At 41.1% G+C, this 144,179-nt stretch overlaps 4 protein-coding genes across 7 annotated transcripts; 1 reads left to right on the top strand and 3 right to left on the bottom strand.

Annotated features, from left to right (window-relative positions):
* Positions 1 to 4,283: 4,283 nt before the first annotated feature.
* Positions 4,284 to 31,025, bottom strand: nup214 (nucleoporin 214). The gene is made up of 36 exons (XM_053874182.1): positions 30,845 to 31,025; positions 30,266 to 30,461; positions 30,040 to 30,194; positions 29,453 to 29,651; positions 29,286 to 29,356; positions 29,140 to 29,203; positions 26,724 to 26,827; positions 26,400 to 26,506; positions 26,255 to 26,321; positions 24,706 to 24,829; positions 22,011 to 22,169; positions 21,407 to 21,860; positions 20,883 to 21,019; positions 20,715 to 20,803; positions 20,368 to 20,451; positions 19,437 to 19,586; positions 19,153 to 19,311; positions 18,969 to 19,072; positions 18,720 to 18,893; positions 18,397 to 18,485; positions 18,234 to 18,320; positions 17,601 to 17,918; positions 17,353 to 17,520; positions 16,795 to 16,894; positions 16,414 to 16,471; positions 15,185 to 15,254; positions 14,990 to 15,071; positions 14,707 to 14,744; positions 13,022 to 14,443; positions 12,438 to 12,505; positions 12,180 to 12,357; positions 11,602 to 11,754; positions 9,876 to 10,047; positions 8,809 to 8,954; positions 6,579 to 6,612; positions 4,284 to 4,814 (listed from the first exon to the last, which is right to left on the bottom strand). The coding sequence occupies exons 1-36, from the start codon at positions 30,884 to 30,886 to the stop codon at positions 4,793 to 4,795; spliced, it is 5,844 nt and encodes a 1,947-aa protein (XP_053730157.1). The 5' UTR covers positions 30,887 to 31,025; the 3' UTR covers positions 4,284 to 4,792.
* Positions 31,026 to 32,425: 1,400 nt separating this feature from the next.
* LOC128757173 (nucleus accumbens-associated protein 2) lies at positions 32,426 to 84,696 on the bottom strand. Of its 3 annotated transcripts, XM_053862272.1 has the most exons (8): positions 84,264 to 84,696; positions 65,342 to 65,388; positions 45,835 to 46,017; positions 43,850 to 44,599; positions 41,085 to 41,261; positions 38,765 to 38,870; positions 38,477 to 38,574; positions 32,426 to 38,116 (listed from the first exon to the last, which is right to left on the bottom strand). In XM_053862272.1, the coding sequence occupies exons 3-8, from the start codon at positions 45,944 to 45,946 to the stop codon at positions 37,584 to 37,586; spliced, it is 1,776 nt and encodes a 591-aa protein (XP_053718247.1). In that variant the 5' UTR covers positions 45,947 to 46,017; positions 65,342 to 65,388; positions 84,264 to 84,696; the 3' UTR covers positions 32,426 to 37,583. The 3 variants fall into 3 exon arrangements, with proteins under 3 accessions (XP_053718247.1, XP_053718256.1, XP_053718265.1); XM_053862281.1 differs by lacking the exons at positions 65,342 to 65,388; positions 84,264 to 84,696 and adding an exon at positions 46,754 to 49,844; XM_053862290.1 differs by lacking the exons at positions 65,342 to 65,388; positions 84,264 to 84,696 and adding an exon at positions 46,675 to 49,844.
* A 7,328-nt stretch (positions 84,697 to 92,024) lies between these two features.
* LOC128749946 (transmembrane protein 250) lies at positions 92,025 to 93,805 on the bottom strand. The gene is made up of 3 exons (XM_053849974.1): positions 93,758 to 93,805; positions 93,581 to 93,696; positions 92,025 to 92,968 (listed from the first exon to the last, which is right to left on the bottom strand). The coding sequence occupies exon 3, from the start codon at positions 92,843 to 92,845 to the stop codon at positions 92,426 to 92,428; it is 420 nt and encodes a 139-aa protein (XP_053705949.1). The 5' UTR covers positions 92,846 to 92,968; positions 93,581 to 93,696; positions 93,758 to 93,805; the 3' UTR covers positions 92,025 to 92,425.
* Positions 93,806 to 108,911: 15,106 nt separating this feature from the next.
* On the top strand, positions 108,912 to 118,649 carry lhx3 (LIM homeobox 3). 2 transcript variants are annotated; one of them, XM_053874074.1, is made up of 6 exons: positions 108,912 to 109,223; positions 112,932 to 113,103; positions 114,731 to 114,933; positions 116,097 to 116,248; positions 117,379 to 117,550; positions 117,626 to 118,649. In XM_053874074.1, exons 1-6 carry the CDS (start codon positions 109,154 to 109,156, stop codon positions 118,051 to 118,053), a joined length of 1,197 nt encoding a protein of 398 aa, XP_053730049.1. In that variant the 5' UTR covers positions 108,912 to 109,153; the 3' UTR covers positions 118,054 to 118,649. The 2 variants fall into 2 exon arrangements, with proteins under 2 accessions (XP_053730049.1, XP_053730058.1); XM_053874083.1 differs by having other exon boundaries at positions 114,734 to 114,933.
* Positions 118,650 to 144,179: the final 25,530 nt, after the last annotated feature.

Genomic DNA, 144,179 nt, shown 5'->3' on the forward strand with positions numbered 1-144,179 from the left:
TCTGCTCACTCAAGCTAAACTGCAAACAATCATTAAACACAGACGACTGGTCCGCCTTCCCTTCCATTCATTCATGATCATCCATTCATGACATCTTGCAGCCCAGTATCTAAGATCAGAGTGAGGTTGTTGAACACCCAGCTGATCATCTGAGTCCATCTCTGCCTGACCCCCGGGTGAAATCTCTCTCCGTCGTGGGACAAACACATATAGAGCCTGACAAGCGCCAGCAGGCATCCTGCACTCAGCAGAGTCAGTCACCCAGAATTCCCAGTCTCTGTGTGGAGGCCAGCCGTCATCTTCAGTTGAGACTTTTCCAAGAAAGGAGGAGAATTTCTCAAGCTCCAGAATGGACTTTCAAGGACCCATCACCGTGAACAGTCGTGAAGAGTGGTCTTTTTCACTGATCTGAACCAGCGCACAAACATCAAAAGCAGAGGGAAAGTGACAATTTAAGTGCGGCGTGAATGCCATTTCTGACACCTTTTTTTTCACCGTCAGTGGGGAAAATCAGTACCGAAATAGACCACTCCACCCCAGTTCTTTTCAGGAAAAACCTGAATACAAGCACAGGCAAAAATAGCTGAAATGGTGTGGCCATTTCAATCTCGTGAGGAACTCATATTTCCTGCCTCATTCGACACCACAAAGTCTGTGCATTAACATTCAAAGTACTCCACGCAGCCTCTTCAAAGGCTTCAGTCAAATAATGTGGCGACATTACATAATCTTGGCCGTCGGATTAAAGGAGGAAGATGATGTTGGTGGGTAATTTGGGTGGATTTTGCAGAGGGTGGATCATGAGGTCTGCTATCAACTTCAAACACATTACAGAGCCGAAGATATGAGGACCGCTCAAAACACGCTGATGCCCTTGGTCCCTTCATGCGATACACCAAAAAGTAAATCTGATAAAACAAAAAACTAGCGATTGTCTGCGCTGGAATACACATCTGGGCTAAAAAGAGGCTGAGCTAAAAATGCAGCTTCCAGGTGACTGAGTTTTTGTCACTACAGTGTTGCCAAACTCACTGAAGGAGCCAAAATTTCAGTCCAAGTCAGCAGCACGACTCATTTCGATTCATTCTTTCAGTCAACAGTCTTTCACTGGCACATCTTTTACAGATATGTGTGATTCTTATGACGATTGGAGGCAACTTCAGCGCAGCTCTGTGGCTGGTTTCGACGTACACCATTGACTGTAACACAAACATGAACTTTGCCAACATCCTTCAACATCACCTTAAGTGTTTTAGAACCTTATTGGATCAAACTGCTCGCAACAACACAGAGCATGAACACTGTACGCTTTGTGTGGTATGTTATTAACTTTAACTATACAAATTACAGCTCCAGTGGACTAGTTACAATAGAGGTGTATTTTCCCACCAGGTCTTGGGTTTGAAGTACAACCATAGTTACAATGCTCCACCTCAGTCTTGACTGAAACAGAGAGGGAGAAAGACATTCAGCAGACTGGAGTAATAGACTGCTACTGCAGAACTAACCACAACGTCGTCACCTTTGTGAACCTTATTTTTTGGTCTGCCGGTGGATTTAGTTTGGCTTTAGATTGCGGTTATTGGATTTGGATTATCCGAGCAAACAAAAGTCCTTTACATTCGCCAATGGAGGAAACATTGCAAGGAAGGCAGCAAACATTCTTGTGTCCAAACAGCTCTTTTTCAGTTAACTCTTTGGAATAAAAGTGCTGACTCGACCAAAAGATGATTTGGTCATAAATCAGGCTTCACCGCAATCAATTTTCTGGAATGGTTGTGTCTAAAAAAGCCATTTTTGTTTTTCAATGGTTTTCCCATTTCTCTCATCAGCTCATGAATTCGAGTAGTCAGAATGGAAATCCATGAGACCAGAATTTGGGGGTGGATTTTGTAATTAGTTCTGGTGACCACAGAAGTGTTTACGATGGAGGAGGACATGTTGCTTCGAGAAATCTGTCGGCCAGCGGCAACAAAGGCGGAGGACTAAATGGGAGGGAATCCCCTCTGGTCATGTAGCCTGGTGCCCTCTCTGGAAAACGCTGCAAGCAGGACTGAGTCTGAGCGCAACCAAGGAGGCAATGTGGGGGAGCAAAGGCAAACTGCCCCCGTGCTGAGGCTGATACAGGTGGCGGCACAACCAAAGCTTGCCACACCATCAGCGGGCAGACGTCCAACTTGTTGTAGTTTCTCCTGGAGTATAAAGGGGGCGATACATTCATGAAGGATGGTTGCCGAGCAGCAGCCAAGTGTCCGCAGGCTGTGCCTCGAAACACTGGCACAGTGTTGCCTTGGGAATAAAAAAAGAAAATGTACTTCATAAATCATTCTTCATTATTTAAATTCAAAGTTTAACTCCTCAGTAACTTATTTGGTCTTCAATCCGTAGTCCGATTGTAAATTTGGAAAAGAGAGTCTGTGAGTTACGTCCCCCAAATGAAATATACCTTTATAAAAAGTACTTCTATATCATATTTACATGTGTTACCTATGTTTCCTGTGACCCATGCATTCACCACTGAGAAAGGCCTTCTAAGATTGATGATTTATGATGAGAATCATTGAATAAAACTGACATGTTTCAGTAACAAAAGACTTTTCCTGCAGTCCCTTCTTTAGCTTAAACACACAAAACAACCATCACAGTATAGAATGTGGCCCCTGTTCTAGTTTGTCGCTCTGGTATCTTCTTACAGTGAGAACCACCTGCAAGGCGATGTGCTAACAGCGCAGCAGGACCTCATCTAATGACAATAAGAAAGGAAAGTTACGGCTGAAGGGTCAACCTTTTCTGCTCGTCCACCACCAGAGGATACCCAGTTGTCGACATCCGCTCATGTCATCAGGTGATAAATCGCACCCAGACTTGTTAGACTTACGGTGAAATATCTCAAGGCTGATGCTCAGCTGACTCATACTGACCACTGCCGCTGTGGCGGCTTCACATTTCAGTGGGGTGGTTGAAGTGAAAACACAAGTTCATCTTCATAATTCTCACAAAAATGATCCACAATGAACAGATACTTTGGCAGGAGGAGTGAACTCTGGTCTTGAGCAGGGAACCAGGATGTGAGCAGCTAATCACTTCCGCCTGCAGGGGAGATGAGAGAACAAGAGGATGAGGGTGGGATTGGGGGAGGGCCTATGCTATTTTTAACAGGATTCCACAATGACAGCTGTCACCTTTCCCTAGTGTCTGTGGATGGAAAATGACCACCAGGAAAGAATGAAACTGTTCTGGCAAAGTAAACTGATGATGGCGCTGTCACATGCTATAAAACTTAAAAAACGAACTGCAGACTGTGACTGGCTCTTCCTCTATACTGTATATGTAGACGAATTTGAATCAATAAAATATCAACGTGAAGGAACAAGAAATTTTGCATTCATAGAAATTTTAAACAAGACTGAAACAAAAACCTTCATAATTTTTCCCCCTTTTGCACCTCTCAAACGCATCGCTCTGACCAGGTTACAGATGGATGCTTTAAACAGGCCTAATAAATACATGTTTGAAAGATGAGTAAAATAACCTTAAAAAGAAACGAGTATTTTTTAACAACCTCACTGAATATTCAGCAACGTCAAGCAGAACTACAGAAAACAGAGAGTGGATGCTGAGGTGTACAAAAATAATCCAGAAGTATGTGTTGTGTGGATGCAGAGAGGGTCGGGCAGAATCTGCAGTCTCCAGTCTGCGCTGCTTATATTTAAACTGCTTCAGAATGTGGATTCAGGCAGGTGCTGGTTGAGGTCACGGCACAACCCTGACATTCCCATGACACTGAGGAGCTGTGAAGAGCCCCTGACATGCCCTCAGAAAGGGACGTCCAGTGACACACTCAGCCGCCATGAGCCGGGAATGTAACTCTGCCCATGGTGGCCACATTCCACGGCATCATGACAAGACTTATATCCCAACCTGCCTTCGTTCCAGACCCAATGAAAGGAAGGAGGAACGTGATATAGCAACCATTAGCAGAACATCTGGAGACCGCAATAACCAGCTTCAATGTAGATGCTTTCAACTGTAAATTAGACTAGACAGCCTTTATTCTTCCCACAATTATGTAGAATTTAAAGCGTCTGACTTGTTTGGGCGGTGGATCATGGCACGAGTGCACACTGTATTAGCAAGAACACAGTAGAGGAGAGGTAGGAATATCAACATCTCAGGCCTCATACTTAATAGGAAACAGCTCCCAAGAAAAAAATAAAAAAATAAAAAAATAAATATGTATCTTGAGTTTGTGTTTTGATGAGCTCAGCATGATATAAGGAAACGTGAATCAATCGGACAGATGTTCAAGTTAAGCTCATTTATTCATGTAAAACTTACAACACAATATTGGAAAAATATACTTTCTTGTTGGTGGCGATGGTTTCAAGCAAACGTGAAGTTTCCATCACGTTGTATGCCCAACTTTTTTACATCTGAAATATTGGGTTGAAAATGAACAGATTATTACAGGTCAGAAGACCAAGACTGCTGAAACTCAGGCTTTGTTGCAGGATGGTATTTATGACGTTTTTAAATGTCACCATATGATCAAGAGAGAAGCAGATAAAATGACAAATGGGAAATCCTGGAAGTACAACAAAAATGACATCTTAGACATAAGAATATTTTTCCACTCCTTCAGTAAATTACAAAGCGCTTCAATGTACGAAAAAAGTAAAAACAAAAATTGCCCCGAATAACTGACTGGGTCCACAGCGTCCCAAACTTTTCCAGAGTTTCCAAAAGTGGACTGATGGTAGAAAGCGATCAAACGTCGCCTTTGAAGGTAAAACTAACATCTCCAACCAGCGAATCTGGAAAAAAAAACACAGAGGAGAGAAGATTAGGGGGTAAAAAAAAGAGTGTGAAAGATGAAGTGAGTCCTTGTCAGCTTTAGAGCTTCCATCAATGTTTGATTGAATCTGCTACTTTGTGGAGCATGGGATCAAATATATCATCAGTTATACGGTAGATGATTTCATGCTGCTGCAATGTGGCAGATGTTCATCAAATATTAACTCCAAACTGCTACTTCCATCTCAATACCGGTAAAGCCAGTGTTCTTGAGGAACAAATGAACAACTGACACAACTGTGTGAGCTTTTTCATGAGGATGTTCATTCGGAGGGCACATTTAAACAAAGAAAAGACAATAAAAAAAAAACATAGAAGCCAACGCAGTTCTGAGGATGGGAGCGTGAGGAGAGTTTTAAGTGAGGAGAGTTCAGCCTGTGAAGGAGGTGTACGGGTGAAGAGTGCATTGCAGTCGCGAAGGGAACCAGCAAGCAACTAAAAGCAAAAGAAAAATGAGTTTAACTCGGTGAACTGGCGAATGGGTGCTTTCATCTGAGATCTATTTGGTGACTGACAGAGGTCAACACAAAAGACAAAGGTTTCAAGCAGCTCATTTGCATTTTCTTCTTAATGTCTTCCTTTACAGTACTCCAAGTACAACAGTCCTTCATAATAATCCTTATTTTAGTTTTAAGGAGTGCACATGTACTTGTGCGAACGTCCCGGCAGCACACCAGTTAAGAATCTCAAGATTCTCTTAAACAGTTCCAGGACATGGCGATGACCTGAATCAATGGCCTCATCGCTCTACTTGATGCCAACCAACTGACTTTGCTTGAGGCGAAGTCAGGATGTGGAGAAAAATACAAAATTATAACATGACGAATTTAGAGAGAACCACACAGAGAATTGAGAAGATACAGCAAGTGGTGTGTGTGGAAAGACGAGTCCAACAGTTGAGAACAATCATCAATGCAAACATTGATGTAGGACGACTGTGTTTGAATGTGGGATGACAGAAATCGGGTGACATCTCTCTCACACAACAGTCATTTGAATATCAGTTTCAACAAATAACCCGAAAGCATAGCCTCAGAAACGGAGCTGTTTTTTATAGAGGATTAAACGGATCAGTCAACAAGAAAAAGTCCTTCCAGCCACATTTAAAATGCAGGTGACATGATCACCTTGTTAAAAGGCACAAATGTGTCACAAGGTAACATCAAAGCCCTTAGAGGAATCGGAAATGAATTAATTCAGAACTTGTTTCTGACAACAACCAGAGCAAACAGGTGGATTCCCAGATGACAAGCTTCAAGACCAAGCCAGAGTTAGATTTGCCATATTAAGTTTTGGAACTGGTAAATTGGCAAAATAAAATAATCCAGTATAGTGGGAAAATAGAGAATCACCAGCAAAGAAAAACAGGAGCACAATTCAAGGTGAAAACTCAGAATCTGTTTAAATTACAAGTGCACGTTAGCAAAGCCTGCCCTGTTTCCACCATTCTCCTGCTACTTCTGTTTACTCTGTAATCATGTGACTACTACATCATAATAATCACAAAACGAATCAGAAAAAAAAGTGACGATGGATTGACGATGCATTAATCTGTCTAAACAGAGACAACACCAAAAGTAATTGGGCGCTTCAAAGAGAGAGGAGCGCTGCAATGCGAGTGCGAACAGCAGTTTGGTCGTCCACGAGCACAAGACTGTGTCAACCAACAGCTCCGGCACATTCAACACACAGGAGAGTTAGTCAAACAGACAGAGCGGACTTACTGGTTTGAAGACCCAAAGGTGTTTCCAGAGAAGCCTGGAATGAAGACAAATGGAAAAACCATCACTCACCATCACGCACAAAGACAACACCACTATAAAACTGCATAACAAGGAACGAGGTGGAGGTAGATTTGAGGTTTGCAAATGACTGTCATGTTTGCTCAGCACACATTTTGCGCTCGGCATCTAGGAGGAGCAAGATGAACACTTATTTCCAGGTAAGATTTGGAACCTGAGGGGAAGTGAAACATTAAATGTCACGTTTGAAAAATATATTGGTTCGGAAGAAAAAGTAAACCAAAATGAAGTACCTATAAACAACTAGACTGAAGTGGTAGAAACTATTGATGATGTATGTCAATATTATTGACACATTTATGTCACCACATTTATCAGAGACCACAGAGCAACATTAGAATGAATTCTTTTCCTCTGACATTTTTGGGGAAAAAGATCTATAGATGCTGCAGACTGATTATTTTTTCTCATATCTAGATTTATTACAGTGAAGACATTACATTTTTTTGGGGTCACACTTGACTCTTGGTCACAGTTTCAGGGTTTCTGGTTAGAATATTTCTCCCTCCTGGGAGTTTTGACATTTATTGAGGAGATGGCAATAAAAACCCGTTTTATAATGACCTCATCTGGTCCTTTCCTCAGGACGTCCAGGCAGATGTGCTCCTATCATTTAGTTATTATGATGGTTCCTTCAGTTAAAAACATGGCTAAAACAACCATCATCACCATCATGTCCCACCCCGTGTTGTGTTTTCCGCTTGTTGCGTGTGCACCACAGACATAACTATCAACAAGTTTTTTTTCTCTCTGCCACCACCACCACTCTTGAGTGACATACAGTACGACCAGACAGGAAGTTGAGACTCCTGTGTGTTTTTTTTCAGAGCAGTGTCACATGTGCTGAATACAATTTCAGTTCTTACTGTTGTCAGCAATTGTCCATTGACTTTATATTCATATTTATATTTATAAACATGGCTTTATTCTGAGACTGGAACACTAAATGGAGAGGGGAGAAACCTTTTCTTCACCAGCTTTCCATCCTAAAACATTCAGTCCTGATGGTATCACGTAAAATGAACTTCTGCTTGCAGATTAGACTGGAAACAAAGGGAATATTCGCTTCACTTTCCCCACTGCCAAGACAGGAATGGAATGACTGATGCTTATAGCCAACTTGGTTTTTGTTGCCGACTTGAAATAATTGGGACAAATCTCATCATTTGTGAAGTGATTCGTGATACATATGTGCTTTGGTGTGTCTGGTTTGAAGCACCGAGGGCTATTTGAAGCCCTCTGGAACGATCCATTTATACACAGTGTGAAATGATCATATATCGTCTACAAAGTTGGTTCTGTCGATTTACATTGATAAATTAGTGTAAAACAATTTCTAAATGAATCAATTTCAGAGCAGTGTTGCACTCGGCGAGAACCAGAAACTTGCCTTTGGGAGAGGCACATCCTATCGCCGCAACCATTAGAATGCAGGCAAAACATTTCAACTGCAGTATCAGAGAAAAAATACCGAACCATTGCAGGACGACTGGATGTGCTGCAAGTGCCAGTGAGCATGTAAGCCTGTTTTTCTAACCATGAAATGAAGAGTGTCCTAAGAAATGGGTGAAGCAAGTTTAAAGAACGAGAAACAAGTGGCAACCGTTGGCGTCGTCCGTACTCATCGCCGATACTTGATCCTCTGACAAGCGCGACTCTTCTCTTCTACAACAATGTGGTTTGAATAAAGTAAGTCCTTCATTTACGCGAACCTGATATTCTGCCTCAAAAAACGTGGACAAGTGGCTCAAATCTCTGCTGACATTGTGGCAACTTCCTCCTGTTCCACCCAGCTGTATTTGTTTAGATTTGGTACCTCCAGTGACATCACAAGATGGTGGTGGCGATTGAGCTTATTATGTATAGGTTGACTCAATGTTGGTGACTTTTTAAGCCTGATTTTGGAATGAAGCTCAGCTGTTTAAGTATTTTTTTTTTTTGAATGGAATGTGAAAGAACCAAGGAGAGTTGAAAAGTTAGAACACTTTCAGATGAAGTTTGTGTCAAACCATGTTTAATGAAAACTGGAAATCAGAGGTAAAAACACAGCTCATATTCATCTGGCTGACACATAATGAAGAAAAAACTGCAAGACTGACTTTACTATTCACAAAACAAAGTGGCTGAAGTGAATAAAAAGAAGAAATCTCACCTCCAGTTTGCTGTTGTTGACCAAATCCTGAAAAGCTGTTAGGTTGACTTCCAAAACCAGAACCCTGCTGTGCTATTGCCCCAAATGTCGAAGCGTTCTGATTGGCCAGAGCGCCAAAGGATGTGGTGCTCGAAGGAGAGCCAAAACTAAAGATGGAAGAGGGATATGACATTAGACTAGAAAAAAATAGTGTTTCAATACTACAAAAAAATATTCATTCAGCAGCAAAGTTATGAAGCGGCCTCCTAAAGTGATATAACAGGAAGGCAGAAGGTGTCAGATGGTTCATGTTGTAGAGAATTGAGGGTTTAGGAGGTAATCCACTAAGCAGGACCCATGCCCACAAGCAAAAAGGGAGAACAAGCAGAATCCACAGAGGGAAGGGGGGGGAAATCTGGACAGTTTAATCTGCATGCTGCATGATCTCAGACTGAGATTATCTCAAGACTTAATCCTGTCAAAACCAATGCAGCATGATTACGAGCATCCAGCTGCTCAATGGAGCTAAAGACCATTAATGACTCCAAAATTGGAAGCTTAAATTAAAGCACAACATTAAGGTCTGTGAAAATCTTCAGAATGTGAATCAGTTTTAATCTCAATACAAGATCAACAAAATAACACAGAAGGGAAATTAGGTTCATGTAACTTCTGTTTTCAGTATCAGCACAGGACAACCATATTTATATTACCATATAACCATATTTTGAAAGTGCTGAAAGTAATGGGAATCTGAGTATCACCACGGTCACAAAAGATGTGTGAAGCAGCTGTGTAGTTTTCACATTAGTGAGTTGTGTCGCCATGTTCACACTGGATTGGAAATTAGCAACAGTTGCAATCCAGCAACACACACGCCTTTGTTTGCACTCACATTTTTCTCATTTTAACTGCTTCAACTTGATTAGATTAGATGGCCATTATTCATTATGAAACTATAGTTGACTACTTCCTGTCATGAGTTTGCCACAAAAGACTTGATGTGTCACCTCGTCCTCATAACACACACAAATGGTATAAAAGTTAAGTAAGTGAGTATGTAATGACACCGTGTTTTTTATTCTCACCCAAATCCTCCCATGTTGGATGCTGCAGTTCCCTCTCCAAACACTTTTCCAGTGGAGGAACCCATATTGGTGTTGAAAGATGGGCTCGCCCCAAAGGATGCTGACGCACCAAATGATGGACTTGAACCAAAAGCCGGAGGACTGCCAAACACTGGTGCACTGCCAAAACCTCCTGGAAGATGAGCAGAGAAGTCGGAAGGGGTACAGGTTTAAAACAATCTCCAAATACTGTTTCTGACAGCACTCGCATGACAAAGGACCACGCAGGACTTATTTCACACACTCACCTTTTTCTGCTTCACATATCATCTGATACTAGGCTTGAATTTGTTCATTTTTCAGTTGCGTGGCTCAATCTCCACATCAAAAACTCAACACCTTGCATCATCCTTGACATCAGTCCTCCAGGAATCAATCACGGACATCATTCATGCACAACAGACGTAACCTATACACCATAATTTCAGTCTAAACCAGAATTGGTCCCATTTATCAAGGACTTCCTCTGTACATTTTCTTTATTTTTGACACTTCTACAGTTCACTGTGGCAGCCTGATGTCAGGGTAATTACTTCACACCCACTCAGATCCATGCCTCAGGGGTGAAAGGGTGAAATGAAATTCCAACCAGGCCACCAGCATGCCCCAGTAAATAATTGATTGGGCTAATGTAACAAGATGACATTGCCCATACGTGGGGCAGCTACTGAGAGTGTCTGTGACTGGGAGTCTGAGTGGGAGACAACTGAGAGACAGCAGGGGGACAGAGAGCAAAGACCTAATAAGAACCAGCAAAGGACATTGAGCTCCACGACAGAAGATGATTCTCTCTTGACACTTAATATTCATCAGGCTTGAGTATTTTACATGCTTTAATCAATAGCCATAATCACAATGCAAAAGTCCAAACCCTGAAGAATAATTGCCAGACTATAAGCAACTACCTTTTCCTTGTGGTCTGAACCCGGCAGCTTGTAAAACAATGCAGCTAATAATTGGATTTTTATAGGCTAAAGAGCATCGTGCTTCCAAAATATTGAGCCTCACCACTGCAAACCGATGAAAACACAGGCGTTTTATTTACCTTAAAGTGTTCAAAATGCTTCGAAATTGCCTGTGTGGCCGCAGCTCTGCCAACAGAGCCAATCTCCTGGAGGACCAGAGACGAGCAGCAGGAACTGAAACTGGCTGTGGTGTCAAACTTTGGACACGTGGGTTGAAAGCAGCTCATTTTGAGAGCTTTAATGTAAATAAAATAAGTGACGAGTTCATGATTCAAGTTCAAAACATTGCCAAGTTTGTTTCATGAGTCAGCTACGATGCTGGACACCGTTTTTAAAACTAGTTTAGAACACTGTACTTGCGATTTATTAACCGGTGTGGTTCATTTGTGAACAACATCAATTTTCCTTCTTAAATTTAGTCGGTGCCGCTAATATTCGGTGCGTTCTAGTTTAAATTAAATTACAGTAAATTAAGTTACAGTAGTATTACAACACAGCCTGACAGACAACAACGTCCCCTTCTGCGATACTCAACAGTTTAGGTTAGCTGTTCTCCTGCACACATGTTACACAGTTACACACAACAATGGAAGAAAGACATGATGCTATTAATATCATTGCAGCAGGAAATGTGGACCATGCAGGCGCAGTAAGAACTTGAATATTTAGCACCCCCACTGTGATAGCTTGTACTTGTAAAAGTGTAGCCTGTAAAGTGATACCTGGTTTTGTCGGTGTAGAAAATGAACCAAATCCCTGGGATGCAACACTCGCCCCACCAGTACTGAAGGTCCCAGTAGGTTTTTGCTCCCCAAACGTTGACTGTCCAAAACCCATGGGTTTGGCTGGGGGATTCCCAAACAAACTGTTGGTGCCTGGAAATCAGAAATGAATTATGATGCATTTTATAGACCAGGGGGACATGTCAAACAAATGCAGACATAACATGACAGTGTTAGTTTATTAAAACTACTTTATTATATGATAGAGAAGGCCTTGTTTAGAAAATATCTTGATATTTCCCCAGAGGAGAGTTGATGGTGCATGAATGGCCTTTTTCTTAGTGTAGCTAACAATGACAAAAGTAGTAGTCAATGGAAGGATCAAGAGATTTCCACATTTCATTTCAAAATTCATTACGAATGAATGAATTTTATGACAATGTAAGCCCAAATTTTGAAGGCCAAACAAGTTAACAATAAAAACAGACTTGAAGGAAACAATCAAGATGATCTAAAATCAATTAGTATTCACAATGATGTAAGTAGTGACTTTGTGAATAAAACTAAAAATAACCCACCAGTTAGTGGAGACTGTCCAAACCCTCCGGTGGAGGAAGTGGCCCCAAATGGATTCTTGTTAGCAGCTTCATCACTCGGTTTCCCTCCCAGACCACTGAAGAAGCCTCCACCAGTGGAGGTGCTGCTTTGATTGGCTGAACTTGAACCAAAAAGACCAGCGCCAGTTGATGCCTGAGGCTAATCGAGAAAGGCAGGCAAAGAGAGTTGTTGTGATTTGTGTTGTGGCCATGTGATGAGAGAGGAGCTGGGGACAATACCTGTCCAAATACACTCCCAGTGTTGGGTTGTTGCCCGAACACAGGTGCTGTAGTAGAACAGCCAAAACCTGACAGAAGGACAAAAAACTGATTAAGACTGGGACACCACATTAGAGAGAAGGTACACTTCTTTTCAGTCTTGTTAAAGAAGAAAAGACAAAGGAAAAACATCAGAAAATTGTTGTGAAACATATCCAAATCATTGAGGCAACAAATTCATTTTGGGAATGAGTTCTAGATCTAGAAAGCTGGTTTGAAGGGGGCTAAAAAGATGGTGCTTACTTAACATAGATTGATGAGAAACTACAAATGCATAAATTAAGGTTTGATGAATGCCAGACAATGGCTGCTGTCAATTATTGTGTGGATGACTATATTCTTCCAAGTTTGTCATGTGGTGTTGGGCAAATTATAAAAAACAAAGTAGAGGAAAGTATTCTCCACTTGCACTCGATGGAATCGTTTCATAACATCTCAGATGTGAATATTAGTAAAGAAGTAGAGAAGAAGTAATATTTAGCCATCTTTTCTCAATGTCCTTGCACAAGACAGAGAACGACGTAAAATAAAAAAAAGGTATTGACCTGAAGGTTGTCCAAAGCCGAATCCCGAAGATGATGTGGCTGTGTTACTCCCAAACGTTGCTCCTTGCCCAAACCCAGAACTCTGCCCAAATCCAGGAGCAGTGCTTTGTCCAAATAGCCCAGTGCCGGTGCTGCTGGCCGTGTTGGCACTCGTGGAGCCGAATGAGAAGGAGCTGGCATTGGTTGCAGTTGGAGCACCAAACAGACCTCCTCCTGTTGTGGCAGCACTGCTGGAATTTACTCCAAATGCCGATTGCCCAAAAGAGAAGCCACTGGATGATCCATTGTTGGTGGCGGGCTGGCCAAAACCACTGACCTGGCCAAATACTGGCTTTCCAAAACCTGTTTCGGTGGAAGCACCAAACCCAGTAGCTGTAAATCCTGTGGATGCCTGAGCAGCAGGGGCTGTGGTTGTAGTTGTAGTTTCAGCAGGCTGTCCAAACAGACTGGTGGTGGCTGCGGAGCTGTTTGCCACTGATATCGTGGGTGTTGTGGCAGCAGCAGCAACAGTGTTGATCACGGGTGTGATTGCCAGAGAACTGCTGTCCGTAACTGCAGGTGATGGCTGAGTAAAAATGGAACCTGGCTTGTCCCCGCCAGCAGTCTGAAATGGTGATACTTCAACTTCAGGAGGAGTCGCAGCAGTGGAAGTGACAGGCCCAGTATTGGCAGTGGTGGTGGAGTCTGCTTGTACTGATGGAGCAGCAGTCGTCACAGCAAGAGCGTCAGCTGACGCAGCAATAGAGGATGGAGGGTTGCTAGTCTTTGGGGCAGTTGAGGTCAAAGGCAGTGCAGGTGCTTCCGCTGTGCCTGTAGGCTCTGCCTCTGCAGTTTCTTTCGCTGATTCTGGAGCCTCACTGACACTTTCAGCAGGCGGCTCTGCCAGGAGAGGTTTGTCAATGGCCGATTTGGTTTCTGGAGCGGAATCAGGTAAACTGAAAACAGGGGCAGCAGGAGTAGAAGTTGGAACTGAAAACAACAGTTTGGTACTCGAATTGGGAGGTTTAAATAGACTGCTGCTGTCTCCTTTGGTCAGGTCAGTCCCTGTGGGATTTGGGGAAGCTTTTAAGATTGATTTGAAGCTATACTGAGATGCTGCTTTTGCCACACTTAAGTCACCAAAGGCAAACGAGGAAACAGCAGGTTTTATTGGCACATTATTGGCCTCCCCTCCTTGGCCCACACGAACCCCAGAGAAAATGCCAAGAGTTTCTCCTCCAGTTGTTTTGGGGGGCTGAGGCTCAAATGCAGATGAGCTAGGGGTTGGTATGGCAGCTTCGGCGGGAACATTCGAGGAAATTGCAGTGGTCGCGGGGACAACAGTGGAAGAGCTGGACTTCGACACGAATGAGAAAGGCTCATCTTCACTCTGACCAAAGGCCAATTTGCCATTGCCGAAGGTGAATTCAGTCTTTTCCTTCCCTGAAGAAAGAAGAAACAAGACACAAGAGACCAATTTGTCATTACCTCCATTTACACAACGAAGGCTGAAGGCTTAGATTAACTTGGTGTTCCTTTATCATGCATTGTGAAATGTAAATGTTGCAGCTGCACAAAACACACTATAATACAATATAAAACAAAAATAATTTATATAAATAAAATCACCAAAAATGCAGGACTTCAGACAATATATTTGTGTAAACGAGTGACTATATGGAAAGCAGTATGAATAAATGGTTCACCTTGTGAGGCACCAGCACCGAGCGAAACTGATGAAAACCTGGGAATCCAAAGAGAAAGTCCAAGTCACACGACATAATCTTTGGCTCTGGGCCAATGACATATTTTCATTTTTTTTAGCTTGGCTTTCACCACACAAGACGGGTGTGCACATTTTAATATGAAACAGAATGAAACTCAGGGTACACAAGTGCCTATATAATTTGAGGTGCACTATACTGCGTTTTTGACATTGGTACATGATTTAGCAGTCATTAATATCGTAACATTTTCAAATAAACCTACGCAGATGGGAAGGAGAAGGGCTGGTTGCCATGCACTGTTGCACTGGAGGAAATGGCTGACATGTCAGTTTTGGGCGGCTGACCTGATGGACATAAAACAAGGTCATGACATGAACTGGTATAAACCAAGCGAGCAACTTTTCAAAGATAAGCTGCAAAGGAATCAGCTTCTGCTAATTATGTTTTTCAAACCCACCAAACACAAAGCTTGGCTGTGAGGCTGCTGACGGGTCTGTGGAAACGTTCTGAAAGCCTTGGTTTGAATTCTGAAAAAGAAATTCAAGAGATTCTAAATTAAAACATTGCTCTGCAGAGTTCAAAACTATCAAGAGATTGAGTTCTAAACTTGAACAAAAAAAGAGATCCATTTTTGATCAAGCTCATGAAAGGTTACTGGAAGTGTCCGAAAGAAGAAAAGCCACTCAATAACAAAGTACAAAGATTCAGAACAATGTAGTGAGGTAATAACATGAACAAATCTGTCGTGTCCACATATGTCATGGCATGACTACGATGTGGCCTTTGGCCTGGTGTTGATCCACGAGCTACAGGCTGACATTGAAGTGCTGTTTTTAGCGTTCATATGTGGTAGAGCTCTGACGTTTCTCACCATCGCAGTTTAAGGTTGGTATGTGTGCATGAAACTATCAGCCAAGGTTGAACACTCTACGTAGAGAAACGATCATTTACATTAGGATCATGAAACAAGGTACATGTTCAAATTGTTTGTCCAGGAATGGTAAAGAAATCTGTACAAAATTTCACATTAAAATTTTAATTCTGAAATGTTTTGACATCAACAGGCCGTATGGACAATAGCCAAGGTGAATTTTCATTTCAAACAGTTTCTGAAGGGACTTGAATCCCATTGCCTTTCATTTAACTTCCAATAAAAAACTAGATTTACTCTGAATTATTAATAATAAAATAATATAATAATAATAAAAAAAAGAATCATCTGTAAGGTCCTAGACACATTGAGAACATGCACAACTCAGGGGCTTTTCACACTGCGGATTCTGTTTAGGATGGCCTGAGTCCGATTCACCCCCTGCTGTGGATCACCTCAGGTGATGTCCTTTTTTTCTTCTCAGCAGGTGACGCTATGCGCAAAATAGCTTGAGTGCTTGATAATCGCTTGATAATGTTTGAGCTATTATTTGGCTGATTATATTATCTGATATGATTGATGGGTACGTTGGATCCATGGTGGAGGTGCGTCATAACTTCATGTCTACAGTAAAAGTGCGTATAAATTGACGGCTTATAGATCACCATTCGAAAGATGTCATTCCAGTCTGATTAGGATGTCTTGTCTTAAGTAGTGACAAAGAAATGAGACGAACACGTGAAAAACATCAAGACGGTGCAACGTACTAAACATACTAAAACAGATCAGATCGTGAATGATGGGAATCTACTTACTCGTTTCGCCGTAGCAAGTGCCTGCTGTAATATAGGCGTGGGATCAGATGAAGTGGAGCTGGAAGAACATCAGGTAGGGAAGAAGTGAAAATAAGTCACAAGTCCAGCAAGATTTCAATAGCAAAACAAATTCTGTTTGCCATTGTAGATTAATAATTCAGATGTCAAATAACTACAAAGTATTGCATAAAGGCAATACAGAAACCGGGTCCATCATCTGGGTTTACTATGATTCTGACTGAGCACTAAAGAAAGGGAAATTTATTTATTCAAACCAACAAAATGGCAACACATTGCGTACGTGCACATTCTACCACAAGATAGGTTCACAAGCACAACAAAACAACACCTGTTGAAAACAAACATGCGAGATAGCATTACCTGTTTGTATTGGGAAGCAGAGTTGCTGTTCCTTTTTCTTTGATGTCTATAACATTCACCACTTGAGGAACTGTCTTCAAAGCCGATTCTGTCAACAAGGCTGGAGGGAAAAGAACATGTTCTTTTTTATCTATTGCTACTATGGGTTTTTATACCTTTAAACAATGACTTCTAACTCAGTGAGTGAAGAAATTCATTTTTCACTGAGGATCATGCGCTCATTTGTCCAAACTCAAACTTGACTGAGGAGCTGCATTCATGTTGTGTGACATACTCTGTCTCCACCTAGTGGATTCAAGGGAGTATGGCTAGAATTACATCAAATTGAAACTTGTACGTCTGATGGAAATAGAAGTCTTCAGCTCATAAAACGTCCGTAGACTGCATAATGTTAAACTTCGTTAAAGTTAGACACAATTGTTGAGCTCAAGAAGAGGCTATCATTAGCATGTAGAAACCCCAGTGATGTATTGGTAGAACAGGATATCAATGCATCCATATCATCCCAAATTCATCCCCAAGTGTTAGTTCAGATAAGGGAAGTGACAGGTTCCTTACCTGATTTCTGATTGGCCATGTGTCTCTGCAGTGCTGCAGTAGCTGCTGCCTGCTGGGCAGTGATTGTGACAGGGGTGGACCTGTCATTTGGTGGGGCGCCATGTTTCACCGTCTTTGTGGCCAGAGCAGTGCTATCAGCACCGCTTAAGTTGCCTCTGATGGCGGGAACTGAAAGGTGATAAGAACCAAGAACATAAAAAATGTTCTGGAACAAATGCAGACAACTTCAGCAATAATATGTGACTCACCAGGGCTAGCAATGGGGCTCATGGCGAAGGTGATCCCTGATAGAGATTGGATCTTAGCCGTTAAAGGAGTGGACTGGATGGCACCAAAACCAGGTTGGATTGATGGCGTCCTCACAACAGCTGGATGGCGGGGAGTGGATAGTGATGGGAGAATGCTGTTCATGGGAGGAAGCTGGTTCTGCAGTTCCTCTTCCTCTTCCCCCAATTCTAATGGAGGAATATGAGGCTCCAAGTTCTGACACAGAGAGGAGGTAGAGCTCACATCATCCAGATCTTCATCATATTTGGGGGACAGGAAGGCTGAGCGGGACAGGTTGGCTGCAAGATAAAATCATTTGAACAATACTGCATTAATGGAATGACACACACACACACACACACACACACACACACACACACACACACACACACACACACACACACACACACACACACACACACACACACACACACACACACACACACACACACACACACACACACACACACACACACACACACACACACACACACACACACACACACACAAGAAAATAAAAACACAAATAAACACAAAGTACAAAATAATGGAGATGTATAAACAGAACAAGTTAGTCAAACTGCTAATTCTAAAATGAAAAATGCAATTTGTACCTGGTGCAGTGGAGCGGACAGGAGGCATCTGTCCCTTAGAGAGGAAGTTGCGCAACTGGGACTGTTTTCCTGGTGTGACTTTGACTTCTAAACAGGCAAAAGAAGGGCAAAATGATTAACAACTGTTTCATAGCAGTTGCGCAGTTGAAATTACAATTAATACCTGGAGATTTCAATCTGGGTTTTTGGGGTGACGTGTCCAGTTTTGCTTTCAGGAGAGCGTCCCTTAAACTCTCAAGCTCACTTTCCAAACTGAAACAAGACACACAATAGAGTTCATTTCAAATTAAGAGTAATGTTTCTGTAGGACAGTGATGCTTTTGAAGGTTCACAGCTGTGTATTTTTGTCACAGAAGTAACTCTGATGGCAAAGGCTGCAGAGCAAAACTTTGATCTTAAAACAGTTTAAGTGATGACAACAGCTATTTTTTTTCCAGTGGACCTCGATATGTCTCATCCAATGACATTGCAATCTCTAGAACTCACCCAGCTGCTGTTGCTGTCTCATTATCTATTGTTAGAGGTGTTGTCTTGTTGTAGAGGCGCAGGAAAGTGAGCTCTTTCACCAGTTTGTCAAGTCGATTCTTCTGCTGGTTAATGATGTACAGGTTGTTGGCCAGTGTTGTGAAAAGTCCCTCACGTCCAGGCACAACCATATGTCTATCAGGATTCAAATTTTTCAATCAGTGAGATTTTTCACTTATTAGAGGTGGAAACATCAGCACAAATATTTACTTCTGTTTCTTCTTCTTCTCCAAGTGCTTTTCCCACTCCACATCCAGAACATCATTTACGTCCTCCACCGCAAACATGACGTACTGATACAGCCTGCGGATCTCCTGAATATCAAGCAATCCATTATTATTCACACATAGATCTTATGAACAGACATTTCTTAAATCTATACTGTTAATTTCACCTTAAGCTGCTCCTCGCTCCGTGGATCCAAGGGTCTTTTGTATAACAGTTGTCTGTAGTTTTTATCTCGACCAAGCTCACTCTGGGCCTTGGCTTCTTCTGCTCCTGCAAATCCCTCTAGTAGGGTGGTCTTCAGTGACCCAATATCTCCATGAACAGACTGAGGAGACATAAAAATAATCCCGCCATTTGGAAAACTGTCATTAGATTGGCTCTTATTCATAACTTTTCAGAACAGTTCAAAATAAACGACACTGACATTTGTCCACGAAACAGACAACTTACCTCAGTCGTTTCTTTGATTTGCAGGGTGAAAATATGAAGTTCCTCAGACTCTTTCCTCAACGCTTTCATCTGCTCATTTGTGCCAATCTTGAAGTCAGCTTTGGAACTTCGCACTTTAAGATCATCCAATTCTTTCTGGAAATGTGAAATCTGAGAAGAGCACCATAGAAATTTAGATTGGGATTAGTGATTAAAGAGAATTTGTTAACCCCCCCCTACGACCCAGGAGCCAGCTGTCCCAAAGTCTAGACTTAAATCTGATAGAGCCTGTTTTGAAATGGCTCCTCAACTCAGGAACATTACTGTACATTACATGATCACAAATTGCATGAGGCATATAAATGATTGAACAGTTTTGATAACGCAGAAACTCTCTAAGTGAAGGTGAGCTGCAATGCAAACATTGTGACCAGAGACCAGGCCATGGCCATATTGCAGGTCACACATCAAGCAGATACAGATCCTTCATTCCACCACCCTGAGACAGCAGGTACCATCAAACGTGAACCACCTGGGCCAGTCAACCCCGAGACCACACGCTGTTGATTTTTCAAAATTGCTGAGGATTTCAAGTGAAATCTACAGCAATTTCCCTTTCAATCAAAAAAAGGGGAAAAGTATCATTAATTCAGAGTAAATCTAAGAATGTATACAGTGATGTAAAAAACAAACCACTAGCTTGAGCAGAGCAGTAAAATAAATTTGCCAGCCACATTTTAATACAGTGAGGCCTTGAAACTTGAATCGAATTTGTTCCAGAAGACGATCAAAGTTTGAGATTGGAAGTTATTTTCCATATTAGAAACATTGTTAACGGAATTAATCTATTCCTGCTCATGAAAAACAATAAGCAGAGAAGCAAAGTAAAGTCCTCGCTGCTGGGGCACTTGTGTTAAACACTTAATGCTACTCCCCAAAAATGTCTACATACCTCCTCCATGATTGCAGTCATAATAGGATCAGTTTCTTTCTTTGGATGAATCTGCTTCTCTAAGCTCTTAACGCCAGCAGCAGCCTGCAAAAAGATTTTTTTTAAAATCCCATCAAAAAGAATCTCAAATGTTTCCAATAAATTTGCCGTCTCACAGCAAATTTAACCCCAGAAGTCTTCTATGAACACCTATTGTTTTGCCCATACTGAACTCTCTTCTCATAAGACAGTCAGGCAATTTAACATCAAACAAAAATGACACAAATTTGAAACACTATTTAAAGATCGAATTAAACCTGTGATGAAAAAAGTAACACTCGACTATATAGACTTGTAGAATTCATTACTTGGGGTGCCTGGACACGGGCCTGGACAGCTGGCGCTGCCTTCTGGGTGACAGGAGCTGGTGAGCTAGTCTGAACAGGATGCACTGGTGCTGATAAACAAACACAAGAAAGTTATTTCACTATAATCAAATGATACGGAGGAGTATTTTTTTTATCTTTTTTTTTTACCTATAAGGGCCGGTGTCTTTGTGGTGCTGAGGGCAGACGTGTTCAGACTGCTTGAATTGGGGACTGCAGCTTTGGTCAGAGCAGGAGTGAAGGAGAACGAAGGTGTGGTTGACGCTGGCGCCTCCACGGCAGCCAATCTACAAGGACAAACACGAATCAAGAAACAACGCTCAAACACAGAGATGCATAAATAAAGAAAAGATAGATAGAACAAGTGCAGAATACAGCTATGGGGAGTAGTTTATTTATTCATGGAAGTGGTTTGAAAAGACAAACAAAGATCTATAATTTCAGTCATGTTTTAAATTCTTCAACAGAATGTGGAGAAAATGAAAGTGCTGATTTCTGACGCTGATATTCACACCGATCTGAGTCCCTTCATTTTGGAGGAGTGTATGATGAAGTGAGCTCTAGCACAGTGTGAATCACAGAGACTTGAGCTGCACATTACGTTTGTCTCAAATTAGAAACAAGAAACGAGTAAAGAAACAAGTGGACCGTAGGAGTAGAAAGACATGTTTTACCTGTCGTTCAGATTGGATTTGGCCGATGGGACAGAGGCAGTAGGGAGACTCTGAGGTGTTAAATTCAAAGCTGGTGTGGCTGCCACAGCAGGTTTGATGGAAGGTGAGCTGAAAGAAAAGGCTGACGGGGTTTCTGAGGAGGGTTTAGCAAATGAAAAGCTTGATGCTCCTGAACCGAAAGGTGCGGACGCTCCAAGTGAGAAAGCTGAGGGAGCTGAGGTGGAAGCTGTTGTGGGAATACTAAAGGTGAAGCCTGATGATAATGATGTGGCAGGGGCTGTGGAAGCAAAGCTAAAGGGGGCAATGGATGCTGTGGAAGCAGCAGCTGCTGCAGGAGTTGAAGCAGCTGCAGGAGTTGAAGCAGCTGCAGAGAAAAGACCGACGCCTTTCAGTTGAGCTGGTGGAGCAGACGATATCGAAGGAACAGTTTTGGGCGGCTGGGTAACTGAGGAACCTATAAAACAAGTTACAAAGACCATTATTAGTTTAATTCTGCTAATATCCATTGTTTAAATCAGAGTTTTTAAAGCAAATATTAACACTGAAAATGATTTATTTTATAATTTTAAATTCGTTTTTTCAAGTCATATTTGGGACCTCTCACCCGGCTTTGGCAGTCTCTCCCCCGGCAGGTTGAGGGCGGTGGGTGGCGTAATCAACTGTTTGGCACCGGGATTTAGATTGAGGAGGGAGAACGGACAGAGCAATCCCTCTGAGGACAACATCAGCAGGATGGGTGCAGGAGGCAGCGTCTTCTCGTCAGCTTGGATAAAACACAAAGCATGTGAAGTAAGACTTTTGAAAACACAAACAACAATAGACATTTAACGCGCCCTCTCCAGAAAGTTCTGGACAACATTCTTTATTGTACTAAACTTGGATAATTCAAATTATCAATTCAAATGCTGCTATGTTACGTCCACTGGGGAGACTGGAGAAGGTCTCTATGCCTTGGAAGTGACTGGAACTGTTGAATTAACGAAACAGAGGTGTCTTGCGGGCCCAACTCCATGCCCTGATTTCTAGTCAATATTGCAAGTATTAAAATATGTGCGGGAGGCAAAACAACAAAATATCCTCAGAGATGATATTTATAGCATATTCCCTATGTGGAAAAAAAATCATTTTTTAAAAAAGTAATATGCAGTTGTGACTTTGGGGACAAGTTGACTTTGCGGTCGGTACATGTTTTCCACTTCTAAATTAAGTAGACATTTGAATTGATGCATGCAGATGACTGTAAATTTTGTCGCAAATATCTGCTCCCTGTGGCAGGCCGTATTATGATTACTTTCTTATGAAGAAATTTTCATCAGACATTTAAAATAGCGATTATCTCTATGCACACATTTTCAAACAACAACAATATATTACTGTAGCACTTAACGTTTAAAAGAAGGTGAGAAGGAAAGAGAGACAAGAGATGGAGTGAACAGATGGAAGAGGCGAACACTAACCCTCATCAGCATTCTGCAGCAGGATTGTCTGGGCTTTGTTATTTGTTGTGGTCCTCTTGCTTGTCTGAGACATTTTAATGAGTGTATTTATTTTCCTATCCATAGAACCGCACTCCAACTTCATTCGTCAAGCTGATGCATCACCCCGGAGAGACTTTGACAGCAATCATGTCCAAATGTTGCTCAAATTGCACGTTTCCCGATGAAGATAGAGTTCTCAGAGTGAGGAGGGGTGTGTGACTAGACGACATCAGCAGTTCTGTGTGGTTGTCTGGCAGAACGAGCCAGTTAAGATAAAACGGTGTGCCGAGACAGAAGCTTATTACTATTCTTTACACAGGGTGCTGTAGAGCACTGCAGTGTGTGTCGCACACATGCCAGGAGTCTGATTGATGTCTGCTTTATCTCTTTTTAAAGGACAAACTCGAATAGATTACAGCTTCTAGTAAAGATTAACACAACACATTACAAGGAAACTGAGCAATAAAGGACTAATTTACAAATGTAAAGGTTATATAATTTGTGGTAACCAATTAATAAGAGATTTTAATGGACTGCATCAGTCTGTAGTGGAAGTTTAGTTTTTATCTGTCTCACAAAAAAATCCTGGCAGAAACCCTGGAATGTATTCATATTAAGAGTGATTAAGATTTATTCACACTGCTTATTTGAAGGTGTTTTTGGCAACTTTCACTGAGGATTGCCAAGTCTGTTTGTAGTATTAGCCGCTAGACTAACCTGATCCGACAATGCATGAGATCCTACTATGACTCAATCAGATAGTGGGGCTTGTTCTTACGTTATTATTGCATTTATTTTTTTTCTTGCTCGGTTATACTGTTGTACATGTTCTTTGTTATGATGTGTTTAACTAATAGCATTTTCTATGGGTTAAATTACAGACGAGTTTTAAGAAAAAAAAATATAATTCAGAATAATTCAGACTGAACAATATGAAAAAAATACATCCATATTTCCATATTGCCTAGCAGATACAACAATGACGTGTCATGGATATGAAATGGGGAAGAGCTACCATTGCGTCATTCACAACGAGAGACAAATTCATTCTCATTTCATTTCTCTGGAACCTACTAGCGTAGAAGAAATATAGCCATATGTGAGGAGGTAGCGGATCCACAGAGCTTGATCTCGTCAATGTAGTACTTGTGCCGTTCACAGACACTTCTTTCAAAGTAAGTTTAAAAATACAGTATCCAGATGACCCTATGATGCAGATAATTCAGCTTTCTATCTCTCGTCTTTCTCATGTTGCTATTGTTGATGCCAGCGGTCCATGCTACCTTTTGATTAGGTCAACAGATAAGTTAACAACACATCTTTCTTCCTCCTCTTTTCTCTGGAAATCTGATTTATAACTGCACTTTCATTAAAATTTGAACACTGACATTCTTTCTGCAGCAAATGTTTTCACCCAAGCGCATGAATTGCGTTCTCCATGACCATCTTTTATTATCAGTGAATGAGCAAACAGCATTGGCATCATCTTCCAAAGCATGAGAACTACTAGACAGTTTACTCTGGAAAATGAGGTAGCATGTGGGTGTGGTGGGCCATCACATCACAATCATGGTGAGTGGGTTAGCTCGACCCGTTACACTGTTGCATTACACGTAAAAACAGAATAATGTGTTTGTATTTGGGTGAGACCAATAAATTGTATTAATTAATTACAGACAAAAACAATTATACAACCAGAATAACACTGATCAATTGCACATCAACTATCTATCGTAAGGAATTTCAGGTACATAACATTATACCAAAAACATGGATGAGTGGGGACAGACATTGTTGGGAATAATTGTTGGGTGCACTCACTGATATAGATCTCTTGCTGGCTGGTGAAGTCAATGGCTAAGCCCAGTGGCAGGGTGTCTTCTTCTGACTCGGACACTGGAAGCTCTGCCCGACTGGAATCTTCAAGGTTCCATAGTTCCCAGATCTGGAGAAAAACGACCAACATTTATGATCAACTAGACTGAGAAATTGTTATGAGAAAGTAACAATTTATATGTCATTGTACCTTTTGTAATTTGAGATACTCAGTTTTTATTAAATATATATTTGGAAAAAGTTTTCCTCACACTAACTCTCTTAGTGCAGCTGATTTTGTCCTGTTAATGCTAACAATACTTGAAAAAACACTTGTACTTGTAAATTTGTACCCAACTAGTCAGCCTCCATGAAGACTGCAGCATCTCAGCATAGCTCATCATCTTCCACTTGTGGAACAGGAACAGTTTTGTTCCTGGTGCTGTCAGGTTGCTGAACATTGGACAATAGCTGCAATACTGTTTATTTGTTCAATTGTACATCCTCTGGACTGGCACTTATCTGTTATTATTTTATTATTATTTATCTATCTATTTATTTTTGGACATTTTGTTTTGTTTTTGGAAACTGGAGGCCTCGGACCGAAATTTCGTTGCCATCATATAGTAATATGTTTTGTGCAATGACAATAAAGAAAGTCTAAGTCTAAGTCTAAGTCTATCATTATCAGGCTGCTAAGGTGCTCCTGCCTTACTACTGTAAGCGACCTCATACAGTTTTGAGTTTTGCTCTCAGATGGCCATCTGTTCTTTGTATTCGTCCCATGATCACCCCCCAAATGTTTGGTGAAACCCTTGTATGGAAAAGGAGCTGAGAAGAGTCACCAAAACAATCTGAAATGACACCTCCTTTAATCATGGGCTCAGCCCTACACAGAATCTATGGTTGATGATTGATATCCATCCCCACATATCAAAGTCAGAAGACACCATGAAGCCCCCAAAATAAACCTACTGTATCTGTCACTGTCGACATGGGCACAAGTATGTACAGAGACGTTTGCACATACATAATGATGATTCAGGTTACACTGCAAACAAATACCATAAACTCTACAATAAACTTGATTTCACTAGAAATGGCCGATGTTTCCACAAACACAGATGGGCAACCTCTCAAAGATTAACTGACTTGAACTGCTATGTGACTTGATATAAATTGGCAACATCCGCCACCACGTTTGTTCTTGGTAAAAAGCGTGCAAAAAAAGCATTGAATATATTTAGTTCGATTATAATAGATGGACCTATTGACCACATTTTCTTGAATTGAAGTTATTACATTCCAATAACGAGAGGTTCTTGAAATTTGACAAGAAAGCACATCCAAAACAGTGACCCAAATTGCACAAAATCTGCATACAAGAACAATTACACGATCAACAGACTGTGTGATTGGATAGAATAGCCTAATATTTCCTTGCAAATGAGGTAAAATGAGTTGACTGTTGAATACATAAAAGTATATATCCTTAGTCAATACTAAAATCAAAAGGACTTCTGCACCAAAACATTTTTTTTGCTCACTCCATTACCTTTTCATCTTGTCTGGCAATGACGCTAACTTCGATAGAGGCTGCCGATGCCACGAAAACAAGATCCCTGAAAGAAAAAACACAATTCAAGTACATTTTCGGAATTCTTCAATCGATTACAAACAAAGTCAAGCATTAGTTATACCAGTCCTCGATGTAATTAAGGAAGTAGTGGTGATGTCGGTCTGTACAGGAACCGTACACAGTCTCTCTGAAGTTTAGGTACTTTGTCTCCGCTTTCTCGTCCTTTTTCTAGAGGAACAAAGTTTGACAAAGAAAATGTGAAGACTGTAGATAAAGACTAAAAAAATCTGACAAAAATAGATGCAGGGAGGAAAAATTGGATATTCACCTGGTTGACATGAATAACAAAGCAAATTTGGGTATTGGCATATCAGATCCTCAAACAAAAGAATAACAGGTACAATGGACACTGTATTTCTTTCAGAATGCAGTGAGATTTACTCACCGGTAGCGAGACAAAGACCAGCTCTGGTGGGGTCTCCAGTGATCGGTCTGCAGCAGCATAAACCACAGCAAACGCGAATGTCTTCAGCCACAACACATCAAGCACTGAGAGATGAAAACACAATTGATATAGTCGATGTTAATGTAAATCATCTTATGACAAACATTTCCATTGACATTTTCACTACAGATACATTACATAAGCATCACACATAACTGTCCTGAACAGTGAACAGGTTAAACTAATACGGTACAGTGTTTGTTTTCTACATTTCTACTACTTTGTACACCAAAAATATGAAGCAGGAAGCAAGGAAAAAAATAACAAAATAAGTTTTATATTTTAGATGGCTCAAAGTAGCCGCATTTTACTTTTTGGCAGCACCAACAAAGTCACCTGTTGGAAAACCTTATCAGGTGACAACTTCATGAAGCAGCGCAAGAATGCCAAGAGTGAGCAAAGTAGTAATCAAAGCAAAGGGTGGCTGTTTTGAAGAATCTTAAAATAAACAAGATGTTTTGAGTAATTACACACTTTGTTTGTCACATAATTCCAGATGTTTTCATTCATAGTTTCAATGCCTTCAAAGACAATCTACAATGTAAATAGTGGAAATTAAGAAAAATCATTGAATTAAACGTTTGACCTGTTCTGCACAGTACATCAACACGTTATCAGGCAACAGAAGTGAAAACAGACATTGACAATTTCTGATCGAAAGTTTAAAAGTAATTATGTAACAAATTTACTTTCAAAAGAAAACACTGCAGCTTTTATCTACAATAATAGATATCAGCAGTCTTCGTCTGAACAGATTTCAAAAGGCTGGCCTGGAATTATCGTGCGTGTTATTTTGCTTATTTTTGTGTTTTGATGGAGCATCCACGTGTTCTTACACACGAGATCAGATCCGTTAGACTTACTACCAGTACTTTTGGTGTCAGTTTCGGAGTTAGTTCACCTTTTGGCTGGGCGTAAGAGACTGAGGAGGAGAGGATCGCGCACTCCGATTCCCGGGATAATCCTCTCCAACGTCCACTCGCTCAGCAATAAGATGGATGAACTGGCACGGATGTTGAGAAGGAACAGAGACTATTCCTCCTCTTGTGTTATGTGTTTCACAGAGACGTGGTTGAGCGATCCCATCCCGGACACTGTGCTTCATCTGGAGGGTTTCCTGCTTCACCGTGCGGACTGGGTTCTATAGAGTTCACCGGCAAAACCAAAGGTGGAGGAGTGTGTTTCTACACCAACAATCGCTGGTGTACAGACGTGACGGTGATTTTTCAGCACTGCTCTTCCTCTCTGGAATGTCTCATCATGAACTGTGAGCCATTTTACTCCCCGCATGAGTTCACTTCATTCATTCTGGCTGCCGTATATATCCCGCCCAGCGTGGATGTACGTGAAGCTCAAAATGTGCTCGCAGCTCAGGTTCTGCACTGTGGAACTTTTCCGGACTGTTTGGTGACTTCAACAAGGAGAATCTGAGCGAGGAGCTTCCCAAGTACAAGCACGTTGTAAAATGCACCACCATCACTTCGCGCAGCCATTTTGCCTCAACACCTCTGTGGTCTCACCCCCCCCTGTTGCACTTTACAACAAAGGACTATGCTGTCTCTTAGTGACACAACTAAGACGAACGACGACGATCACAGTCACTGACGTGCCACCATCTCCCCTCCGCCCTCGTTCTCTTGACATCATGGAGCAAGACGTGCTCACTCAGTTCAGGAAGCTGAACCTTCGGAAGGCTGCGGGTCCAGACAGAGTTTCCCCTGCCATCCTGAAGCTTTGTGCTACTGAGCTGCCTCCAGTGTTCACGGACATCTTCAACGCTTCCTTGTTGACCTGTCATGTTCCTACCTGTTTTAAATCCTCCACTATATTATTTTACTTTAATTTTTTTGTCAGCACTTTATTCCAAAAGTTCCAGCACTTTCCTCGTTGGTGGGATCCCCACAGACCATGGCAATAAATTTGATTCTGATTCTGAACAACGAAAAGAACACCTTGTGTTTTGATCCACAGGTCACCTGCCCAATGACATCAGTGATGTGGGCATTTTGACATGCGTTTAATAAATACTAGTACAATTTTAAAAACCTGTTCACCCACTCCAGATATCAAGGAAATATTTCTATGGTGAGGCGCTGAACAGTGAAGCGAGAGTTCAAATGACCGCCTCTTCCTCTCTGCTCATTAAAGATCATTATAACATATGTAGGTAGCATGGTTGCATCTATGTGTTACCTGTATTATTTTGGATTTAAAAAACTACTTGTCAGTTCACATCATGGACATAAGGGTTTACAAAACCTTTACCTACATGTTTGGATAAGTGAAAGAAAGCGGCAGGTGCATTTAAACAACTCATATTCATACTTGTATTTTTATTATAAAATATCCACCTTACCTTTAACAAGATCTTCAGAGTTGTAAAAGTCAGGACATTGGATCACTTTCTTCTCCTCTAAAAGCTTTTTCAAAGACACAAAAGGGTAGCAGTGATGAAAATAATTGCCTTTTGCACCCTCATTGTTAAATGTTGTGTTCACTTACTGGTGTGTACTGGCTGACTGTAGCATTCATTTTACCAGCAGCTACCTGTTTCCCTTTAGGACTCCAACAAACTGCAAAGTTAAAAGCAATTAATTGAAAACACCAACTTTAGTCGGGAAAATGTATTGTTTTTTTTGTTTTTCTTGAATCAATGTTCAATTACTTACGACAAGTGATGCCACTTGAAGCAGGAAGTTTAGCACACTCTTTAACACCATCTGTAACTTCCAAAGTCATCATGCCGCCATCAGACAGACTGACAGCCAACATCGCAGGCAGGGCTGGGTTCCACTTCAGGTCTTGAACCAGAGTCCCTGATGGAACCGCTGGCTGAAGTGTTGCAAAAGGAAGCTTTTGTGGCCTGGCCTGAAAGAGCACACAAGAAAGATGGCATCCAATCAATCAGTACTGTCATAAACTTAAGGGGATATTGTAAAAAGACCACTGACCCATCCTAAAAGTTTACCTTTGAGTTATTATCCAAACCAATATAACGTTTGGTATGACGCACAAATCATATATTACACTTTAAGACTGGTTTTAAATAACAACATATGCATAATTTATGACAACTTGTATTTTTGTGTATTTCAAACAGATAATTGGTTTAGTCTTTAATAAGAAGCTAAAGAATAGACTTACATAGATAATAGATACATGACAAATTCATCATCATCTAATAAAATCATTACCTACTCATTAAAAATATTCAAAAACATAAAGTGAAATGAGCAAGTGAGATATATGCTCCCACCTTATTCATGAAGGTCCGAACATCATAGAACGTGAGTGACAACTTGGCTTCATCGCAAACGCCGCACACAGATAACGTCAGTTCATCACAGCTGAGAGCCAAGTGGTGCAGATTCAGTTCGACCGTCACCTCTGCCAGAGTTGAGGTCCCTTCAACTGCAAAAGAGATTGTGTGTCATTTGAATGAAACTAATGAAAAGACAGAAGGATTTTATAAGTGCACGCACTTATTTCGTTGGAGTTGCCATCAGCATTATTGGAATTCAGGATGTCCCGTGTCATGTACACTTTAAATGTTCGGCTCAGCCCCACAAAAGTTAAACCAAACTTGTTTGAGACGATCAACAAGCTCGATCTTTCTTTGGGCATGTCATCAGCTGGGTCAAACACTCTCAGCTTCTTCATCTGACGAAACTGAAAGTCCTGAAAAGGAGAGAACAGTACATGAATAGATCGACGAAAAATGATTCCCTTCAGTAAACGCTGAATTTAAATGAAGCTATGTTGCAATACATATGAAGACAATGTTTCCGATAAGAAATTTCTAACACTAACACTTACAGAATTCACTTTTAAATAAATGACGACATAACGGCTAATATGCTAGCACAGCTAGCCATAGGGCAAACACAATTAAGTAAACATTATAAGACGTGGAACTAAAATTCAACCAATATGACAGACATGTACGTTGAATTCATTCATAGTCCGAGTAGGTAGCTGTTACATTTAGGCCGGCTACAACAACGTAGACGCGTTAGCAAACATTAGCTTCCACATGTAGAACTTAGCAAAGCAGATCTTACCTTCATTTCCCTCTCCGTGGGAGTGTCGGCGTCGTCACCCATTTTTGAGGAACAGAGTTGTTTTTTGTATGAGACGCTTTTTATATCTCCGTTTAAAAGTGTGTATTTTAAGATGGTTTTCTCTTGAACCACATTGCAAGCAGTGACAGTAGAAAACACACCGCGCTATTTTGCCGTAAGAGTGACGTAACGGTCGCGCAGGACGAAGAATCGATCCCAGAGCTTAGGCAACTGTTCAACGGTAAACATAATAATAATATTAAAAAAAAACTCTGCTTTGAAAATATTATTCCATTATTTCAGTCCTCAGAAACATTGGAAACAAATTACATACCATTTGTGTAACCATTATATCACATGGCTTCGTAGTTGACATTGCATACAACTCAGTATTTCCACTTCCAGAGATTGAAAAGGAGCAAGATATAATATCTGCCCCTTAATCTCTCTTTCCCCAATTTTCAGATCAGTGTTTGTGTGCAACTGTGCATTAACTTGTGCCTGTTAAGTCCCGATGGCGTGTGCGGATGTGTTATTGTCAGGCTTCTTTTTTATTTCTTTTTGTGTGTCAGTTTTGTGTTTGTGTATGTGTGTGTATATTGTTTTTGTGTGTGTGTGCTTTAGTATTCCATGTGTTGCTTTACTTTGAATCTTTGAAATCTCCCAGTGTTGCAGTGTAGATTTGTCTCACGACAGAATAAGGCTATTATTATTATTATTATTATTATTCAGTAATATGCAAAAACTAGATGTTTAAAAATACGTATAACAATATTATAACATAACTGTGGGGCAAATAAAGGACATCTAATCTAATAAACTAATAACAGTAAAATCATTTATTCAATAAAATTTCAAATTGATATTTGATTAAATGGCCTTTATTCTTCCCACAATGGGGAAATGTGACTTGTTACGTCAGCAAAAAGGACATTCAAGAGAACCACAACCCATGAAAGATGTACATAAAGTAATAGTACACATAACGCAGCCACATACTGCACAATTAAACAAATTCCACACAGGATTTCAGAAGCCTGGAAGATCTATGGTCTGGACCCACTGTTTTCCTTGCCTTGATCCTCCTCAGCTGGGTCCTCACCTGGGTGAGTGTTGGGTAGACACTGATGCTGAGGTAAGGCTGTTGGAGGGTTGGTGGGCTCAGTGGGACTGGGAGCAGTAATATTGGATGTAGACACATGCCATCCACAGGGGAAGAAAGGTAATGTGGACAACCAAACTTATCTATTTCATTCAAACAGCCTCACTGTACAGCACAATTACAAAAGTTCCCAGCTTCATTTTGCTACAGTAGGGGATATTTGTCATGACAATCATTGTACTAATATCATCCCAAACTAAAACCAATTATATTTCATTCACGACTAATAACGTGTTAACCAGTTTTCCGAAGCTTTGATACATTTAAATTCCTTGAGAGAAAATTCATACGGTAAAATGTATTTTGTCATGTGACCTACGGTCTATTGTCACTTAATCTATAGTCAGGTTTTTAGTCAGGTGTCGGGAGAGATGAAGTTAGACTCGGGAAAAAGAACCACAACAGCAGTTTATGGTGAAGTAAGGACTTTTATTAGAAAGCATTTTTTTTTCCGTATTGCATTTAAAGAAATCAGGTAATCTCGGACTACACAACTGAAACTGGTGATGGCAAACACCATAATGGGAATGAAAGGTAGATTTTTTTTATGCAACATCAACGGTGGCAACTTGCATTTCTGTTATATATATATATATATATATTTATATATATTATTGATGCTTGAATCAGAAGGCGCATAAACATTTTAACATTTTTCAAATGAAACATAATGCAGTATCAACACTGAAATAGTTCCAAACCCAGTTAGCTTGGCCCAAGCTGAGTTGAAAGCCTTGATTTCCATGATCAAAGTATGTCGAGGTCCTCTTTTGTCACACGGACTGGTGTCCATCCAGAGGTTTCCAGTGAGTCCAGACGTGCGGTCACGTCTGGCCACATGCTTAGCAGAGCTCGAGATATATTGTCCATGTCAATATGACAGCTCTGTTCGCAAAGCACCAAGGTATCAGTCAGTGATCAGTCGCGCCTTGTTGCAGAAACACATACTTATGACCAGACAGAGGCTGGAGGCCAAACTATCCCGCCACTCCAGGCTGGAAAGTTGAGCTAGCAAAGACCAAAGCGAGCTGGAGAATGGCAAAAGCAAACAGCAAGAGCACAACATTTCATGTCAGATCTCCCACACCAGACAGTGCATCCCTCTTCTGATTGTCAGCGCTCTGAACACATGGCTTTAAAAGTTTAACTCTCTCACATCATCCTCAGTCACTCCCGGTGATATTGGTTTTTTTTTTCCTATCTTTTTTTCTAAATAGCTCTAAAGTGCTGGTATTATATTCACGGACAAATACATCCACATTCAAACTTTTTAGTGCATTTTTTCGGTCTGAGTATGCTCTAGTTTCTAATCGCACACTCAGCTGGGTAGTTTCGACTCTTTGACACTGGATTCAGCTTTACACAAACATTCAATAAAAGGCCGGGGTGTCGGATAAAAACACAACCCCACCCGCTGCAAGTGTCCTCAGTCTCCACTCACTAACAGTGACTAATGTTGTTTTGTATAAATACATGGTGCATAAAGTTCTCAGAGGTTTCACTGGGTTAGAGTCTGAATGGCATGCAGTTTCATATGATACAAGCACCTCATTGCATATAAATGTTCTTCAAATTAACTGTGTCCATCACTTTTACAGCAACAGGGTGTGAACATGTTTACGAAATAAACAGTTGGAATCCACGAAACAACCATTGTCCTACTTTTTTTAAATACACATTTCCACTGACCACCCAGGCGAACGACACAATTCAAAAGACACATTTCTGTGTTTCAAATCTGAACTACAGTGTCTGTGCTGAACAATAACACGACGTGTACATGTCATCAGCTTGTCCTCTCAAAGCTGGGCTATGACATTCTCTGAGAAGTTCTCAGTAAAATATATGTGGAAACAAGGGCGAGATTTGAGGGAACAGTGTCGGACAACTTAAACAATCAAGAGGAAATCTGACAGAAAAGAAAAAAAGTCGAAATAAGAGGGAGATAAAAACGTTCGATTGGTTCTGCTATGGTGTTTGTATGTGGCTGGCTTTTCACTGTATTCAAAATGTTCACTAAAACATCGACTGCTATATACTATATGCTGAACTCAAGATTAACTCCGGGGCTTATTTTCTTCCTGCTACTTGGACAAGAAGTGGGGGACACCTTAGGTTACCAGTTCATCAGGATAACATTCAGATAATCACTCACATGTACTTCATGACATCGATTTATCTCTGCTCTTACACATAGAGAGGGAATCGTGCGACCAAAGGAAAACAATTCTTACAGACCCCACTGAGAGAGGACCCAAGTTGGATTGGATCCCTGATGGACTGATGGAGTTTTGAATAAATCTTGAGGTGCAAGCTTTTCAATGCAGATGATTGAGAAACACTGTGTAGAACCAAGACTGTAAGTCCTGAACATTAAAGTGTAACTGTGTTGAAGCCAGCCACTGTGATTACAAGGAAAAATAGAATATAATACAAGAACCATTGGTGGTATGATTTTAGGTTACAGTTAAGGTGCACATCACAACATCTAGACCCGCACAGTCACAGTCTAAGGCACTGCTTCCACAATGGAGTACATCAATTCAGCCCATATTATTATGTTTGGTGTCTCATTTCAGACCCCAAAAAACTGACCCAGAATTCTTGAATGGAGCAAAATCACAGGTTTTCCGTCTTTGTTCTAAACGTAGGAAGACACAACATGACTAAAGCTTTCAGTTCTCATGAATTATTCATACTATATGGCACGTTTCGATAAAGTTAAATATTGAGTTTAAAGAAATCAGTATGTGACCCATCGATAAAGCAGTGCTACAGTTTACATTCATCATCTCAGCAGTTCAACTATGCATTTTAGCAAGTGACCAATTGCAAAACAGTACAAATTAAATGGTTAAAAAAAAATCACATCAAAAATAATCAAATCAAATCAGCTTATTAAATGTTTCAATAAGCAATATTTTGCTCCCAAGTAATTTGGAAAATATTCTGGGTACTTTTAAGTCATTTTTATTCTGAAATGTTTTGGTGAAGATTCGTCCCTTTTTTGCAATTATTTTGCTTTACATATTAAATTAAAGATAGAACTATTTTCCTTTTTTCTTTTAAATCAAACCATATTTACGAGTTTCATTTACACAAATTGTCAAAAAAAAAAAAGAAATTATATCCAGTCTTTTACTTCATGAAAATGTGACTAAATCCTGCTAAATCCTAGATTCTGAACATTTACCTAAAGAATTCCAACTTTTTTTTTCACATCCTAAAAATGATATATCAAGACACTTGGTTCATGGTTCTGTCTTCTAAATATATGAATGACTTACAAAATTAAGAGTCACAAAAAAAACATTTTGAATCCTTATCGACAGAAACTTAATATCCCCAAATTTAATTTCCCCGTCTACATTAGAATCACAGCCATCAGATGGCGCACAATGAACAACCTTTGTTCCTTAATTGTGTAAAAAAAAGTTTGGATCTATATAGAGATGAAGAATACGGTCCAATTTTTTAAAAACTGAACAAAACCGTGGGGACAGGCAAGATTATGCTGGACTCAAACTGAATATCCTTTCACTGTTTTTTATAATTATATTATTAAACAGTTTTAACACGAATACATTTGACTTTCAACATCCAGAAAGCTTTAACTTCGTTCACATTTCTTGGCGGGGAAAAGAAATACAAGGTAAATTGTTCTAATCAGTGAGTGCAAAAGAAACCTGCTCTTGCAGAACCATCTTTGAAGACTCTTCAAAACAAACAGAAGAATGTCAAAAAGTGTCAAATCTGCGGGGCACATTGAAGCTGTATTTGATACAGTGCAAACCTGTGTTTTTGAAACATTGGTAAAATAATATAAAATTAACAATAAACGCACCAAAAGGATTATAGTAAACAGACTGCAGTTTGGACTGCATCGATGTGGATTACAAAAAAGACAAATGACAGTTTTAAGTCCCGGTCGGACGTCACCTCATCACTTGAAACAGTCGATTTTAGAAAGATAATATTCCTTCTAAACGTACAATCCTGGGATTCAATCAAGCTATCGAGAAAAAAAAAAATTTTTTTTTTCAGTCATCCAGCCAAACTCCATTGTTTCCAAATTCTTAGCATTTTAAGTGCAAACAAGCCAGCAGAAAAAGTTCCTACAATTTGATTTAATAATTTACCCCCACCCCTCCAGAACAGAATGGAAGCAGGACTCATGACACAGCACGTCTGGTTAAACAGTGCCTCACCCTGGCAGTTATTGCGCTCACTGTAGTGCGTTCCCCAAAACTGCTCGTCTTTATGATGACACAAAAATCAGATTATCACTATGTCAGACATCCTGGGTCGCTCCCACGTCAGTTCAGTCACACTGAGGTAAAATCCCAGTAAGAAAGACTCGGTTTAAAACGCTGCGTGTTATTGGTGTGTCAGCCGTTTCCTTATCTCTGTGCGATTTTTCTGGATTTATTGTCTGCTAATCTTCTGTGTCCGTTGTTTGTAGTCATGCATATAAGCTTTAGTGCGTGTTATTGTTATTCTCTCTGCATCTCCGCGACATTGTTTTAGCCACTGCTGAACGTAGGAAGAAAGAGCTTTGTTGCGTTTTATCTTTTTCATTCATTGTTGCGGATATCGATGGCAAGATAAATATGTGTGTTTGTTGACGTGTGTGTGCGCGTGTGTGGGTGTGTGTATTCTGTCGGCAGCAGGAGTAGACACAGGCATCATAATCGAGTCCATCTGACAAAGCATTTATCAAAACTGGAAATGTTTTACATCTGATACTAGCTGATCTGTTTTGAGCAATGACTTTTAGATAATTTTTGGGTTCAGATATTGTTGGAACAACGTGTCGTGAGAACAGTTATAAGCAGCGTCATTTTGTTTCCCCCATTTACTGATATGAGATATGTGAGGAGCTTTATCATCCACCAGAGACTCAGAGAAGAGCCTCTCATTTTAAACGTAGGAATACGATTATTGAGGTGGCTAAAGTGGGCGTGACAACATGACATTAATATTCTACTCGGGAATATAACTTGGGTACAATAAGATATCGGTAAGAGGAATGTTGAATTATCTGAGGGAAAATTGTTACATCTAAAACCCACACGGGTGGATAACTTGAGGTTTTTCCTACCTGCCCTTCATCAAATACACACTCAGATGCTGGTTTCGGGTATACAAAGCTAAGAAGCACAAACATGTATTACAAACTTGTAAAATATTTAGGAAAACTGTCTTTAATAAACTGTAGAAGTGGGTTTGACGCTTTTGTCGTAGAGAGTTTTACTTTAGTTTTGGCTGAGTAATGCATATTATCGTGCCAAAAATGGACACGAGTCGCATTGTTCATACAAAACGAGTGGATTCTAGCCAACAGCTGTCTGTGTCTACTTCTGCTCCTAGTTTGCTGCAGCGGTCACTGTCAGTGACGTTGCATGATCACACATGTGCACATGCATGTGTGACAAGTTCCTGTACAGTGCGATCGACGAGCGAAGCTTTTGTGCTGAAATATTTGTTGACCAAGCACAGAGGAGCAGAGAGAGTCGTGGTGGAGATGTGGGAGTACAGAGAGCAAGCACGAAATACGACTTAGAACTGACCGGACGCTCACTGTCCGTTTACTCTCAGGCCTTGTCCAAAACTTTCCACTTCCTGCTCGGGCGGCGTGTCATCACAAGCGCTTGCTTCGGCTCCAGGGATCAAAGTTGATGCCCCCAGAGACCCGTCTACGTCTTCTAATCCGGCTTCATCCTCGTCCTCCTCGTGCTCCTCCTGAGCGACTCCGTTGGTCTCACCTTCGGCGTCAGCCCCGTTCGCCCCGGACCCCGGGCTGCCTTCTGTCAGCGGCGGGTGAGTCCTAAGGGGGTCTTTGCGGTCCGGATATAGTCGTTGCTCCAGCGATTTGAAATCAGGCTCGAAGGGCAGGGGGACGCCTTGCTGAGGGGTGCCGAGTGCGAGACCAAGCCCCACTGCAGCACCCATGCCCATTCCGGCACGGTACACCTCCATGCCATCGGGCAACATGGACTTGATTTTGGGGAGCCACCGCTTACGGACGCGCCGGGCGTTGGTGCACATGTCAGCAGCAATCACATTCATTTCACTCTCCTTGAAGTTTGGGTTGAAATTTTGACAGTAGACTGCAACACAATAAGAGCAGTCATCATCAGGAGACAATATCAAGAAAATATATGAACATTATGACCACATGAGATGTTTTGTGTCATGTGACCTCATCGGCAGTGGTCAGTATCAACCAAAACTGTTGTCTCAGACCTTTTATAAACTGTCTTTAGCAGTTGTATGCAGAACACAACCACAAAAAAACTCAGTTAGAGGCCACGCAAAAATGATTATATTCAAGCGAAGTGGGGCATTTGTTGTTTTAGAGATCCACTCTTCCGGTTGGATCACCTGACAACAACCAGTCGTGTAAGCAGGTGGTCATAATGTTTTGTGCACAAATGTGACAAGAATTACGAATGAGCCAATGAACTCACGTTTGACAGCGTTGAGGACCCTGCTGTCCAGGGGTTTCCGACTCGGGTCGCTTGTGGAGGAGCGGATACCTGTCCCACAGCTATTGGCTAAAGTGTTCCTGCAGGGGGGCAGAGTGAACACCAGGGGGCAGAGTCAGCCGCGGGCACGCACACACACATGAACATGTGAGCTGACACAACTGACCACATTACACAACATGGCCACAGATGGAGTGTGAAAGCGGGTTTGTGGAGTCATGCACACAATCTTACACTCGGCCATTAGCTGACAGGAAACAAAACGCTCACCGGTCGAAGAACGTCGCTAAGAGACGACGAAGCAGAACTTTATGTTTGATTCCGGCGCATAGGTGACAGTTCATCAGCTGACCACGGGTCATGAACACCTGTGTACCTGGAGAGAGAAGAGGGCTGTTTATATTCCTCTATTATATGAATGTACTATCTGAGTTAGCACAGTATGTGACTAAACAAATAAATAATAAATTACATGTATTCAATGGTATTCGAAGATGTTCTGTTTTAATTAAGCACATTATAAATAAATAATTTCACAAAAATGATATGACTGTAAAATGTACTGAAAACAAATTTCAGGTTCGGGACTTGGAACAAATTGGCATTGTGTTTTCAAACTTTGACGTGTCAGCATTAGAACGTTAAATAATGATTTAATGTGACTCAAGAAATATAGAGCGTCAGTAATGAATCATGTCACTTTAAAACCGTCCAAGCTAAAAGCCGTGCCTCTCTCATGATAGTTGTTACAGGAGCACTTCAGGTCAAAATGCATGACAGTGCTGTGGCTCATGTGATTAGATACGAACAACAATAAACGTAGTGTTTCGGTCTTAATCTAAACCTCTTGAGTTTCATTTGGCCATCCAAGCGTTTGGAAGCGAGGACGAACTGTGTGATGTGAAGTATATGTCTCTGATTCACCCTTCAGGTTTCTGCTTCTACTGTGGGTTGCAACCTTTCATTACATCTACTGTCCATACCACACTGCAGATAAGAGTTGGCTCTGTATTCATTGCTATACATTGTTACAGGATTATCTTCATCAAAACATGAGCTGTTTGCTCTAAACCAGGCATGTCCAAAGTCCAGTGCATGGGCCAAATTGCGGCCCTTGAACAAATCTCACATGGCCACAGCCTTGGTCATAAAATGTATGGTTTTCGGCCCAACAGTAATCTCAACCAGAGAAGAAATAACACAACATTTCTAAACATTTTTGAGCAACAAAATGTCAATGTTAATTCTGGACTTGATGATGTGGCAGCTCAAGTGTTATTTTAACATTTAACATTTATGTGGTGTATGTTCAACTTCCTGCTTTATTCTCTCACAGCTTTCTTGACTGTCAGAGATTAAAGACAGAAGTATGTCAGGTTTTGTTACACGGGGAGAAATTACAGCTCAATGTAATATAGTTTGATAATGTCAGGTTAAACAGCCAGCCCTCCACACATGGCGCTTTCAACCTCTAGCTGTGACAAAAGAGCAAAACCACATCCATGTTTCGAGGAAATTTGCTTGTTGTCGATTGGACCAGTCATTTTGGGAGAGATGATACATGTAGAGACTCAAGTGCAAAAACCAGTCACTTTTGACTCACTGCCACTGATAACTCTTCGCTGTCAGACAAAATAGTTCAATTTTTGACTCATTACACCCCAAACAATCCTTTTTTCTTGGTGCTCTCGCAGCCCTCTCCAAATGCCATTTGGCAAACCTGCAGCAGCTTGTCATACGCGTTCCCCCTCTAGAGTGACTCGTGTCTCGCCGCACCACAATAAAGACCTGATTGATGAGGACTGCAGAGATGGTCGTCCTTCTGTCACCCACTTCCATCTCTGCAGAGAAACTTTGTGTGACGCCCTTGCCACTGACGCAGCGATGGGGGTCGAACCCGAGACTTCACCACTCTCCTCTAGACTGATGAGTGAGATTTTACTTAACATCAGCGACACCTCCACATAAATTCCCTGCCAACTCTTTTTTTTGTTTTACGACTGGACCTGAATGAATCTGTGCTGGAAGTGACATTCTGGTGTCTGGTCTTGACTCAGATGACAACTGGAGACATGTCACATGACTCCCTACACCTCCTCTAGGGAGAGTAGAGTCCTTAAAAATTGAAATGCAATTTAGTAAAAAATGAGCACTTTTCAAGATCGGCACAGATTTATAGTGATGCGCCGGTTAAATCCACCAGTGAATTTCTTCACCCACCAAAACAGAGAGCTGACAAATGATTGATCCAAATCTTGTCTTTCATTTTCTGTCGCTCGAGTGTTGCATGGTGCGGTTGCCTGTCCCAGCTACACGGGGGGACAGAGATGGGTCACACAAAAGTGCCCAAAGGAAGCCTAAGAATGGAAAGTTTGATTGAAACCCAGAGTTGCCAGCGGCTGGATACAAAGTCCACTACACCACCGTACTGCCCACACATACCACCCACATGAAAATGACAGTATATTCTCTACCAATATTTTAAAGGGCTGCTATGTCGTTTTTGAGGTAAAAATTTCTGGTGCTCTGACTGACATCCTCTCACTCTTCTGCATGTCTGATATCAGCCTGAAAAGAAAAAGCAGCTTACCAGCTACCAGTTCCAGCTTCTCCCCAGGGTCGCCCTCCGTGTACAGCTTCGGGTGGCATCGGTACCCGATCTGGCTGATGAGGCTGGCAGGTAGCGCCACCAGGTCCCTGCGGATCAGGACGCAGTTGCGGTTCTCCAACGCCAGAGGTACCGCAGCCATCTCTGTCTTGTCCTGCACTGTGGCACCCAAACAAAAAGTGGTTACTGTTGAGTGGACATAATTAGGACTGAAAACGGAGTTGTCCAGCCAATCCTGATGGAGAACTGTGGTTGAGATTACCGTTAGAAGACCCAGGAAACATTAAACATATTAGAAACTGTAGTCAGATTTTAATAATCATTATATATTGGCCCCAGTTTTTTGCTAAATATTTAGCTGTTGCATAGCTTAATGATGTGATGTCATAACATATTAACATTTGGGTTTTTTTCAGACTTAAATTCAGACATAAATTCAATCCATGATATTCTTCAATTGATCTAAATCATTGCATCGACTTAATGTCCATTTAAACTTTTATGAATGGTATTTTATTCAAGACTGCATTGGTTTTATATATATATAGGTGTGTGTTAAATTAAATGCCATATTTAATACATGTTTTTTACGATATTGATCATATTTATTGTTTTTCAAACGTTTTTTTTTACTTTTAACTACAACTTTAAATCATAATTATGATGTATGATAATTACATTACACAGCACAACATCAACAATATTTAATCTAAATATCAAAAATGTAACACTTGATGAAATAAAATACTTTTTTGAAATTTTTAAATGTGCTTTTAATTTTTCTAAATTCAATTCTCTCTAGCTTTACTGTTTTTTCTTCAAATAATATGAATTTAATGTAGATACTTTACACATTCTTTGACTCATTTAATCATTTTACTTATGGTTTGCATCTACCACTTTAATACCACTGAAAGAATAGCGACTATGACAGTGTGTGAAAAAGCTCTAGGGACCAGCCCCTTAGAACACACTCCCACAGAAGAGTTCTCAAATGTCTCACAATGTCACCCTGGGGTGCGCTGACTGATTGCAGATAAAGCAATAGCTTATTAATACCCGAAACTCTAGAATTTGACACACCAGTGTGACGACTTTGAACTGCAGGATGCTAAAAATGAACCAAAAAGTGTTTAGATGAAGTGTGTCTCAGCCATCACTGAAGCGCCAGTGTGGATCTGCTACCATGACTAAAGTGTGGAAAGTATAGTCTTTTGGTCACGACACAGTCACATGATATCTCTATAAAGTATGACACACACACATCTTTTGGAAATGCATCATTTATGACAGACTGAATAATGTAACTGGGATAAAAATGAATTTACACACCACGCAGAACAATTCAGGAGGAGAGACCTTGATGTGAAAAGCAGACGTAGACGGAGATATATTCGTGCAAGTCATGCCCGCTTTGACTTTTTAGCTGCATCCAAAACGGATTCAATGGAAGAGAGCCGGGGGCGGAGGGGAGAAGAATACACTTGGTTGTGCTGTGCACAGCTGGAAAGTAAATAAGGTGAAGCATGCTTGCCTTTGGGATCATCTTCTCACCATCTGCTCATTCAACCTGTTTTACGGCATTACTGTTAAACACTCAAATAGTTTCCACGCACAACTCTTTTCCACCTTCCAGTCAAGCAAGAAATGGTTTTATTTGAAAATTTGAGTAAACAGTTATGAACGTGAGGACTTTAGTCTCAGCTAAAAAAGTGGGCTGCAGTCACGTTTTGTCATTAAAATCCAAGGCCCGCTCTTATTTTGCATTTGAAACAATTGTGTTATTTTATGATGCTATTTAGTTTTAATAGTATACCACTGAATTTAGTCTCACACAATATTTTTTTTCATCTGGATTCAGATTATTTTTAATTATTATCACAATAATGATAATTATTATAATTTTTTTTGCATTGTTATATTTGTGAGGTTTTTTTAAAAGAAAAAAAAAACAATCTTTACTCATCACGGTAAGATTCAAATTATACTGACCAATATTTCTGCATATTTACAATCAAATATTTGTACAGAAGACTAAAAATTCATTTTCAGCACAATCCTCCTTAAGTTTTGTCATCTCTCTCTTAAATTTCAGCATGTAATGCTTTCTTTTTTGAACATTTTTGCATCATGATTTCATTGTTTTGTGTCGGCAATAATTTTTGTTTAATTGAACAATAGAATTAACATCCCCTGTATATTAAATAAAAACATTACCAAATTTTTAAATCTTAAAAATGAGTGAACTTAAAGAGCCATGGTCTATTTTATTTAGTAGAAAATACTTATTTTACTTTTGTCAAATCCTGTTTTGGGAAGGATAAATCATGATTGCTAATATTTTTTTAAGACTACTGATGAACTTCTATATTTTATTTTTCTCTGAACTGTGGTGATATTAATTAAACAGAAATTATGAAAATCCAACCCAAAAGAAAATCAATTCATGTATTCATTTTCTTAAGCTTATTCCCTTAACGGTCAACAGGGGGCTGGTACCTGACTGTGGGAGGAAACAGGAGTGCTGGAGAGGTGGCCCATGCAAAATGGAACCAGGTTCACTCCAGAAGTTCACTAGAGATGGAATCAAAGCCATGACCTTCCAGCAGAGAGCTGCAGTACCAACCATTACAATGACATATACTGTATTTTACCCCTCTGTAACAGCAGTTGGGCCAGAAGTTAATGATAATGAACTGACGAAACATGAATAAATGTGATTTAAGATTTCAGGGCGCATCACTTACTTCCATAAGGGTTCGCAGAACGTCCGTAGATGTGACTGTAGGCGTCCTCTATGATTCCATCATAGGGCTCTTCCTCAAACTCCTCATCCTCATTCTGGTAGGAAGTGGGACTGTCAGTAGTGGGTAGACTAGACGCACCAGGACTGGACCTCTCGACACCGGTTCCGGTCCCACTAGCACCTTGGAGGTGGTACGGCAGCATGCCAGGGATGGGGGTTCCTCCAGCTGTGGTGTAAAACAAACTGGCCCTAGTCAGACGACTCCCCAGCTCTGACGATGAGGTCTTGCTCTGTGAGGAGGGAACCGTGAGAGGCGTGGGGTCCCCCCCCTCCAGTTTGATCTTCCGCTGTGGCATGAGAAGGGATTGGGACCAGCCAGAGTTTGCCAAAAGTGCAGCCACGGCTAAACCATTCCCGTTGTTACACGGGCTCTGAGGCTCAGACCCTGTTTCTTCCATGGACCCCGCTGTCTGTGAGTCGCAATGAGGGGAGTTCGCCTTGAACATGAGGTCCATGCCTTTTTCCACGATGTGTTGGATTTGGAGGTAGCCAGCTGTGTACATGACCACCAGCTGTTCACTGGCCGCCATTGTGAGCTTCCCTGTGTAGCAGAAGGTGAGGATCTGCTCGAAGCAGGCGGGTGTGACAGAGGAGGGCAACTCGAACTGGGTCTTGGTGGAGGTGCTGAAGAGGTCACGAAAGTAGAGGCTACTGGCGGCCAGAACAGCCCGGTGGGCTTTGAAAGCCTGACCTGCAACCCAAAAGACAAGCGGTGAGCAAGTGAAAAATTTGGCGTCAGAACAGAAGCAACACAATAACACGACTTTAACATAAATTAAGTGAAATTTGATGAAACCCCAAACTGTTTGTTTTCATACTAAATATACAGAGCAATAGAATACACATCATTCTGTCAGGAGTTAAAAAATAGTGTGTTCAAGACTCAAAAATGCAGATGTTCACCCTTCCTTTGATTTGGTTTGCGATGGCAATGCAAATGATTTAACAGATACAATCTAGAGACAGGACACAAACATCCATGAAGTCATCCGACCATCTCAGCATTTCGAACATTCATAGAAGGTGAATTCTTCTGCTCTCCACCACTCTTTGATTTGCCAGGAGATAACTCTGACGGCTGGATACAGAATATTCCCTGAAAACTGTTTTAGTTGAAAGCAATTACTGGGAACATACTTTCAAAGTAATGGCGAAATAATGTCAGTTAATTGTGTTTGTAAGTGAAATACAAAACTTGGCTTCACTTATCACAAAGTTAAACCTGTCTCAGAAAAAAGGTAGTAGTTTATTCAATTAGATTACATGAAGTGTGTTCATGTGATCATTTCTTGGGAATTGTAGTGTACAGTGTATATTGAAGTGTATACCTGTATCTGTTGCCTAAGAACAAAGGCTTGTTCAGGTAATAAAGACAATCTAAATGAAGTGAAATTAAAGTGTCTGAATTATCTTCTGATAAGATCAGTTGTTGTTGTTCATCCACGTTAAAGCACTAGAATCAGTTTAATTTAATGCTGCCAAATATCTTGCAATGTGAAAAACAGAACTCTTATTTGGATATCTAAATATAAAAATACAATAAATAAAATATAGATCGGTTAACTACAGTGACAGAAAACTAACCTTGACAAACCCCACAATCGACACAATAACTTTTTTTCCAGCGTCTGCCATCATTAATAATAAGACAACTGCATGTTGCCTTTAGAAAATGTATTACAATACGATCAGAAATGTTGGTTAATAATGATATAAGAATCAGTTATTGATGTAATGTAAATTTCTCTTCTTAGAAATATGTTTTTTTACTCCATAAATTTGTTAAAAAATTACCAAATCAGACTCCCACTGAAAATCTAACCCCCACAGAGATTTCTTTTTACATGATGAATATCTTTTAAACCAACATGCACTGGCTGATGATGATATATATAGAATATTAATCCAAGTTAACTTGCAACTGACCTTTGACCAGGATGGAAACATCACAGTAGTGTCCCAGAAGCCGCTGCTCATTGAGGGAGCCCAAGACTGTGGCTCCAAAGTTCGGGATCTCCACATGGAGCAGCTGGGACATGATGGACACAGAGAACGAGGGAAGATTGGGCTTCAGCTATTTACGGCAGGCAGCGCCAGCGAGAAAGGCATCTGTGAAAGAAACAGCGGAGAACTCATTGTGGAAGAGCGCTAAAGACATGCAAGAGAGACGAGAAGACGTGACGGAGGCGAGAAAAAGAAATTTGAGATTATATTAAAGCGGAAGCAGCGAGACGAAGTGAGAAAACGAATACAGTGGAGGTTGAAGTGAGAGGTGTGTGTGAAAGAGGGGAGGATGCAGTGGGTGAGAGAGAAAGCAGGAGGAGTCAACTAAAAGGAAGAACACATGCCGACTGTATATGGGAACAATGTGAAATAGCCGAAGGCTATGTTGTTTAGCATGTATCTTAATACCGAGGAAAAAAACTCTCCCATTCCCAACTTCTTTCCGCCGACAACACTTTTCTTCATTTTTCATTATTACACCTTCCAAAACTGTATTACTGTATTCTCCCTGCACACCAACCCACACACGTACACACAAACACACACGCATCAGTTTCATTATTGAGCAATGCTGCAGAACAGTTTCCAGGAATACAAACTGAAAAAAAAAAAAAAAAATGTCACCGCCTCTCTTTACACACTCCCTCTCTTTCCTACTTCATGCATACAGACAGACATGCACTCTGGCTTACTTACATAAAAACTATGCACGCCTAAACACACTGCGGAGAGGACTGTGTACTCTGGCACGCAAGCGCTCACCTGGAGGAGCCAGGACACAACTTTCCCTCAGTCGCCTTCACATGCAGAGAAATGTGCCCAGACAGTCGACAGTTCTGACCTGTGTGAGCTCCTGGACGAGAAGCAGCTTGGCGCACGCAAACACACAGGCCGGGACAGAGGAGCTGTAGTTTAAGATGATGTACTCCGGCTGCTTCAAAGTGTCATTCCCACTGTCTCTAGAATGATCCGCTCTGCTGTCCGACTGCATCTATCTTCTATCTCTGTATGCTCCAAAGCCCCATTTCTCTCTGCTCGTTGTCTGTTCCAACAGCGTCTCAAAAGCCCTCCTCTGCCTCCCTGTCATTATCTCTCTCCCTTTCTCTCCCCTCTCTCTCTATTCTCCGAGGGTTTAATTCAACAAGTGCCAGTGGAGAGAGAGAAAGAGAGAGGGAGAGAGAGACACAGACAGAGAGAGAGAGAATGTCAGGGGGAGAGAGAGAGCAGAGCGAATCAATGATGAAAGGAGTGGGAGGTTTCAGCAAGTGTGTGTGTGTGTGTGTGCGAGCACGTCCAGGCGCGCGAGTGTCTAGGCGCGTGTGTCTGATCAATGCAGTATCTATACGTCGCAGGGAGTGGGAGGGAGAGAAAAACACAGGCTACAGTTACAGACAGAGACAGAGACTGGGCAGAGCTAGAGAGACGCAAGGGAGGGGGGGTAGAAAGTCATTTGAGGACAGTACGAGTGGAGAAAGACAATTAGGTTGAAGCCACTTCTGCCACTTGCCCCTGGACACAGATGCCTAAATCATCTCACAGGAAAGATGGGGACATTCAAGGCAGAGAAGAACCGAGGCAAAGTGAGGTCACAGGCGTTCTTAATCAATTACACATCGACGAGTGCAACTTCTGAAATCCCAGTTTGACGCAAGTTTGGAGAGTATGCGTCACCATTGTTTAAAAAAAGGTGTACTAATCTGGGATACTTCAAACAATACAGAATTTCTCCTTCGCTATCATGGGTCCAGAAAAAAAGTTCGGATGCCGTTTTCGACATCATCTGAATCCCGTCGATGATGACCCATATATGCACGCAAGCATATACTTGTCCATTTGATACCACGGCAGGTGGAACCCAATAGGATCGTCGGGCCAGCCCAGATGTTAAACTCAGGCTTTCAAGCGCAGCTCCCACGCCACTGGTTGCCGCTGATGCTTTAAATAAATGTCAACCATTTTGACTTTTTCACTTTTGTTGTGACTCTTGACTCAAGACAAGGATAAAAGTTCACAACAGCACGTCGTACTGATAAAACACCGATGAGGGCACCTATGATGAAATACAAGGATGAATCTCACGAGGCACAGGGACAATCAGAAAGCGTGGAGGAGACTCCCAAAGGCACAGACAGAAACTCAAAGACACGCAAAGGTAAGAACAAACCATCGAAAATCATCGGGAAAAAGCACAGCAAATCACAAAGTAGAGCAGAAGAAACGCTTGCAAAGATAAGGGATCGGATAGTTGTACGGTTAGGAAGAAACTAAGGCACCAAGAAGTGTCAAAACCAGTCAAACCCAGGGTTCGGGGGCCAGCGGCAAACCCCAATGTCATTTAATGTCATTGTTTTGAACAAGCTAGATTCAGAATCACTTGCAAACCTCCATAAAAAGAAAAACCTGAGGGATTCTTGGAGAAGGAGGGTAATGGACATACTTTCACTCACAGAGACGCTAAAAAAATGTAAGTCCATTCATTAAAATGGAGACTAATATCCCATTCCTTTTACAGATGCTCAACCAAAACAAATTTTGAGCGAGACCCCACTTGAACTGTTCAACATTTCGCCTGTATGCAAAAAACTTTGGGGAACTGATTGCACCAGTGAACCCTCAGGAAGATTGACATACGCTCTTGGCATGGTCAAACTCTCACAAGGGCACGGATCGTTTTGGTGACCTTTTTTTCTGACACCAATCTAACTCGCATTCTTGTTCAATACTGCAGGCATGAGTTGTTGAATTAGGATTAGCAGGAAGCAAAAGGAAGCCTTGGGTTTCTGCACTTTTATCCGCCCTCATATACCATGAATCTATGGTCATAGCTGGCTGACATGACTCGGGGATGTGACGTGTCAGAATGACGATTACCAAACCAGGTGACAGTAGGAAGTTAAAGAAACTGTCACAAAACCTCAACCCACTTCACATTACCGCCACAGATCCCGATTGTCTCCTCTTCACCACCACCTTCTTGCACCTGCTGCTTTTAACATCTACTGAGCTGAGGCTAGCTTGTAGCAGACTGATTCAGCGCACAGCCTCTTTTGGATTCTCTGCCCGGCTTCAATTTTATTGTTCTTGACACTTCAAGGAGAGCTACCACCTTAAATTGTTCCCTGTCCTCTCATGCTCCAGACATCTTAGCCCTGGCCTTCTCCTCGCCTATTCTTGCTGTTTATTTTGCAGAGTTGCAAAGGCTCCATCTGGTTCTGTGCCTCTACTGTTTGGACGCAAGTTATAAATGTTGAAATTTTGTGGAGCTTCAAAAGAACAGTGTTCGCCGACCGACTGCATAGCGAGGTTCAATTGATTGAAGTGAAACAATCAGGAGTTCAATCTAGAGTGACTTTGCACTCAAAGTGGCTCTTGACGGAGACCCACTGTCCTTTTCAACAGGACCTTTGTGGATTGGGGAAAAATCCCTTCAGAAAGTGCTACGAGGCAATCGTCTAACATCCATCCTGTTCCCTTTCTTGAAGTGATTTCAGTGTTGTGCATTGTTTGCTATTTTGTTCATTAAATAGGGTTAGTGGGACAGTAACATAAGCACTTCTGCTCTTCTTCAATCAAAGCCTTTTTTCTTTAAATCGGAACAGCAATAGACCAGATGTCAGTATCTGAGTAAATGCCTGAATTCTAACCTAAAAAAGATCAACTGGGTGTGGCTCTTGACCAACTGAACTAAATAACAAGGCCTCCGCAAAAGAGGTCGGTCACAGGTCCATTCATTGGCGTAATGCTTTACATAAACACAAATCACTCGAGTACGATACACTTTCAAGACTTTTAATATTTATCATTACCTTTGAGGAGTCATCTCACACCTATCAGACACCTCTCAGTCTGGCGAAACGGCCGTCTATACAGTACACACACGATAGCACAGATAACTCCAGTGAATGTAAGTTTGTTATCAATCCCTTCAACTCAGTCCCGAAACGTGTAAACAACGCTTCAACTATCCTGTTATGTCACACGGGTCGAAAACATTTGTGTAAATCCAGGCTTTCCACCACATATGAACTAGCTGTCACCAATTCAGTTAATGACAAAACGTTCCCCTCTGTTTCTCTATCACTTCTTCATTGGCTGCATTTCATTCCGTCGTTTTTTTTTTTTAGGGGAGGGAGGGTCCGTCTGCTCCAGAGTTTCAACAAATCCGGGCGGAAACCCCTGAAGTCATATCGTATATTGATATTGAGATAGGAACAGATGTTAATATGACAAATCAATGATCTCATTTTCCTCGTCCTGCATGTAAAGCTATGGCGGCAACATCAATTATGAGCATATGAGCAGCCAACCAGGGTCGCTTCCTGCTTGGTGTTGACCCACAGATAAAGCCAGCCAGTGGCCGACATCCGACTTTCTATATCCTTTTGTATCACAATGCCTTTATTGAAAAAAAGTGGTTTACACTAAACCCATTGTCATAAAGTATCGTATCAATATGGAATGACCATTGAGATATGAAATTTAGTCCATGTCGTTCACCTGTAGTGTGGACGGTACTGGACTGCATTGTATTGAACCATTCAAAGTGCGATGTCATCGACTAGCAGCAGCCTGGTCATATATAACAGTCCGAATTTTATCACAAGGTTCATATTTTTGTGGCGAAAATGTTTCATTTTAATGCTATAAACCTAGTCCTCCTCATCACAGAGCAAAAAAATAAACACCATAATTAGAGAAAATCTGTGACTTCATTCAAATGTCACCACTTTTATAAATTTTTTTCTGCAGAACTGCTAAGCAGATGCGGCCATACAGAAAACTAGTTATGCTACTCGGTATAAAATAAATCTTCCCATCTTATTCATAACCTCCACTTTTTGCTCTCAGGTTTTGTGAAACTGATCTGGTGTTTCATGGTAGGACAGATACTTATACATCAGAAGCATTATTGAACTTGACCATGCAAACTCTGGATATTTCAGCTTTTTATTCCTGACATTTATCCATGTACGTGCCCATTCGGGCAGTTTCTGACCCAGGACATGGAGCAGAAATGTCTCTCAGTTGACCTGAATGCCTCAGTTTCATATCATCCATTCCCCTGGACGCTGCACATAATTGATTCAGTTCTAGTGATAATAAACTTGTCTGAAATCATGAATTAAATGAAACAAAGTCATCAGAAAATATGATTTATTTACTACAATACATATCTGAAAATGTCTAGAAACCTGTATCTGAAGTGAACTAAAGTCTTTCACTAAGGGCCGCATCATCGCCACTGATGTGTATCAGACAATTCTTTAACTTAACTTAGCTTTCAGGAATTGTCTTTCACGAATAATTATTCGACTATTTGGCACTTACTTTTAAACAGAATTCTATTGACGTTGATATTTTTGTCACCGTGAAAATAGTACATATGTATGTTCAACAACTTAAACATGCATTACTCTTTTATGGTGTTGAAATATAGAATACATTTTGGCAGGTCTATTCAAAAATCCTTCTGAAATTATTGTGTGTAATCTTCTTTTCAGAACTTTTGGTTCAATTCAATACCAAGTTACGACTTCAGATATAAAGTTTACAGTACTAGAGTACTGTATTACTACAATATTACGATTAGTTAATGTGCTAAATCTACAGTACCATGGTACTATTACAGGACCAATCAAGTTTTTTTCTGCATCAGCTATTCATCAGTATTATATTGAAATCAAAATTGAAGTATAGCTCGGTATATTTTGGTGTCTTTTAGACCAACCACCCATGAGTTGACCTTCTCACCTCTGTTTCTATGAAAGCGATCTAAACATAGGAACAGGTTCCCATTCCGGTAAGGAGACAATAACATCCTCAAACTGGCCGGGGAACATCTTGGGATCTCTCACTTCAGGTTTTCTCAGCAGAGGAAGGTTGTCATTTCTGTGATTCATGAAACGATTCTTTCACCAAACACCTACACATGAGCAGCACTGTCTCCATGCAGGACTTTTTGTTTGTCCACATAAATTGATAAATTAAATGATTAATTCACGCCTCCAGGTTGGCAGAGATGCTTGTTCAGGAGACGTCGCACTGTTTGCCATTGTTACTTTCTCCTTTTCTTTTCTTTTGTTTGCACCCGCCTCCTTACACTTTGTTTGATATGGATCAGAAAGGACAGAAGCCAGATGTCACGGTCCGCGTCAGGGAAGCAAAGGACAGCGATGAACACCGAGGTTAAGTTCCAGCAGGAGAAGAGTGGGAGGATTCCAATGCAAAATTGATGTGGAAGATGTGAGTGCATTTTACATTATGGGCTGACGAAGATGCGTCTACATGTAAATGTCTTTTTAATGTTACAAAAAAGGCTCTCTCTAACCTCTTTGCTGCATTTTAAGATGATTTTCAAATCCTTCCTGATCCTTTGCGCTTTTTTTTTGCTGAGCGTTTCTGAAACATGTCGGCAAAAACCATCAGACGAAGGCTTGATGACACACACACTTTGTTGGACGTCCATTTCCATGACAAAAATACACCATTATTTAATTCCACATTCCTAAAATACATCTACAAGGAAAATGCAAATTAAGTACACCAAGGTAGCCTGGAGAAAATATTCTCCACATATTACATGAGTTTTCCTGTCAAAGTGAAATCTCCTGGTGAAATTCTAATGTAATAAATATTATTTTTGTCAAATAAATTTCTTAAAAATACCACATCAATACACATCTTTTGACAGTCTTCTTCCATTTCAAGTCAACACACTGGCCTATAAAGGTGTAAATCCCTAATATATCTTTAATATTTGATACATCAGCATCAAGTTGTGATAACAGACTGAGTCCGCCAGAGAGAAAAATAAAATTATACAATAGCAACTATTTTTTAGCAGACACTGTAAAAGGTTTCTGCTTGTCTGATCGCAGTGCTAACAATCATCTAGTTCTCTTTAAACTGTGTTCTCCAGATATTTGTTGTTTTTCAAGTATAAAAGAAAACAATATTTAGTAACATAAAATAAAGGCACTGATATATAATGTCGTGGAAGCATAAAAACCATGTTAATATACATGACTTACCTATATTTTCGATTTAACTATGTGTTACAATGGGAACACAAAAATGTGTTGTTGTATTAAGGATACTTTGTTTGTATTAATAAATATGTTGATAAGAGCTTGGTGTCTCTTTTCACATTCCAATTTAAGGTTAAGTCAATAGGAATTTATTTCATTTTATTTTGGTTGCAAATGACGCTCCAGTGAATTTTGAAGTAGGTGAGGTACACACATTAGGAAGGCACACTGCCTCTGGTTCAAGTGATGTAGTGATGATCCCAGCTATACTAACTGCATTGTCTGTCTCATAACTGTCAACTGCTGTTTTTACCTGAACCCTTTCGCCAATCTTGATCTTTGCTTCAAACCATTCCAAACTGTCCAACGTTATTGCCATGCCAAGAATGGCAGTGCTATTTCATTGTTGCTCATTTGTTAGCTTGCAAGTAGAGATGCACTATCACTCCTATCGCAAAGATTTCATTAATCACATTTCATTGTGTTCACATTTTCATTTTCAAGTCATTTTTATATCATTTTTTTGTGAATGTGCGTGAGACTTAATTAGAAGAAGTTGTTCTTGAGTTAGCTTTGAGAAGGAAGAGCTGGGTTTACTGACCATCATATATTTTTGACTGGTTCTCAATTATATTGTGCTTTTTGTGCTTTACTGTGCTTTACACTGAATCACACAGTATGATCAGACCATAAGCACAGCAGGAGCTTGGCTCGAACTTTTGAATCAGAACCATCATTTGCAAAAATGTCAATGAAGAGAAATGAATAAATACCTGTCTGACACATGATGGATAAAGATTTATTAAGAAGTGGTGGTTAATATGACTATTAAACAACAGCCTCCTAAGTCATCAAACCCCTTGAATCCAAAGTCTGGATGTCGTCTTGTAAAACCCCTCATATGTTCTTGTTTGAGAGCTCCGGCGGGCTGATCATGAGACTTCACGTGACACTTGCCCCACTCATTCCTGAGGGCACATGTCCATGCCATGACCATGTTGTAACACGTCCTAAATCATGCATGTATGTCATTCCGCCTGATAATCTTGCTGTAATTCTCTCTGACAAAAATCATCAACGTATATACAGTACATACTTGCTGCTCTACCAGAATAACCGGAGAGGGTTTTGGCATGACACCGGCTTGTCGGTCTTGGTATTGAACCAAAATAATATCTTGAAATAGCACTGAACCGGACAGAGGCGCTTTTAAAATCAGGGCATGTGCGAGCAGGATGACTTCATCGGATGAGGAAGATGTCTTTATTTGTCAGCGTTAGTGTGAACTGGGCCTTGTTTTCTTCCACATTAACCCCGGGAGGAAAAAGTTGTGTTTCCACTGAACAAACTTCACTCCTCAGTCACAGCGGAAGTAAAAGAGAGGAGGTATCACAAAGCCATGAACACAGTGAGTCAGGCGCTGGTTTAGAGAGCTTCGCCCCAGTGGTGTGATCACTGCGCGGCACATATAGCTTCACATGAGTGAGCACACACAAAAGGACACCAGAGACACAAGCACGCTAATGCAAACAGACACTCTCCTCGCACACTCTTGTGTGTGTGTGTGTGCGTGCGCGACCATCTTTACGTGCTTCACCCGGCTGTCTGTCCTCTGTCGACCTGCCTGGCGGATTCGTCGATCAGCTACTCTTGACGATTGTCCTTACGTTGCCTCTCTGGCTTCGCTCCCCCTCCCTCGTCTCTCTCCTTCGCCGCCCTGCATACCACGTACCCACTGTCTCTCTGCCAATTAATGCACACAGGGCTGCATTGCAGAGAGGTTGGCGCGTGCCACGGCAGCACAGCACAGTACAGAGTCTACAGACATGCATGTACGTGCCAGCTGGGCAGAGTGAGAGGAGAGGAAGAAGGGGGGAGGGGAGCGAACCAGCAGAGGAGTGAACGCAGAATATGTTGAGTCAGGCAGACTGAGTGCCACACTGCACATACACAAACTGAATGTACATTGGAGGACATTGTCATGCATTAAAGCTCATGCAAATTGCGAGCGGCTGCAGAAAATATGAAATGAGGGATTACATACACACGTGTGAGTCTCTCCGCGGCTCGTGTCCTCAATTGCAACTTTGAGTGTTTGCATTTCCATGTCAAAGTTGCCCGCATACCAAGGTGTGTTTTCATACTCTTTTGGCACTTATACGCGAGCGCGTGTTGGCGTAGCTGATATATGAGATTTGCATGCTGATCCGATCGCTCTTGCCGCGTCGTCTCCCTTTTGTTTGGAATGTGTTAAATCCACTTTTGGATTCATACCTACGCACCATGTTATCCGGTGTAGCAGCAGGTTCAGGCATATTTAAATAATATGAAGAAGCAAGTCGCCAGACGACACACACACACACACACAAGCGGGGTGGTTTTAATAACTATCCGTGAGCACAAAACTATAACCGGAATACTTTATAGGGGAGTTCACCCAAGTTGATGGCAAGTTTTAGTGACCAGGAAACTTTCATACATGGAGAGGGTTGTAGAGGGGCTGCTACTGAATCAGGAGGGAGAAAAGCGGGAGGTGAGGGGAGAAGAAAGGCTTCAGCCCCAGCTGATGTTGCCTCCATACAATCTCGATATGAAGAGTCCCCTCGTTATAAATATTCAGATCCTGCAGTTGTTCTCATGTCTAAAGTGTACCAGACAACAGATTCTATCCACGTTGAGACGGCAACGCTCCCTGGCAACAGTTCTACCAATCGGGACCGAGCGGGTGTCTGCCTGAGTCTGTCTGAGTATCATTATGGGATGTTGAGAGAGCGAGAGAGAAAGGAAGAATAAGGAGAGAGAGAGAAAGAGAGAGGGGGAGACTGCTTATCATGGTTCACAATGCAACATCATTCTCTGTATATAAACCCCGCTGGGTGAAGTCGTCTGCACACAGTGAGGATCAAAATCATCTTTTCTTTTTTAAAAAAATCTCTCCCTGTGATTCACACAGTTACGTAACAACAAGGCAACAATGACATGATTTGTTGTGGGCTGATTATTGTCTGGTATCTTTCCACTTGTATTCACTCAATATGCACCAATAATGTAATTCGAGGTCTGCGGAGGAGAAAGGAAAAAATCTTTTTGATAGAATCGTACAATGTCCTCGCTGGCAATCAAAGTAATAATTGAGGAGGTGAGGCAGGGTCATGCAAAAGTCTGTGTAGACGAAGCCCCAGCGCGCATCCAGAGTTGTGTGCGACCCAAGCCCGGCAGTGTTTTCCTCTCCAATCAGAAAAATAAAGTCTCAAAGTCTGAACCACCTGGAATGACTCCAGACAAAAAAAGGTTGCTTGACATGATCTTCTTCATGTCCTGGTTTACCTCTTCTTTTTTTGTTCCAGGTATCACCACTGTCTCCACGTCTGGCCGCTCAGACTTTGTCCTCAAACTTCCTCACACAAACTGACCTCAGCATACGCTCAGCAATGGTCTCCATCAAGATACACTTTGGCTGCAGCTTTGTCAATCGCCCCTTCCACCTCGTCTGAACTCTCTTCTTTACCTCTGTCTCTGTCCATTGCTGATTGCATTTTTGAAGAAAATCAGCTTAATCACAAACTTCCTTCACGTTGCGTCACTTGGCATGTGTTTAACAATAACAGCAGGCAGAGCACTCTCAAGCAAGTGTGTTGATAACGGAAATTCATGTAAGGCCGAAATGAGCCGGTCAAAAGAATAAATTCTTTCAATAAGCAAGCATTCAGCTGACATTCAAGCTAAAGCTAATACTCACTATAGCTGCTGTTCAATCTTCCCATCATTGAAAGTGATCGCTGTTTGACTGTAGTTTGCCTGGACATGCAGCACGGAGTCGAACCCTAATGTATACAGGGGTGCAAATAGTTGTTATTGCCACTATGTTTTGAAAATGACATATGCTGCAATTACATTTCTGGAAAATGTGGGGCTTTAGTCCTGGAAGTCCTTAACATTTAAAAAGCCTAGAAGATGCTGCACGTTGCAGTGCTCAGGATTTTATGTTATCATATAGCAGGTGGTATTTGAGGCCAATAAGATGGCACGTTGAGGCTGCCGGTTTAGTGTATGTGTCCGCAGCAACCTACTGATATCAGTGTATGACCCGAAGAATTGGCGTAAAGGAGTTTTTGCTGGATAACTATGGAAAACACCATTTTAGTAAGTACCATTTACCATCTTCTTGATGTTGATCATAGCATGCTGCTCGTGATCTTTTATGAAAGGCCCCCAGCTCAATACATATGTTTCAGTTGTTTTGTTTGTTTGTCCGGTAAATTGATGTTCTTTAAGTTTATTTAATGTTTCATTTATTACTTCAAACGTGTCACAAAATTAAAGTACTGATTTATAGATATTGCTTGCCATCAAAAGAAGATTCAAACAGTGCTGCAGGTGGTACAAAAATGGGCTGAGTAAAAATGGTAACTGACAAGTCTCGAGTTTCAAAAAATGATGATCGGTCAGATCAATCAATGCAACCCTAATTATAAATTCTTAAGAATATGCAGTTTGATGCCAATATTGGTTTGCCCTCGGTTCAAACCCTCTCGTCCAAGCAGGATCCAAACCCAATCAGCCCAGCAAGTCACAAGCCCTAATCTCACTTGCACGACATTATCAGGACACAAGTTGGGTTTGCGGTCGAAAGCTTTAATTGTCGGCCTTTGAGCATCATCACATTTTTGCACAAAGGCAACTCTGTGTCTGAGAATTTGTTCTGCTGTCTATAAACTTGTACTTCATAGGTTCAAATTTGGGTCGGGGCATTTCTGAGTTCTGCTTGCAACCCGAAACAAGGCAAATTGATCGCTGGAGTGGGTGAGCGTGAGTTGTTCGGCTCAGCTTCTGCATAAGAATCATGCAGACACATTGAAATGAATTCTAACCACCGATTGGTCTTCTTCATATGAGCCGTTTAACTGTACCTCTTCTTTTCAGAGTCTGCCATCTGTAATGTACTGTATGTTTATCGTCGTGGTGACTGCACACTAGCAAACCTAAAATCATTTCCCCATTAGTCTATGTTTGGCAATTACACATTTGTTATTCTGAAAATGAGATCCAAACTTACTTGCAACAGCATTTTGAGATTTATTAGGATTCACCACACATGAAGGACATTTGGTCAAAATGTTTCAGAACAAATTGGTCACAAATCGCCGCTTCACATATGGTCACTCCGAAGTGGAGATTTTTTTTCCTCACCAATGTTGAGTATTTGTTGAGAACCGAGGGAACGGTATCATAGATGAAGTGAAGTGAACTGTAACCTCCCATACACCTTAGTTCAGCCACATAAGTGCAGTTACTGAAGCACCTGGGGGGAGACACAGCACACAGCTGAAAACCTGGAGAAGCCGAGTCATCATCACAACCCCGCTGAGTCACATCGAGACTTTTTGTTTTCCAATCCTAATTTATGGCACAATTATATTGCCAGTAATAGTGCAGGGGCGGGAGGTAACCTTACACAACTTTGCTGCACGAGGAAAACATTTTTCATTCTTGGCCACTAATGCAGCATTGCTGCGGGGGGTCAAGGGACGTCAGCATTTGGTTTAGGAAATCTGAGATTGTGTTGAGTAATGTTGTTGATGTGTGTTTTACAAGCAACTGGTGAACATTTATGAAAGTAATCAAGATCTTTGTTTTTTATTTTTTTCAGGATTCATCTTAAGCATTTACAGAATGACTAAAGATATTTATTGACTTTGATACATACAATGTTTAGAATTGACAAGAATTTAGTTTTGCATGTTTTTTGTAAACAAAAAATATAGAATTTGTGTATTAATAATATAATGCAGCCACACCTCAAGTCAAATAAACAAACAAGTCAAAAATGTCTAAATAATTTCCGCTGCCATTGTATATGCGTGGAAAACATAAAAAATAAAAATAGCATGGATATAATATGATGACACATAAAACATATTACACCACTTGAAGACACGTAACCAACTGCATCACGTTATGTTCAACATCAGGACACTTGGTTTCAAATATTAGGGTGCTAAATGCTCACAAGTCATCCCCACAAATGTGCATCACACTCATGGTGCCAGACTTGAATTATTGCGTGTTGGATCAATGTGATCTTGTGTTGAGGTGTCCCAGCACGCACAGCAGAACTGAAAGGTTACCCTCCCCTCCTGTTCTTGTCTTCTCTAAGGATGCAATTTTATCCTATTAGGAAAAGATGGTGTGGATTACAAAATTTTGCACTGCAACTTATCGATTGGGATTTAATTATCTATTGGTATTTCCTCAAAATAAACCTTTTTTTCTGTGTCCAACTTTAGCTCATGTGTGGCATAATAGCCGCTTGTATCACAACAGGATTAATTATACTCCATGTCACCTCTTTTGAGGTGAACCAACAATCTCCACCACAGCAGTTAGTATTGTATCTATTCAAGCGATGAAGGGTGAAGTGGGTCTGACATTCACAAGGAGGGGGGGGCAGTGAACAGAAAAAAAACAGAAAACAAAGTCAATGAAACTAAGGAAGCACGTTGTGCGTGAGAGGAAATCGGATTGAGTGAGTGGCAGCACATACATGAGTGTAAGTTTGTGTTTGTGAGTGATCCTCCCGAGGCAAAGGCAATGCTAATGGACTCCAAGTGGCTGCGAGAGGAAAACAAATAAACATCAGCAGCAGCTACTGCATTACATCATCAAGCCAGGACACACACGGCAGCGCACACACTCAGGCAGTATCAACCTTCACACACTTCGCTATGCAAGATGACTTTGTGGCAGCTAAGAGATACAGAAAAAGGGAAGAGAGAAACAGATAGAGCAAGATTAAGTGAGATATAAACACAAAGAGGAAGTTGACGCACGAGCCATGAAAGTGGGTTGAAGATGCAGTGACATTACGTGTCAATTACTGGCAAGGTTTGGGTTTTCACTGTCAGTTAACAACCATGTGATGCTCATCACAGAACTTACTTCCTGTTTATGCTCGAGACTATGGTCCTCACACTTACGGTAGGGGTGCCACAGCATATTGTGCTTGTGAGAATACGTTGTGATGAATTTCTCCTGTATGTAAAACCTATCACCCTGAAAAAAAAAACCTCTTACTGGGAGTAATCTATTTGTGACCTGTGGAGGACAATAATATCCACTCGATACACCTGTGATGCCAAAAACAAAATGACAAGAATAAGCTGGAGACCATGGCGGAGACCAGAGAGACAGGAATGAGAGTCCAGAGAGTGCGGGATGAAGGCAGGAAAAGAGGGATTCCGTAAGTGATTGTGCTCACTGCACTCTCTTAACCCAGAATACTAATACAAAAAACTAGGACTGCACTGATCGATCAACTAATGAAGATAGACTGCTTTTTTTTTGCAAGATGCTATTTATTACTACTCTTTTAAATGTTACATCCTGACGTAAAACAAAAAGCTACAACATTTGGGCAAAAATTACAGCACAGAATTTGAGCGCTACCAAGAGGCAAACAAAACGAAAGCTAACCGCAGACGAAACCAACGCTAATGGAGTCTATTGTTTTGGACAAGTAGCCGAGTTCTGTTGAAGACCACAGGTGGGGCGAACTTAGTCGAAAACATGAGCGGTTTGTCATGTTACAAGGCAATATTCCGGTGTTTGCGATGTGATGAGTGAAGTTTACTATGCGGGTTTTGTACACTGAAAAGGGAATGAAAGTTTTTTTTGTTTAATTTTTTTCTACTGTTGTTTTTGTTGGCAGCATTTCCTATTGATGCTGTTGCTGATATCATCCAGTTTTATGTCAACTTTTTTTTTATTTACATTCACATGCAGCTTCGGGATTAGATAATCTGCCGTGGTAAACAAAAACAAACATTTTGTCAAAAGAAGTTCATGGATGAATGCTAATAAAACCCCAATTAAAAAAGTAATTTATTACAGGTAATGTTTCCGCTATGATTGTGGCACAACGCCATGTGCTAAATGAGTGTCAACATGCCTTCACAAAAAATATCGCTTTTTAAAGAAATCACTCATTCCGGCTGAATATGATGAGATGGACTGTCTGAGGACGGCTGCAGATTGGAGTTTTATATACTTATCATGATTTTTTAAAAAAAGTTTACTTTAAAAAGCTTCTATTTCATTACCAATTCAGAAAATGTCAAAACTTTCCCCTCCACTTCTTATTCAATACATAAAAATACAATATGTATGCAAGTTTAAGCATCACAGTGGAAAAGATCCAGTGATGAGCACAGAACAATATTATTTGTACTTGATGTTCTGTTGTGTGCATCAGTATAATCTATATTATTATAATTAATGAAGTGAAATAAATGTATTAAAATTCCAATTTTGTCATTTTAGTATTCTTAAATGTAACTAAATCAAATTCTAGACTCATCTTGATCATGTGAACCCAATCTTGTGTCTCATCTCGTAAATAAAAGTAGCACCTCCAACATTTTAGGAGGAAACAAAAAGAACAAAAAAACAGCAATAAAAAAGAAAAATGTGTGTGTGCATCCAGAGGTCACAGGGCAGCAGGCATCATTGACATCAACTCAAACGACCGATTATTCCAATCTGACCGCGCAACATGCAGATCCTTGAGGCAGAAGACCAGATCATCACCCACGTGACTGGATGACAGCCAGAACTTTTTTCATTCATTATTCGAAACCATCTCCAACTCTACTGAGCTAATTCTGAGGGCAACTGTGAGATATGTTCTCTCCAGCATGTCTCAGGTCCCCGGGTCTCCACCCAGTTGGAACTGTGCAAAAAACAAGTAGAGGTGCTCAGGAGACATCCTGACATGATGCTCTAGACGAGTGGATCTAAACTGATCTGGCTTTGAAATCCAACATCAAACCAAAGTGACCAGCAGTGACTCAAATCGAGAAAAAAACACTTTACTCTGGTAAGAAATATGTATGCTATTTGAACTTGACACGTAACACAATACAACAGATTAATTATAGTCTAATAAAAATAGCCTGGGCGTGGTCCCAGGTAGTGACAGCCAGTCGCTGTCATAAAAAATATGCGAGTGCATTTAGGGACTGAAGTGGCTCGTAGCACCACCTACATTAGAAGTGTACATGTAAGTGAATGACAACAAACGTTTTCTGTTAAGAATATGCCTGGTTGGTTCTCACAACTGGCATTGTCACTGAAAGTCTACTAAACTTGCATAAACTTTTCTATCAAGTAAAGTAGCTGTAAAGCATCTGTTGAGTTTTAGCAGGTAAAATTCACAGTGTTTTGCAAGTAACCCCCTGACGTAACTTCACAACAACCCTACTCCGCATTGCTTCTGTTATCAAAATGTGCATCATCGCTGTTTATAAAATGGGTCCATTCTATTCTGTTGAAAACATTTTTAGAATTATGGCTATTGTTCCCACTGAATAGTTTATAATACACAGACAACTATTTGGGCTGCATTAGGAATGTTGCATTTTAGTCTATTTAATTTATATTGAATTTTTATTTGACTTATATTATGTATTTATCAAGGTGGGAATCTTTTACTATCTGATTCTTCGATGAGCTAAGAGGAGCCAAGTTAATGCACTGTCACGACAATGTGTGAGAACAAATTAGATTTCCACTGGGTCATTGTCACCTGTAAAGAGAACGTTTAACATGGACATTTGAAGAGAAAATTATTTATTCAATGAGTAAAAATCTAATTATGAATAAACCAACCAAAGATGTCACGCTAGAAGAAGAATAATGACCAGGTTAACACCCTTTCCCTCAACACCCACAGCGACTTTGGCATTTCTGGACAAACGTTTTCCACTGCCATTTCATGAACAAAAAAAAAAACATACATCTTTGTTTCGCTCCGCTTACTCCGGCTCTATTTCTCCTTTTGTAAACAAATTCTGGGAGCTTAAGAGACTGGAGCTACACAACCGTTTCCAAATGTAACACAACGCCTCCCATTGGTCCACAGGGAAAAGCCATGTTGCAGCATCACTGTACAATAACACACACAGAGGAAAGATATTTTGGGATCTAATACATGAATATCATTTCATTAACACACACCAACTCTGACTCAACACTGAAGATCACCATTTTGTTTTTAAAGTAAGCAGCAGAGGAAGAGAGACACAAAAATATGATACTGTATGTGTAAATTACATAACAGCTGACATGTGATCTCTCTTTCTTTTTTCTAACAATAAATCCTTTACACTGGCATCTGCACAGAGCCGCCATGTGACTTAGCGGCTGTCCAAAATATAACAGAACTGTAAATTTTCCATGAGCCTCAAGGTTCTAATTTCATGCTGGTATGCACTGATCCGCTGCCAGAAAAGTTTCAATTTTGGTGAGACGATGCAGGTTTTCCCCACCTTCTTCTACTTCTTTTTTTTTTTTTTAGCTGAAAAGAAAGAACAGAAGATGGGTGTTTCTGATCCAGGTCATGCTGTGGTTTGTTTAATGAGGGACTGGAGTGAAGTGACTGAGAGGCGTGTCCAAGCGGAATTCAGAATCTCCTGCGACAGAACACGTAAACAATAACTATTCTGTTTGACTTGGCTTCTTCACATATGTGTGTGTATTGCTGGACTGGCTTTTTAATATCTCAGGTTTGCATTTCCACAAGTTCTGACATTTTGTTAAAAAGTGGGCGATACTATTGACATTATTATATTGTATCAATCATATTAAAACATGAGGAAGTCCATTGACACAAGGAGAACATATGCTTTTTACGCCTTTCTAAATGGCAAAATACCATGTGCTACTACATAAATGACAGTCAAAACATGTGTGTATGATGAGTGGGAGAGGAAGGGATGACTGACGCAGTAGGAACGAGAGACTGACAGACTGTTGCGTTGCTAATGCAGACACTACATGGTTCAGGTGTAGAAATTGAGAAAAAAGCAAGTGTGTGAAAGAAGTGTATTCCTCAATGCATGTTTATTTCCAGCAGCGCTGGAAGTACATGTAGCTCAATAGTATTCTTCACCACGCACTGATCCACCATGTCAGACTCATAGAAAATGGACCTTCTACACATATTTAAACTGCCAAATTATTCAGCTAACCAACCAATTAACCAATCTATATATGACTTTTTTACACCCTCTGTCAGTTGCAACAGCTAAATCACTATTTATAATCCATTACAAACCATTACAGTCAGCATGCACACGTTACAGTGATCGCCACAGCCACCATCATCCATTTCCCCAATCTTACACTACCAGAAGAGATAAAAACTTGCTTATCGCTAACTGATGATCAAGCATTTCCAGAGAGATATTATGACTTATTTGGCATGTATGTGTTTTGAATGTGTTTATATATATATATATATATATATATATATATATATATATATATATATATATATACACACACACACACAGACATATATATATATATATATATATATATATATATATATATTTTTTTTTTTTTTTTTTTTTTTTTTTTTTTGTCAAGAAAGTACTTCATTTTTATGATCTCATGACACAAAATCGAGGTGGTCATGAAAGGACTGGCAGAGGCAGAGACAAAGGTGCAGCAAAATGTCCACCTCTGGCATGCACAGTAATCTCTTGAACTCCCTCTGTGTGTTGTGCTCACATTTGCATGGGTGATCAGTCATTGTGACAAACGTTATAGTGAAGCCTATTTATTAACGTCGATTAGCGTGACTGCATGTCCCGAAATATTCGAGACAGTCCGGAAAATGAGACAGCTGTCCCCAACACAAAGGCAGAGTCTGGAGAAAAATGGGATCATGAAGCAGCTAAGGACATATTAGTGAAATAATACTTTTAGTGTTGCTCAGTGTTTTTAATTAAAATCGGTGTAAAAGCCGAATAATGTAAGTGATTCAAATAATGGTGCCAAAGTAACAATGATAAGCATTTCTTTTTTTTTTTTGTGCATAGATGTATTAAACATTAAAAAAAAATGTTTTGCCATTTATATTATTCTATTCCTCACATTTCTCTATGTTTTAGCTTGACAAATCCACTTTCTCGACATTTTAATTTACTTAATTAACCAATACATTTTTGATAAACAAAGACTCTTTTGTATTTTACACAACTTCAATGAAGAACATATTGAATTATTTTTGTAATTTTTTTTTTATATTTAAGGTAATAAAGTCTATTTGTGTGTTTTTCATTTCCTGTTTCACAATATAATTCTTTTCAGTTCCCGCTGCATTAACACCAGCTGATCGTAAACAGGATCATATAGATTATATATGATTGCAATGCTTTGAATGCCACAACATTGGTTCGACGTTATCTGAAACATGACACACCCTGACTCTGTGACTAAAGGGACCAGAACAGTGCAGTTGCTGTCCAACAGAAAACGATACTGAAATTGTGGGCAGACTTAACGACGAAAAATGCATCTATATAGCTGTCGAGCTCTGACAAACAAGTCAAACTCACCAGAAGGGATGTTTTCGGGCAGCTGGAGATTCTCATGGATGGTAACACTGAAATAGGAGACAAACACAAAATGATCAAATGGCATGACAAACAACAAGGCACTCTTATCTAGTCCAGATTTGAACACACCGATGCCTCAGACATTTATTCTTTTCCCATTTATTCTCTTCAGCCCCCTCAATTCCTTATCATTCCAAATATACATCAATTGTACACACTACTTAAAATAAACATATAGTTTTTTATATATAAATATACACATTTTACTTTACACATTACACACAAGAACAATGCTTAGCACTGCTGCCTCTCAACAACAAGGTTCTGGGTTTGAATCCTGCTCGGGACCTCTCTGGGTGGAGTTTGCAAGTTCTCCCAGTGCCTGCGTGGGTTTATCTCTGGGTACTCTGGTTTCCTCCCACAGCCCAAAGGCATGCGCACAAGGTTAAATGGACACTGTAAAATTGCCCCTATGCGCGCGTGTGTGTGTGTGAATGGTGTGGGTAGTCTGCCAACCAATCCAGGGTGTATTCCTGCCTCTCGCCCAATGACAGGCTCCAGCTCTCCCCGCAACCCTGAACAGGACTAAGCGCTGGTTAACTGAAGATGTATGTATGTTTGTATGTATGTTTTCAGCTTAGTTGTAAAGAAAATTATTATTTTATTCTAGAGCGATAAGTAGTAAAATATTACATAATATAAATAATATAAAATATCAATGGGAACAATGTGAGTTTAACAAATGTACTCTAAGGTGTGCTAATTATGGCATCAAAAAAAAAAAAATCTGGAAAACGATGTTCATTGCATTGCATTAATTTTGATATGTGATCCTAAGTACGATGAAATTAAACCTGACCATGTATAATTAACAGAACTACACGCTTTCTACTACATGTAAACGATCGTGGCGCAACGCCACATCCAGGTGTAAGACAATATCCATACCCATTGTGTGATATTGCCTTGATATTTTAAGCCGGCTAGTTCACATAGATAGTTGGATATGCTGCTGTATTAGGGAAGTGTTTAATGCTAACATTTTCTTTTTGTCCACTGGAGTTATATTGTTGATTAAGGAAGCGATTCACTCCTCTGTGTGTAATTTAACTGAAATTCTAACTTGACTGACATCATAAAAATGGTAAATTGCTCTTACTTATACAGCTCTCTTACTTATATGCAACCAAAGTCACCCATTCACACGCTGATGGCAGTAGGCTGCGACGCAGCGCGTCATCTGAACAGTCAGGAGCAAACTAGGGTTAAGCGTCTTGCTCAGTCGCAAGCCAGCCGCTCTACCATCTGGGCTATGTCGCCCCAACAATACTGTGCTGCATTATCGCAATACATCGTATCATAACTCGGAATACGTATCACATCACATGATGCCTGCCAATACACAGCCCTACCGCCACAGCTGCCATGCCATCAGAAAAATAATCTGTTTTTTCTCTTCTCTTTTTCCTCGTTTCTCTATTGCGTCTTGACTGGCTGCATTCCATTCTGTTAAGTTTTTTTTTTTTCTGTTTCAAAAACTCCTGGCGGAAACCCTGGACTGTTTATTTCAAAATCAGTTGATGCAAGAGTGATGATCAAATAATGAAGCCATAAAAAAACCTTCCAACCACTCACGCTCCTTAATTGCAGTGTAATAATCTCAATAAAGTATTTATTGAAGTAGTTAGCAGCGAACATCATTCTTCCTGATGAGGCACTTTTGCAAACAATTATTAGAGCATCACACCAGAGGTGTCGCACTTCTAACCTCGCGACTTTGCTCACACAAGCACATTTGTTTATCCACCAGAGGAACTTTTGTCGCATCTCAGAGGAACTCCACTTCCAAGCTTTGAGTATAGCTGGGAAGGGAGTGTAAAAAAGGTGTTGTCACTCTGAAACTCACAAAACAGCATCTGATATGCCTGCATGTTGAAAAGATAGGGTTTTTGCAGAGGTTGGCACTTTGTCCCCCCTAAACTTCATTGATACCCTGTCGAGTGTGACCTTCACTCGGAGGCCATCTGAGGTCATCAGATGGCCTGCAGAATGTCACACGCTGCCACAGAATACAGAAACAATTAAGTTAGATTCCCCTGAAGCTCTGCACAGGGGTGAGTGGATGTGGATCAGCGGTGACATGGTCTATGCATTTGTTCCACACATGATTCGATTTTCAGGTCGCGCTAGGCAGTGAAACATGAAGGAAATAGGATAAATCAGCATGAAATGAAAGCCTGACCGTGATGATCCTCTCCAGACCTATGCTTTATAGAAGAGACACAGCATGGAGCTAAGTGATAAGATCCAGTTTTTATTCATGGATTTATACCTCCTGTATATATTTTAATCACATGAATAGCATGGCCAGAGAGAAACACATCTCATCAAAAATATTGCTTGTATTTCAGGTAGCAAAAAAAAAGATAGTCCAAAAGAAAAGAGAAGCATCTGTGTCGGATGGATCAAATATCTGGATTTGCTCAACAATATTGCTAAAATTACAATAATAGAACGACGGTGGCGTCTCGTGACTGCCTTGATCGGACTTTTGGTGGTAATCCCGTAAATATATTAGGGCTGCAACGATTAGTTGACATCATCGAAGACGTCGACAACAAAAAATTTGTCGACGTCAAAGTCTGTGCGTCAATGCGCTATGTTGTTGTTGGAGTAAACACACATGGTTGGGCATAGAGAATTGGTTGTTATTCAGAAGCCGTGAGAAATTATCACATTCTCTGGAATCATTAATATATGTATTTCTACTCCTTTAACTGCTTCCTGACTGAGGTCCGACTCCACTGAGTGCCCCTCGCTCTGCGTCACCACCTGTGGGTGACTGCCTCAGTCACAGTAATGGAGGAGTTTGAGCGACAGGTCACAGTGTTCAAAAATGTCGTTCTGTTTTGTTTGAGAAGATAACACATCTTAAGGTTGAGCAAACCCTTTCATGGTAGAATAATGAAAGAGTGTTCCGTGTTTGGTCTGTGACCCCACACACCCTCGAGCTCACAGCTAGCATGTCGGACTTTTTGATGTGTATGCCGATCAGATATATCATATGAGATACATATATGAATATTGATGATTTTAAATTGTTCTCTAAGGACCAATAAAGACCTCAGTTTTACAGAACTGGAGTTCTCTGTCAACTGTTTTATGCTTCATGCTTCACAGGGTTAATTCATGTTCCTGGATTGTGTGTCATTATTTTAATATACTTCTTTAATAATGTATGGTCACTGAGTATCACAGTAAGATAATTTAAGCAACTTTAGGTTGAACAGAAATTCAAAATAGATCCAATCAAAGGTCATCGCGATTATCATTATCATCAACATTTAAAACAACATTCAATTACTCGAAGATCTATGTATCATTCGAGAGAATACACTTTCGGTTTGAAAGCTGACCACAAATATGAGAAAGTTGGCTAAGACATCAACACCTGTCAGCGGTCTACTGTGAGTAAGAAAACCATGTGCTGCCAAATTATTGTATGCGCGTCCTATTGCCTTGAAAACTAATAATCTGTCTCGCTTTCTGTGGTTTGTCTCATTCACCTCATTTCCTTGAATCCAGGACCTCTCCACTGTCTGATCCACAAGCCTTCCAGCGCTGCCTCCAGCACCAGAACCCTCACTGACTCCACTACGCCATCACAACCAAAATATCTCCTCGCTTGTTGACTGTTTAGTGCCTTCTTCCACACCATTCTAGATAAAGAGTTATACCCACATAAATTATCAATGAACACGAGTAACAACTTTTTAATTGAGTTTTTATTGAACAAATATGACAAAAAATAAAACAAAATTGGGGGGAAAATAACGGCAAAAAGTGAAATGCCAAACAGTAAATTAAGTTTTGTGTCATTAAATAACCCAGTCTAAAAACCTGTACATTCTCTATGACTGGTTATGACCTAAACTGACCGATGTTCTGAGGCTTGGCTGGTCCAGTGGCGACAACGAATGTCTCACTAGACTGATGATGCAGATTCATGTCCCAACAGCGACCAAATGTGGAGGTACTACTTACTCCACCAAATGGAGGAGCCTCGTGGTGGTCTCCATGACTAAAGGACATGTATGGAAACACTGCCTTGGTTACTGCAGCTTGGTGACGTGTGAGAACGCTCCGCTCCAAGACTCTTACACACCCGCTGCTCATTGAAGTTGAAATGCAAATGGTGATGAAGGGAACTTCATGTTATATATTATCTAACATGTACTATGGATACAATGATTTTTTCTGTACATTCTGACTATCAAGGTCATCATCTTGACAGATGTTTTGGTTCACAGCCTTATTCTTAAACTTATTGCGTGTGACTTTCAGGAAGAAACACTTCTTTGGCACTTAAACAACATTGAGTCCGTCTTATCCATTTGATAACGTATGATAGCATGTTATGAATAGTGGTGTAGCAAAATCATGACTTCACGCAGCAATCCAAAAACCAGGGACCATGATATGAAATACAAAGTCTATAAATTCTTTTTTAATAATGCAAAATTCTATGCCATGAAAATTTGTTACAGCCCTAATTATGAAAGTAAATAGAAGGCAGGAAAATGCTAAGCCAAGACTATGTGACAGTCAACAAATGAACAAGTAATGACCAGAATACAGGAGAAAAATATAGATGGGTGCAAGTTTTACCTCCAAGGTGGAGCTAATAAAGTGTAAGCATGAACAGTGAGAAAGCTCGGTTGATGTACCAAAGAGTGGTAGTCATGAATGTAGTCATTATGACCGGCTGTGTTTTCAAAGGTTTCATGCTCCTGGGTATAAATATTGTTAAATCCAGATTACATCGATGTAGATTTCAGGCTTGTGTCCCGAGTATTATTGGATGTGTCACAAGACTGTACTCAAAATCACACTTTCGAGTCTTGGTCTTGTCTCGGTCTCTGTACATACTTTGACAAGACAACGACAGCAGTGAAGTTTTTTCGCTTTCAGAGCACCAAATAGTAAAAACCTAAATAATCCATTGAATGATGTTGCTCAATCATAGTACTGTTCCTTCATAAAGTCAACTTATGTATCTGTTCAATTAAGTGCAAGGGGCTATAAGCATCTATTTTGGTAGGCCGTACATTTTTGAAGCCCAATGAATGTCCTCAAGGACGTGCCTAATAGCTTTGAGGACAAGTGTGACTAACACAGACAGTGAGTATAAGAGAGTGGCACAGAAGTAACAAGAGTGAGAGAGAGAGAGAGTAGGGGGAGGGGGGGAGAATAAACACGCCATTCGGATCCCCCGCCGCGCTGTCGTCTCTGAGCTGATTGTTCTACCGTGACACATGCGTGACATCAGAACAGCCCAACATGGCCGCTAGAGAAGCCCGATGCAATGCAGAAATGAGGACACATCTTTCAGCATCAGTGCCCTACTGTCTACACAGTGGCACACACTCGTGCAGGCACACAGATATACAGGCAGTACAGTGCTGTGCTGTTATCATGATCATGGTATCGTGGTAGGTGAATCAAAAGAATGTCTCATGACATGCACCCAGATTTCACAAGATATAACTCACAATGTGCTCTTGTGTTCCAGTGTATCATAAAAGACGCTCTGTTTCGGAGCCAAGCAATACGTACACATTTATTTTGAGAACATACACCCACCCTCCCCAACCTCCCTCCCACTCTCCTGCACTTTACTTTGACCTAAGAATCCTGCAGTCAGCAACGCACGAAGCTACCATATATGTGCTCGAATAACATGCTACCTTGAATAACCTCCGCTTGCTGTGAAGGGCTATAACTGCGCCTGTTATCTAAATGAGGGCATGCGTCTGATAAACGTCCCATAAATACAGAAATGTCTAAAGGAACATGAGTAGAAGGATCCACAGATGCAGAGGAACTTAAAGAGTGAAAAATGGCTTCAGAGTGTAACTCCTGATAGTAAAAAAAAAGTGACAGTATCAGCCACTCCTCTTATTGGCTTCTCACTGCAACACCCTGCTTTTATTTCATTAGAAACTTGGCATCATACCATTACTTATTTTAAGCCTGGCCAGTACTACTTAACTCTTGGAGCTGAAAGGTAACGGCTGAAATCTTGTCCTCTGCACATGAGACAACTTCTCAAGTGCAGCTTGCTTCTGGCCTTCAAAAGTCAATGTAATTACTGTGATAACTATTTTTAAGAGACATTGGACGGGAGATATTTCACTGTAATTAGTCCTTGTGTGTTTCCTAGACATAATCTGACTAGAACATTCCCGGTGCCGTAACGCCTCCAAAGTTTATGACACGTCGAAAAATGCTTATATAACAGTCATTACTGTGGACCACAGGACACATACAGTAGAGTAGGACCCGCCAGGACACACTTTAAACGTTTCATGAGTGTCACAGTACAACATAACACTGGCTTTATTTTTGGACTTAAAGGTTAAGGTTACTTTTTTCTAGATGCAACAACAAGTCCCGAACAAATCAACACACAAAATTCAGCCGCATAGACGTGGCTTGAATTATTATTAGATTAAATCAATATATTTGGTAAAACCTGGTATTGCGCCTTCATGTAACTTCATGTTACATATAGATTTACCTAGGCATTAGCAAGGAGGCAGCTTTCAAAACCTTAGCAATGAGCAACTAGTTTGGACCCTTTCGGCACCACAATCTGATCAACTGTGAGTTTCTTTTGGTCAAATGGCATGTCACGTGTAGGAGTGGAAGTGACTCTAAATCTAACCGGCATTGCAAATAAATACTGCAAATAAAACTGCTGCATTCGGAAGTCACCAACTGAAAAGCTATGTGAAATGAACAACACATTTTTGTTACTGAAATGGCAAAAAACATTTTTTCAAGCTATTAACCGCATCATCCAGGTCGTGTCGTCCGACTGAGAAATTCAAATTTCTCTCCAGTAGACGGACTCAGCTGTTTACATTCATTTTAAAAGTCCGAACCCAGCCGGACTAATGCAATAATTCGTTTTTCTGAGCCGTCACATAACCCCAGTCATTATCAGCTCTCTACTTGACACTCGACAAGGTAGACACACAATAGGCTTATCCCTCTTCACCTGGGCTCACCCACATCAACGGGCGGGACTCACTCGGTTCAGGTGTCAACAACACCATCTCAGACAAAAGATCTTCACACCAGCTGACAAATCTCACCCGAGTGATTCGGGGGACTATGAAGGCTGACTAATTGGAATGGTAGGAGTTTTGGGTACAAGAATAAGCTTTGATCTCCAGTGAGTTTCATGACGGCATCTCCCACAGTTGTCACAAGCCGGGGGAAAGACAAACAAACACATGCCAACAACACCACTTCAAATGAACTATCAATTATTAATTAAAATTTTAGGATTGTAATGATTCAATAAGGAATTTCAAATTTATAAAAGCAACAGTTAAAAAAAGACGCTGGCTAAGAAGCCGAGTAGCCAATCACATTTAGACATCACTGATAAATAACTCCAAGTCCTAGTGTTTAGCACTTAAAATCCTGCTTCAGTTTTTCATAAAATTTCACCCGATTAGTCTTCAAATGCCATATGCTAACATGTTCCGGTTTCGGCTGACTCTTGAGGCATTACAAGTTTCAGTCTGGAGTCTGCATGTGCTGGACATGGAAGAGTTTCCCTTCCATAGTCCAGGGCTGGTGACATGTCAGGGTGTCTGGGAATCTTGGAAACACCCTGAATATTAGATGTTCCTACTATCAGGCAGAAGTCCCTAAGGTCTCACATGATCTGGCATAGCTTAACAATGTTTACAAAAAAATTAAGTACTGACACCGCTAACATTTGATGATTGTTCTTCATGATATGAAGGCGATATTTAACAAGATATTAAGTAACTTTTTTTGTGAAAAATGAGGAAAAGAGGAAGACGACTAACAACAATCTACAGGTGTGTATTTGCAACGGAGTGAAACATCAGAAAACCATCATAAACTTGTAACTAATATGTCTTTTAAAGTGTCTTTCATAAAATGTGCAAAAATTAACTTAACTAAAGGAGTTGACTTATTCAGTTCATAACCTTATTAAAGTTAATAAACTATTTGTAAACTCTAAAAACATTGATTTAATGAGGAAACAAGGATAAAAACCTGTCCATAGTGGACAACATTTTTACAAGTACAAGTAATGGGGCCCCTACAATACTGGCATGCTATGTACAAAAAGTGGAGAAGCACAGAAAAAAAATCCCAGCTGAAAGTCAGTGACCTGTCTCGGGCATCCCCTCCGTCTCACCCTGAGTAGCTTGTAGAATGAATGAGAAGATGCTAAATGACTGGAAAAATGAGACTGTTGGTAATAACATCTTTGGTTTTACTTTTACAAACATCACCTCTTATTTTGCAGATGGATGACAGTAAACCATAACCGCCCCCTTAAACATAATTTCTAAAATACTTATCGACTTACAGACATGTCTCATCTGTAGCTGTGGTTGGAGCGGACCATTTCTACGCAGATACAGGCTCATCGATTCATTTTTTTTTTTGGACTGAGGGAGGAAACCCAAGATCAAGTGGACCATTCAAACTCATGCTGGATTTTAACCGTCTTAGCAGTGAGGCAGCATCACTGACCAAACCACTGTGTGTATTTTTCTTTGATTCAGGAAACGTAAAATTAAAAAAGAAAAGTTATTTATTATTATTATTTTTTAATTTTCATTTCTTCAATCTAATTATTAAAAAGCTGACACCATGGCAGCACAAACAAGACAGGTCAGTGAGCAGGGGTCAATCAGGTTTTCCCGGCACCTACTGCCTCAATTTGCTATCCGGCAGCAGCCTTGATGGAGGATTGAACATTTGCAGCAATTTAATTATGCGCAGCACACTGCAAGAGAACTGGAAAAAAAAAACGGAGGTGGGCTGCAAGAATAAATGCCATCCACTGTTCTCGCCGTGTCTCTTTGTCTCCTCTGGTGTGAGTGTGCATGTCTGCATGATTCTGTTCAGATTTGCCCGTCTTGGTGTGTTTCTCTGTCTGCGTCATCTCCCGAATTATAGGTTTGACTTTCAACGAAGGTCTGATGTCCCCTCAGTTCCTGGATCCGAGAGAATTGTTCACAGTGTCCTCAGGCTCTCCGAGTCAACTGAGGGAATGCCAAATAACTCCAAATGTCTTTTCGGAAAATCTAGGTTTTCCACGGCAAGACTTTAACGTCAGGTTCATTAAACGTGTAACAAAACTGCATCGTAAATTCAGAATTTATAATACAGGAATCATAATACCTTCCCTCCAATGCCTGTGCCTCAGCTAAATACTTTTAAAAATGCGATCTTGTGTTACTGGTGTTGATCATTTTTAAAAAGAAAATGTTTTTACACAAAGAACTAGAGCAGGTACCAGTGTTTTGCACTGCATGAACATTTCATTATTAGAAAATTCAATTCTTCACCAAGAAAAAAAACTTCATAATTGAAGTATATTTTGACTTTGTCTCCGTACCTGAATGCACCACCTCTGGCCATCACTAATGATGGAAGAAGGCTACCCAAGGACGATACCTGCATTGCCAACAAAAATGTCTGCTGGTCGTAGATTTTCTTTTTGACATATCTTTCAGAACTTACCAAAAATGAAGTACTGAATCTCTGTATTTGGACTGGAATATAACGGAACCAAGAATTCTGAGGCAAAATTGCCTGGGGGCCCAAGTCAATATCACTAATCTTACATTACTATTAAGATGAAATACAATACTGATGTAAAGCATATTAAGTGAGGCCACTTCCAATGCATGTTGTGAACAATACAGCATTCAAGCACTGGCACTCGACAGGCTGTTTTCAACTCAGACTTGGTTTGGCCCTATGTGTGATTCAGTGTTACAGCTCTGGGTTGTATCCCGCTCTCATGTCGTCAAGTGGACTGCAAGTTGACACAGGTGTTTCAATGTCATCACCCAGTGCTTTAGCAGCATAGGGGACCCCTACGCTGGGATTTTGATCCCCTATGTGTTTCCAGATGTTTTTGTCAACATGAAGTGTCACTCACATTGTCAGCACTTCTATACCCTGAGAGACTGCGGTTACGTGACAGCCCAGAAAAACGAATTATTAGGGCCAAGTTCGAACTTTTAAAATGTGTGTAAACAGCAATTCGACTACTGGAGAGAAATTCACATTTCGGACCACACGACCTGCACAAGCTTCAGCTACGCAGTGGAAGTAAACAAATTCAAAAACTAATCACGGTCTCAGGCTGTCTAATAATAATAATACTTATTATTATATACAATTGATGTGTCTAGCCTGATGTGCAGTACGTGTGCTCCTTGGTCTTAGCCGATGTCTGCGATGAACACATGAACCTAATATCAGCTGTGTTTTGTAATTCACGATGTCATTTTTATTGTTAGATCCCACAAGAAAATTAGATTTATTATTGGTTGATTTATTGGTTAAAGGAATGACACTTCTGCCATGTTAGCAACTGTTAGCTTGGTTGCTAAGTCAGTTGAGGCTCATTCTGGTGATCAAAAGTGCGACTCTGAACTTTAGATGATCCATAACTATCATAATTGTAATACATAGACAACACAATCTCCAGAATTTTTCATTTTATTCAGAAACTTGGGCGTTTAATTCCAAAACATATTGACAATGATGACTCCATGATGGTGACGCTGGAGAACTGTCGAGCTTTACGGAGCTCTATAAATTATGGTAAATTTGTCCGGTAAATCTTGCTCTTTCGGTCCCCACCCAAAGCTCCCTACCACAGGTGAGAGCGGAAACATGGAGAGTTCATGACTGAAGACGCGAGACTGATTTGTCTCTGGCTCACAACACACCAAATGCGGTGTGATATCCAAATCAGAGACCAGGATTCTTAATCAGAAACCGACCTGATCCTGACAGCATGCTGTTCCAGTTAAAAGTTAAAAGCCGGAAAAAGAAACAAAGCCATTAACCCCTAAAATCTGTTTTGTACAGACTAGACTAGACCCTTATTTTGGCCCGGTAAGACCAAATCTCACTGGAAAAAAGAGTGTGTAAGTCATTTAAAGTATGTTTATAAATCGCTGTGACTAAAAACACAAATCCTGCATCCAGCTATTGTGATAAATGTCCCCTTCAGTGTAAGAAAACTGGACAGTGTACCGCTCCATCGTATTGATTCTCTCCCACAAACAAGCAGCCAAATAGCTGGCAACATTTAGTGCAAATAATCAAATTTTCCATTGAGTTCAAATACACGATCTCATGACTGAATCAGCATCACATCTCGTCATACTGCTCAAGTCTCAGTAATTCTCTATGGCTACGTTCTTCTATTCATGCTGAAAATACTTGGAACAATCAAATGTGCACATGCTCCCATTCTTTCCTTTTTTTCTGAACTCTAACACTAATGCACACACTTGGGGAGACACACACACACAATACTTACGCCATGTGATCTTGCTAGGCATTATGCCAACGGCCAAACATGTCACTTACCAGAAATCTCTGAAATGGAGCAAGAGAGTGAGACGAGGAAGTCTACAGGGTGAAAACTGCACATTTGTCAGCGTGTGAGCGCCTCTTGTCAAGACTGAGTGTGGTGCTACACCTGGAACATGATATTTATCTGCAACACTCATCTGCTATGTACTGTAGAGAGGGGGCAGTTAGTTACGAGGGGGAAAAAAATCCCTGGACACGTGATCATTGAGTGCAATTGTTCTGAGGAACATGCCATGTTTACTGTTCATTGTCTAAAATCTTGGAAGGCTTCCTGAAAAGCTTGTAGCCAGCCAAAGTAACACAAATCACTTGTATTTGCTCTCTCATGCTCACTTGCCTCCTCAACATTTGTCCACCCTTCTCCATGTCAGTGTGGACACAATGGTGATGGATTTCATTAAATCATATTGGTACTCTGTATGTTGGACAAAACACAGCTCTTCACCTGGTTTATTACAGTACGGCTAAATATGAGTTGAAGCATATTCCTTGAAGGATCCAGACACAATTCAAAAGTTAAAATACAACCCAGCTCTCACCATTTAGCGCCATCTGTTAAAGCTCCACCTTCACGTCCCAATGGAGGCTAGTTGCTTTTGTGTCTACGCACATCTCCCGAAGGACTCTAACATGAGTTTTTATGTCCAGATCCATCGATAGCTGCCTGCAAACATCAATTCCGAACAGGGTCCAGGGTCATCCGGATTTCGATCCTCTTTATTGGAAAAACCATCTCACTCTTAAGGCCGAACATATTGATGCTGGTCAAGCAGAATTTTGGGTCCAAAGGTTATGCAGAAGTTAGCCTTTTGCATTGTCATATACTGTAGTTATGTCAACTGAAACACACGATTCCGCTCCCGCTGAACATTCAAAACTGTGACTGGAGTTCGGATGAGGAGTGAGGGTGCCGATTATAAGCTCTCACTGTTACCTTATTTGCAATGTAATTTTGTGTATACAGTACCTTGCAAGTTCATGATGACATCAGGTACTACTTTCACCAAGTTAAAGGAGGTAGAACTTCGGCCTCTTATCTACTAAGTCTATTAAAACATTTGGAAAGTTTTTGAGTTCATCAGATCCTTAAGAGACACTATCAGCTCCATCACTTATGAATTCCAACAACCACTACGAATACGTGTGGTTGTTGGAGACCACACGAATGAAGAAGTGTATCAACTTCTTCATCTAGTTGATGAAATTTCCCTCTTTGCATACGTCATCGTAAAATCTGGTTGATACACCGCAGCCTGTCAGCGTTTGATATCACAAATGTTGAATCTGTTACTTTGCCAGTTCTGACCAAAGACGCCTGCTCATCCATGTAAAAGATCAACTCCACCTCAATTGTTTCATAGATGACAATGAGTGCAGAGAAAGACCAATTTATCAAAAAGAAGCCAATTGTACTCATGTATATCTGCCATCTACCATTACTCATTGACATTATAGCCACACATATGGCGCTGCGGTGGGGTCGCCAATGTGTGTCAAAGACCACTTGGAGTTCACATTTACACCAGGTGACGCCATATCCACAATGGTGGAAGATTCGAACCAACAACCCATGGATTATTGGACACCCAGCTCCACCACCTGAGCCACTGCCAGTAATTTCATCCACCCACGGTACCAAGCCCACATTCAACTTGGATAAACAACCTCAGTCATCTTTTAGCGTGTCTGCAACCCGAACTGCTACATTTGGGCCCCCAAAGCCCCAGCTATACGCCAAAACTTTTCAAGCCACACTGTGAAAATGACAAATGATTCATACTTTGCTTTATGGTATTATCAATACTGTGATTAGCAGTAATATGCTGTTCAAGAACCTAGGAGTAACTTTACCTTTAATAACTTTACATTTAACTTTGTGTCATTTCTAAAAATGAAACTTTGTCAGCATATGAAAGACACATTTGGAAATTTCCAGACTCTCGTTCTGCGTAAGACTAGTCTCACTAGTGGAGTCCTTATAGTATGTTTCTCTCAGAAAGAGTAACTGAAAAGTCAAATATTTATTTCAAAACCACTGCTTTACCCCCAACCCCACCGGAGGCCTGAGAAAGTGGTGCTTCTGGCCATGTTGCCACATCACTAATATCCCTTTTTTTCCAGTCAGACACAGGCCAGAAACAAGCTGTGACAGCTGCCTGCATGACTTGGAGTCGGTGGCAGATCAACACACCTTGCTATATATACATTGATATTCATATGTAAAAGTTGGACAGCCAGTGTTCAGTGAATGAGTATCAGGCAGATGCTGTTAGTTTAAGAAACTACATGTTCCAGCATTCGTCTGTGACCACCAGTTTGATGCCGTGGAAGACAGGAAAAGAAGAGATAAGTGTCGTGTGAGCACATCAACAGTTCATGGAAAACCCCACTCGTCAAACAGAAACTAGTCAAAGCTCAAATGCAAACCGCCTGCTTCTATATGAGGCTCCAGAGATGTGATTGAGATACCATAAAGACGACTCGCTCTGAGAAATTCAGCTGACATTCACAGAGATTTTCACCCAGAAAATGCCAAAATGAAGCGCATGATTGGCAATCAACAAGCCCCAACACACCAGCAGCTGAACAGAGGCTACGCTGGAAAGAGCCGATGTTCCAGAGAAAACACAGGACTAGTTGTATGAGAAGATGTATGACTGGTGCCCTGTATCACATACCATCAGCAGTGAGTCATCACAGATTCAGGAAAGGAAAATCATACACACATAAACAAGCTGGCCGCATAAATACACACAGGCCAACGCACAGGCAAGAGTATCGGGAAACAAACAGCACTTGGAGCAGGACTTCTGTCATTGCTGCCGTGTTCAAGATTTTCTTGACTTACAAGTGAACCCTGAAATCTGGGAGCTCGGTCCAGAGAGGAAAACTACAGTCATGCCTGTGCTGATCATTAGATTAGGAGTCTTTATGAGCGGAATGGTTACCAGAGATATGGAAAATTACTTATAATAACTAATGATAAAACAACAAAAGCTCATACCTTACCAAGCAACTAATTTCAACCCACATTGTGATGCATTTTAGCAGTGAAAACATTGTTGATAGCAAAGAGCACACAGGACAGCGGGTGGCAGTAGAGTTCCTGAACACACTAGCACATACGGTAGACACAAACATGATTCCAAAAGAGCTATGAATAGAGATGGTACCTCGGAACACAACCAAAAATTCATCCACTGTTCCTTTGCCACCTCTACTTTGTCTTTCGGTATTTCCTCTATGGGGTTGCAAGTCAGCCCCCTCCCTCTGAACATATTTTGTGTGTCCTGTCAAGTCACACCAATCCTTTTCATGTCCTTCTTACCACACCTATGGACCTCTACATTCAAACCATCTGTCCAAACCACCTGGTCAGCTTTACTTAACCAAACTTTTTGAGGACAGTAGCCCCCCTGATATAATTCTAATCTTGTCTAATTTTTTTCCATAGTTAAATCTAGGGCTGTCACTATCTCAATCGCACTAGAGGTTATTAATGGCCAATTACCCACACGTTTTGTATCTGCTCTAAATGTAGCATGTCCTACAACCCTCGCAAATCCACCTGTCAGCACAGTAGTAGGCTTAAGGAGAACCTTTAAAGTTACGACAGAAGATTGACCATCAGACCCCAACAGCAAGTCCGTCAGCTTTGGTCCGCTTGAAAAAACATCCCAGGAAAAATGAAAAGTTCTGCGTCATGACTTGACAGTTTGGTTCTGGACCACCAGAAAGTATGACACAAGTTTAAATGTTATCTCATTAAAAATAACTCTTCAAACTTGGTCTGAAATACATTTACAACACTAGTACTCTTTCGTCACGTCCACATCCTTCACCTATCTTGTGCATCCTCCCTACGCAAACCAGTCCTCTTCAGGACCTCCTGTATCACACCAATGAACCTCAATGGTTGCTGGTATCTCCAACTCCAACACTCTTATCTCAAACACTATCTCTCCTCTCCACACATCCAAACTATCTGCCCTCCCAAACTTAACAATAATCAATATCAAAAGAATCGCTGGTGGCCTCCCAACATATATTGGAGCGCTAAACGTGGAGCCTAACAGGTTGTGTTTTTACAGTTGTTGTGCTAACACAGATAATTGGTGTGTTGTTGATTTTAGAGTGTAATGTGTATGCTTTCAGTGGAGTCTTTTGTAAACTGACAGCAAGATGTATCCGCTGTGGGCTAAATAAAAATTGGGTGAGCGACCAAGCGTGAATGTATAAGTCTTTGTCTTGGTATTAAAGACGTTATATCACAACAACACATGACCATGGTTGGAAAAAAGGCTACTAAATGGATCTTTTCATATCATGTTTTTTTTTCTTTTCTAATGTGGTCTGAGGTTCTCTGGAGTGTAAAATTAATTCCAATGATACATATTCGAAGAAAACAGGAGCGCGTCCTCAATATTTTCTCCCTTGCAGACAAATTGGGAAGATAGTGGGTGTGGCATATTCATTTACGGGGATTCAGGAAGCTGCTACATACCCCAATTTATATGGAGCAAGAGACATGGTCGCACTCTCTTCTTGTCTTGCGTTACTTTTCGGCAAAGAGAATAAGAGGTCAGCAGCAGCCAGCACTCTGTTTAACATTCATAACATGTTTGTGCTGATGGCTACATTTGAAAAACACACAACATAGGTTAGCGCCTTGATGTATTTGCTTAGTATGATGTTAACTGGTGGTGGATGCTTTTATGTTGGCATTGAGTAAATGGGAAGACGCAAACGAAGGAGCACAAAAACAGTTTGCTTACATTAAGGCCAACATTTCTCACTTATTGGACTTGCAGTACTTGACCTAAGCACAGTCAGGAAGAAGGTCAGCTTGGTGTGTACATTAAAGAAGAGCATGTTAACGATGGTGCATCAATTGTAGTATTATTATAGACTCTGCTATTATTCTACTTAATGAGGGGTTCTTTAATATTTTACTACACATTCAATTGAGCACAAAGCATAGATTTTCTTCAGAATTCAGATCCATTTTCGCCTGAAATGACAGCACACACACACACACTTCCCACAGTCTTCTGTGCATCATTGTTCCACTCTGAATGACAATCGCACCCTCTTTTGTTTTTTGTTTTTTTTCTCACTATCCGAGCCATTCGGTCACTATCCGCATCAGATATATTTGAAACTGTGCCGTCGCACTCTCTCCCCCTCTGCCTCTCTTTCTCTCCTTGACACTCCCCTCCTGCACACAGGCCTGGGCCCCCTTGTGGAATGCTGTATGGTGTATGTAGGAAGGGCATCCCAGGACACGGCAAGAACACACAACACACACACACAGACAAATACAGCTGTTGAGGACCATCACAACGCTCTGGCCCACATCCAAGTCAAATGCTGTTGGCAGCCATCCGTTTATCCCGCACAGAAAAACATTCCCACATTTTCCATGTATGTTGTGTTTCACACTATAGATAGAACAGGCGGTGCAGTACGCTGAACTGATTTCCCTGAAGTGTGTGCGTGTGGAAGGCAGAGCGAGGAGGAGGAGGAGGAGGAGGAGGACGGGTGAGGTGGGGGGGTGGTAATCATAAACTAACTATGGTAGATGAAAGCCGTCTTTGTGCTGCCTGAGGCTGACAGGTACGCCTATGGCTACATAATCATTTCGCTATTCAAAAGTGGAGGTGTGATACATGCTATGCTGCATTTCTTTTCATAAGCCAAACATTGAAAACTCTTAATTCAGAACTGTGAAATAGCGAGCGAAAAGGGAGGGGGGTGTTTTTTAAATAAGCCGTGAACTTCGCACGACACTGCCTGAATGATTCATGCAACTGTATAAGACGAGCATCCGACCTCACTTGAACTGTGATGCAACACAACGGGAAGTTACAGACATGATTGTTAGCACATGATGAAGGTATATGACAAATGAGGCCAACAACTGACATGAAGACTTACTGGACAGAAAGACAGAAATGAGATAATGCACGGAGGAGAAGCGGCAGGAAATGAAGAGAATTGCCACAAGCTAGATATCATCGTGCGACACACGCTGCACCCATATACACAGAGGAGGAGGCTGTGTGTGTGTATGTGAGCAGGGAGAGGGAGGGGGGCTTGCATGTACCGTCAGCTGGAGTTCAGCAGAGGTAAACCTTACCACAATTGGAGATTCTGACTGCAGCAGGCGAAGACTTTAACCTCATTTTCGACAATTTAACTTTTTAACCCCAAACATTTCAATCAATTACGGCTCAACTTAATTAACATTAATGATGGATTTCACCTCTGGGATCAGGGTAGTTCAGGGTTTTCGCCCGGTATCCAAGCAAAGGACATGAGTTCTCTCTAACTCAGTACCTTTAATTCATATAACCTCAATGACATATTTATTTTGTCCAATAAGAAATATGGATATAGTTTTCGGGTTGACTTGGTGCTCATGAGTAGAACTCGAGTTGCTGTCAATAGACTTCAAATCCATACGTCTAATTCACGTACAGAGGTGAATACATAGTATTATATTTCAATGCTTTTTAGTGTATTCAATATTTAGTCTACATTTATCAGCAAAATTTTTTCAATTTTTTTTTTTTTCACAAAAACACAAACTCAGCATGTCTGCCCAGATACTTTAATGCAAACCTGGACAAAGCATGGTTCACGGGCCACATGCAGTCCTCTGTGTGTAATTACTAGGCCCTCATGAGGTCTACTTCTCTCTGGTCTACTTCGTTTTTAAAGTTTAAATTTTTAATTTTCAGTATTCACATTTACAGCACCACATGACTGTGTCAGTATGTGGCCCCACTGGAAATGTAATTGACCGCCCCTGCTAATATGTGGACACTTTGATGAGTCATGACTATTCAAAATGAATGCAAAATATTCATTGGCATTTATTGAGAAAGACTACATGATAGCACCCTCTATATTAAATAAATGAGTGCCATGACATGCATAAATATTACACACCTTTCATCTTGAAAAAAAGATACTTTTTGGGGTTATAAAAAAACAGAACTGTCCCTGTATGGGTATTATTATAGAGGTATGTGTCTGATGGACTGATGAACAGTACGACACTGTCAAAAGACAGTCAGTTATTGAGAGATTGACATCTCTATATTTATACACGATAGATAGATAGATAGATAGATAGATAGATAGATAGATAGATAGATAGATAGATAGATAGATAGATAGATAGATAGATAGACAGTTGAAAAGAGGGGCGGGGTATATACCCTATCAAACTCGATACGCCTCGGTCTTTGCAATGGTGGTCTGTATCCCGTGGAACTTTATTTAAGTTTCGGAGTGTAAAACAAGTTCAAGAGTCACTTTTGTCCTCAGAAACCAGCAGCAACGTGTCAGCGCACAGTCAGGGAATGCAGCAGCAGCAGCAGCGCAGGGATAACATGGCAAAAGCTATGCGTCATACAGCGTGAGCGCCAAGACAAGAGGGGGATATATTTACCAGAATTGTGGCGATCCCATGAAGTGCGGCTGTGCGGCAGGTGTGGTCGATGTCTCCTCGGGTAACCTAGAAACTTTTCACAGCAGGTTTTCTCTCTCTCTCCCCCCCTCTGCCACTGACTCCTATCACTCGTCCCGCATCTCTCTCTATCCCGCTCTGGGCAGGAAGTGAACGCCGCTCACACGGACTCACATCACAGCCCGAGAGTCCGCTTTAAAGACGCAGACATTTCTCCTGACTGCGTTGGTGTGTGTGTGTGGTCCCGATGGCGGAACGGACTGGCAGTAGTGCGGGTCATATCGTGCGCCTTTACGGACACATGAACTCGCTGCACTCGCTAGTCTTAAAGGTATACAACCTTGTGTAGGTGCAGACAGTCACATGAGCTGACACCGCCCGCCTTAACTCTCAGACCGCGGCGGGGAGTATCGCGTACGTGCGGCTTTATTAGCGGGAAAAGGGTCCGTTTGGCGCCAGCAGACAGCGAGCATGTGTGCTTACCTCACGTGTCATATATGTGATGACAGGATCGAGGCTGCCCGGCGCGCATGCGCTGCTGGCTTCTAAGCGCCAACTGCTGGCAGTGTGACCTGAAGTCAACTTTTCTTTACTGCAGACACATGCGAGGAGAGAGAATCGGCGAGCACTGCGACACAGGGAGGCGAACCACTGCAAGAGACGCATGTTCACGCTTTGTTTTCTTTCTGTACGCCCGTTCTCCCGACAGTCACGATGTTATTGAATACATTTGCTCCGGATTATTTGTCAAATATCCACTGTTCTGGATGGCCTAAGTCATGAGGTATTTCCTGTGTGACTACAGTAGAAGTGAAAACATTCTTGCTCAGGACTCTCGGGGGATTGAAGATCTATAGAACAGGCTCTTTTAATAAAAGACCAACAACACCATGTTCAACAGCAGGAAGAAGATGGCAAATGGTACTTACTTATATGGTGTTGTTGATATGGTTGAAGCAACCAAAAGTCACCCGCACATCATACACTGTCTGCAGTGAGTTGCAGGCTGGTCCATCTGAACCACCAGGAGCACACAGGGGTCAGGTACGCAATGACACATACATATTTCGTAAGCCTCTCAGTCACAAGCTGACCATGCAACCATTTTTAGCTTTGTTAAAATACCACATAGGCCGCAAACACCAGCCATTACATGGTAACAGGTCACCCAACACATCACGCTCATGGTGCCAGTTTCCAATCATTGGGATTGGGATAGGATCAATATGTTCTTGTCTTGAGAGGCTCCAGCATGCCCTGAAATGGATGTCCTCTAATTGTATGGTCATGAGCATTTGACTGCCGTAAATACAAACATTTGCCTTGAGGGAAATATGATGTCCATTGAGTGAGATTGCTCTAGTCACCTGGCCAGCATGTACGGAAGTGTAGCAGAGGACCCTGGAGTGGAAATATATAAATAATAGTAGAATTCACTGTTTTTCTAAGCTTCTTATATTGAATAAAGAGGCTGTGGGATGTGCGAGCCAAATGAGGGCTGTAAATGGTCTGTTTGAGACCCCTGTTGTACAATTTTAGTACATTTCCATAGCGGTGATACCACTTTCGTTCATTCTTTTGTTCATTGTTCAGTAATCTTTCATGATTTTTACCAACTGGTGTTAATAGTGGTTCAACCACGGTATGAGACAATGTCTTTCAGTCTCACATGAACACAACATTAGGTTGTTCCTTATTTTAGGAAATTGCGCGAGAAAAACGTACAAGTCGGTGGGTAGGACTTTGTGGGAAAGTAAACATCTGGTTCTTGTGGATGAAAAGAAGCTTATCTGCATATGACAGCCAGGTTGTTTCTCATTAAGCTCATTAGAGGAGAGGTCACTGTCAGTGAGCAGCAGTATGGAGGCATAAGAATGAGAGAAGTATGTGAGGGTGGTGCAGGACATGAAGGCAGTGAGGTTGTCCTCATGTTTTCTATGGTGACGGACAGACAGATAGGGTTAATGAGACATCACCTGCGATGATGATGTTTGCTGATGATGTAGTGATTTGCACTGAGAGGGAGGAGAAGACGCAGAGGTAGAGGAAAGTAAGTGAATGTGTGTGACAGAGTTTAAGATGCTCAGCATTTCATTGGCAGTGACAAATATGAATGACAGATTATGTGGACAGGTCTGGAGACAAAAGCATGGAGGTCAGATGGTTTGAGCATTTGAAGAGTAGAGACAGGGGACAGTTGTTGATGGAGATACCGGGTTAAAGAGGAGGTTCTGATATGTAGAGCTCAGGATAGTTTCAGGTGGAGAAGATTTCTTCTGTGGTCCTAGTGGAAAACACCAAAAGAAATGTAAAGACCCATGACATGTTAGGTAAAGGTCTTGTTAACCACAAACATTTAACATTTACTCTTATGATTAAAAATAAATTAATAATCCTTAATAATATAGGCATATATTTACACGTTTGCCAACATGGTTGTTTGAGGAAACGCAAGGTCCGATCGGTAGGATGTGCAAATGAGCTGAAGTAGAGTTGTGTAAACACATCCTGGTGAGACATAGAACCAATCCAAGTGCAAAGATGGATGTCTCTAACAAAGTTACTACTTCATCTTTAAGTAGTAACAAAGCTTTTTTTGAAAAACAACAGCGAAAAATAAAAAGCAAAGCTTATTCAGCCACCCGTCTGCTTCATCATTTATCTAACAGAATCAGACAAAATGTTAAATGTTATTAGATGCTTGCCATGTTTTCTTTTGCTCCCTGCATGGTCATTGATGATTAAAGATAAGTAAGTATGTGAAGTAATTCTTGTTTTCAAACCAGACAAGACACCCTGTTGAGCTTGGTGCCAAGAGGAAATACATTGTCTACACTTGAATTAATGAACCTGAAAAAAAAACAACCTTTAAACGTTACAATTTCTAATCTCAGCAATGTCTAGTTGTCGCCATGCATGAACATACTCCCTGCTGATATGCCTGTGTCCTATGTGCCATGGTGAGAGCAGAAGTGAGTCCACCTACTGGGCATCTCAGTCTGATGCAGTTCAGGCAGCTCCACAGTTTCACAAAGCCGCACCAGTCCAGCAGTCACGTTCATACAAGAAGCCTTTCCAGATGACTAGAAAGAGTCATGTGTAAGACTAGTACAGAGGAGTTGCTGGATACACAAATAATGAAGCGACTGCTAATGCTACATGGTTCATTTACAGAATCATTTGCATTCTGAACTTTGCCAGAGTTTCTGGACAGGAAGGAAGGACAGCCCTTTACAGACACTTTACGTGTCTGTTAACCCTTGTTCAATGTTATCGGTTTTGAGTATTTATGTGGGACTTGTTGTAACTATTGTGTCTTTATTTTGTACTTCTTGGAGGAGTATTATCAGCAATGCCAGTACTTGAAGGTGAGCACATGAATGATGTCATTAGGAGTGCAAGAGTTCTCAATACTCCCCTGTGCGTCACTGCTCAGAGGTGTAACGTGACTGTCATTCCATGAATGTGTAACTAAAACCACATTTTTATCGAGAGGTAACACAAGATACAACTGTGTGACAATGTAGTCTGAGCGATGGCATAACTTAGCAATGTTTTTCAACCAGTGTGCTGCAAAATTATAGTGTTTGTACCAACAATTTTTCACTAAATGAAAGGGATTTTCTACAGTTTCAACAGAGCACAATTGTGCCTTACAGAAGGTTTCTGCGGTGGTGTGCATTGGTATTTTTTTTTAAATGGACAAAAACAGTGACTGGAGGATGTGACCTGACTGCCAATACTTGCAGATGTAACATGAACAACTCTATAGCTTGGTGATCTAGCATGAGTGACGACCAGTGTTGGGCCAGTAACTTAAAGGAAAATGATGAATTAAGCCATCAAGCTAGAAGACAGAATGAAAGAAGAAAAATAATCTTAAATGAAACTTCATTTTTGTGTCTTAAATATATCATAAAATGGACACAATGTCATTACGCCATGAGATTATCACCTTAAAAAGTGATTTGATTCTATATTATTTAATTGTATTTATTGATTCACAATATAAAAATAAACAGAAGAATATTTCAAGCCACTTTATTACAAAATATTTCCTTCAATACCTTCAAAATCTAATTAAAATAAACTACTTGAGAATGAAAAAGAAAGGAAATATCTGAAATTAAATAAATGAACAGATAATGAGTTAAGTTTAGAGTTTGAATTGTAATTGTACTTTTGCTCTGACTGCCTGAATACAGGACTAGGGCTACATGTGGCCCCATGGCTGATCTTTCGACCTCTGTTATAATGCAGTAGTAAAGTAAGGCATTACTTTAAACACCTTTAAGTGCATCACATTCGTATTTGGGAGTCTTTCCCCAAAGCCTTCTTTCATTCAATCTTGTGACGGATAAACACCATGACACCATGACACACAGCGTACAAATGAATTCACAGGGACTTCTTTATTTTGAAGGGCACCAAGGGCCTGTGGCCATCAGATTAATGCACTGCCCTTAAAACATTGAATGGAGTGGTGGCCAGAGCCACACTCTCCTGTGTTACACATATTAAAACATAGTTTCCTTCTGTTTCCTTCTCTTCATGGGTCATATACTATCACTTGTCATCGTCACGGGATGAACTTGAGATTTCCTATACAGCTCTCGCTCGTCAAAGCGCTTCATTATGATACCAACGGTCCCTCTGGCAGCCACATAAATCTTTATTTATTTATCTTCGCCCGTAATCACCCTGATCGCCTGGAGTTTCTCTTTGAACTCGCTGCTGCTTTAATCATGTTCACAACCCACTGTGTCCTGAGCGGACCTGGAACGAATCCCTACATGACACTGCTCTGTTTATCAATAGGCAAAAAAAAAATAATATGAAAGCTAACGCGAGGCTTTTGTTCCAGTGGCCTCACTTTTCAGTCAACGCAACCCGAGATAAGGATAACTGATTCCATGAGCCGTGATCACAGAGCACTCGCAGCTATTAATACACCCTCAAATGTTCCGCGCTCATTAGAAACCATGCGTCTGCGCAATCGGTGTAAAATACGACTTATCTGCCTCTAACTTCTGAACGTTTCTAAATAGGCGAGAACGGCGTACTGAGAATGGTGGGACAAACATTGCGATCGTTCTAATATTTTTGCCCCGGTAGCATGACGGCGCTTTGTGCTCTGTAGCGCCGACCAGAGGCTGTTTTGGCCTGAAGAAACGAGGGAGAAAGTCTGTTCCTCTTTCTTCCCGTTCGTTGAACTTCTTCCTATGGGGTAATATACCATGCATTACTAGGCAAACATGGTGAGAAATTCAATATCATCTTGATGTGATGAGATTAAAAAATTGTATATTGTATATGAATTATATATATATATATATATATATATATATATATATATATATATATATATATATATATATATATATATATATATATATATATATATATATATATATATATATATTCAATTCATTATATTATATCTTTTTTTTAATCTCATCACATCAAGATGATATTGAATTTCATCTTTAACGTCTCCTTTAAAGTAACCCTATACTTACTGAAATGGAAATCAGTCTGATTTTTGCTGCAAGATTAGGTGTAAATGTAGGTGTAAAATTAAGTTTTGTCAGCTTCATATATCATTTTTGGCTCTAAAACTATTTGAGCAACGTTACGTGTAACTACAACAAGTAGCATCGGAACTCATTCATTTGCATTATGACCTGGATAACTGTCTTCAAGCCAAGGTTTGGCAAGAGATGACAGTGTCAGCTACTGCGGTGTCGTAGAAAACTTGCCTTTACTCGTCTCACACGATCAAGTCAAGGAAGCACCCATCAAATAAGAGTTTGCTGTGCTCTGTCTGGAAGGCGCAATGCAAACCCAACAGTGGTGTATCTACAGAGTCAACATTTTGAGTGTCCTTAAGTCAACCTCCTACTCTCAATATGGCAAATACAACAGTGAGCAGATTATTAGTTGTTACTACGTCCAGATTTAATACTGCTCATTGGTATTTGCATGAAAAGGACACACAACGCAACCCATTGAGCAAATTCTTTTCAGAGCAAATGAAAGTGGCCTGACATGGTCTTAGCATCAAGCGTGGCCTCACGTCGACATCATGAGACAATTTGCATGGCTGTTCCTTTCCCCTCCGGTTAACTGCTTGAAGAACAAGCCATATAACGTTTGGAAAGACAAACAACACCTCATTGTTCCTCCAGGTTATGCACCAACAACCTCGGGCCGTACCAGTCTGCGTCCAATTCACATCTGAAGATGGAGCGTTACCTTTCTTCACCTCACTGGGGTCACGCCTCTGACGTTTGTCAAACTCTGTAAGACGACCTGAATGCTGCTCACACAAGACAGGGGTTTCTGAATGATGGTAGGTGTGGTACAGTGTACTGTAAGTCGATTTCCATGTTGGTTTCAAAGCAATGATATTTTGTTGCTAGTCATTAACAATAATAAACAGTAATTTAAAGGGCTAATGCCTTAGGCTAAAACAATCATTCAAGCTAAAATGATCAATATAATATAAACAATATAAGTGTTGCAGTAAAATAGAATAACGAAACAAAGCAAAACAAAAAATACGACACAAAAATACAATATGATTTTTACCTTTTTCTGACTATTGGGAAAGTTGCATCTTTTCACTTCACTTCCATTACATCAATATTGCTGTCTATTAAAAATGAAACATATCTCAAACGGAAAATTACAAAAATACAAAAATGATCAGCCTGTGAAATATATTTGTATTCCTTTTTTTGGTAAATGTACATATTTGTTTTTATTACTTCAAGTAACTGATTTAAAAATGAAATATGTTAACAATAACAAATACATATAAGATGAACGGATGTGCTATTGTACTATTGCATACCCTGCATATTCGCTGTGCTCCAGGGACACGGGTCAACAGGAGCACCACTCATACACACATAAAATACAGTCAACATTTAACCTTCAAGTTCTTAGCCATTTTGACCTTTATGGTGTAGCACTGACCACCACATTTGTACAACTGGAAGATGTTTGATCATGAGAAATATTCACCCTGGATAAAGCTGCGGGATAATTTAAATAATCTTTTTTTTCCAACAAGTAGGAACAAAAAAAGCCAAAACAGCTCAATTTGCAGCACCAACCTGCTCTAATCACATTCCCCTACCAGAGTGTGGAAGTCAGGCTTCATGAGGTGACACACTCAGCCGTGTCTATTTGTTGTGCCACTTTGCTGTGCTTGTTTATACGCACAAACAGAAGAGCCTGTCAAGGCCAAGTCTGTGGAAGCATGTGAACACTTGACCCAGAGCCGTTCTCAATTCAGCTGTCACACACTCTTATGACACAGCTGCAGGCGTGAAGTCATGGCTGTTTAGTCAACAGCCATTGCATTGAGTCCAAGGTTTAATCACAACAGTTTGATCAGTCACAACACAAAGGTTTGTCACTTAGACAATCTGTGTTTGTTTTTGTAAATGCGACTCGTCCGTGTTTAACAACACTTGAGTCTCCCTGTTGTCAGTTGAGTTTGTGGTTCCAGCACTTTCGCAAAAAAAAAAAAAAAAAAAGAGTATACTAGTTCAATCACCATGGCCTTTTGTTGTCAGTGCGTTCCACGTGTATGCTGTTTGAAGTTAGTCACACTGCAGAGGGAATATACAGCACAAAAACACATCACGGCACGGAAATATGTTGCACTAATTTTTCTACTTCACTCGCCCTTTACACTCAAATACACAGTCCAGATAGTTTCTTTTCTGAACTACTTTTATTTCTCGGATATCACATTCCTCTCAAGATGTTTTTAACAGTGCGTTGGGTTACAAAATTGCAGTACGATACAAGAGTAAGACCGTAGAGGAGTACAAAACGTGACAGGTCTGGTTAACATCACTTGACAGGAATCATTCTAAACAACGCACACATCCGTATGGGCTTCATCAGTGTGCTCTCAGACAGACTTGCAATGGTGTCGCACTTCTTCCACACATGCACTTAGACGATTGGGTGTGTCCACTTACATATGCACCAACTCTCCATTTTCCAACAGAAAAAACAGGCACATGAGAACACTGGCATACATTCATACCTTTAACACACACTCTCTGACACTGTTTCCTCATGTCTTATACACATCCACACACAGACAAAGTAGAAAAACATCACTACATGTCGACAAAGATCATCAAGCAAGAGCCCAAGCCCCCCACCAGGAACATGGTGATCTTCATACTGTAGATGAGCAGTTCGCTAACCACACCAAAGTCCAGACGGCGGTGTCCCAGCAGCAGCAGGATGACTGACAGCTTGTACTGCAACCGCAGCAGGACGCGCACAAAGAAGTACTGCAGGAAGAAGAGCGTGGACAGCGCCACCCAAAGGAGGGAGGTCAGCAGGCTGCAGCCGAAGAACAGCAGGAAGCGCAGGAAGCTGTACATGCAGCGGGAGCGCAGGTACAGATCAAAGTTGTCATACTTGGTACGCTCCAGCCTGTTGGAGTGAGCCGACCCCGTGGCCGAGTGCATGCAGGTGGTGTGGGGGCCATGGAAACTGCGCGCCCGACGCGGTATGGGGATTACAGGCATGGGGCGGGGCTACCACAGCCCAGGTGCAAGTCAGGAGACCCAGTTAGATGTCCAGTCCTTGAGTCAAGACGTCACATGGCAGAAAGGATCCCTGCAGTTCGAACATCCTCACCAGCAGAAAATCTTCAGGGAGGGAAAAATGTCATCGGTTTAATCTTCACTGGTGTTTAACAACATTTACAATGTAGATCTTCTACAGACTTTAATAGTTGCAAAAAAGCTACACTGTGGAGACCCAGCACATATGCAACAGACACATGGATGTTGATGATGAAGATTACAAAGCAGCAGAAGCAGAGGGAGCCAAAAAATGACGTTCATGAAGGTGGAGGAGGCTGAATGACTGTGGCACACATATCAGCACTTAAATAAACTAAATAACAAACTACACTAAACTAACTGATAACATCATACACACACAGCCATGCAAATTGTAAAAGTGTGATATAAACAATTACATTTACAATGAAAAAGCTGATGTTTGATTAGCAATACATTGTCTTCATAAAATTGCAGTGATCTAACGCCCATATACTAAACTTAATCGACGTACAACATACAGATTATTTACAATTTTCTTCATTTTGTTTGCCTCGACATGATTCACTTAATGTTTTGTGATGAATTTCTGAGAAACATACTATTTAAAATGACAACAAAATGTGCACTGCAACATATTTTGGAATTAAGTGAATAAATGAATGTCTTAATTGCAAACACACAAGAGTCACTTACCTAAAAAGCATCTGTCCACGTTTCTCACAGGATCACTGTCAAGTGTCTTTTCCTCGAGAACAGCGACACCGATTGATCGGCAAACATCGAGCCCAGCAGATTTTCTTAATCAAAATCTACACAAACAAATACATAATCCACTTTTAATTCCACAAAAGATACATTTGCAAAACGAACCAGCAGAAGCATGAAGAGCTAGTGTACGTCGGCCGCTTAGTGTTGACGTCATATGTCTGCGACGTCACTTGTTGGCCTTAAAGGGGAAAGATCACCGCATTAGCTGGGGGTGTTTGTTTTCACCCCCAAAATCGTCGTGTTATTTGAGTAATTTATGAAGCTTTTTGCGAAAATTTGGCACTGCATTCATTGTTCTTAAAATGTCAACTGTAATTTAATCATGTATATTTGACGGACATAGGTCGGACATAGTGTTTATGTTTTCACTTAGGAGTGGATCGTTTTTATTTTTTGTACATGTTTAAGCAACTGTGAAGAGAAAATAAATCCTACAAATCAATTCATAGAGAGCAGGAGGTTGTCTCAAGGACAATTAAAATAGTGATTACTGTAAACAAGAAGAACAACAAAAATAGTAATAGTAACAATAATAAGACTATAGAGAACCTGAAGTGTATTGAAAATTGCTTTTAGAAAAAAAAAAGTTTTATTTTATCACAGACTGAGTGTTCTGAATTCCATTTTTGGAAGTTCCTCCCTGTCTGGCACCAAAACGTGCTTTTAAACTTGATGTACTTCTCTCCCCAACTGAGCTGATTCCATTTGGCCCCAAACTCCACTGGCTGTCTCACTGCACAACTCCCCCGAGACGCAGTAATGGGCTCTGCTGTTGTCTGGCCAGAAGATCAATGATGGTCATGTTTGAAAATGTTGGTCTTACTTTTTAGGTGAACAAGAATGATGTTGCTGCTGCGAGCTGCAGAGACTTAAAAAAAGTGAATTACAGGATCAAGAAATCTCAATTATTCACATTCTTGGAAAATACAAGAAGATTGGACCCGATGCAGCAGTTTGAAGCTGCTGGTTCACAATATGAAGGGTGTGTGTTCCCGTCCCAATGATGAGATCCGAGGCCATGAATACTGTTTGTTCCCCCTCAAGCATGTCAGCTGGAATTTTGAATAGAGAGCCTTCCTGATTTGAAAAATAAGTCTGGTTTGCGGTCGAACTTTGGTCCTTTGTAAGTCTTTCTGAGGTCAGAGAGGAAAATAAATAATGCTGGAATATGATTATCCTATTTCAAGATGTGGTGATGACATGAATCTTGGGAGAGACTAAATGAACGTGCTGATGTTGGCGGACAGAGAGCACGTTGGCACTGAGGATGGAGGGATCTGTACAGCAAGACAGGACCCTTTTTCACTCATGCTGTATGAAGTGTTCCAGGGTACCACTTGAAGTTCACTATCTTGTCCACCGGGTGGCCTTTATACTATTTCACTATTTCATGTCTCATGTTAGTTGAATGACATAACTCCATCATTGTCATCTTACCCGTCCACAAATCTTAAAACAGCTATTTCGAGAAAAACAACAACAAATAAACAAGTTAAAAAGAACATTTATGTCTTCACCAGCTCTCTCACGAGTGGCTTCATAAGCAGTTAAACTCTCACGCTTTTCTAATTACAGTAACCATTGCTTAATATTAAATTGATACTATGAATAAATGAAACCTGTAAATATAATAAAATACATTTATAAACATTTTCAAATCGCTGTAGTGATTAGTTATGATCAGTAGTTTAGATTTACAAAACTCAAGGAAACATCAGCAATAAAATTGAATTGAATTTTATGTTTTTGATTTGAGGTTATTGTGCTATTTTTTAATTTCCCACATGCAGAAATAGTTGGTGATGTTGCTGTCTTAAATTCCAATGTGGAATCTGTTGTCTTTTCATTCTTGTCCATCTGCCTGAACGCTCCATATGTAGCCACCAGAGGGCGCTGCATGTCAATCTTATGGGTTGTCTGCCGAAGGTGCGCTTTCTTGTCTCAGTCATGGTCGTGTCTGCTGCAACGACCATCAAACTTTGTGTTCCACTCTTGAAGTGGCATGGATGAGGATCAGCATGTCCGTGTTTAACCGGAAACAAAGACTAACATTAATACACTTGAAGGTCTTCAAGAGGCCACAGAGTTGGGGATGTGTCAGGTGAGGATGTTCAGGGAGACACTCCAGAAAAACTTAGTGCAGTTTTGAAATCCCTGATCAAGACTTTACCGTCATGGACCATACAAGTAAATGACTGAATTTAAAAGAAAGTGAAGTTTAATTAGAACCAGACTTTCTCAAACACTCAAATTACGCCTGAGATTAAAGGGACAAACAAGGCACATTCACACATCCCCTCACACTTGAGGTGGATCAATTGATTCATTAACTTAGTAGGGGTCACAGCCCTCTCTACCACTGAGACAAATTAAATCAATTAGTCCGGCTAATAAGAGGTGGAGGACTTTTAATCAGCAAAGGTTTAATCTCAGCTTGTGAGGCCTCATGATGGAAGGCCAGCAGCTGAGGTGAGTCGCCATCGGTGTGCTCAAACTGTGGACCACAAGCGAGACATTGAAGCAGACGGATGGTAAAAACACCGATCAGTAGTATCTGGTAAAACTGTTTCACAGGGAGTCAATGATTTGAGGGATGTTTTTCACATCAGCTGTAACCATCATAGCATGGTGTTCAGTATCTTGTGTGTGGATTGGCTCAGCAAAGAAGCTGTTCCACTTGTGATTGTTGCGCAGGAGATATCTGAAAACCAACTACTGCGAACTGGACACGCATGGAAACACACCCGTGGTAGTGACCATGTCAGGAACAAAATGCTGAACCATGTTGAGGGAGAATACCAGGAGGCACTGGATCAAGTCTGCAGTCCAGACACCACCACCATGGTCACAACACACATTACAATAGAAACCTCACCAGAGGAAGCTAAATGATACATAGAAAATCGTCTTCTTCCGCTTCCCTCTGTTACAATGTTGCTCATAAAGTGGAATAAATGATGAACAAAAAAAAGGTTAGAAAAGAAGACAAGAGTTTGTACCGCTCACTGTCACCCTGCTTGTCGTGGCACACAAGGCAGGGTGGAGGTAATCCCTGGCATCAGGGGGCTTGGCTGGATTAGCGGATGATGTGGGAACATCTGTATGGTCAGATGACGCCGTTGAGAAGTTCCAACCAACAAATGGAGGAGGGGGTTTGGAGCGGTCAGAAAGTGAAGCCTGCTTACAAGAGAGGGGTGTCACACATTGGTGAAGATACTTAACCAATGTTCCTCCTTGTGATGTTTTAATAACAGAAAATGTTTGTTGTGGACATTTGTCTGCATCTGAGAAAAACCAAGAGAAGAGTTTTTATTTAAAATCTGTGTGATTGTAAAAGGTGTCTGATAGATCACATATGTATGAGTTTCTATGATTTTGTTTGGGCATGTTTCTTCGAGATACACCAAGACAAGGCAGCTGTGTCTTTGTTTTGCATGTGAAATGAGTGAAAAGTAGTATCTATTTGCCACTTGTCTTTCAGCCATTACAGCCACTGTATGTATGCGACATTGTCTTCCTTAAAGTATTAAATGGTATTAATTCAAAAACGTCGGTAGAGTCTGCAGTCCTGACTCTTCTACCATGCAGGCTATGGTAGCACCCCTCGCCTGAGAGAATGGAGATGACGTTTCATTGTTTTATTACATTGAATACAGCGCCTCCTTTAGGTGGTGTGGTGGTTGGAGCAATTTTGACTTGCCATTCATTTTGCACACTAGAGTCTCACACTGGAGACTAAGGTTTGTAGATGAACTTCACCATCACACTGAATCTCTGTGAAAGAGAAGACGACTCAAGTGTTATAAGACAACAGCGGGGTCATCATGTCTGCATCACACGGGTCAGTGACCTCAGCCTGACCTCTAATCTGTTGTAAAAACATGTCTGTTGTTATTCATCTAACACCGCATCCCGTTCTGGGTTCCCACAATTCTCACGCTACTGGGTGACCAGAACTTTTAAAGCAGTCCACTCCTCCACTATATAAAATAAATATAGTAAATAACATATCAATAGTATTGAACATAAAACCTACATACGTATTTAAATACATTTGGATATTTTTTCATAAAAATCTGCCCAAAAATGAGATATGTTTGTGAAAAAATGTGAACCACAGAACAAAAGAACTGGAATAGTTTATTAGTCTAGCGACTTGTTTATGTCTTTATTAAAAGGTTCAAGGTTCAAATTCTTCATAAGGTTTTAAAATCATCATCAGATTACTTCACACGCGTGCAGAATATTCCTTTAAATTACCAGCGCCGCTAAATATGTAAATCTCAGCCTATCATATGTTGTTCTCTGAACATAGATTAGGAACACTTGACCTCCCTCGTGAGTCGCTCTGGTGTTTGTTCACAATCCCTGCCCTCGCCTGCCACTTCTTCACACATGCAAATCATCTCTCAGATATAAATATTTTCATGAATATGTATGATTTTACCAACAATTTCAGTTTCAGTCAAACTTTATTCAGGAAGTGTAGCCAAAAAAGTTTTGTTTAGATAATAGATTTGACTGAATATTAGCAGCATGGATTTATCCTCTGAGGATGTTGATAGAAAAGGTCAGAAGGAGTTGCACAGTGTCTCTAGAGAAAGCCTCCGACACAGTTTAGAAGGAGAAGTGTGAGGAAGCTGAGACGATTTAACATGAGAGGCAAGACAGTGTCTGATGAATGATGGAGCTGCCAGGCTAACAGAGAGGAGGAAGACAACCATTGAGCTTTGCACGTGTGGTAAGTGAGGACACGAAGAGGATGCAAAAGATAAGGCAAAGCTTGGAATACAGACTGAAGAGGAAAAAGAAGCAAGTCTCTTATCTTGTTTTCAGTCTCCGAACAGAGACCTGGAGCTCAATCTATGGCAAAGACAGACAAAGACACTGCTGTGTGGCGCTGTAAATACCATGTCTTTAAGAAGACATCAATCTAGTACACGAGTTAAATAAAATAAGAAAATGTTCATCATGAAAAAAGCATCAACATATCTATTCTAACCATGTTCCCACCCATAAAAATAAATGCAAGATCTAAAAATTCATCATTACCAGACAAAGAGGACACAAATGAACAAAGCTGCCTTTAAAAAAAAAGAAAAAAAAAGAGAATGAGAGCACTCAAATATCTTTGACATGTGTTGAAGGGGAGGCAGTATCAAAAAACACCTGACCTGATCAATTAAACTGCTGCCCTGCTGTATCACAGTATTTTGAAAAGAATTTAGAGAGCCTTCAAACAGGCCTAATCCATTTTGATACAGCAATCTCTTATCAAGCCCTAATGATCGCCGGGGAGCTGGGAAGGAGAAAACAATTCGCATAATGGAAAAATCTGTCGTAATCTTCTCCAGAACTCAGCCCAGCAGCAGCAGAGGACACAGAGGGAGCGTGAAAGTGGAGGTGGAGACGTTAAAATGGAGAGTCTCATAATGGCCCAAAGCAAGTTTCAGTGTTCATTGCCATGCTGGGCTGCAATCCGCAGCATATCCAACTGGAAGGAGCGGAAACATCTCACAGTTGGCTTGGGAACGCCTGTGGGGTTTCTGTGGAGAGAGAATCTGCGCCTCTTTTCTTCAGCTGCTGCCCTGTCGACCTCTGATCGACGGTGGGATATGGAAGGGTCTTATGCTGCACATAGACTCCATTATGACAGCTGATTTCAGTGTTCTGCTGCAAATGTTAACTGGATGTTTTCTGGATTTTTAATGATGTAATACTCTGGGTTCCCGGTCTTCATTGCCTCACGTGGCAATTTCACATATTTAGTTGTTTTTTTTTTAATGATTCATGTTCAGTAAGGTTGAATTAAATGGAGTTCAAAAATCTTTTTATGGATGGACCTGTGCTGAGTTCATAAACCATGATGACGTATGAATTGTTGCCTATTTCGCCGACGGTTGTATGGTGGAGTACTGTTGTTTGTCAAACTACCTCGGAGAGCAACCTACAAAATATCGCAATATTTATGAGCAAAAACTATGCAGCATCGGTTAGTGGATGCTGGGCATTGGTAAGTGGCCAAATATTCACTGGTAGAACTTCAGTCCACTGGGTTCTGGCAAGCAAACACACAACAATAGTTTTTTTTTTCGTGGTAGTGTTTTACTACCCATTTTGTTTTTGTTTTCGTAACTTGTATCTTATTGTTTTCAGGAGATTTCTTTCTTCAAAGCATATGTTCATCTCTTGCTACAAACAATCAATACGTGATCTCCTCAGTTATTGATTTGTGTTGGCAGCTTATACTCACCTCATCCTGTCCGACTGTAAACACAGACTTATCTCCCATTGAGCCGCGCTTCTTTAATAGAAAGTTGCCATCTCATCAGGGAGTAAAGCCGAGTGAAGCAGATGAACTGGTTATGAGGAATATACAGCGAATGATTAACAAGATAATCTGAGGTGGTGATGGGGATACTTCAGGTTGGCTTTTGCAACACAAGAGATTATTCATCATCCGTCCATGTGTCCGTGTGCGCCGCTGCTTCCATTCTGTCTGTCTGTCTGTCTGTCTGGCCGCGTGATAATGCTTAGCCTCATGAAGCCGCTTGCCGCTCTGTTGTGGCTCCTTGTTCTTGGCCTACTTTAGCTGAGGTGAATTGAGGGCAACTGGAGTCTATGGGTAAAGGGATTAGGTCTCCAAACACGCTCCTCTCCAGTTTGGGATTTTGCCCCAATGCCAGACACTTAAAGTCTGCCAGGGATTAAGATACAGCGAGAAGTAAGAGCGTTGCGTATTGTGATGTGCGTGGGGAGATGTTTTTGACAACAAAAAGAGGGAGAGGAGGGGGCTGGCTGCTTGGTAATAAAAAATACAAGACGTATGGTGATGATATGATCTAATACTTTTATGCGGCATTTGTTGACCTATTTGCATTTGGCGCGTGCCATGATGTCGGTCAGTATGTTTTCAAGGGACATGACACAATAACAGAGAAGCTGTTCTTTTGATTTCCTTTGTATTAATGGCTGATCTCCTCTTAATACAGTGTTTTAATTAGGAAATGGCTCAGATGCTCGCGCAGCATTAATGGTCCCACAGTGGGCAACAAAGAGCAGTCTTGGTGTTAGATTAGCATCAGAGCATTTAACAAATGAAAGCAAAGCGTGGCGTTCTTGAGATGGACAGAAAATTCAAGATCAGATTGTGATTTAAAACCACAAAATCTTAACGCAGATTCGGCCCAAATGGTGAGGTCATTATCAAGGAATCAAAGGTTTCTGATACCTTTTAAAAAAATTCTTTTATTTTTGTTTCTGATTTACATGTTCAGGTGCTACTACATGCTACCGTACACTAAGGGATTTGGGGGCGACACGTCGTGAGGGTGGAGAACCAGCTTAGCTCAGGTTCATAACAAAAGCAGCTTTGAGTTCCATATTCAGGTTTATTTGAAGATAGAGGCACAAGCACAGGGATGTCCGACAATGCGGTACAACTCCTTAAAGCCCCCTCCATCACGTTACAACAAGATGCCAGCAATAATACAGGAGGGAAAAGTAAAAGCACATGCCAGAAGCTACAGATACAAACTTCCGTCTAGTGGCTGTTTATGGGTACTGCAGGTCATGCAGTGGTGCAGCGCTGGCCAGTCAGAACCCAGGTTTTAAAGAGGGAAAATTCATCAACAAGACAAAGTAGTGAAATGGTCGAGATGCAGGCATTCACTGACTCACTGACAGCGTTTTTTGACTCACCAGTAACTTAAGACCCGCCATCAGCGAGAGCGAGCAGAGAGTTAACCCAGATGATGCATTCCTGAAACTCAAGTTGAAGTCACACGTCTTCCTACAGCTGGTACCACCATCTCCAACCCTCCTCACCAACATGCTTGTCCCGTCCACGCCTCTAAATGTACTAGATGAAATGAATGTGAGTAGTTAGAAATCATAATTGGGTGCAAAAGTGCCAAGTACGTGTGACTTTTTTTGATTGTTTTCCCCTGAGTCTTACAGCAGACTATGACGTACAATATGTGGAAACTGTAAAAAAAAGAAAAGTTTTGACACTTCCCATGAAGAATCACTGTCTCACAGAGGGAGTAGCACTGTGGATGTATGACACCGGACGTGTAACAGTGGGAGGAACGAAATGCCCCTCTAACTGTTTAGATTCTTTGATGCCTTGGAGGTGGAAGTCATTTGCGTCCCCATCAAGTTTGGCACTCTATAGAGGGAGCTGGGACGTGGGCGGTGACATCATGACTTTGCGCTGTTTCTCTCATTTTTTCAACGGCAGAGATGTGGAGGATGTACACAGTGAAGAACAGCACGATGCTGCATGGACGACTCCAGATCATTATAAAAGTATCTTTTGCCTCCTGATCTTTTGAATGTGAGCAAAACAATCCACCAACAATGGTTAAGAGCGATTGCACTGATGTCCAGGTGACTTTTCTGTTGATTTCCAATGCCATGTTTTAGGAAGGATGTCTGGCTGGATTCCTGCAGGAGAGCGCGCTCTCCACCGAACTGCCGTGGAGCATGGCGCTCCACGAAAAAAATTCACATGCAACTGACTTGCAAGACTGAGTCAGTCTTGTGAAAACCTCAACCAGGTTTTAACGCCCATGAGTGAGTTTAATCATTTTTGTTTCGAACACAGAACCACAGCTCCCCCGAAGAGTCGGTGGAAAGGGGAATATTTATATTGCAAACATTTATGTTGGCCTTTTTTGGCCCACATGGGACACACAGATACCAAGTATATATCGACAGAGAAACTTCAAAGATTGCAAGAGGTTAGTAACACACAAGGGACTAAAACGAACACACACACACAAACAAAACACTTAACTGACCAGTATAAATGTACAAACAGTCACATAACATTCCCTAGTTTTGCCTTCACTTGGTCCCGGATGCCTTCCATGGCATTGTCTTGGCGAGTGAGGCCACTTCACAGCCCTGTTACTTCAAAGCGAGGTCCTGTACTGAAACTTTTCCACTATGTTTTAAAGCTATATTTGACATTTTGCTTCTTAAATAAACTGTTAGCAAATTGTTTAATACATAGTTTTGATTTGCTGGCGAGATGGCCTGCGCCTTGACACAAATGTGTATCTCTTGATGGGTCTTTAAGTCACAGGACATTTGCGTTGGGAATAAAGTGGCACATGCTGTGGATTATTTATTTATTCGACCAGATGATAAGAGCATCAGGTTGAGGTATTAGCGTTGCCGAACCTCTTATTTGGCTTTTCGGGAGTCTTTGCGAAAGAGTCTGTCGGTTCCTTTGTCTTGGCAAAGTGGGCTGAGGGGACGGGGCGGGAGGGGCTCCTTCACCCCTCCACCCTGCGTCTGGAGGCTCCTGGGCTTGTGGCCGCTGCCTCCATCCTGCTCCTCCAAGAAAGTGGGTCATGAGTCTGAGACTGTAGGATTACGACCGTCAGGCAGACGTGTGCCGGGCCACCTCTTATCCGTAAGGTTTAGACCCTCCACCCCTTCAGAGGAGAAGAAAAGGAAGAGGTCCTACAAGCTGTCCTGCTTGACCTGTATTTTGAGCTCTGATGATGAAAACAGTGTTCATTTCTGATGGGCTCTTAAATGCCGCTGTGTGATGTTCCCCATGGATTGTTTTCTAATTGACCAAATCCTGCGCTAGCTAAGCAATAATGAGGCCGACACCATGATAAATGCCAGCTTTTAAACCGCTGACCCCGGTGGTACTGGCCTGCCTGATATCCTCTGACACCAAGTATGATTCATCAGCAAATAAATTCCCAATAATAAATATATTAATTTAGCGGCGGAATGATGACATCCATCATCCGAGGCCGCAGCTCAGTGCAGCTTTCCCTTTGGTCCTGCCTTCCATTCTTGGAAGTGAGCAGAGCAAAGATACATTTGGGAGTTTTGGGTTCCACTCATTTGAAAAACGGCAAGTGTAATTCATCTGCTCATCTCATTGTGTGGAACCAGAATGGGGATCTAGTTAAGTGCGTCGTGAAGAGCTTGTTAAAGGGAGAGGGGTGGGACGGAGATTTCAATTAGCGTTCAATTACACCCGTGACCTTCAACCCGTAGACACACAACTAAGCCTTACTTTCTTATCTAATTGATTATTTCAGGTCCTGCAGGCGGATTATCTTGGAATGAAATGATAGGTACAATATATTCAACATTTTATAGGAATCACCTGAACCACAAAACGCAAAATTCAGCATGCCTCTGCAACAAATGTCAACAAGTTGAATAGATATACTGTTAACAATAAAATAAAAAATGGCGGTGTTCTGTATTACCACACAAGTCTGAAGGTTTCTTTTCCCTTCAGTGGTGAGAGATTCTTATTCACTCTTACCATGTGTGTTGTGTGAATCTGTCCTGGAACACTGCCACCTACCGTCCACTTGGGCTCACTGCTATCAACGATATAATTCTACAGATAAAGTAAATTTAGGGTCATAATATTAGGGGAAAAGAATGTGATATTGAAATGGGCACCTGTCTGGAGATCTGCGCTCTCTGAGTGCTTTTTAAATGGCACACATCCAAAATACATCCTCACATACAATCTACCAGTTTTCACAATTCCTCCATCCTTATTGACTGTCTTGGCTTTTGTAAATAAAGTGATTCATAGGTGATTATCCTGGACAGGAAGTGAGTCAGACTCATGGACTAGTGAGTACACTCATGGATGACCGAATCCTTAGTGTCCAAATGAATGCCTATGACTTGAATTAGACAGGTAGAGTCAAAGTGCCCCATGTCCGAGTGTGTCTCACTGACTGTCAAACAGAGTGACTCCCCTTGTTGGTCCAAGCAAAAGTATGGCTCAGGCAGTTGTCCAGGTTTAACACCATCATCCGTGGAATGCAAGTTATGCTCACATTATCATTTCTTTCTTCGTCTCAATTCCTGGCTACAGCGTCACAACAAAGTTAGATGACCAACTTAACTTCTCAAAAGCGACCCACTACCCGAGCCAGCCAGACCCCACAGGGGGGCAAACATCTGTAATGACAAGTGAGGTCAAGCTAAAGCTCTGAAAGGTTTGAACTCTGACCTCTCTGGCATTATGTCAGCCTCTGGGGTGGCTTATCATGGCTTGACAAAAGCTGATATTTCCCACCCAGGACAAAGAATAGTTTAACACCACACAACCAGCCAGGTCCCCAGACGCCGTGTCGGAACGGAGCGCCCGCATCACCCCGCCATATAAAACGGACGGGCAGTTGTGGACCTCTTTGTCTGAGGCCCGAACTAAGGACACATGTTGGGTGGTAAAAGTGTCACGGCATGAGTGAAGAGCCATTGTGCAGCTTTCCAGCGGTAGCACTCGGGCTTTGTTCCCTGTGTTGTTCATCATTAGCATATCAATATTCAAAGGGCCTGAAAGTGGCAAACGGTGGCAGCCTGTTTAGCCCAGAGTGGACCGGCGTAGACACTTTTTGAATCCTGCACTCCACTCTGGAGGAGCAGCTGTTGACTGCAAAAGTGCTGCAAACAAAAACTCTACTAAAACCTTCAGAGTCCGGGTCAAAGGTTTCTTAAGAAATCTCTGATTTAATGATGGACAAACTGAAGTTCCTGGCAAGTGGTGCCCGATAACTCAGCTGTGTGAGTCATCTTTTGTATTTTGGCAAGTCCTTTGAAACCTATCTATTTACAAAGCCTCTTTATGTGTTCAAGGTTTTATCCAGGTCTGATGATGGGAGGTGTTGTTTTCAAAGTGAGCTGGTCTTAAAGCGACAGACACTTCTGACCTATTTCACCATCCTCCAGATCACTTGTGGCCCATAACAAAGGACTGATTGGTGTCACCCACTGCCCCTCCAGTATATGGTGCATCCTCGGCCCCGGCCAGCTGACCTCCAAGACAGGCAGGCCAGGGGGCAGCTCGCCTTGTGTGTTATTGTGCGCCTTTCAGAGGCAAAGCCAACGAGGAGTGTCGGTTACTCTGAGGGCCAAGCGTAAGAGCGGTTGGGCAGTTTAGCCAGCTGCTGGGGGAGCAAGCCACACGGCTGCTGGCCTGGTCAGTGAAACCTAGCCAGATGGAGCCATTTGAAAAACAATGAGCGCCGCTATCAGTGGTGGAGAGCAGAGGACGGATACTGAGGGGAGAGCCTGGGCTTGTTTCTGCAGGCCACTGCTGCTCCTCTGCTGCTACACAGTAACTCTTAAGGAGCGTCAAAGACTGTGACTATTCCAGGCGACCTTCCTATCCCAAGTCCACATTAACGTTCACTCTCTTGTTCGGTCAGACAACCACTTGTCTCCTCAGACAGCGGCAACAGGCGAGGTGTCCTGGGACTACTTGGCATAGGAGTAATGAAGCCTGGGTAATGAGGCGTGTGATTGGTCCCCTCCCTCTAGGACAAGGGCCGTCTTTGGGCCGACATGATTGATCATGACAGGAGCACAATGGCTGCCTGGTGCTAGAAGGGTGGCAAGGAGGCACATGGACCCCCCGCAGGAACAACTCCGTTCTGTGCACATTCAAATATGGACATTCACAGTTTGATGAGGTTCACTTTGAGGTTTGCTCTCTCAAACTGAATTTGAGGGCAAAATATTTTTTTCTAAAACCTGATCAGAACATTATTTTAAAGATGCGAAATAGCGTTTACAGAGTCTTGACTGGCAGCAGCTCAAAGACATGTTTTCAATATCCTATTTAATAAGGTAACAAAAGATGATAAGAGAAACTATTTTCGTTTGTCCATTGATTCCATCCTGGAATCCTTCATACAGTATATCATAGCATTTCATTTACACTGGTGTAAATGTTGAGAATTCATGATTTCAATCGGACTCACATATAACACCATAATGTCTCTCATAACCATTTTATTCATCTCTCATTCCCTTACGCCACATACAAACTCATGTTATTAACAAGTGTGTCTCTATTTGTGGCGGGAGAGATGAATGAAAAGTGAGAGGATTTCTACTCTTTCTGAGTGTTTGTTTCTACTGGTGAAGTGGCAACACTTGAATCTGGATAGGGTTTTGATTTGGGACGGATCTTTTGAAGCCACCCTTTTATGAAGAGGCTGAGACTGAGGTCAGAAGCCTGGTTCTGAGATAGTTCTAATAGGTCAAAAGGCGAGTGTTTATCAAGGGCTATTAAAGGAGAATTACTGCGGCAGGCTGTAGTGGGTCGCAGGTGGAGGAGGCTCTGGCAATTTCCCGTGATGAGGTTTGATAATAAGAAGACGTTTTGCTGTTGGTTCATCTGAATATGCATGTGCAAACAAACAGATAAAAGGAACACAAAGTTCTGTCCTAACATGTGGGATTATGAATTCAGTGCATAACAAATGTAACTTCGCCAACACAAGTGAGTAAACATGTTTGAGTGGAGGCACTTTCAGAAGATAATCTAAGAAGTGTGTGAGAGGCAGCGCCGTTGTTGTAAGCTTCTTTGATGCTGCGGCAGCTTTAGCATCCTAGTTAGTGTGTGGCTCCGTCCAGATTTACAAACAGTTGCCCCTTAATCTGTGCAAAAATACAGGCCGCCCTGTTGACCAGAGATTAAAGTGACCAACACAACACGGAACCTGTTCTTCAGGCTGGACAAACAACTGAACGGCTCTGAGGGGGCTGTGAAGTCAGAGTGAGATCCAGTTGTTGCTCTTAACTCTGGAAGGCTAATTGCTCCAAGTGAGACTAATGAATGGGTCTAATTGGCTCACAGCACTGGTGAGCTGGCGTGCTGGGTCAGCAAAATTGAATCAAAGCTGCAGGACTAATATGTGACTCAAGTCTGTGTGCGTTTGGATACTTGGCACCGTGTCAAAGGGACAGGGGAATGGCGCCTTGCCAAACGGCACTGCGCAAGCGCGTGGATCAACCGACAGAGGTTTCTGAAAAATATCATGAAATGAGTTCAACAGTATTCCAAGCCTGATCCATTTTACATGTATAATCGCAATATTGAAGGTTATGCAACATATGCTGATAATAGGTTCATTTGGAAGTCATCTTTAGGCACCATAATAATAAAGATAAACCAGTGAGGGGACTGGGGATATGTCTGTTACACTGTTATGACAGAATAAATAAATAAAGAAATCATTTTAATTTGAATGACAAATGTTATGAAGAGTTCCCTACTCATTCCTATTACTTTCAGCTGCGGGTATAAACATGGACAAGACAAAAGTTTGACTTTGTAAGCCTCAATATATAAGTGTAAATCAACTTTCAATTGACTGTGGTCACAAATTGTGTTGTCCATGTTTATTCAACATCACTGAAAGATGCTTGTTCGAAAACATTGGTGTATTGTTAGAGCACAGCACAGCACAGAGTAATGCAAGGTTGCTGGTTTGTGTCCGGCAAGTCGGTTTTAATGCATTTTATCCTGAGCCTGCACAGTTCTTCAGGCATGGAAGTTGTTTTAGTCATTTAATGGTATGGTGAGACACTTGACTGTTGGGGCTATGCGCTGCCTTTCTAGTTATTATTTCCGGCAGGATACTTTCAAATGATAGTTACTACAGTCAGCAAAATCAATACAACGTAAACATACTAGAAATGAATAACAACGCACAACTATGTGTACTATTTAACAACTAAATTAGTATGCAGTAAAACAAACAAGAAGACATAAACACATCCAAACATAAAACTTCAGTTCCAAATAGGTTATTATTAAATCTGAGAAAGTATTTAAACCATATTAAACTAGTTACAGTCAAACTGATGATCTTGCTTTTCAGACTTATTAATGATAATATTAATCTAAGTCTTTAACATTTTTATCAGCTACATTCAAAGTATCCAAAGTGTGATATGAATATTAAACACTTTCTGTATACACAGAATTTTGAAATATGGAAATGCAAAAATTAATTTTCATTTCGACATTAGGCGATATATTTAATAAAATTAAAGGACATGCGACAAAAAAACAGAAATTATATTTGATAGTTTTGAGTCATTGATCTGTGAGGAGCGAATGAGTCCAGACTTGTACTCCACGTGATAACAGACCTGTTGTCGAGCGGTATCGACTGGACATAACGGCCCTGCCACTTGTATATCATTAATGGATGTGGTCTATATTTAACCTAAACAAAAGACAGACGCAGCGAAGGAAACGCTTGCCAACAATGGCAGGAGCAATGCGCAACTGTGCGTCATTGTGCGCGCTGAAAAGACGGACACGTGCAAGACAACACAGATAGAAAGAGGAGGGTGTGCGTGCGTGTGTGTGTGTGTGTGTGTCCGTGCGGGCATATAGAAGCAGCGCACACGCCTCCCGACTGTTTAGAGAAACTCCCCTTTCAGCACCGTGGACAGATCCACGCTGCAGCTCCCCCGCAGGGCTCAGTGTCTGAAGTGAAGTCTGTGGGTCACGCACTTCTTCCTCTCCCCCTGCTGCATCGTCGCCACGGATGATCAACACAACTTTTTTCTCGTGAAGGACGCAACCCAAACTTTCCACTGTCAAACTTGGAGGGTAGTGGAAGGTGGGAGATTTGATTCCTCGGCACCATCACAGCACGAATCTCTCCACCAGGAACACCGAGGCTCCTCAAAATGTTGCTGGAGCATCCGGGCTCGAGTTGTCAAAACACGGCCAATTTCTCAAGATACACTGGAGGTCAAGGTAAGAGGAGCTCCCTATAAGTTAAAATTGAGCGTGAAATCGCTCAGTCCGACAATCATTTGTTCGTTAGAAAACTTCCAGACTTTGCCTTTGCGCCGTTGTGAATGCGTAATGAGTCGTCATTGTTGCAGAACCACCCGACAGCTGTTATACGCGTTGTGTCATTTCACACTTGTTATTGGGGGAAGCGATCGGGCACCGAGAGAACCAGAGCCGCGGTGGTGGCGGCTGCCCCGCGTGGCCTCCATGACAGCCTGCCAGCAGGGTCCCACCCACGGTCCAGGCCACTGATGCACACAAAAGATCAACAAGTGTCACATTGCCGCCGCGACAGGTGGGACACCTGCTGTTACCACGACGACAAACTTGAAATGCAAGACAAATTACTCGTGTACCGAATGCGTAAAAATGTTCAGTGGCGCGGGTCGGTCTACATCCAAATGAATCTAAAAACGTATTCAACACCCAATGAAGCACAATTATTGATTTGGTGGCACATCAAAATGTTTAAAAAAAATACATATTTGTATAGAGAGTCACACATTCTCTCAGTTTTGAGGGGTAACCAAAATAAAAGATTGATTTTGGATTCATCAGCAGAGCCACGGCCACTCGCCGTGATTTCCCCAGGCGCTCTTTTGTGCCAAAGATCAGTGTCAATAAAATTCATTGGGGTTCTGGCCCGATCAACATGTTATCGAACAGCTCTCTCCCCTAAACAAACACTTGTCTTTGGGTAAACAAGGGATGTGTTCATAGATTCCGTTTTTCCGTTTTGAGAAATGGGAAATAACATATATTTTCCGCCACAATAATTGAATACATCTTTTTTCAAAGTACACTTGAATAGTGCCCTGTTTTATGACACCATACAGACAAAAATGTATCAATCCAGTGAACTAAAAATTTGATATTTTTCCCCCTACGACTTCGCCAGGCGTTTGCAAATAAACGCACCAATTTAAATGCGAGTTGTTTGAAAATTAGAAGCTGTCAAGATGAACAACCATTTTCAAGAGACCTGCGAGGCCTCTGCTGATCGGTCGCACCCATGACCGCTCCTCCTCGCCAACTCCAGGTTTTGAACTCTCCGTCACCTGGAGTCGGCGCAGTGTGTCATTGCGCAGACTAAAATCCAAATCCTGCCTTCTGTTTGACAATTTAAAGGATATACAGCGGGTAAAGTTTGCATGCGTGTCTGAGTAAATCATGCGTCATGGACGTGGTGAGGCCCCGAATAATGCAGATCTGGCGCTGCTGACACACAGCGAGGAGATGCCCAAAGGTAAATGATGCAGACTTAAATGTATTTATTTTAATGACTGCTACGGTCTTATTTATTGAGAGGAAAACACTACTTAATTTATGTCGATTTTTCTTGTCTTTTTTTTTTTTAATTATTATTATTTTTTAACTATTTTTATTCCATATAGAACATTAATCAAATCGGACACCGAGAGAGTTAGAAACGAAAACCAATAACATCCAAAATAAGTTTTATATTGTGCTACAAATCCAAGATCTGGTCTGAAACATTTCGTGCACGTTGATGATGATTTGCCTTTCGCTTCACGAGTCACTTTACATCAGGAAATATAAAAATTACATTTAAATATATATGTATATATATATACTGCTCTCTCTCTCTCTCTCTCTCTCTTTTTTTTACGAAAGCTTTCATATGCAACAAAATAGTATACTTGGAACAAACTGTAATACAATTATCATTGCAGTTTGCAGTTGTACTCAATTGTGGCAATTCCCGCATAAAAAAAACAACAACAACATCACACTCAGAATCAGAAAAGCTTCATTGCCAATGTCCATGAGGATCCCATCAAACAGGAACGTGCATCGCTACATCGCGCAATAATGATCAATAATTTACGGTGTAGTTCTAAAGGGGTGAATATTAATTTCAATTATAACCTGTCATAAATTGGTCATGTAATTACAGTAGCAATTAAATTCATGTTAAAAATGTTCGTAAACTTGTGGCTTCAGGATGTGAATGTTGACTTTTATTCCCGCCCTCATTTAAGTGTATTTCATTCTGCTGAAAAACGTTTGGTTCAGAATGTGAGACAATTATTATTTCAAAAATTGTCTGCATACTAAAATTGACATTGTATTTATAGTATATTAGTATATTTGTGACAGTGACGATGTAAGGAGGATTTAAGTGTGTGTATCACTCACAGGTTGTACATTGTTTAATAGGAATATAGAGACCAGCGTTTGACTGCTTTAAACGAATGCTGCGGTTTCGAATCGCGATTACGGACATTTATGCGAGGATTTCATATACTCTGAATATGTGCCTAAATTGTCAGAACAGATATGAAACATTATGATTTAAATAAAATACAACATTTCATATCGCTGACACTGTCGGTTCTTGCCGGCCTCTCGATGAATGGAGTGTGTTAGTCGCTCTAACTGGCCGCAGCGTCGTTGTGAATAACCCATGAGCTGGACTCACCTGTTCCCGCCACCTGTGCTGCCGCGACCTGAAAGAAAACGCCATTTATTTTACATGAATCGTCCGTGGCCAAACAATAAAGATGCGGTTCCTCGCCGAGCTATAGAGTTTGAAGAGTGTTCTTGAATAAGTCATGACGCGGTTGGATAACGTCTTCTATTTTTCATGGTTCTGGCTTTGGTGGGATTATTTCGTCGTCGCTGCGTTTGTGATTTATCTGAAGAGTAAAAGTGTTGTCATTGTCATTACAATGTTGGGAACCATTGTCTGCACGTGTTCACTCGATAAATACTGCGGTGATGGTTAGTGAAACACTGTCAATCATCAGAAAGTGTCACTCAATACAAATTGCAAATATTCAAAATGGAATGAAATTCGAAAGGTAAATGAAAATAACACGTACCTTTATTGGCTTATTTTTGAAATGAAAAAGATATACGTGGGTAATCTTAATGTTCTGTCTAAAGTACTTAATAAGTATTAAAAACACCACGGAACAGTGTACAAACAATACACACAGTCGATCAAAAATAAGGTAATTCAAAGTTTAAAAGACAAATATTATCATGTAATTACATTGGATTGGGAATACACGTGAGAGTCAGACTACACACCAGAAACCCCTTTTAAGTTACACAGCTAATAAAACCAAAAACTCTCTGACACTTTCACAAGTGCTCTTGTTTTGTCCCGGGATTTCAGTAACAACATTTTCGTTTATATCTAAGACAGACTGCCTTCTAAATATAATAAATATTGTCACAAATTAGGCAATGACGGACTTGGAAAATGATTCATTTTTATCCCATAAATCTATTATGAAAGGAAAGAAATCATTCACCCTGCTGCTCTTCGGAGGAGCTTTATTAACGGCGATACATACCTGTATCTTTCTAACCTATCATGTAACCATGATTAAAACTTGATACGTTCATTGCTGAAAAACAAATGAATAAATACAAAACAAATGGTTTCAGTAAACATATCCCCTTAGGAGTGTTTCCCGCAACATTGTCCAGATATTTAGACTGTTTTTGAGGAATATACAATTAAAAGAAACTGAGCATATGATTCGATCTGATAAATTATTTTTCTCAGAAATATAACGTTGTGTTATCTTCTGCGTAATAAGTGAGCGGGAGAATCGTTACAGTTCACGACCGGGATTCGAACCCGCGCATCATCCGCAACCAACCGTTCATGACCTGCGGGTTTTGTGTCTGCAGAGATCCCGGTGTGCGCTGGCTGCAACCAGCACATCGTGGACCGGTTCATCCTCAAAGTTCTGGACCGCCACTGGCACAGCAAGTGTCTGAAGTGCAGCGACTGCCAGTCACCGTTGGCTGACAAGTGCTTCAGCAGAGGAGACAGCGTTTACTGCAAGGAGGACTTCTTCAAGTGAGTATGGCGGACTCGGCGGGATCCGACGCCATTTACGGTCGTGAGGACTGAATATGGCGACAAAGTAGTGAGAGTAATAATTTAAAAACCATTCACGTATTTTGATTAAATACACAACATTGAATGCACCGTATAGAAGAAAAACAAAGGATAAAACTTGAATGAATATTTCATGGCTGTTTTTGCTCATCACCTTGCTGCTGTTGCTAGCTGTTAGCATCGTCCTTCTCAGGCACTGAGGATTTGAGTTTGGAATTAAGAATTATATTTTGTAATGTATTAAAAGTGCTTTGAGTTTCCCATATTTACAGACAGCATAGAGGTAGAGCAGACCTGGATAAAGCGAGGTCCTTCGCCAATGTGTATCCAGCCTCATGCAGGAAACCAAAAAAGTGATGTTCCTGACAGTTCAATGTTTTGTATTCACCTCGTCATAACAATAACTTGTGATGTGAATTAGGATAGCTTAAAACCAATAAAACAATATTTAAATCACAAACAATAATATGCTCATTATCCGATTTGTCTTTGCCACAAAAATCCCTTCACTCCAAGCGACATGGACTTGTTCCCACTACATTCTCTCCATGTCTGTACGATCATATTCAATATAATCTCAGAGCAGTTATTGCCAGTCAAAAGCTGCTGATGTAAGCAGAAGTTAGTGAAAATGGATTACATGGAAAATTGTCTGTATTGAGAAACTGTCAATACATGTATGTGTACTCATGTTATCATAACATGTTTGTTTTTTTGTTCAAAGTAATGTGTTAACATCATACACATGATACATTAGCACATATCAGCAACAATATTTTAAGTGACAATGTGATTTATATATTTGGATGAACATCTGTCAGGACAAGAAGTCTTTGGCTGAATGCTTATGCTCCTCAAGTGACAAAAATAGCAACAAACTAGAAAAGAACTGAGAGAGTGCAAACCTCTGCCAAGCAGCTTCAGTCTACTTCTAACAATGCCAATCTGGCCCAGATGCTGAAAATGGTCCTAACTGCCCAAAGTTGAAGACTCCTTTAAAAACATTCCTGGATGCAGATGATGATCCAGATCACTCCAAAATATAATAATGTTTTACCTTGGCTCTTTTCACATTATTCCTGAAAGTCTGTCATCCAAATTGGTTCATAACTTTATTTTGAAAATAGATAGAGAACAGAACAGAGTTTGACCGACACTGTTGAAAAACACAGCCACCTTAGTGGAAGCATTGAGATTGATGTCAGGATTTATTTTTTTGATCTTGCAAATATCACAACCACCTGAACATGAAAACATTATGCAGTGTGAGATGCAAATAATTATTTAAGCTTCAAATCCACTGCAGTATTCACTGACATAAAATGACACAGATGTGACATGCAGCTTAAGTAAATTACAAGAGATGCGATAACATGTTTATTAACTTGTCGGTTAGCTTTCTGAATTTATGTAAGTGCACACTACAGAGTTCAAACAACGGTGTACCATGTAAATTTGAGTAAATAAAACCAGCCTCATAATATATATCTCTTCAATAACACCACACTATAAATGAGCCTTCATTTAATTTCAAGTGTGTCTGAGATCCGTTGAATTCATGGAAAATCTTTGGAATTCCTCAAAGGAGATTCGGGACCAAGTGCGCAGCATGCCAGCAGGGGATTCCACCCACCCAGGTGGTGAGGAGAGCGCAGGACTTTGTTTACCATCTACACTGTTTTGCCTGCATCGTATGCAAGAGGCAACTGGCCACAGGAGACGAGTACTACCTGATGGAGGACAGCAGACTGGTGTGCAAGGCCGACTATGAGACTGCTAAACAGAGAGGTGAGGCCCTTTCTGCCTGCCAGAGATTTGCCTTGTGAATTTATTTTTGCTTCTATTCCATTGTCTTAATCCCTTTTATTTGGAAGCAAAGTAAATTCTACATATATAGACTGTGTATATAAACTCTGTACTACTGCCTTTGTGCCATTTATAACACACTTTATTTATTGGTTGCATATTGTAATATGACTTCGACGTTTTGATTCCTAATTGTGTGTCCAGTAACCATTTTCATTTCTATCACTGCACATCTGACTCGCTCACTACAATTCAGGAAATACCATCTGCATAAATGAAACGGTTTCCAGCCTCAGGAGAATCGGACTCAGAGCAGCTACTACTTTAGTTGGTCAGGGCAAAAAAAAAAGTTAAAACACACAAGGATGGAACATTTATTTTTGTTTTTTATATATATATATAAAAGTATTATTGTTCATAGTATAAATATCATGCACAGATTTTAATAGTATTTATCAGTCTGTTCATGTCTAAAGTTGCTTTACTGGTTGGTATAAATGTCATTTCTTGATGCAACGCTGTTTTTTTCTATTTTTTCCCCATTTATTTTCACAACTATGAATAATAAGACATATTTTCTCATAAAGAAGGCAGAGGTTTGTTTTTGATATAATGATGAAGACACATTAAAAGCCTGTTTGTCCCTTTTGTGCCAAAAATATACTTTTTTCAAACAGGTGGATTTTATCCATTGATTTTGACTTAAATAAATACTGGCCGATTATCTCTATAAGCTTATTGGGTTATATTACGTGAGGTTTTGTCGGTGTGAAGTCATCCCTTCAATATTCCGCTGGCTTTGACACACATCACAGTGAACTTTAATGCGCGGCTGCTCCCTCCAATGCTGAATTCCCAGAAGAGTGTGTGATTTTATCTCCCCATCTGTTTGTTTGAATTTACTGCGCCACACAGCAGGCAGGCTGATTTACAGCAGCAAGTTAATGCAACTTTTCACCCAAAACACACACGTTGATTTAACTAATGAGAGGGCGCAGCATCCATTTAGTTGATGATCTTATTTTATTTTATTTTTTTTTGCTTTGCTGACACAGTGCGTGTTTGGACCTGCTGCAGTTCTACACGAAACACGCTTTTTTAATGGAATTTGTGAACTAAACAACATTGACGTCGCCATCTTTCAGAAGCTGACTCCACTGCGAAAAGGCCCCGAACGACCATCACGGCCAAACAACTGGAAACGCTAAAGAACGCGTACAATAACTCCCCCAAACCTGCTCGCCACGTCCGGGAGCAGCTATCGTCGGAGACGGGCCTGGATATGCGGGTCGTGCAGGTAAAGTATATTATTATCCATTAAAGGCTCCTCCATTAGTGTCCTGACTCCATTATCAGCTGTGGGTGAACTGGCACGAGCGTACACTCTCTTAACAAGTGTGTGTGTGTCTGAGGGGGTGGGGGGGATTTACGGCGGCCTGGAGTAAAAAATGAAGTCCACGTCCAAGTCAGCACGGTTTAAGTACAAGCTCGTTAACAATGCTAAGAGGGTCCCCTTCGCATATTGTTTCCTGCTGAGGCGCCGCACGCCGCTTGTTCGCCGGTGGCCGTATATATTGTTTTATTTGCAAGGACAAAAGTGGAGAAGAGGGCCACTAAAAGGCTCCTCATTATTCAGTAAAAGGAAAGAGGTGAAGAGGGTTCACTCTGGGAGGAATATCATTACGGAGCATGTAAAACGCCTTTTTGTACCTCGGAGTTAAATGGATTCATTTGCCTGCAAGAATTTTTTAGCACGTTTGTCTCTGTGGGGCTTCTGCGAGTATAAAGCATGTGATGTGTTTTAACCTAAAATATATGGAGCTTATCAATAAATATGGAAAGTGATGCATAATTTAAAGGTGCGGGATGCTAACCCGGGTGCTCCGAGGTTAAATGTGGTTTCAGTGATTGAGTTCAGAGGGTTTTGCTGGACTTACAAAAGTGTAACACAGAATTCAGGACTTCCTTGGGGTTCCATTTTGCTAATGCTTTAATGCTGAACACTATATATTATAGAGCAGTTTAAAAATATGTTTTCATCTCTTTGATGTGTGAGTGTTGTTGCTAAAAGATTCACTGTGAAAAAAAAGATTATGAGTGGATACTTTCGTTTGAAAGAATATCCAAAGACAAAAAAATAATCACAAATTAAATAAAAATGAAAATGGTGGTCGTAATAACAGCAGAAATTTATGAAAAAACAACCCTCTATGATTTAAAAACCTACAATATGTGTTAATACATATATCACTGAAGGAAACATGGACAGAAGAAAAAAACATAAAAAAATATCAATGACAGAAAAGAAAAATATTTCAAATCAACTGAACTCCAATAAAACCTTAAGAGTAGTTGAATATGATTCAAAAACTAAAAAAAAATGAGTGAATAAGAACACCAACAATAACGCTCTTCCTCTTGTCCCAGGTTTGGTTCCAGAACCGGCGAGCTAAGGAGAAGCGACTGAAGAAAGATGCGGGGCGACAGAGGTGGGGACAGTACTTCCGCAACATGAAGCGGTCGCGGGGCAGCTCCAAGTCAGACAAGGACAGCATCCAGGAAGAAGGCATGGACAGTGATGCAGAGGTGTCTTTCACAGGTACGTTTCTCAGGTGTGACTTTTGAAGTCCCCACTGAGGATGGCTAGCTTCATGGCTTTGTTCTTTCTGTGCAGATGAACCTCCCATGTCCGAGCTTGGTCACTCTAACGGCATCTACAGCAGTATGAACGAGTCTTCTCCGGCCATTGGGGGCCGCCAGGGGAGCAACAACCATAGCTCTTTCCCTCTGGAGCACGGCGTCCTTCCTTCTCAGGACCAGTTCCACGACATCCGCTCCAACAGCCCGTATGGCCTGCCACAGTCGCCGGGGTCTCTGCAGCCTCTCCCCAGACATCCACCACTCATCACCAGCCTGGTCTATCCTGACTCGGGTCTCTCCATCATGACCCAAGGAGGAGGCATCAACCCTGGTGTGAGGGTCTCCATGGGAACGGCCAACGGCCCGAGCTCTGACCTCTCTACTGGGAGCAGTGGCGGATACCCAGACTTTCCAGCGAGTCCTGCCTCCTGGTTGGATGAAGTGGACCACGGACAGTTTTGATTTGCCGGCCCCCCTTTTTTTATTCCCTTTTTGTCTCACTGTCCTGGGGTCTGGAGACAAAGAAAAGACGCAATGGACAAAAGCACTTGGCCTCAACGTTGTAAAATTAATGTAATATAATAACAGTCTGTCTTCAGGTACCATGATAAGCTTTCTCAGAACAACACCACAGACTTGAGCAGAACCCTTTCATCCGCCCTCCTTATTTATTCTCATCTTGCTCCTTTTATTTTATTTTTTTATTCAGGCGGAGAGTTTAGAGTCTTTAACTATCTGGTCGATGCCAAAATGTCTATATATATTTAACGTTTTATCATTGTGGAGACTTTATTTTTATACTTGGATGTGAAGTGGAGGACAGGACAGGACTTTCTCTACCAGGGATCTGAACCGAAATGTCGATGTTTGTCTTAAATGGTACTCAGCTGTGCGGTTACATCTATGCATCTGTGTGTTCTCAGACGTGTCTTGTTCGTTTTCCTCACCTGGAAATGAGGATCTGTACATGTTTGTTTATGTGGGGAAATGTGTTATTTATTCTTTCTGGTTAATGATGATGATTCCTGTTGAACAACACAGAACTTTAATAAATTTGTCACTGGAAACTTCACCGGTTTGATATCTCGCATCCGAAACATTTGTCTCTCCTGTTCTGTCCGTCATGGTGAAACCAGAGTGAGCTTCTGCCTGCGTCTGCAAACTGAGCATCATCTGGCCAACCACCAGCACTCCAGCAGCACTGAGCGGAGAAATCCGATGCAGGCCGAGCGTCAACTCCTCAATTGTGAGATTACTGTCTCTTGTTTGCCGAAACGCTCCCAATGGGAAAGGAATCGCCAATCCATTAGCCCAGAAGGATCAGGTGCCTTTGGTGGTTTTCCTCATTTATTCCATCTGATCAACCATTAAGGAGATTAGAACAGTGTTCAGACGGAATAGTTTCTCCTAAACACAAGAGGTAAGTAAGATAAAATAAAATTTTCTCATTTGAAGCAAATTCCATTTCACAGTTTCCACACACGTCAGTATAACATAGTAATTTTCACATTTCTCCTGCCTAAACTATTGTTGCCATCTAAACAGAGCAGAAAAGTTGTAGAATCAGTAGAGAGAGGAAAAAGAGAGAAAGACAGGTGAGAAATGTGTTACTTAGAGCTGATTTTTTTCCATGTTTCATGGTAGTGATCTGCCCTCACTACTGCTATTACAGCTGAAATGTCTTACTCCAGGTTTCAGAGGTGAAGAGACGGACATTCTCAAATATGTTGCTTTAAAATATCGATGCTGTCTGTGCTGAGAATGTTTTTTTCCCACATTATGGCGGTGGCAAGATGCAACATGACATGACACAACAGTTGGGAGAAGCTGATCAAACACACAGGTTTAATACTTTAATACTGACAATCGGGACTCATGACAAATATTGGCAAATGTATAATGTACACCAAGGACTCATTCTGATCCTTGCATCTGGCAGCCAATTGTCACTCCGCAGTTCCATTTCGGGAGCGCACCACGGACTGCATTCACAATATATATATACATATTACTGTAGGTCACTTGGCTAGAAAGGCAAAACAAATTTTCTTTTGTGAGAGTTTCACACCTGTTACGAGAGCATTGGCAACCCTATGCATTTTAGTGCTCTCTGCTAGCCGCTGCTCAGTATAGCTCTAGAGGATTGTAGATACTGAAATAACACCATCTCTCTTTTTATATATGTATATATCAATTACAGAATCCAAAACGCAATATAAATCGTATCGCCCCCCTTGGGAAAATAAAACAATATAATCGTGATGAATGCATATCGTCCCACGCCATGTAGCTTCACAAACCTGGTAACCACATTGTCATTTGAGGTTTCCGGGTCATTTTTCATAATTAAACTACTACAAATCACAATTCTGGCCAGTTACTCAAAATACTTTTTTTTTACACATTGTCAAGTGATGTCCTGCACTCCTCAGCACAAGGATCTCCAAGCTACGGAGGCCTCAGGAGGACATACAGCCAGGACAATCTTAACACCCTTATGTAATGTGCGCCATGGAAGACGTCAGTCCTCATCTGGAACAAGCATGTCACAGGCAAACCTCTGGCCACAACGTTTTGTGGAATATTATACTTTGTCTTATACACACCACACTTATTTCCAACACTTAAGTCCCCAAAAACTCAACAAACTAGATTAAGCTATCAGGGATGTTATTAAATACTCCCTTTCGAGTTGACAGTTTTCCACATAAACTACTTGTAATTCTAACTCATGCAATCTTTTTTTTTCCAAGCTCAGCCTTTTACTGTCTCCTCCGGTGACAGCGACCTGCTCCTCAGGTTCCCAGTACAAGAAAAGGAATAGCAGCCAGGATATTGGGCTGAATCCTTCCAGCAGAGTGATGGGTATCACTGTCGCCTTGGTCCAGTGACAGGTGCGCAACATGACCCAAAGAGTGTTTGGAGACGACACAAAGGCACAGAGAGAGTGAAGTGTTAAAGGCTGTGTGATAATCTTGCTCAATACCGACTGTGTTTGTGCAGCTATTGGACCAAACACATCATGCATTGAGAACGACCTTCCAAACGCTGCAGGTGTGGGAGTTGGGTGACCATTACCTTAACTGTCGGCACAAAACTGGGATTATCTAAAACCACTCATTCAGATTAAAGAAGACCTGAGGTTTAGAATCAAACAAAGTGTTTGTAATTTGCAGAATGAGTCGTGCTTGACTACATGCTGAAGAGGAAAAAATGGGTGTTAAGAGCAGAACATTGGGAAAGTAAGGGAACAGAAGGTCATGACCTGTGATCCCGGGTCACACATTACGGGATGATTATGTTTTCGAAGTCTGAAAAACCAAATAAAACACATTTTAAATTCAAGCAAAAGTAAGCAAGTCATGTCCTTGTTCCATTATTGTTGAATAAGTTTAGGATGTATTCTCAAATATACGGTTCTGAAATTAGAATTAGAGCTGTCAGTACATAAAATATTTTAATAAAATATTATAATTATAATTTATTTTAATTTTAATTGCAATTAATCTCACTAAAGCTGAGTCAACCTGTAGCGGTCATCTTGTATATGTTCTCTATGTTACTAAGGGGAAAATGCAGTCAACGCAAGAGTGGGCGATAATGCCTGCAATGTTGTGTTTCTAGCATGTTTTCCAGGCTCTGAGGTTATTCTCAAGAATGTCCTTGACAGTATCTCTTACTGTAAACAAATGTTGGCATGAGGAAAGTATGACCGACCACAGTGTTCCTTCCTTTAAGGTACATTTGGAACAATACAATATGAGTGATCAATTTGCTATTAATCGCAAGTTAACTCAGCTTTAATGTGATTAATTGAAGCAAAACTTGTTCCTATTGACACCCCTAATTATATTTAAGGAATTTACACATTCCAGCGTGATTACACTATAAAGCATTTTTAATAAGGTGGTGATCGTGATGCTAAAACAGCAAATGGTGGAAGAAACCATCAAAGCAACAGACGATGGTGACGTCCAGACATCAACTTCATCACTGCTACTTCTACAATGAGGAAGAATATTTCCAGTGGATCAGATAAACATCTTCATAAGTACTGTATGTAATTCACTTTGGGCGCTGCCTTTTGACATCATGAGTGAATTTACTTCCATCCCAAACTTACTTACGTCATTCACTGTATGGTTTTAAGTTAGTGACATCAAAGTTGAATATTTTATTCACTTCATACTTTTTATTCACTTCATACTTTAATAGAGGAAACAGAAGAGTACGGTCGTGGACGTTCAGTCATGCAGAAGCATTCACTGAGACATCGGGGACTTCAGACAGGCATGGGTGAAACAAGTGGAGACAACTGACAGGGGTGATCTGTGACATCACGGCTGTGAAGGGGGAGCTTCATTGGATCCTGTTGTGCAACAGGACGAAGATCCTCATATTCCTCAGTGGGAGTGACTACTCTAGATAAAGTTAGGGAGGCCTGATTTGGATTGGAGAGGCGGTGTTGGCTGTAGAACGTTGGGGATGGAGATTGCAGGAAAGAGCAGGTTACTGATCTGGTTCACAAAGAGAACAGGATAAGCAGAGGAGGCTGTTGTGCTGTGAAAGCCCCAGACCAGACTCATGAAAGTAAGTGTTTTATTGCTCTAAAGTGGACGAAGCAAGAAGGTTTGGATGAATTCATATTTAGTTCTCAGACAAAACTCCTGGAATTAGTGGTGCGAAAATTTAAATAAGTGCACGCGCATACCCAGATCCCCCAGTCTCATGTCAGATGGCGCTAAGTAAATCAGCTCTGACAATAACACCTCCCCTGGGTCCTACACATCACTGTTACAATTCAGGCCTAATGGAGCAGCAAAAGAGGGGAGACCGCTTGTTGGAGGCATGCAAGTGTGTGTTTGCACAAATGTATGCATGGATGCAGCGGCGTGCCCTTTTTTATCGTCGTGTTTGCTCATTTACGATAGAAGCGTACACACAAGGACATGGGAGGGATGATGGGGTGTGAAGATGAGAGCAAATGGAGGAGCAGTGTTACCAGCGGTGCTCATTTCACCCAGTACGTGTTAACGGGGAAGATTTGCTGCGAAGATGGGGTCGGAGGACAGTGTCGGAAGGGAAGTGGAGAACTCACGAAAAAGGGTTTGCAGTATTCCCAGGTTTACAGGGATCGAAAACTAAAGCATCAATATTAAATACTGACGTTTAAGGCAGATCTGGGCAAATTGTGTACACTAAAGTGGACAAAAATATGAATTCAAATAAAAGTTTGTCATGGAATGATTGCATCATTCAGCTTTAGGTCTTTTTTTATGTGACTTCATTTTTTATATATGTATTGAATTATTACAATTAAGATTTTATATATATATATATATATATTCTTTGGTTCAAATGTTAGGATTACACGGGGCATTATTGGAATGGATGTGAACTGGATGTGAACTACCATCACAATTGTATGACACATTTATTTGAGAAGAAGAAGACCATGATTGTAACATTGCAACATAAAAAGAAAAAAAATAAATCTAAAAAATAAAAAATCTTATGAATTCACTGCAAATATATACACGTGAGTATATTAAATATATAAAATATTGTGGCTTAATGTATTTTATTTTTATGATGTATCTCTTTGCTGCAAAAAAATTGAGGGATAGTTTATTAGGATCAATTGTTAAGTGAGAAACCTTCGTAAACAAAAATGTTTTATTGTTTGAAATGAGAGAGAAATGAGTAATATGGTGTCATTGTTTTGCCTCTGAATTCATTGAACAGCACGTTTCTTAAAGTGTCAGTGCAAAGACTCATCCAACCACTAAATGACTCAACTTTTGCCACTGGTTAGTAGAGAGAAGAGAATAATGGGGAAATGTATTTGAGGAAATGTTTAATGAGGGTTCAGATATTCACAATAATGAATTAGAAAACCGAAAACTTCACCCCCCGAAAATTGATTTAAGCCGTGCATGATGTGCTGTATATCCATTTTATAAATTACACACACACACACACACACACACACACAGAGTGGCCAACAAACTGGGCAGTGACCAGCAGGAGACTTTTTGTTTATCCTGCAGATTAATGGCTGCTGCAGCAACATTAAAGCATTCTAACTAATCAACACGGTCATTAGCTCGTGTTTTCACTGACAACTTTCATCGAATCCATCACGACTGGCCTCTCCATTACTGGCCGGCGGCATAATTATCTCTTCATTTCATTCTCAGACGGCGACGCAGTATCTGCTCATCTGTCTGCTGCGGCTGATTGAGGTGCATTCGGGAACATTCATATTAGAAAAGCATTGGCCATGCATCACGGCCTGCTTCTTCTTTCTCGTGCTCGTTCCATGTTTGTCATTTTTATGCAGCATCAAAGCACTTCATTTCAGCTGCAGGAGGCGAGGGTGTACATACTAATTCACTAGATGGACCTCATTATTAAAAAAAAAAAAAAAAAAAAGACATTCCGTTTTGTTTGTCTGATGTATAGAAAAACTAAATCACAACCGTAAAAACAAAACCACTACAACTTCAATTGGAAGAGTCCTGTGTGTCCCAGCTGTTGCAAGGCTTGTTGCTGGTTGGGCAGATTGTCAGGTGGAAAAAACCTACTCTGCGTGAGTCAACTTGTTCGAGCCCGTGACATCTACATGCTGAGGGGTACGAAGCCCCCCACCATGACATAACAATCCTGCTGACGTACATCCTTCAAATGTCATTGAGAGTGCACTGAAATTTGCCGAAACGTATATGAGCTTAAGGTGTACAGTTATTATTCATTCAATATTTTGTTATTGTGACTTCTGTTATTTAATTATTATTATTATTATTTTTTTTTTGCAATTTGCCCTTTAGCGCCACCGTAGACCACACTTGACAGTGACCAAAGTATATTAGCATTTCATTCGTATCAGCAATGAGAGCGTCCAATAAAATTCCAGATTAAGAAAATTGTGTTATGGTGCGACTGCTTTACAACAACTAACACCCTTTTTCATAAAGTGTGTGCACCGTATGCACTCATGAAATGTCTAGTGGGCAGGTCTCATGCTGTAGGGAGAAAATGTCCGTCTGTTTCATCTGTTTTTATAAGGCGTGTTTGTCTAATTTTCCCACTTGGGTCATGATGAATCTGTTCTCGGATAATCACCTGATTCTTCATTGTGCCTCGTGGCTTGGCATCTCCAGGCCCCGGGCATCTATGAGGTGTTAACTGCTCCCCACGGGAGCCTGTCTGGCTCTCCCGTAACCCTCGACCTCCTCCGCCCTCCGACGCAACACTCTCCAAACCACTCAGACTCACAGATGGCTGCTACACAAGCAGCCTGCCATCATGCTTTTCAATTACCGCCACACTCTGGGACGCACCATTGCTCAGCTGTCAGCGGCACGAGGGACATGCCGGAGAGGAGGGATGGAGAATTCCTGTATCCATGCTGCCAATCACTCCGCTTGGGATGTTTGAGCACTAAAGTCATGTATGCTTTTGTTTTACAAAAGCAAAGGCTTATAGATGGTGTATTGTAATGAATAATTTTTATAATTTTTAGTAATCTGTTCTCATAAGAAAATATGTTATTTTACATTGCAAACAATAAAAATACCTCAGAATACGCTGCTTTCATTTGAAGGCAGATACATTGCACTTACCTCACCAGAGAATCACGACTTTACGGAAGTGCTAAAGCATCACTCTCCTCAGGTGTCTATAGTCACAGTTTAATATTACTTCATTTTTCATACTTGTTTTCTGCTGAGAAGCAAGACATATATATGACAGTTTCACTGGCAGAAGAATCTGCGGCGTCACATTTCGATAGTGAGCTAGAAATATCCATCAGGTTTCTGTGCATGCAGGAACAAAATCACGACTAAAACACCATCAAAGCCAAATATCCAGCTGTGGTCTGCGCTGCGTAAATCACTTAGCCTAATTGTTGTTTTTGAAGCCAGCGACTCAAGTGGCTGCGAAAGAAAAGAGAGCATTTGCAGATCACACTTGAAGACTGTGCGAGGGAGGGGTGAGGTGGAGAACAGAGGGCTGTCAGTGTTTTAATTTGAATATTGCTTATATGCAGGGGGGAGGAGGACAGGATATTGATGATGTTGGGAACGCTATTCCTAGTTGGCTGTTTCCCGACAAAAACATCAATATCGTCTCTCTGTTTGTAATAAATCCTGCCTGATGCGCGGCACTTTTTATGTTCCCTTCTATACCTGTAATGTTGCAAATATCATCAATCAAGGTATGAATTTTAATCAACAAGCCATGAATTTTGACTTATTAATGCATCCTAAAACAAAAGTCTGAGCCAAACTTTTATGTGAGGAGAGGAAGTCCAGCATCAGTGGGCGTCTTCCTCCTTTAACGCCGACTCGGAGGTAAATCACAAGAGAAGCGGATCTAACGTTTAATGTGTTCGTACTGTACGGTCCAAGTTTCTGCGGCGACTGGACTCCCTGCCTTTCCCTTAGACGGTCACTCTCGTAGATGAAATTCATGTGTTCACCTATGTAACCTGACAAACTGAAACACCGTTCATGACAGTAAATTTGTTAGGTTTTTGTTTTGAGCTGTAATTCCCCCCAGATTTGTGTAGATGGTGTATTGTAATGAATAATTTTTAGTAATCTGTTCTTATAAGAAAATATATTATTTTACATTGCAAACAATAAAAAATACCTCGGAATATGCTGCTTTCATTTGAAGGCAGATACATTGCACTTACCTCACCAGAGAATCATGACTTTACGGAAGTGCTAAAGCATCACTCTCCTCAGGTGTCTATAGTCCAGGTCACAGTTTAATATTACTTCATTTTTCATACTTGTTTTCTGCTGAGAAGCAAGACATATACAGGACAGTTTCACTGGCAGAAGAATCTGCGGCGTCACATTTCGATAGTGAGCTAGAAATCAGGTTTCTGTGCATGCAGGAACAAAATCACGACTAAAACAACATATATATACATATATATATATAATCTAAATGTGAACAGCATTCGACAAAACTGAGAGTAGTCGTCCGTGCGGTGAAAATGTCTCGCCTCTGCTGTCCTCTTTGTGTTACAAAATGAAGGCGTACAGAGGAATGTTTTATGTCTTCAGCAAAGAGGGGCTATAATCCAGCTTCTAGCAGAGGCCCCCCGAGGTCACCGGCATCACTCGCCAAATGTTCAATCCCGTTTGCCACGTTTGTCCCGGCCTCTCTATCTCTCTGCGTCCAACCCTTGCTTGTTGTTTTCTTTGCTTTATTTCATAATTCATGTCAAAGCATCTCTAGAGAGATGAGTGAGGGTGGTGTGTCGGGGGGGGGCATGGAGGACAAGGGGGTGGAGAGGGCACACACTTAATCCCCGGGTCAAGATGTATTTATTGAAGATTAATAACCGGGCAGCAATCTCATCATGCTCTCGATGATTTTATAATTTGATTTCTGGGGGGGTTGCAGGAGTGCTGGGGGGGTGAGTTCAGGGACAAAGACAAGAGAGAGATTTTGAACTATTGTTTACAGGAGCCCAATCCACTATTTTCATGTTTTTTTTAATCTTAAAAGCTGAAAAGATTTAAACGCTTTGCGGGGCACAAGTTTGGTGGGGAAAGACATGCGTGAAAGCCTCCTCATCTCTGGCCCCATAGGAGCCATGGTTTCACAAACATCATCCCAAATAAGAACCAAAAATCCACCAGGTCTTTAAAATCAGCACGCACTCCTTCTAAATAAGCGGTTAACACACCTCTGGAACAATGCATGAATATGCAGTTTGATATGATCATACATCGTCACAATGCTAAATGAGTGTAAAACTGTTCCGTGTGAATCAAATTCAGAGCAGTGTTGCACGGAGTGAGTACTGTTAACAATGTCACTGGAGGTACATCCTGTCGGCGCACCATTAAAGTGGACGTAATAATGCTCCATCTTCAGTGTCCATGGGGGAATGTCGAACCGTGCTGGTGCCAGTGAGCATGTTCTTCAATCCAAAGGTAAGATGAAGAGCGTTCAAATAAATCCGCATTTCACTGCTTTGCGGTACTATTTTGCCCTGAAAGTTTGCAACTACAAATGGCCACAGTTTTTGACCGTTTACAAACACACAGCAATGAAGCCAACAATATAATGACAGTGGAAAGAGGTTAGCAAAACAGAGCAGAGAGCTATCTAGAGTAGAGAAGCACAGAGAAGGGGTCAAAAGCAATAAGTAGGTGGGAATACTGTCAGGTGATAGACGCAGTAAGTCCCACTGTTTACCCAAAGGCATGATGTAGTGTTGTACTGCTCTTCTTAACAGCGATTACATTATGTTCATTACGTTTACGTACAGCCCTCTCTGATCAGATACTTCGCCTCCTCACAATAGCCCCGAATTCAGTCCTCACTCTTGGTATTATTCAGCAAACTTGCTATTTATGCTTCATGAAGCAATGATAAAAGAAATCAATGGTACATGGGCAAACTTTGTTTTTAAGCAGCTTTCATGTCAGGCCTTCACAGGCCACACAGGGGAGAATGCGTCACTTGTTTATGTCACTGTTGTCATGGTTCTTGCCACTTTTTGGCGCATTGTAACTTAATTCAGATTTATAACTTTGCTCCCTTTATGCCTGTATGTTGGCTTGTGCTGCTTTCAGAAGCAGATTAAGATAACCCTTGTTAGTGATGTTGTAGTACTCAATTGGTCTTGAGCTGGACACCGGTCTTGTTTCCGTCACAAATTCATTTTCGCTTGGTCCTGCCTCGGTCCCGGACTGGGCGAACTGGGGATTTCTACTCAAGACCAGGTGAGACTGACTCATAGTTAGTTAGCATAATTGGTAAAAGAAGGATTCAGAGTTTTTGTCCAGATTTGTTGTGTTTTCTATTTGATATTTATCAGGGGTCTCTGGTCTGAACTGACCCACCAAAGGGCCACAGTGGGGCAGGGTTTTGTTGCAGCTAATCAGGAGGTTACCCTCACACTGACAAGGTGCTGCTTGTTTCCGCTGACTGCTGATTGGTTAACCAATGTGTGCCTGCAGCTCACTTGTGGATCAGTTGGCGACTCCTCATCGACGCTGTTGTCATCTCGTCTCAGTCTCCACCACCAAATATCTTGGTATCGTCTTGGTGACAAAATACCTTATCACTTGGTTGTTGTGGTCTCGACAACAAAACTACTTGTTGGGTTCCTTCAGGTCTCACAACTGCCACACTCCTAAATCATTTTTCAGTGAAGTGTTCATGTGTGTTTGTTATATGATTAGAACATGCTATAATAAACAAAGAAAAGCAGCAAAGTGAGGTGATGCCAGCTGCAGTCAGACAGTGCTACAGCAGCTTGACACGGTACTGAACTCCAAACTGTCTGCTATGCTGCTAATAGTTTACATGTATACTTGACTTTTAAATATATTTTTCACTTGTTGCAAAGTGTATGTAAAATGTCAGTTTCCATAAGTAAAATGTGCAAATCTATTTTTACATGCATAACCATCACTGCAGTTTTACCCGCACTTGTATTGTGGTTGACACTGGCTCTGTGACATCTTAACTTGTGCTCTTTTCTTATCTTAATGTAGCACTGAGGAAATTATACTTTTTATGGTGCTTGAGCTCAATGGGAAACATGCGCTTCCTATTTTCTTACCAGGGTCCATGAAGACCAATTTGGATCAGATCAGTGATCGGTTTTCTAGGAGCTATATATTTAAAGACTTCTGAACATTGGAAAGCCTGGAAAACATTGGAAAATGCCACTTTTGATGAAAACTGGCAGTATTATGTTATTTAGTGTGGATAAAAAGCTACAGTGAACAAATTTCAAGTTATCACTTTAATGTAGGAATTAGTACACTAAACTTTTAGCCTCATACATTAACCTCATTGATCAGTCAGGTTTCCATCCAAATGTTTTAGCATTCAGTGAAAATGTGACTTCAAGCCAGTTTTCATTTGTTGTTGTTTTGTGACTATTGAGAGGAGAGTGCACCACGAGATTACGTCATCAGGGCGAGTCGGTGCGTCCCACAACAGACTCAACTGACAGTCAACAAGAGATCACGTCCATTTCTATGTGACGCCAAACATTCGCTCTTTATCGCCTGCCGCATCTTTGGGACCACAACATATACGTGTGATATACGGTCCAGTCATCGTATAAGCGCGAAACCAGGCTGTTTCCATAGCAAAAAGTCGCAATTCCCTTTTATTGATACACAGATGAATCCACCTCCTCTGAGCGTACACACTTTTTGGTAAAATTTTTGCCCTATTTTCAAATTTCAAACATTTCCATTCATGTTGCTATTTGTTCAAATTTGATTAAGAATGGGTGGAAGGAAGCCCCATTACTTTCGACAACATTTTATGGATACCTACAAAACAGATGTAAAAGGTGATGGAAATTATTACATGGCTCCATTTTAAAATGAGGGGCAACACACACACAAACACGCTTAAGTGATGTGTTCCAATTTTACCCAAATCTCTTCATATTGCATATGTAAAGCAGCAGGATGAATCTCATTTTCTTAATGGATCTGCTGAACACTCGAGCCCCAGGCCACGAGATCTCAGGGATACAAACACTTTCTGACAAAATAGATAAATTTGAGATAGGGGTAAAGGTTCACAGTTCAAGGTGGAGACTTGCAACCAAATTTATTTATATGCCTAATAAGAATGAGTGGATGGGATAGATTGTTTGTCCCTGACCTTGGTGATCAGGCAAACCTTACGCTACTATATCAAAGCAGACAGGCAGACGTGTCTGTGACGGCTGCTGCTGTCGGTACCGGCCCGCGCGACAACAGGCGAAAGGAGGAGTGTAAAGCAGACGTGATGGCGGAGGTCAAAGGCTGTGTTTTGCATGGAAGAGGAAGAGCCCTCAGTGCGATGGGTGAAGGACGCAATAGTTGGGTGTGTTTTTTATTCTACCATGCACCGACAAAACGTGTGTTCGCACATGATCCCTGACTGTCACTAAGTTGAGCAAATCTTTCACTCACACATTTGGTGGGTACAAGATGTTCTGACCCAGGGATGACTACTTTAGCTTGGCATTAGGTTGCAGGAGTTTATCATTGAAACTACTAGCAAACCAGGTTGATTTAACAGCAAAAAGGCGGTGCTATGTGTATATCAGATAAATGTTTACATGTGTAGAACCTACGAGGTTGAATCGCCTTGGTCTTTTCAGTATTTACTGTCAGGGGTTGCCACAGTTGCCAATACAGCCCATCTTCATCCTCCTCCTCATCCTTCATCACATCCATGAACATCACATCCTCAATGGTTGTCGTCCTCAGTCGTCAGTGCTGTTTGGTAGTTACTTGGTTATTAGCTGGTATTTACATTACCGGATTAGATTATTTTACTTGGATTATCTTTTGTACACTAACTTTGAAGTGGAACATTTTTCAGTGCACAAATTCCAAGAGCACCATGATGTCATGACCAAGACATCCACGATGAATGTGACCAGATCAGATTTGCTCTTGTAGTAACTTTTTTTTAATTCCCACCACTAGTTATTAGAAGTATATTTTGTCAGTAGGGCACCCAGCTCAACTGACAATTTTATTTATTTATAACCTTTTTATTTTTTCAGCTACTGCAAAATTGGTCCAGCGTTGAATAGCATTGCAGCGCACCTTGCAGCAATGCTACACACGACATGCGCATGATGTGAATGAGAAATCATGTATTACCTTTATTTAATAATCACTTGTCACTGGAACAACGAAAGAGCCCCCTGAGACAAAGCCATCACTCAGATCTCAGAGTATTAACCATCCAGACGCCGTCTCCGCTGATATCAAAAGTATTTAGGTCTAACAAAGTGCTCCCCTTTGACTCCATCTCTCCTTTAAATGACTCAGGAAGCATAAAGGGTTGGTGGGATAGCAGAAGTAGGGGAGGGGGCGTAGGGTGGCGTCCAGGAGAGACGGGATTTACGGTGACAAAATGCCGGGGTCAGGCAGGGTGTGTGGCGGCGGTATTGATCAGTGAGGCTTGCAGCTCACGTGCAGTCCGAACCCTGACCCTTAAATAGGGAATGAATCTCAATCCAATAGACTGGAGAGTCTGCTACAAGGTACACACACGCACACGGACACCCACACACGATTATATATGAACAAATACATTCTAACCGCCACACAACACACCCCCTCCTGCCCAAAACGATCAATAGCAGCGGAGTGTGATTCCATGATTCGCACATTACAGATGGGCAGCTCCTTAATAAAAGAGTTCATCTGTGCATGAGCTTCCATGCATGTGAGGCGCTGCCACGCCTTTGCACTTACAAGTCTGACAGTATTTCCTCAACCTGATGACTTCTCGATAGCACTTATCTGTTTACAAACCAGCATGAATCTGAGACACACTCCTGATAAAGCCATTAAAGCGTCATACGCAAGATTAATCTCTTCATGTGAGTCGGTGTTCAGACACTTTCTCTTCACCTGACACAGATGATTTTTCTCATCTTCAGCTTTCTAATATTAAATAATACATTATTTCCTCATTAACACAGCCACTTTATTTGTAGACAAATACAATGTTATTTTACTTTCAAACTGATTATTGCGGAGTTTAAAACATGGTTTTCAGAAGGTTCTGCTCCAACTTCTTCCCGTGAAACCCAATTCACAGATTTTAATAAAATGCATATAAATAAAATCATCATTCACAATATGCTCACTTTATTTAAATAAATAAAACCGTTTCCGATTTATTGTGTAGCTCCAACATGCAAATAACTATATTTAGAAAAACAAACAAACAAAACATTTCTTGGACGTAAAAAAAAGTAGTTTACTGTTAAGAAACTTCATTTTGACGTTATTGTTAATTTGTGGATCTTGCCCCAATTCCCCTGTCTTTACATTCCAAAGTAAAATGATATGTTTCATCATTCAGGGATTGCACTTCAATTGCATATTACTCATTTTGTCTATACAGTCACAATAATTTACATTAAAACAGATACAAAGTATAATAAAAAAATATTTTATATCACTCTTTGGAAAAAGGGTTACAAAATGTCACTATGAGCACAGACTCGATGAAAGCGGTAAGACAAATAAATCAAAAGACTCTATAATCTCAGACTACTGTGCCACAGTTTTACCACAAGCACAACCTAATCCCACAACAAACTCCAAACAATAGATTTATGTTTTTCATTTTGGTTTCACCATAAAGTTGAGATCAGACTGTTTTACATTGCTTAAGGCTTTACTGGTAATCACTTCTATCTCCTCAGCCCCCCGCCATGTCGACACACCACCACCTCACACACACACACACACACACACACACACACACACACACACACACACAACCCTTTTACATAATGAAATTACACCGAGTCATATGTTACCTCGTCAGCTAGAGTTATGGATGCGTTTTACATAAAATTCACATCGGGGGTTTTGTCCGGGATGCATGTGTGCAAAGGGATTTACATTTTAGCGTATTAAAGAAATGAGTGAGGTGCAGTAAAACAAGGAGAAAAAAAAATAAAGAAAGTGTCCCAATTTCCTGGTTCATCGTCTGAATCCTGGCAGCCATAAATAGCACCAACACCATGTAACGCGCCCTAATATGCAACGTGTGTGTATATACAATACATGTTCTTAACCCACCTGCCTCCACCAAAATTAATAAATAAGCAAATCAGCCAATAAATACATTTTTATTGTTCATTGCGTTTTGGGGAAATGCAAAATTCATAAAGCATTGATTGGAACTCAGGTTTGTGGTGACGACAACAGATCATGATGTTATCAGGACTTGGCTCTGTCAAGTTGAAACTCAGGTTCTTCGTGTGTGTCATATGCAGTGGGTAGACTTCCAATTGCATCACAATCCCACTGTGGCATTCAAATGAATTAATATACACAGTAATATAAGCAAGAATTTGAATGTTGAAGAAAAAAAAAAAGAAAAAAAACAAGCTTTTTATTTATTTACTGACATGGTTCTGGTTCTGTACATCTACATATATATATATATATATATATATATATATATATATATATATATATATATATACATATATATATATGAATGAACACGGTCTATTAAGTTGGTTAAACTATTTCTCAGTAAATGGTATTTCAATAACCGTTGCACTAAGCGAGAGGCTAAGATGCTACGCAATGACGTCACAAGAGGAATGTCCTGTTGGCTGATCCATGTGATGTCACTGTAAACAAGCTCTTCAGGTTCTTCCCAAAAGATGTAGCTCTTCACAAAAAGAAAAAAAAAATGCTGAGAACGCAAGGGAGAGGTGGCAACCAGCGGCATCTTCAGCATTCTCCAGCGATGGTTGCTTATTGCTATGTCACAAAGCCGGCGTTTGACCTAGCATCACACTAGTCTGCATCGTAATCTGTGGTAGCATATGGAGGCAAAATCTTCTGTAGACATTGAATGAAAACAGTATTTATTTGTAATGATGTTGTGGTTTAATTTGGTTTAAATACTAGTTTATGGTCTTCATGACTGGTTGGCTTCCTCCTCGCCTTTCCTTGGTCCAACACGTTCCCTATCTCAACACCCGCACTCCCCATGTCCAAGTTGGAATGTCGTACTCTACTCAAAGATAGTCAGCAAAAGAAGACTAGCTACGCAAATAATGAATATACAAAAATATTTCAGAGTACTAACTAATTTTGTCCTTGATATTTGGCAACAACTTTCGACCCGTCTGCCATAACAGCAATCTCCCCTGAGCTGAGCCCTAATCCACTGGCGCTTGCCAGAATCCCGACGAGAAAATCTTATATTTCTAAACACTGGATTACGTTTTTTCTTTTATTATTCATGGAGTCGAGGAGAGGGTCGGGGTTAAGGGGTAAGACCGAACTGATAGGATTAGCAGAAAAGCCTGTGGACTTAAATATGAACAGAGGAAAAAAAAAAGTCTTTATCGTGATGATGGAAAAGATGAACAACACAAAAATCGATGGGCACAAAATTTTAATCCCAAATGAAAGACTAAAGTAACTCTTGATTACACGCTACATAAGCTCAAGCGCAAAGTAAACATGCTCTCACTGGGACGTTACGGATAACCTTGCATCGTCGCTGCTTTTGTGCGTATATTTCCTCCATGTTTACACCTTTACGGCTTCAATGAGAGCGTCCTGGTGTCAGAGCGGCCAAGTGATGCGGGCGGTGAGACGAAAGGCGGCGGGGCAGCGGCGGCGGGGAGGACGGCGTGGCTGGAAATGACCTTGCTTGGAAATAACAACAGCAGCCCTTAATGTGTTGCATTACAAGATATGTGATAAAACACTTTTATGGGGTGGGCCGTAAACGCTGCGGTCTCATCCCACAGTGTGCCCACTCAGCGGCCCATTTGTGAGTGTGTGAGGTGTGTGAGGAGGTATGTTTATGTGGGTGATACCGGGGAGAGGTTTTTGTCAAGTGTCTATGTCCACTCATACACACTGGTGAGTGGGTTGCTCCAGACATAGCATCCCCCCAAAGTACAAACACCAAAAACGTGTATGTTGCATACGGATGGTTCTTCGAGGGTCTAGAACCCAATACAATTAAGTTTCATTCAAAGATGTAGTTGTGCTCATTGTGGCTAAGAGGATTTGCAGGTAAACTCATTATTGCCCCCTACAGGTTTGAACTGGGAACAGCAACAGCGCATCACTAAATTCAAATTCAAAGACCCTAATACCTTAATCATGACAGAGGGAATAACAATAAACCAAAATTACAGAAAAAAACAAATAACAATTACGACAAAAAGGTGCATTACAGAGTACTGCTGTCACAATTTAATTTGTATAGAAACAGACTTCGCAAATACAACTCTTAAAAATTTCTGTTATCGCATTACTTAAACAGTGTGGTCTGCTCCGATTGGCTCAAAACTCAAGACACGTCTTTGCATGGAAATTGCCTTTTTTCTGCCTGTTTTGAACAACTTCATAGCTACATATATATATATATATATATATATATATATATATATATATATATATATATATATATATATGCGTTAAGAAAGATTAACTCAACTATGAAGTTGTTCAAAACAGGCAGAAAAAAGGCAATTTATATATAAATATCTTTGCATGGAAATTGCCTTTTTTCTGCCTGTTTTGAACAACTTCATAGCTCTCTCTCTCTCTCTCTCTCTCTCTCTCTCTCTCTATATATATATATATATATATATATATATATATATGCTTTAAGAAAGATTAACTCAGCTATGAAGTTGTTCAAAACAGGCAGAAAAAAGGCAATTTCCATGCAAAGATATATATATATATATAAACAGAGAGAGAGAGAACATCCTTTTTTTCCATGTCATTCTGCCTCAAAACCGCTTCCAAGCTGCTCCATGCCGAGTCTCTGTCAGATGGCCTGACTTTGGTGTCTCTTTCTAAGGAAACTGTGTGGTGGGAAACCTCCAATGAAAACGATGATATGGCAAAGTTTTTCCATGATGGAACGATAAAAGCACCGTGAGAACAAAGACCACTACCAAGCAGCTCATATCCACCCATATACTGATTCTCACCCAATATTATTTTATCCACATAATTAAATACACATATCATAACAAATATCACTGATTTAGTTGTTTTGAAATTGGCTTGATGGTGCTGCAAATGGAGGCAACATTCCCAAACTTGCTTGTACAAAACCAACTAAAACGAAAAGTTGAAGAAAAAAAAAAAATGTTAAAGGAAAAATAACTTATCAAAACTACAACTAAGTGACATCATGAACAACATTTCTACTGATTCCGTGTTAGGATTTGCATCACTGCTTTAGCATGTCCGAATCTATCTCCATTATTTGAAGCAGAGGAACCTTTCATGTTGCTTTAATCTGGCTTTCCTCACTCCCGTCACTCTTCCTTCTTTGAACATTCCTCATCGCCCCGGTTTGCCGACCCCTGAGGTTCCTCGCCGCCCTCGCATCCTGGCGGCGGGGTTGTTAGGCCAAGACTTATCGATCAGGCTATATATTACCCATGCATCACCTCTCCTCGGCTGGCTGAGTTCCTCAGCAGCATTGAGGAGAGACGGGAGAGAGGAGGTGAGACAGGGAGTGGAGCGGGAGCTGGAGAGAGTTCTCCTGCAAATTGTTAATTAAATACAAATCAATCGTCTGCCATTTATCAGGCCGTGAGTCCGGCTCACCTTTGAGCGCCGTGGGGGGGCGGGTGGAAATCAATATGGCAGACAGAGGGGAGGGATAAGTGTTTAATTCACCAATCAAACTGTATCATGACCATTATAGAGAGACGTCTGGACATTATGGGGTGATCATGGGGGCTGTTAGCATCTTTTTACGACGACAGGCTACAGTTCTCTGCAGGGAGCAGAGGGGTTTTCCCGTTACGTAGGCAACAATGTCCTGCAGAAAATACAAAACAGACAGGATCTGGGTATTTCTTTCTTGAGTAACAGGACCAAGAGATCAGCTTGTTCTTCTTCAGCACTGAAACGTTCCTCAGTGCCACTTGAATCAAGAGGTAGTTCTCATGCTGGATTTAGCCGATCCAAACCACACTGCGTAGGGTTTAGCAAGGTTAGCAAAGTGCTGAGTGATGCTGTACGAAACCTAGTTTGTGTGTTGAGATGTGCCGGAACAGGTCCAGACTTATGTGGACCTAATATGTGATTTGAGATCTTTAGCATCATTGCGCCAATGGCTACATTCAAGAGAAACCCTTTATGACTCATTTCTTCTTCTTTTTCTTTCTACTTCTCCCTTCGGGAATCACCACTTTGGATCATCTTCCTCCATCTCACCCTGTCCTCTGCTTCCTCTTCTCTCAAACCTTTATTTGGCCAAATGAAATGAAATGTCAATGCTGTCCCTAAAAGGTCAGAAATTGTTGTAAGATTTATGTCAATTTTTCTCAATGGAGGGAACCCGAGTGAAACCCAACTTTTTCGGACCTTGCTGATAGTGATAACAATTCCACCTCAGTTTAACGTCATGATTTCTGCACATCAATGTTAAGCTCCATAGGTGATGAAAACCTTGACTTCATATTTTCTTTCACTGTGACTTTATCTTTTATAACACCGTCATAAAGAGTTTTACTCTCCCATTTACGCTACGTTCGTATTTACTGCGTCGGTTCTCTTTGGTATTATCTCTGATTTACACCAGCAACGCGTCTCATTCTGATAATTGTCTGCGGACTTGTACGAGCGTGTGTGCTAATTCCTCAAACCGGCCGACCGGACACTCATTCAGGGTCAATAAATCCACACCGGCGGAGGATAACAAGAGATCAGAACCCTCTAACTGTAAATCTGAAGGGTGCTAAAGTTAGCCCGGGCAGGAAAACGATCCTGATAGGAGAGTTCACACGTTAACATCGACTGGTTTGTCGTGCACACCGGGTCATTCTGAGCTTGGATTGATCTGCTGACTCACAGTGGTAGGCTTTAGAACACTGTTACTTATAGTCCATGTGACATTTTTCAGCTTTTTTATTTACTAACTAATATTTCAGTATGTCCTTTACTTTTAACATTTAAAATCTAAATACAAATGTATTCATGTGATAGTATTAATATTATCTGACACAGGTTATTAAAAGTTAAATTACAAATTTGAGGACTTCCCAGGTCTGTAGATCAATGTCATTTCATCCCACAAATGACTAAAAAAGGGAAGGTTTTTCGGAAGATCCAAACCAAAGACTGGAGCCCTTCATTTAACGCTGTCAGGGAAAACACTGAGAAGGAGTCTGAAATGTTGGACTGGTGTCTAAGCTGTACGGATCGACCAAGACTCTAAGATTCCAGGATCAGGACATCTTCACGAATCAGGGCGAAGGTTAACCTTTTCACATTCCGTAATGACCAAGTGACACACAACATCTTACAACCACGACAGACTCTTACTACTCCTTTGCCTAAGAAGCCTGAGAGCTTAGCAATGCACCAACATCTGTCTGAAGCCCAGAGAAAGGCAGAGGCCCAGCTGTCGCCAGGATTGGTCTTATGGGAGTAGGCTTCTTGGCCCCTTCACTGGGCAGCCCAGTTAGTGAACTAGGATTAGAGTTACGACAGATCCCAGAGGCAGATTCTAACCACAGATTTGGATGCTAAACAAGAACTTTGCCTGTCTTTCAGAAAACAACCCTGGACTGTGACACACATAATCTTCCATCATGGCGGTTTGCCTACATCATAAAAGATAAATTAACAAGTTGTTGCTGGTACAAAACATTCACTGTGAGAAGTAATGACCCTGATTTACAGCGTCTGCACAGATAAATATTGAGTGCTTGTCTGGCAAATATTGCTCTTGGCTTGTTGCCACTTTGATGCTGATCTCCGGAATACAAACTAAACTAGCAGTTAATTTTTTGCTTATATTTCTGCTCTTCCTGGTTGTGTGGCAGAGCTGGTTCCCGGGATTGTCCTCTATTAGTGTTGCGTCTGTTTCGCCGGCGTAATCCTCTCCACTGGAGCTTCGCCTCGCTCCTAATCTTAGGCACAATCTCTCCTGCAGATGGTTCTCTCCTTAAGCACAGCAAAAGAAGTGAGCTCATCCCTATCTCTCCTGTTATCCTGCTGTTATCTGTCAACCCCCTTATCCCTTTCTACCAACATCACGCTCTCATTTCTCATCCTCAACCCTTGATTTCTCCCACTGAAGCGGTGACCGCTCTTAGACAGTAATGTTAACTTGACTTGAAGCTCCACAAAAAAGTATTTGAATATTGAAGATTAACATATGTGGATTTCCACCATCACATCATATCACCAAGCCTCTTTTATGAGAATTTACGAAAACAAAGTTTCTGGTCTTTTGTTCAGTTGAGAACTATCTCTCCAATGACTGATGAATTACTGTTGCGTAGACTAGTAGAGTCATAACTCAATGAGACTGGCCTACATGGCTTGACAGACTAATATTGTAGCTTTGCATCAAAATAAAATCTTTAAATGCTTGGCACGTCATAGTTATATCAGATGAGATCACATAAAATGGCTGCCGCACTCGAAAAGTCCGACAAGGACTCCTCATTCTTGTCATGGACAACTTAAGGTTCTATTCGAATTGTCCACAGTAAGAGGAAAGATTACAGGGCCTACGTTGAATGTGTTGTACACATCAAAAGGTACCTGTCATACCACAGTTTGAGTCATTAGAATTTGAATGATGTTTGAAAACAAAAAAAAATCCATCATTTACTTACTTTTATTATGATTTACGACATTATAATCAGACATAGCATGTGTGTTTACCTGTACACTAGTTAGTTAGAGGTAGTCGCTGACAGGTCGACGACAGTCGTTGGTTGCAGCCTTAAACTGGACCAAGGCAGGTCACATGGAAGCACTGCATGGTACTCACTTTAATGAGTACTGGTCAGTAATAAAACTACTTTGAGAATTGATATGTGTGTGTTATCTGCAGTGCAACTGTGCTTTCTTCTGTAATATGCAATAGGAGTTTTTGTGACATCAAATGTGATGAAAAACACTGCTTTATTTATTCATTTATTTTTGCAGAGACTATTTTTCTGCTTGATGCTAGTGGCAACATGTCTAAGTCAATAAAAGTCAGTGAATAATTCAACTCTTGATTACTTGGGCCGAGGTAATACTCTTCCAAAATAAGACTTTTTTGACTATTAAAACCTGTTTTGAGATCGCTGGCATTTGAGTGCCTTGTTTTCCTAACTCTGTAGGAAAATCACCAGCGTTTTCCCACTCAGTGAGAAACCAAGCTGCTGTCCCCCGCACATGACTTACTTTTTTAGTCCACTCCTGAAGGTAATAGTCACCATTTGATAGCCCTTGCTGATTGGTTATTTTCTCTGAACACTGTGCCTGGAGAAGTGAGTCGAGCAAGGGCTCGACAGATGAAACGTGATAAATACAATGCATGGTTTCCATGGCGACGGGGCAATGAATCCAGGTATACATCCCGAGCAGAACGCCAGACGGCCGGTGCTGTGATCAGGTTCTGTCAGAATGCTCGGCCGGAAAAGCTGCTGGAAATGGATGGCAGGGTGTGATTCACTGCTAAAGGAGAGGTAAAGACGCAGAAAAAGAGCGGTAGGTGGGGGGTGGTGTCGGTGGTGGGGGTGCAGATGTGGAGATGAGAGTTGCAGCACCATTTTTCACAGCAGACAAAAACATTTGCTGGGATATCAATTTGGAGCTGCAGCGCAGTCTTCCCCTCCTGCCCTATCATCCATCATCTTTTCCTGCTAACTACCACTTGGGCATCCCACCAACGCGCCCCCACCCCGCCACCCACGCACATGCTCACTTTCTGCAGCCTCATGCGACTAGATGAAAAATTGCACACTTGATGTGCACGATGGCAAACTCCAATAAGACATAAACGGCTGACCCGAAGGTGCTGCGTGTGGGAAGGGAATGTAAAAGAGCTAAAAAGCAGCAACAGGGCTTTGAAAAGGGGAGCAGAACGCTTGCCACCGTGGCCGTCTCTTCTAGTCTTCTCCCATTAGCACCAGTGGTGGAGACCCCACCCTCATGCTGCCCCCGTATTGGCACCTTTGCCTGCACCCCATCACTCATCTCCCAGCCATCATCCATCACCCATCGCGATCAATAGAAGGCCACGCATTCATCAGCCCCTGGGTGCTGATGGGAAAGAGGAGGGCCGTGATGGGAGGGGTGGGGGGTTAGCAAGGGATTACATGTTACAGAGAGTAGAAAAAAAGGGACATTGCATTGAAAAGTGAGTTAAAGGGAGAAACGAAGGAGGAGGAGTCATGGAGGAGAAAAATTAGAGTCATATTAAGACGTAAAGCGAGAAGATACAGTGTTAAAGCAACAGAAAGACAGCAGGATGTTTACTAGGAGCACATGGAGATACATTAAAATGTAAAACCGTGAAAGGTCAAGGCCATTTCAGGAGCTACAAAGGCTTGTCATTCTATTGAAAAATGAACCCCACATCTGGAGATGTTTTACGCACCTAAAAATATTCAAGAGATTCAAATTTCGTACTGGGTGTCGTCCGACTCGGCAACCACCTGGTTCCTTTTTTTGTTGTGCCCCCTGTAGCCACATTGAAACTATGATTTTGTTTTGTGACATGGAGCCTGACAAAGAAGAAAACTTACATCCATGAATTTGAGCTTACTGATGAAAGTTAGACGCATGGGCTCATGGCGGGAAACTGTCAGAGTTGCACCAAAAAAATAGAGCCACGATGTTGGGCTCGATCAAGGAAAAAGAGAGGAAGATATTTAGTGCCCATGATATATTAAAATGTAAAAAAAGGAGAAAGGTGAAGGCCATTACAGAGTCTGTGCAGCGGAACGGCTTGTCTAATCTGAAACCGACACATTTCGCTCTGACAGTGATGAAGCCATCACGATGATAAGTGGCGATTCTTTGCATCTCTGCAGAGGAAAGAGAGAAATGTGAATGTAAAAAGCACAGCAGCACAAACACACCCTCGTATGAAAAAAAAAAGCCTAGCGGTCCCACGTCAGTGTCCGTCACTCACCGGTTGTCAGTTTCCAGCAAAGCTCTGCACTTTACGTTGACAGCCCATAAGTTGTGGCGGCACACACACGCAGGCCCGGGTGTCTGCCGATGCCCCCCCGCCCCCACCACCTCCATCCTTTACTGGACGTGGACTGGATCAGATCATGTTTTTCAATGATGGATGCTTGATCTGCTCAGAAAGGTTAGAGACAGGGTGATAAGTTACTACATGGCTGCCTGGCTGTGAGGCTCTGCATGTGTCTTCAACCTTCAAGGAAATGTGTTCAGTGGGGATTCTTCTGTTCTGTTGGAATAGTGATGACCACAGCATTTCACATTTTCTGTAGACTAAATTGGGATCTTATTTCAGTAAATAAGAAAGTAACACTGCACTAAGTGAGGTTGATGATAGAAACTGCTGTGTAACTGGAGTATAATTACTAACAGTAAAGATGAAATAATCCCACTTGTGACACCACCTCATTCCTCTGACCTGGTCTTGAGTCTTGATCTTGGCGGGCGCTTATCAACCATGTGGCGGTCGACAGCTGCTGACTCAGACAATGACTTCATCCATAGATGAATGAATGAACAGTGACTCTTGACTCGCTGACATTTAAAGTAATTTATTATGTAGCAATTTAGTTGTAGTCTTTTGTTTGGCAACAAATCATGAATGTACCGTAACAACATTTTTTAAGGAGCTTCTTTAATTTAGCTTCACCAACTCTCCTTTAAAAGGCTCTAAAGCACCACTGCTAACCAGCAAGTTACAGTGAGCTATCATCAGCCCTTGTTGTGAATTTGATGTGGTGATTCAGGTAATACAAGAACTCTCATACATAGGTAACACAGCAGGTACATGTTGGGTGGACACAGCCGGTGCAACTGGACTCTGCCGTCCAGGTGAGAGAGTGCATTTACTCCTCTTCACTCTGCCCAGTTTAGTCACCATCGGGTAAAGGGGGTCAAAGGACCGCTCAGGGTCAGATGACATGTCCAGGAGTCACACCGCCTTAACCACCACCACAGCCACCCAAAGTCACCCAGTCCATCAGGTCCCCTCTGTGTCCGTGTCAGGTGTCGCTCTCGGGTTACGAACCCCAGGTCTCCATCTGCCGGATGCTCTCATTGGATTATTCAGGAGAAGCTAAACGCTCTTTGTCCAGAGCTGACCAGGACAAAACCCCACCTGGGCAGGTTAAGCCACCACAAGCGACACGGCAGGTCAGCTCTGGTGGCAGGAAAACGAGGGATTCATTTTGCTATCCATCGCAAAATTTGAGGAAAATTTAAGGAAATCTCAGACATTTTTTTCAGCAGCATATGGTAATATAATAATGATGTAGTACTTTAAAATTCTGATTATTAAGTAATGCAGTCAGACACTATTTATTCATTTGTTTAAAAGTGGAAATTCCAAAGTGGTTGAACACATTTATGAAAAGCTTTTCGTGCTTGAAATGAGCTACTTTAGAAGTGATTTGATTTTGGTGGATCAAAGTGGGTGGCGTTGGGGCTCCAACTCACACCTCTTATTGTCCTGTGTAAAGCTATATGGTGCATTTATGGTGCCTCTAAAATGCTGAATCACACCCTTTCAACACACGCATTCAGCGCAGCAGGTCAGCCAATCACAGCAATGGCATGGTCACATGACACCACTAAGTCATCCAGTCAGCTCCCCAGAATCGGTTGCCTGTCTTTTCTGCAGTGAGGATGCTGTGTTTTTATAGCAACACATGCTGTGGTGGAGGTATGCACTGTCCCAGTGCCATTCTAAAAAAGATTATATAGCTGTGACACTCATCTGTGACTGACTCAGGGGACGTGGGTATGCTATTGAACAAAGCAGAAACATTCATTCAGTAGCAACGAAAGTTGTCAAATTTAATAATAACTTCACTTTTAAGTCAAGGTAGCAAAATACTTGGTAAACTTGAGACAAACTTCAGCAGGTCGACTTCGCTCATAAACGTCACTACTGAGATTGTAACTTGACAACATGAGAGAGTAAACTACTATGTGGTGTGTTTATTTCCAGTCGATTTTTAACTCCTCGCTGCCACCATGCTTCTCTGTCCTAAATTTTTCATCACAGTCCCCCTTCATTGTTTTCGGGCCACACACTCACACACACACACG

The sequence above is a fragment of the Synchiropus splendidus genome, chromosome 1 (genome assembly GCF_027744825.2).
Source record: "Synchiropus splendidus isolate RoL2022-P1 chromosome 1, RoL_Sspl_1.0, whole genome shotgun sequence".
Taxonomy (NCBI): domain Eukaryota; kingdom Metazoa; phylum Chordata; class Actinopteri; order Syngnathiformes; family Callionymidae; genus Synchiropus; species Synchiropus splendidus.

Excerpts from the sequence above, each read along its gene's own strand:
- lhx3 (XM_053874074.1), top strand. The coding sequence starts at position 109,154 with ATGTTGCTGGAGCATCCGGGCTCGAGTTGTCAAAACACGGCCAATTTC. Across the intron at positions 109,224-112,931 it reads AAGATACACTGGAGGTCAAG|AGATCCCGGTGTGCGCTGGC; the intron begins GTAAGAGGAGCT and ends TTGTGTCTGCAG. Across the intron at positions 113,104-114,730 it reads TGCAAGGAGGACTTCTTCAA|GAGATTCGGGACCAAGTGCG; the intron begins GTGAGTATGGCG and ends AATTCCTCAAAG.
- LOC128757173 (XM_053862272.1), bottom strand. The coding sequence starts at position 45,946 with ATGTCCCAGCTGCTCCATGTGGAGATCCCGAACTTTGGAGCCACAGTC. Across the intron at positions 41,262-43,849 it reads TTCTGCGAACCCTTATGGAA|TGCAGGACAAGACAGAGATG; the intron begins GTAAGTGATGCG and ends TGGGTGCCACAG. Across the intron at positions 38,117-38,476 it reads GGTCCTCAACGCTGTCAAAC|TCTACTGTCAAAATTTCAAC; the intron begins GTGAGTTCATTG and ends ATTGTGTTGCAG.
- LOC128749946 (XM_053849974.1), bottom strand. The coding sequence starts at position 92,845 with ATGCCTGTAATCCCCATACCGCGTCGGGCGCGCAGTTTCCATGGCCCC.
- nup214 (XM_053874182.1), bottom strand. The coding sequence starts at position 30,886 with ATGGGTGACGACGCCGACACTCCCACGGAGAGGGAAATGAAG. Across the intron at positions 19,312-19,436 it reads AAATCAAAGAAACGACTGAG|TCTGTTCATGGAGATATTGG; the intron begins GTAAGTTGTCTG and ends ATGTCTCCTCAG. Across the intron at positions 16,895-17,352 it reads CATGGCCAATCAGAAATCAG|CCTTGTTGACAGAATCGGCT; the intron begins GTAAGGAACCTG and ends TTTTCCCTCCAG.